Genomic DNA, 144,179 nt, shown 5'->3' with positions numbered 1-144,179 from the left:
TGTGCCTCTCATATCCCCCACTTTTAAGCAGTTATCTTATTTCTACCAGAATTGGATGTTTTGGGGAGAGGGAGCTGGAAGGCAGATAATTTGTGTCTTGTAGTTTACAAGGCTTTAGATTGACAGGAACTGTACTGAAGTTGCTGTACTTGATGAAATGCACATGAGGAACCTAAACCTAATTTAAATGATGAAATACTGGACTGTGAGCAGATGTTGTAATGGGCTGAAACTTTCGAAACCTTGGGGCAGGTGTGGATGTGTTTTGCATGTGAAAGTGATGTGAATTGTTGTGGCCAGAGGGTGAACTGTGGCAGACAGTATTTTGCAAAGATGGTCATCATCCATATCTCTTGTCCCACATGGTCTTCTTACAATATCATCTTGATGTCTCTCTCATTGAGTGGTGGGATCTATGTCCTCTCTCAGTCATCAAGGGCAGACCTCTGTGATTGCCTTAACACATCGAGTACTGTGGAAGCAACACTACGTGACTTCCAAGTCTGGGTGATAAAAATCTTCCTAAAGAAAGAATGTGTTAAGAGAAGTGGAAATGTCATTATGGGTCATAGAAAAATGGAAAGCAGAAAATGAGTTCGGCAGTATTTCTCCAGCACTTTCAGGAAATCTGACAAACACATTTCTTACTCCTTGGAGAGATGGAAATTGTTGTGAAGTAGTGAAGGCTTATAAGGCCTCACCTTGAGTCAGTAGAATCATCCTGAAAATGTTCTACTTCTCTTTCTCTGATTCTGTCCCTACCAGGGAACATCTCAATTGCCAATTCAACAACCCCAGACTCTGTTACTGGGGAGGAATTGACTTGGGTGGAAGGATGACTAGTTGCTGGAAATGAAAGCCCTCAGTGTCATTAAGTGCAAAGCCATCCAGTTTACTTAAATTTGGTTCATATGAATTAATCTTTATGGCTAGTGTGATTGAGTTACTGGACCTCTAAAGATGAGAAAAAACATTAGCATGTGGAAAAATGCATTTGAGAAACCTCATCTAGAAGGCTTTCTGTTCCTTTTCCATCTTTTCATCTGAACGTGATTCAATTTCTAGGTTTCATGAAATGGATTCAGAAAATGTAGTGTTTATCGAACTGCTGAGTTGAGATGATGTGCAGGGTAGATGCAGGGCCAGTAGTAGGCATTTATGATATTAGAGACCGTAAGCAGTGGTTTAAATATTTTCCTTAAAGGCTTTTGCAATAAAAATAAGCATCTAAGTATGTAAATTGTATTTGTTATCTTGATACATTCATCACCAAAAACCTGTCAGATTTATCATGCCAGTCTCCTTTTGGTTGGACATTTCCCACAGTCTTTGGCAAGTGAAAACTGTCTTTGAACATCTGCTAGGAAAAAAAAAATTAAACCCATATGGTCTGAAACCCCATGAGAAATTTTAGGATTTAGAAAATAGCACCTATATCTAATAAAATATCTCTATAATTTTTATTTTATCATTTTGTGATCTTATTCTTTCCTCTTTGCCTTATCTGCTATCCTTAGACTTTTTGTAGTCGTACCTTAGGAAATGGCCATTAAATATCTTCAAAAACTTTTCAAATTTAAACTCCAGAATCACATATGCAGTAAAGATACTTGACAAAATAAACCCACAAATTTGCATATTGGCAAATGAGGGATACATCTCTAGCATCATCTGTGCCCCCACTCTATGCTCCACAACGGACAACGCGTTCACCAAGCACACGCTGCTGAATCGCTTCTCTGAAGTACTAGCACCTTGGTATTTCACAGTCTGCCTGATAAATTTTTGCAGCAGAATGGCTTAGTATTCTTCCAAAAGAGGCAACCTTAAAAATATTTTGTGGGAAGTTTCCATTTACAGGTTAATACTTAACTTTCTTTGCCTTGCCTTGCAGAGGACAACAATACAAACTTTAAGAAACACCTAAAGAATTGCCATTCATATTTTAAGACTTTTTTAAGATTAGAAAGGAATCCTTTTCATCTTGAGATTTGGGGAGTACCGTTACAAACTCTGTGAAAACGTCAAGACACCACTCCCCAAATCTCAAGATGAAAATGATTCCTTTTTTACTATACAACCATAATACCCACGATAAGCTCGTATCACCACATCCGTAATATTCTATTACTGTTATTAATTCCCTTTGTCTTTTGCACACTGAAAAGTTCTTGAAGCTAGAGACCATATCTTATTCCTCCTTTCCCATGGTCTGCAATGTACTTGACATTGTTAAATATCCTATGAAGGAACAGAAATATAGAGAAGGAAGAATAAGAATATAGAGACACAAAATTTTATCCTTTACTCTATAACCTATATGCTCCCCAAATATAAGCAGTGTTGGCCTACAATTACTTCAGCCTCTTGTGAATATGAAGACTGTGTCCTTTTCTAGAATATTCAAGAGAACGGGCCATGGTGAAAACTGGATGATTTCAAGGTCACTCAGAATTGTGTTCACTCTGGGTTAGCTTACAGTTTATTTTCAACCTGGACAACTGACTGTGCCTAATCTGGACACCTTCCAATGATGGGAATTTCTAACTGAATGTCCGATTTCAGGTGAAATCTCAAGGTGAAAAAAATAATTCATTCGTTTAATAAATAATAATTAAACACCTACCATATGGGAGGCACTCTGGTAGAGGTTGAGAAATAATAAAGATAAGTGAGTGCCGTTCGCCTCACACTCTTAGGTATGGCCTAGAATTATTTGCTTAACGAGCAGATTGGAGAAGTAAGGAAAGAACCAGTATCTCATACTCCCTGTCCGCTGAGCCCCAAGACCCCCCTGTGGAAAACTGATGAGTTAGCTAGATGGGAGACCTACTGGAAGGCTTGAGGTCATCATAAAAGGTAAGACTCACGTATTTGTCATTCAAGGTGTCAAACTGAAGTTTATTTTCAAAAACCTGTTGTCTGTTATCTAAGCAACAACAATTACCCTGCAACTTTCAAATAATAGTAAAAATAAATCTGTGTTTGAATGCTTTAGAAGGGATTACAAATCAAGCTATATAGTATTTTCCCATCAAATATGGTTTCTAGGTATCACATATGAGAAAGTGAAGAGGCCAGATTATCATACACCACTAGAAAAGAATGTCCCCTAATTCACAAAAGTCCTTCTAAGACCAAGTCTATGCTCAGGAAACTGTGAATAGATTAAAAGTCAGTCCCTTCATTTTCAACTTTCAATCTGGCATGGAATTTTCTTCTTAGTGGTGAAGGACTTCCCTGTATCCTAGTTTATGTGCTCAGAGAACAGCAAAGCAGATGCGCAAAAAAATGACAAAAAATACCTTTTGAAAGAATTTGTTCTTTCAGAAAATACCAAAGGAGTTATCAGCACATTGATGGACTCTGCCATACGTATTTTAATGATTACTATTGTTTTTACTTTGAATTACCATGCTAAGGCTCTCAGACCTCAGTCGGACCCCGGGTAGTGGAGAAAACAACCTTGTTTCCTCAACTACAAAAGGAATATACTTTGCCTTGAGGTTGGGTGTCTAGTTTACTCCATCTCCTCTAAACTACCCCTACCATGAGTTGCCCTTTAGAATTCTATAATGGGTGGCCCCACTTCTTGCTCTACCTTATCGGTACAGCGCATTTCAGTTTTTCTGCTCCCCACTCCCATCCCATTTGTCCCAAGGAATTTCAAATTGGAATACAACAAGGATTCTAGTAATAGCAGGAGCTGCCAGAAGTAAAAAAAAAAAGTGAGATCCAAGGTTGAGGATGAAAATTGGGGGCAGCCATAATGACCTATCTGCAAATAGAAGAGGAAGTCATAAGAGGGGGAGAGAGAGAGAAAGGGAGAGGGAGAGAGAAGGAGAGAAGCCATACGAAGCAAGGAAACATGCAGACCAAGAGAGCAGTGGAGAGGTGCTGGGGTTACCAAAGGCTTTCCTGCTGTGTTTCAATACAACGTGAGACCAAGCCAAACGTCCTGCCTTTCAATTTTGTTAGACCTCTTTTCTTCTTACAATAAATCTCCCTTTATTTAATCTAGCTTGAGTAGATGAGGTCTCTTGCTACCAAACAATGCCTAATAAGGGCAGGATAAAAAATATCTGCTAAACGCACAATTGTGAGACCCAAAGGAAATAATGCTTGATAAGAGATAAAGCGCTACTGAAAATCTTATTAAATATTTTCATTATTAATATTATTATAGCATAGTTTCATGCTCCTCTGTCACCTCTTTTTTAAAACCAGAGTGGTGGATTTCTGTTATTACTGTTCCTATTGTAATTAGCTGGTTTTATCAAGAAGAGGAGGGTGCATAAGCTTTAAATGAGACTCTTTCTTTTTTTAAAAAAAGTGTGTGAATATATATATAAATCCCAACACACATATCCACACAAGCAGACACTTTATTTTAATCCCGATCATGGCCAGAGTACTCAGGAAAGAGCCTCTTAAGTGAGATAATATCATAAAAACAGAATACTGAAAACACACTTCATAGATGTAGGGGAGGAGGGAGAATTCCAACCCCTCCCCTTTCCCTTCAGGTTCTTATGGCTGGTCAAATAATTAGAAAGGCAGGTTAGCAGGAGAAAATAAAACAAAGCTTAATAACGCGTATACGTGAGAGAAACCCAGGAAAACTGAGCAACTCGCCACAATGGCCAAAGTTGCCCCCATAAATTCATCTCAACTAAAGACAAAGTAGGATGTTGAGGGGAAGTGGTTTGGGACTTCAAAGGGGAGGAAGGCAATTGACATGGAGATGGAAAAGCAAATGTCTGTTAGGCTACTGTTTTACTGGGCCACCTATAGAGAATGTGGCCAGAGAGACAGAATTTCAGTAAGATGGGCTTGTTGGTGCCTCTTTTACCGCACCTATTGTACATTATGCTATAGTTATCTTGTGGTATTAGCTGCTTCCTGGATCAGGCCTTCCATCTTAAATTCTTTTAGGCAATTTGGGGGAAGGCCAAATGTTCATCCTGAGTCTTCTGAGCCTTTATTGTCTTCAGCTTAAAATAATCTGCCTACCAGAGTGGCGCCTCTTGGGGCTGCCTGCCCTGAACCCCATCATAGGTCATTCATACGCTTCCCTCTGTTGTTAAACAGAGCTTCACTTAGCCAGCAAAGACAATTTTACAGTTTCAAGAATATAAGAATCCCATTATTTCTTTTTTAAGTGTCTCCAGAGAAGATGAGTCCATAATATTTCTTAATAAAGATTTAAGGTTCGTCTGTCTGATCAACATCTCTCATCTATGTTTAGAACAATTTTATTGTATTGTAATCAATGCTACCATATCATGCCTACATTTTCAGTCATTTCTAGGATAGTTTGAGAGTAAACCAGTTATAGTAACCATGAAAGACTTGAAATTCAAATGTCAAAGTAGGTGTGTTCTTTCTTTCTCTCTCTCCCTTTTTCTGTAATCTTTGTGTGTGTTTGTGTATGTGTGTGTGTGTGTGTGCATTAGAGCCCTTCACCCTTCATTACAACTCTCCAAATAATTCAAACCCTTTATAATTCTCGCTTACTAATTCTGTGTTCATTTTTATGGATTGTACCATTAAACTGATCATTATTTCTCAAGTCTGTCCACCTGTGTCAGGCTCAAGGCCAGAGCATTCTTTCATTTTAGGACACAAGCAGAGGGGAAAACAGGTGTGTCCTTGAAAGGTAGCCTGCAACACACTCCACAACGTGGGACCAAAAGACAGAGTACCCACATTTCAAAAAATAAGGTAAACTTACCTTGAGTGGAACCCAGAAGAGCGTATGGGGGAAGGAGCAGATCCACAGGTGTTCCTGCGCCACAGCTAAACACTTGAGACAATTAATGAATAGAGACCTTATAAAATGTCAGGAAGTTTAAAATTTGCACTCAGGACACTGCCTGGCATAGAAAATGTGTTCATTACATCTCCTTTGGTAAAGAGAGACCTTATATACTCTCTTTCATTATTCTAAACTTATTCAATATTCTTTTGTATTTTTCTAAACATATTAAACATGATTATTTTAAATTCTGATTCTGATCATTCTAGCATTTGCCATCTTGGGCCTTTGATTCTGTAGACTTAGTTTCTGCTGTCTCCTACTTGTGGTGATTCATTTCCTCGTGTGTTTAGGGGAATTTTACCATGGCAATACTTTGAGGTCTTTCTGGGCAGAGAAAATTACTGTTTACTTCTGCTGGGTGCCTGGGGCACCACCAATGATGACCCCTGTAAAATGCTGCTTTGGTTTAGTATCTGGGGAGCCATACAAGAAAGTTCCATACTCTGAATCCAGGCTCGTAGTTAAGGATTCTCTGGGAAAACTTCTTTTCCAATGCAGCCAGATAGCAAGCTCATTGCTGCTTTCAAGACTTCATAACAGCATTTCCTCTACTCTTCATCTTCACATGTTTGGTCTTTCCCATCTTAGCTCAAAAATCACCTCCTCAGACAGGCAATTCTTCGCTACCTGATGGAATGTTGTTCTCCACTCCAGTCACTCTATGAATCCACAGAAGTTCGCAGCGTAGGTAATCAGAACACATTTGCTTAATTGATTAATTAAACCAAATAAACAAAATAAAGTTTCTGTCTGTAATCACATTCCTCCAAAACGGACACAAAGATTTGCACCAAATTGAGAGACTATGTTAGAAATGATGAATCCACTTTTATGGAATGTGATATAAGCAAAATGACCTTTGTAGAGTACACTGTTGCTAACATTTTCACTTAATTTCCCCTTTCCTTTTATCCAGGGTTAACTATCAGCATCTACATTACTAGACACCTTAACTAGTTTATTTCTCATCAAACTTAAGAATCAAAGCAAAGGCAGTTTATCTAACTCCACAACAGAATACTTTGAACTCCCTGACAGGGCCACACATACACATATAGATGAATTGGACTAGCTAATAATTTCATGCACATTTAAACCAATATTTCAAAAATATCTGCCCAATAACTATTTATTGAAGAAAGAGGAAAGTGCCTATTTATACCTCTTTCATTATATTTAAGATAATTCAGTCATATGCACTGAGTGTAATATAACATTCTAACTTAATTTGGAATCGTCTCGCCTTCTGCAGTTTTCCGTCACTCATAGGTTATGTGCATGAATATAGAAGAAATTTATGAGGATATGTTACAAAGTTCTGTTCAAAATATCATTGGAAATTCTTTTTTTTTCTGTCCTTTATGTCAGCAAAATATTTTTACCTTTGCAGTAGTCCTTTCTCTGTTTTTAGTTTCTTTTGCAACTTTCTAATTCAGAAAACACCTTGGCAGGTATATTAAAGGGTTTAAAGTTTAGAGAAAAAGAACGTCTAGTTCTCACTAAGCAACACTATCACATGCATTTTTCAATTTCAGCTCTAACTGCTGACTTCAGCAGCTGTCAAAGGGCTGTTCTCAGAGTGGCTGTCACCTGTTGAAAAAATTTTCAACAAGAATCCATCAGAGGTAGCGAGGAAGGTTTTTTTTCTTTTAATTTTTGTTCCAAGGTGCACTCCAATTTGGCAGAAGCCAAACTATGAAAGAAGCCAACTACAAAAGGAATTGTACATAGAAACCTGAATTAAATGGCACCACATCTTCAATGTACTGTAGTTGTTTTAAAGTCCCTTATACATTGCTGCCCCAGGCATCTTTCTGCTTGGCCCTCAACATTGGCCTTTGCCCTTTCCCATCCATAAAGGTCCACAGATTACCTTCCTAGCCTGACTTCCCTACCTTACTTCCTTCCCTCCTCATGCTTGACTTTTTCCAGAATCTAAGCAATGCACTAAGCTACTGTTGACTCTTCCCCATCAGCCGTGAAAATACCAAAGCACCAGTGAGCAATACAAGGGGCACCAACAAACATTTGCACACTTAATGGCTGGTAGATTCTGAGGATTGGGTCTAGTGGCATGGAAAGGAAGAAATAAGAATGGACAAAGGGAAAAGAGTCTATGCCAAAGGAAGGGACAGAAAGAGTTATATTCAGGTGAAAGTTTGGACACTATCCTCTGATGAGGTAAGCTCTAGTTCCTGGAGCCAAACTATAATTGGATTATCTAAACCCTTCTGCCCCAATATCCCCACCTTCCTCCAACAGTTTGGCTCATTTGTTGAGAGCCTACTGTGGGCCGGGCACTGTGCTTCATCTTCATAAGCTTATTTTAAAATATAATGTCATGAATTAGATATTTTTACTTGCATTTAAGGATAAGGAAACTAATGCTAAAAGAGGGTCTCTCTCAAAATATCACGTCTAGCTGGTGTAGGGGAGGAAAACATTTCCTCTACTCTCTCTGGGTTCGTCTGACCAGAGAATGAATTAAATTCACATGAGACAGAATAGCAGGAGAAAATTAAACAAAGCTTTATCTAAAATTTGAGGACCATGGCCCGGGGCCTTTCTTCCTGAAGGAAGAAAGGGCACTGAAGAAGTGGGGTGCACAGAGTGGTTATATACCCCCAAACAGGATGTTTCACATAGGATTGAAATGTCCCTTTTACAATAGACACAAGACTACTCTGTTGGCACAGCAATTGATGGAAACAGCAGATGCGTTTGCTGTCTTGGTGAACACAGCAAGGTGGCAGGTCTGTTGTCTCGAGCTGGGTGGTCACAGGTGAGCTGGGTGGTCAAAGGTGAGTGCAGCAATCAGTTCCTAGCCTAAGGAAAGATGTTTATCCTCAAGGAAATGCCAATGTGGGGGGAAGTTGCACCCTTATGCACAAATGATGCTTAAGGACATTTGTTCTTGCCGTACTAAATGTTTAAAGCAGATATACAATTCATGTTCAATGGCCACAGTCAGGCCCTTTTGGAAAACAGCAAAGTCAGACTGAACCAGGCATACACCAAATGGCCTCCTCATGTACTCCAATATATCCTATTGCTTGCCATTTCTACCTGTTAATGTATACATGGGAGAGGCTCAGGCAAGCTGAGTAACTCACCAAAATGCCAGAAACCACCACGTTAAATATCATATCCAGCTGAAGACAAAGGAGGATGTTGGGGGTGGGGGGAGTCAGTTACAGGAGGTTACCAGACAAGCACAATAAACAAATGCAGATTTATGTCCTTGTCTTCCCCATTGATTAAGAGTTTCTAGAGATAAGGCCATCTCCCCTTCTTCCTGGTACAGAGAGGGAGATGTCTTTACAGATGGAGATTGAAGGGCAAGCATGTTCCACTCCTCAGAGCCTCCCTCCCCGTCCCAGTTTATCAAAGCAACTAGCCGCAAATAATCCCCACGCCAAAGACATATTTTGGGGTGGCCAATGCCAGTCCCCCACACTGGTCTTCAAATCCAGGTATATTTAGCTGAAAGAATGAGGCATCTAAAACTAAGAGAATGAAGGCCAAACATTTTGAACCAAAAGTCTATAATCTTAAAATGACTGAGGTAGATTTAGCATCAGAATCGAAGCTGCAGGTGAGTGGAGTGTGAGTTCTGGGGGGATGGGAAGAGCTTCTTGTACAATAAAAAAAATGTCCTGTGACCAGGGATGCCTGAAATTTGTTAATAGAAAAATATCTAAAATAAAACATAATAAAGAGCATGGAAAATTTTTTAAAAAGTAAATAAGCATTGGGACTTAAGAAATAATAATACCACAAAACATTCATTTAGTCCTTACGATGCACCAGATACTATGGTAAACAGTTACCTGAATCATCTCACTTGTAATCCTAGCGACAAATATGTAATTAAGGTACTATTGTTTTACTTATTTAAAGTTCACGAGAGTGGTATGTGCAAGATGGTGGAATAAGATGTCCCTCATGCTTTCCCCCCTCAATAACAAAAGTTTGGCATCCATCCGTGGGTGAAAGTGCCTTTGTAGTATCTGTGGGATCCAGCACCATGCATCAAGGGACCTAGGCGGATTCTTGCCCACCCCTGTGCCTGTTGATAGGCATGCAGACTTCAGTCCCAGCTGTGGACCCTGAAGTGGCCTGAGAACTGCCTCCAGGTCCTCTTGGCCATGGTCTGAGAGCCCCTGGAAAACACTGCGTTAGACCATCACCCACAGGCAAGAGAGCCTTTGTAGAATACCAGTAGACCAGCAGAGAAGTTGCAGCGTGCCATTGCAGCCAAATAATCTCAGACTGGACATACTGGAGAGGGTTAAGAGGAATAGTTTGACTTTACTCACAGCACCCCTCCCACAAGGCTGCACAGCTTAGGGCCAAGAACGCTTCTCAAGCCTGTAATTTCTGCTGTGAGGGAAAGTGAGAGCATGTGACTGAACACCTGCATTCCTCAGCTGTGCAGGATGCTGCCAAAGAGCCCCATTTGTCTCTCGCCTCATCCAGAGTACTGACTCATGAGCTGCATGATGGGGAGGGGGTACAGTGAGGGGCTGGGAGAGCAGCAGCCATGGTTTTGAATGAAAGTATTGAAGGGACATGGATCCTACTAACCACATCACAGCTTCCACTGAGAGGTCTGCCCACAAGCTGCTGGGGGCACCCCACCAACAGATCCCCCCAAATGGCCTAGAAGCACCTCCAGAATCCCACATGCCTCACTCACACACACCTTCACCCTGTGGCAGACTCCCAGTGCACGCTCCCAACAGTTGCAAGAGCGAGCTTTTGCAGATGGTTACTGAACACACTCAGAAAGTTGGTCTGACTCTGCCAGAGCCTGGGAGAGACCATAAACCTGAGCATTTAGCACCACCCCTGGGAAAGCAAAAGGCCCTCAGCATTCAGCCTGGTGCTTTGCAGCATCCCGAGAAAGCATACTAGCTTAAGAATTCTACCACAAGAGGGAGCAAGAAGTGTGGAGCAGGTGTATCCATAGAAGGTCTGAGACAGCCTCAAAATCCCTAGCAGAGGTTACAGAAGGTATTTCTCTCCTGAAGTTAGTCAGTAAAAACTAACTGCTTTGGTTAGGTGACTGCTACTTCAAATGCAAAGACAGCAATGCAAGACTCCAAGGAACATGAAAAATCAAGGAAACAAGACGTCACCAAAGGATCACAGTAATTTTCCAGTAACTAACCCCCAAAACATGGAGATCTGCAGCTCACCAAACAAAGAATTCAAAATAGTTGCTTTAAGGAAGTCCACTGAGCTACAAGAAAATGCAGAAAGACAAGTCAAAGAAATTAGGACAGCAAAAACAATATGAGTTTAACAAAAAGATAAAAATCATAAAATCATGGTTACTGCAGCACTATGCACAATAGCCAAGTATGGAAACCACCTAAGTGTTCATTGTGACAACATGGATGAAACTTGACGACATTATGCTAAGTGAGACAAGTCAGACAGAGATAGATAAATACTCTATGATGTCACATATATGGAATCTGAAAATGCCAAACTGATTGAAATAGAGAGAAGGATGGTGTTTGCCACAGGCTGAGGGTTGGGAGAAATGGGGGAGATGGTCAAAGGGTGTAAACTTTCAGGTATAAGATGAATAAGTTCTGGGGAACTACATACAGCGTAGTAACTATAGTTAACAATAGATGTTATATACTTGAAAGTTGCTAAGAGAGTAGATCTTAAATGTTCTCACCACAAAAAAATGTAATGATGTGATGGAGGGGTTAAATAATCCTGTAATAATCATTTTGTAATATATTCATATATCAAATCATCACATTTTACACCTTGAACTTACACAGTTTTATGTCAGTTATATCTCAATAAAGTTGGAAAAAAATAAAGAGCATTAAAACTGAGATTTAACAAGGTTAAACTTCTCAAGGTCACAGAGTTTCTAAGTGTCAGAACCAGGACTCTAACCCAGGTGTGTATGACATCTTATCTGGGGGAATCTCAGCTGTTCTCCTGCAGAAGTAAGTTTGAACCAGGGATGCAATGCAACCTTAATTATAGGGCAGATGGACCAGCTTCAAATGGATGTTCCGCTGCTAGATGTTCTGTTCCAGGTTCCAGCTGTTTTTGACTGATGTTTCAGATTGTGGCCTTGTAAACAGTTCTGAAAATAGCTACTTTTTAGAGCCTGTAAATTCCTGTAATTAGGGTATGCCTTAAAAATTAACCCTGAAAAGAACAAGGGTTGGAGGATGGAGGGGGCTTTCCATTTTGAATTACAAGCTGGATGGCTGTAGCATTCTGTTCTTATAAGAGATGGAAGCAGGTCATTAGAGGGGATGCATCTAAATGCTGTGTGTCAGAAATGAAAAGAAAATGGAGCTTCCTTGGTGCTGGGGAACTGTGTAATTAGCTGGGATAACAAGCATTGATATTTATTGTAGTGGAACGCAAGGAAGAAACTGCAAAACAAAACTCCTGGTGTCTCTGCTCCACATCTGCTGAACTAATTTAGGGGTAATTTTATCATTTTAATCTGTGCAATGTTCTTCCCCAGTTGCGAAAGTACCCTGGTGCATACCAGATGTCACACATTTAATGAGGCCTCCAAGGCTCGAGATGGGTTTGATTGCAGGTGTGGAGTGCCTGCTAGGCCTTGAGACAAACCCACAAGCTGGTGTTGCCCGGTTCTCATTGATTGACGATACTTCAACACTTCGTAAATGTTAGTGGTCACTCTAGCCACTAGGCGGAGTTGGAGGCTGCTCCATCCACTCTGCTCAACTTCACCCAAGACTCTGGTCTAGATGTAAGAGCAAAAGACCCCAAATACTAGGATACTAAGGAGTTAGTATTAAGAGAGATGGAATTCAAGCTTCACCCTATAGAGGTATGACTTGAAGTGAAGTGATTAAGAGTGTATAGATCCTAGAGTCTAGGATTTAAGGACTGATTTTCTCTAAGTCTCAGTTTCTTTAACTTTAATACAAAAATAATGTTACTACTTAATCCTTAGATCTGTTATAAACCAGAAATAAAATAATCCAGATAAAGCATTAAGCTTAATATCTGGTACAGTGTTAACACTGCTCCATAAATGTTCTTTATTTTTGATGCCATTATCTGATCCCTCAGTGTTCACTATCTTCGGAATCCTCCTCTGTAGGGCTTGGCTTCCAGCTAAGGTAGAGCATGACTGAAGTCACCTATGCTACTGTCATTAGTTCCCCTTTTCCAATTAGTTTAGCTGTTACACAGTCAGTACTGACTGCCTTGCTCTCCCAGGCGCCACTTGAAAATCTTCTTCATGAGACCCATTCAAAGCTCAGCGAAGGAAACATATTGCTGTTGAATGAAAAAAAAGTGACTCATTCTGTACATCAACTCTGTACTACGCACTTACAAGCTGCAGAAACCAACCTTTCCAAATCGTAAGTAATTTTTAAACATGAGTTTCTTTTCGTGCCATTATTCCCATGGACAGATGATGTAATATGCATTTTAAAAATGAGAAATCAACTTTAGGGATCAAGTGGGTCCAGAATGAGAACAACGTAGCCCAAAGGACTCAATGCTTCCTCTCAAATGGAAGTGAGAAATTTTAAAAATGAGACCATCAATATCAGGGGCAAATCTTGAAAACAATGTTTTTCTTCCTAAAGCAAGTTCTGTGAAAACAAAAGCAGCAAGTGCTTTCAGAGGCTTGGATATTTATATTTTGCAAACCATATATTGCTGATATTTCTTCATGTGTTTTTTTTATCCCAAAGTACAATGATTATTCAGACCCAAAGAATTCCTCAAAGTAAAGAATAGAGAATATTATCAGACTGATAAATATTTGCTAGAACCTGCTATGTGCAAAGCACTGTTTTGCTCTGCATAGTGATACAGAAAATTTGGCACCAACTGCTTGCCCTTCCCTGTTCGTCTACTTTTAGAAGATTCTCTCTCTTAAAATGTGGTGCTTCTGCTCTCCCCTGGCTGATAGACTGACACAATCACAGGACCGTACAGCCTTGAGATTTAGAGTCAGTTGTTGGAGCAGCACAATGCTACCCAGGGAGAGGCAGGTGAGATGAATAGATCTCATCCTGGCACTCTGGAACATGTCACTTGCGTGCGTGCACACGCACACAGACACACCAGATTTTATGACATCATCCCTAAAGCCCTCTCTTAGAATATTCAGCAAAATTAGCTTCCCCATTTAGCTCCCTCTCTTGAAAAATATTTTAAGAATCTAGCTCCATCCAAATGCTCTGTTATGAGTGTGATTTCAAGTCAATACAGATATACATAATTTATAAGGGGATTTTAAAAAAATCATGCATTTCCAAGCACAGTTGTTAAGGTTACAGCAAGTAATAAAAATGCAGAGAGCATCTTGCAGTAGAGACAGACATTGGGAACCCCCTACTGGCTTAGCCAGAGGAAAACGACCCCACTGGTTCACTCAGCAACAGCTGTGGGATCCAGATTACAAATTCCTCCCAAGGCAGTGTGAATATGAGCCTGAAATATTCATCTCTCCTCCCAATACAAATTTGCTGATGCATTGCTGTCTCAATATTTCTATAAACGAAAACACCCTGCACCCTCAGAGCAGAGCAAGTTGAATCCTAAATTCTTAGGAAATAAAGTATTCAATGCTCAAGAGGGGGGCACATACGAAAAGATTTTCATTTGGAATCTCAGACTCAGTTGGCAATTGGTAACAAGAGTGAACATGGGATAAAATCAAGGATTTTATCACTATTTTAGGTCCTTGAATCTCAAAAAGTAAACATATTTGTGGTTGGATTAATACTTTCCTTTCGGGAAACATCTCCAGTGAAATGCAGGCACATTATTACATAATTTAGAAGAATATCATATGTGCTGATTTATAAACATCACTACAGAATTGGATGAAAACATCCAGACTAAACTATATAAAATCCAAATTCACAGTGACTGGAAAATGCCTAATGTAGATGTAAGATAAGATTCTAAACTACTGGCCTCCTCTGAGATTGTAATAAAAGTGAACTGAGAGTTTAAAAAATATTGACCTATCCAGATTTTTATTCTAATTTCAGTTCATCAAGTACTGGGTATATTCCACGTTCCTGATATTACCCAAGTGCCAGAAATACAAAGATGAAAGACACATGCCCTGCCCTCAGGAAGCAGACAGTCTAGTGGGAGACATACACACAATAGAGTCTAATATGAACTCCAACAAAAAAATCTACATACAGCAAGGACTTTTGGGCTGTAGTAAAAGGAATTTAACCTGTTAGTGCATTAGCCAGATTTTTATAACCAAAGACAAGCAAGCATCCTAGGTGTCATCTTTGCATTAAATAATTCCCAGCATTTTATTGGCAATGTACTTTAACATGAACTATTTTATGTACCCTTCATAACAGTTCTATAAAAAAGACAGATGATGAGCAAACTGAAATATCAATATATCTCAGATTTGGAAGTCATGTTAAAGATCCTTTAAGTCCCTCTGTGGGTATTGAACATACATGGTATTGTATGAAGAAGGATTCCAAGATCACGTTGAGGCCTAATGGAAAAGGGTGCCACAATTGATCGAAAATGTCAGGGCACGCAGGAGAAGGAGTGGTAGAGCGAGTGTCTTGTATTTCTGAATCCTTTTCTATCCTAGTCACAGCTGCTTTTAGAAGACTAATTCGGGGGCCGGCCCGGGGACCGAGTGGTTATTAAGGTTCGCACACTCTGCTTCCGCGGCCGGGGTTTCGCCGGGTCAGATCCTGGGCATGGACATGGCACCCCTCATCAAGCCTGGCTGAAGCGGCGTCCCACATGCCACAACTAGAAGGACCCACAACTAAAAATACACAAGTGTGTACGGGGGGACTTTGGGGAGAAAAAGGAAAAATAAAATCTTTAAAAAAAAGACGAATGGCATTAATGACCCCTTAGTAGTCTCCTGCAGAATTCTGAATACTGAATACTAAGTAGTCTTAAGTCTCTCCATCCAGATATCCAGATAATTCCAGGCCTTTACTCCAGTCCAGAACAAGTTATAGTATTTTTTCTGTAGCTCTATCCTGCTCTTTTCTAAGTAATCTTACATTATTTCACAAAGTCCACAGTGTTTTCCTAATTATCTGAGTTTTTCAAAAAAACAGAATGATCTTGTTTTTAAGCGTTTTAAAATGTTTCACAATAGTAAGCCAAAGAGTGCTCAATGTAAGTTTTATTTGTCTCTTTGCTGATATCAATGTAACGTTATTACCTATACAGTCATGTATCGCTTAATGACAGAGATACATTCTGAGAAATGCGTCATTAGGTGATTTCGTCCTTGTGCAACATCATAGAGTGTACTGACACAAACCTAGAAGGTATAGCCCACTACACACCCGGGCTATATGTACTAATCTTAGAGGACCACTGTTATATATGCGGTCTGTTGTTAACCAAAACATCGTTATGTGGCTCATGACTGTAATGTGTCAGTTCAGCCAGGGTTTTAATTTACCTCTGACTACTCTTTTGCTCTCTTTTTTATCTTTTACTATGTGATTCTTACTTCCCTACCCATCGACGCTAATGATTTCTCAAATATTTCCAACGGCACATTTTCCCATAAAATGTTTTTTTAATGAAATCTGAACTGTGTGGAAGAAAATTTCTGTACACATTGAAAAATTAAAAATACTGACACCATTTTTATTTTATGACATTCTTTAATTTTTTATATATATGGAGACTTTCTTCGCATAGTAACATTAAGAGACTCAAATTGTCACCTTGGTTTCATCTCAGCAAACATTAAAATCAGGAAGGTAGATATTTAGTTATTTCTACCCCAGCCACACCAAGAGACAATTATTTAGCCCGTGAACTTTGGTTCGACTTAAACTGACTGCTAGAGAGGACTGCTGAGAAAACACATAAATCCAGATCATGGAAGAATTCCTACAGAGGAACACACAGCGTGACTCCACTCCACCCATTCTTCTCCTCCCAATACCATATTCAGTATTTTTAAAATACTGTTTAAGAGCTTTCAAACTCCAGTGTGAACCTATCGCTCTGATATGCCTGTGGTCATTTCTCCCTCCTTTAGCCTCTGTAGGACTTAAGGGGTGTTCCGGTCCTTATCCTCTACTATACGGTATCAGGCATAGTAAGTGCTCAGTAGATAACAATGAATTTTTGACCTGGAAAGAGGAATTTTTAGGTTAGAAATATGCTTAAGTAAATAATTCCATCTTGGAGAAACTTCTCCAAGAAAATAGTTTTAGGCAAAAGGTGAATGCTGCAATATTATTTATAATAGTAAACCATTTAAAACTACGTAAATGTCTAACAACAGGAGATGGGTGATAAACTATGAGATGTCTAAATGATTGAATTTACGACAACCACTAAAATCAATGTTTAGTACAAAAAAGTCGTCTTCAACATCAAGTCAAAAAAGCAAGATACATGATTTTATATGGTATTATTATAATGTGAAAATATGACTTTTCATAGAAAAATGTGAATAAATTATGCCAAGTATTAATAGTAGTTATGACAATATAGTACACTTATAAACAAGTTTTTTGGCATTTTGTAAATTTTTCTATAAGAAATATGAATTTCCTTTTTAATGTGAAATATGTTTTTTCCGCTAAAGATTTAAACTTCCCAAACTTAAGAATAGTTTCTTCGGGGGGCTGGCCCCGTGGCCGAGTGGTTAAGTTCGCGCGCTCCGCTGCAGGCGGCCCAGTGCTTCGTTAGTTCGAATCCTGGGCGCGGACATGGCACTGCTCATCAGACCACGCTGAGGCAGCGTCCCACATGCCACAACTAGAAGAACCCACAACGAAGAATACACAACTATGTACCGGGGGGCTTTGGGGAGAAAAAGGAAAAAATAAAATCTTTAAAAAAAAAAAAAAAAGAATAGTTTCTTCGGTGAGTTTCTAAAGGATTCCAGTGCTGAAGAGCCAGCTGCACAATGAAACGACAGTTGGTGAGTCACCACTGAGTGGGTTTTTCTTCCTTTAGCTTCCAGGCTGAGACCAAGAGGCGCCACATATCTAGTTATTGTCAAAACAGCGGCCCCAATGGAAACATTCCATTGATGAGGGTTCCAAAAATGATTAAAATATTTATATCGAAAGTTAGTCAATAATTTGTACCATAGAATAAGATCATAGTAATGTCAAAGGAAAATATATATTTTTTATTCTGCCACTGTGAAATTGCACAGTTCACCTTCCAAAACAGGACTCTCCAAGTGAAAGTGTTAACAGGAGTGGCGAGAGAGAGAAAAAGCTACGCATTCCTAAGTATACTTACTTTTTAAACTGCTGTATTGATATAAAATTAACATGCAACAAACACCACATATTTAAAGTACACAATTTGATGAGTTTTGACATATGTGTACACCCATGAAACCATTAACGCAATCTAGGTAATGAGCATACCCATCATGCCCAAAGATTTCCTTGTACCTTTGTAGAAATCCTCTCTTCAGCCTTTTCTCATTCCACTCACATACCCTGTCCCCAAAATAGTCTGTCACGATAGGTTATAGACTAATCTGTTACTACGGATTGATTTTCACTTCCTAGAATTTGATATAAATAGAATCATATTGAGTACTCTATTTTTACTTGCTTCATTCACTCAGCATAATTATTTGGAGATTAATTCATGCTGTAGAATGTATCAATAGTTCATTCATTTTGTTTGCTAAGCGGTGCTCCATTATATGAATTTTTGTACAGAACAATTATATGTATAAAATTATATTAATTTTTATTATATAAATGGTATTTGTTATATAAAAATAATAAATAAAATTATATTATGCACATGTATAAAATACAACAGTTTATTTATCCATTGACCTGTTTGATTTATTTAGAGATTTGGGCAATTAAACATAAAGCTCCTTTGAACATCCTGTACAAGTCTTTGTATGGATGTAGATCTTTACTTCTCTTGAATAAACACCTAGGAGTGGAATGGCTAGATCATGTGGTAGGGGTATGTGTAACTTTTTAAGAAACGGCCAAACTCTTTTCCAAAGTGGCTAGGCTATCAGCAGTATATGAGGGTTTCATTTACTCCCCATCCCTGCCAGCACTTGAGATGCTCAGTGTTTTTAATTTTAGCCATTCTAATAGATGTGTGGTAGTATTTCATTGTAGTGTTTTGTTTTGTTTTGTTTTGTTTTGTTTTGTTTTGTTTTGTTTTGTTTTGCAGGGAAAGGTTCATTCTGAGCTAACATCTGTTGCCAATCTTCCTCTTTTTTTTTTCTCCCCAAAGCCCTAGTGCATGGTTGTATGTCCTAGCTGTAAGTCCTTCTAGCTCCTGTGTGTGAGCCACCATCACAGCATGGCAATTGACAGACAGGTGGTGTGGTTCTGAGACTGGGAAATGAACCCAGGCCACCAAAGTGGTGAAAGCAATGAATGTTAACCATTAGGCCGTCAGAGCTGGCTCTCACTGTAGTTTTAATTTATATTTCCTTAATAACGAATGGCGCTGTGTATTGTTTCATTTACTTATTTGCCATGGTAGTATATCTTTTTTGGTCTATTCAAATCTTTTACCCATTTTTAAAGAATGAGTTGTTTTCCTTTTTACTGACTTTTGGAGGTTTTATATATTCTGGATAAACTTTCTTCATCATATATATGACTTTAAGAATTTTCTCTTTATCATTAGTTTTCAACAATTAGATTATGATGAGACTTGTAGTTGTCTTCTTGTTTCTTGTGCTTGGGGTTCATTGAGATTTTTGTATCCATGTATTCACAGTTTTCATCAAATTTGAACATTTTTTCAGCTTTTATTTCTTTAAATATTTTTTCTCTGTCCCTGTTCCCTTCCTTTGGGCACCCCAATTACAAGTATATTAGCCACTTAAAATTGTCCCCTACCTCACTGATGCTCTGCTAATTTTTTAAAAGTTCTCCTTTATCTCTATTTCATCTTAATAGTTTTTATTCCCAAGTCTTCGTGCTTACTCATTCTTATATCTGCAATGTTGCATTTGTCATTAATCCCATCCAGTATGTTATTCATGTCAAACATTTCAATTTGCATTTATAGAAATGCAGTTTTGGGGGCCGGCCCAATGGCGCAGCAGTTAAGTTCACATGTTCCACTTTGGTGGCCCAGGGTTTGCCGGTTCAGATCCTGGGTGTGGACCTATGCACCATGTGGCAAGCCAAGCTGTGGCAGGCATCCTACGTATAAAGTAGAGGAAGATGGGCACGGATGTTAGCTCAGGGCCAGTCTTCCTCAGCAAAAAGAGGAGGATTGGTGGCAGATGTTAGCTCAGGGCTAAGCTTCTTCACAAAAAAAAGAGAAAGAAATGCAGTTTTGTCTTTTTTTAATATCTTCCATGTCTATACTAACATTTTTGAACATATAGAATAAAGTTATGATAACTATTTTAATGTTTTTATTTGCTAATTCTAACATCTGTGTCAGCTCTGGCTTTCAATTGATTGATTTTTTTCCGCTCATTATGAGTCATACTTTTGTACTATTTTGCCTGTTTGATCATTTTTTATTGAAATCCAGACATTGTGAACTTTACTTTGTTAGATGCTGGATATTTCTGTATTGTCATCAATATGTTTGAGCCTTGTTCTAGTTAATTTACTTGGCTACTGTTTGATCTTGCGTTCAAGATTTGTTAGGTAGGACTGGAGACGTGTTTAAGGTTAATTATTTCCTACTACTGATGAAGGCACTCCAGTGAGCTCCACCTGCGGCCCCATGAATCATGAGGTTTTCTAGTCCAGCTGGTGGGAAAAGAGGCTATTTTCAGCCCTGTGTCACTGCCAGGCACTGTCACCTTTAATCCATCTAGATAGTTCTTTCCGTGGCCTTGGGTGATTTCCTCACACCCATTCACTCATCAGAACTCTGCTAAAGAAATGAAGGGGTCTGCCAGACCTCTGGAGTTCTCTTTCTGTGCAGCTCTCTCCCCTCCAGTACTTTGAAGAAGCAAACTCCAGGCATCTTTTGTCCTCAAACTCTCAGTTCTGTCTCTAACCCATGGTGTTGACCAGGCTCTGCCTCTATATTCTATGGCCTGGAAACCCTCTCAAGGCACTAAACTAGGGAAATTAGAGGATGCACAACATTTTTCCCCATCTTTCAGGGATCGCTGTCCTATGTCACCTGATCTAGTGTCTTGATAACTGTTTTTCCATATATTTTGTCCATTTGTTTATTTTTTCAGATTTGGTGGTAATTCTGTTCCTAGTTACTCCATCTTAGTTGGAAGTGGATATCCCTGAGTATATTCATTCTGATCGTAAATGACAGCCTATAAGCCTCAGTGTTCTGAGTAGTGAATAAGCAACTATAATGTCCATGTAATCACAGAGACTCAGATATTCCTGTGTGAAATAACCCATACCAAAAAAATGTATATATATGGCTTTGACATGAATTGTTGTTTATTGGCATTGCTTTCAGTAAATATTTTGCACTTCATCCTTTTAAAAATTGCTCTTTAAAATTAATATTTTTCATACTGTTCTTGAGTAGCTCTATTTGTTAAAGTGTCAATTTTGTTTTTCACTGCCAACTTAAAGCTCTTTCAATAGATCATAGAGATAAATATAGAAATTGTTCATTTTACATTTCTTTCTTTTTTAAAATTCAGGGTGTTTTTATGTAAAATTAACTTTACAAGAATATACAGATAAAAGCATAATAAACCAATAGGGATATTTTATAATAAAGAAAACATAATTTTGGGGTGGATAAAACATACCAACTTATAGAACTTATCAATCGCTTTTCTGTACCCACAGCTTTTAAAATACTTAAGCTGCTCTGCCTGAGTCAATTGCTGGTTGTTTCAAATTCCTTGGCAATTCAGTTAAATTTGTTGGACCATTATGTAATATGAAACTGACAGGTTGTTTCGCTGAACTGACTCACCGAGTCAATCTAAAACGGTTGAACTGTTTGTATGTGGAGCCATAAGACAGTCTCACGTTGGGTGCTACAGGTTTTGGAGAGCACTAAGAAAACATGTGAATCTCTTCCTTTCCTGTAATGTTTTTATCAATGGACTTTGAAGTTACAATAGTATTAAAGCTTCTTAGAGCTAAGGTGTCTTTGTTATTTGAGGAAAGATAGTTGTGATTGCAAATAGTCTATGGCACACATTGTTTGCATAATAGTACCAAGTGAGGAAATCCCAACTAGAACTTAGATAACCCCCGTTGGCATCATAAACAGAACACTCATATTAGCTAAATTAAGCATACACTGGGGGGCTAGCCCGGTGGCACAGTGGTTAAGTTCGCATGTTCTGCTTCCACAGCCCATGGTTCGACAGTTCGGATCCCAGGTGTGGACATGGCACCACTTGTCAAGCCAAGCTGTGGCAGGCATCCCACATATAAAGCAGAAGAAGATGGGCACGGATGTTAGCTCAGGGCCAGTCTTCCTCAGCAAAAAGAGGAGGATAGGCATCAGATGTTAGCTCAGGGCTAATCTTCCTCAAAAAAAGAAAAAAAGGCACTGGTAAGAAACTTGTCAGTAAGCACCCAATGACCACTGCAAAGCTGAAGCAGAAACCTCAAATGACATTTGATAAATAGATTAGTCCACTTATGCTGGATTTACAAAGAATATCTTGGCCCTTCTTGTCATTGAAATATCAACAAGCATTATAGTAACAATAGGCCTGCTTAAAACTTCTCCCTAAGTAGCAAGAATTGAAGTTTTTGTTTAGAATGTTATTTTGTGGATTAACGGACTTCGACAAAGATTGATTTGAAAGAACAGCACAGTTTCTTTGAAATCTTGTAGTTTAAAGTGGCGTTGACAATTACACCTTCACAATGTTGTTTCTCTCCTAACTCTGCATGTTTTCATTAAGAAAGAAATAATATAGGCTAAACTGAGCGTTAGAAAGGAAATAACATGGTCTAAGATGCGGGATGGGGTAAAAATCAGGGTAAACTATGTGATGTCTCATAGACTCACGCAATTTTAGAGTTAGAAAATACTTTAACAGCCAGTTAATACACTCTAATTTTGCGGATATTCTAGGAAGTGAAGCGACTTCACACAGAGACAGGCTAAAAGCCCATCCAAGCAGGTCTATTGTTAATTCTCAAAGTCTTCTCTAGGAGATCACCAGATTTGGTGACACTGATATTACCTCCTCTCTGCTGCTCAGCAGGGTTTCTAAAGGTGAAGGACACTGGCTGAGCAGTGCATCTTCCGCCGTCCGCATAGGGGGCTTGATGCTGTCTGCCTTTTCCAAGGGACTTTGCTAGGAGAACTCCACTGCTCCCCACCACTGTAGATCTAATGCGTCAGGGAAATGCGAAGGGGCTTGTGTTATTAGAAACTAACAAAACCTGGAGTTCTTAGATAGGAAGCCAGTTTAGAGTTGTGGTTAAGAGCTCAGACTTTGGCGTGAGTCACACTGATTGTTGTATGGTACAAGCTATTTCACTTCTCCAAGCCTTATTTCCCTTATCTGAAAAAATGTAATAATTGTTTTAGTCTCATAAAATCAAGTAAAGACTAATCACATTGAAAGTGCTTGACTCAGTATCTGTCAAAAAATATTATCCATTGTTACTACATAAACAAATAGGATTGCCCATCCTCAGTGTTCCTTTGCCTGGAAAAGCACTGTGATCTGGTAGTCCTTTATTTTAATCAAGATTCACAACAGAAAAATGATATTTTTATAGCTTGCAAATTTGCTGAGACAACCATGGTTTCGTGCATCAAATGTAAAGTATTGTAAACACTCATTTCAGAATCAATACCATATTATTACCCACGTTCTCTTGCAGATTTGTCTGGGGCCACAAGCTTCTTAAGGGATTATAGGCTTGGAAATATAGCAGCAATGGCTCTTCAAAGCCAGTGTGCTGGTGATGGCAGCCACTCATAAGTATCCGGAATTTGGTGAGTTTCTCCTCCTCGTCAACTTTCTTTACACTCTTTTTTTCCTTCAGACAAGCTGGATTCAAAAAATTGGGCACCATGTGTCCAGTTGATTACAGTTCCTGAAAACTCAGTGTAGCGTTGAACCAGGGAAAATGAGATGGCCAGAGAGAAAGGTTGGAGAATCACCGAATCAATTCAATGTCAAGTGTCTCTTTGCTTCCTGTACTAGAACCAGAGAAATGTATGTTGGAATAGTACATAATTAAATTATTTTCCTCTTATTTATTTTTAAAGATCTTTTGATGAATGAATTATTAAATTAATGAATGACAGTAAGGAAGATGGAATAAATTTATTCTTCTCTGTAAGATTTGTTTGGACATGCTGCAAAATGAATGGCTCTCGGCCTTCAGAATGAGTGTTCTTCCCGCACGGTGCCTCTCTTTTACTGCTCTGCCATGTGACACAAAACACAATTAGCCTTTCAGTTGGGCTTTGCGTTTTTCTGATCTCCTAACAACTGGGTGTCAGATAGCTCAATGTATAACCACCCACTCACAACAAGATTATACATTAGACTCTTTGTTATCTACTTTTATGAAAGATTTCTGAAAGCTAAAAGGAATAAATTAACTCTGCCAAATCTGTGATAAAGTTTCTTTCTCTATCTGATTGCTAATAATATTTCCATGATTGTATAGCTAATCCCTGTCAAGGACAAGACCATTTACATTATCCTAAAAGAAGGACACTGAAAGGTACACAGCACACATTTGATTCTTGGGGCTATATAGACATATTTGCTCTAGACTAAATATTATAATAATGTCTAATAGCAATCTCAAAATAGCTATTACAGTAAATCTTTCTGAATGTAATGTAAACACAAACAAGGAATGCAAAATCAAATATAACACTTATTTAAATTCCTCAAATTTTAATGATCTCACACCTAAGCTTTCCTCTGAGTGGTATTTTAGTGTTAACATTCCTATGCCCGTTCTTGGTAGAAATGCGTAGGCTGGTGAATGCTTATGAACAGAGATGATGTCAACCTTTTTCACCATTAACTTTGCTCGCTGATGAGAGTGGCTGGCACAGATACTCAAAAGATACTTGTTTATTTTTTAATAAGACAGTACATAATTCAGAAACTGTGGAATATGGAGATTAATGTATATTTTATTTTATTTTTTATTATTACTTGGTTTATGTAAAATATTTTTTTCTATGGGGTATCGGCCCCGTACTTCAGTAAATATCCATTATCTCTTTGTCTCTCAGGCCCTTTGGTCCTCTTTTAGAATGCCTTTCTGTGTATGCCTTGAATTGTCAGAGGCAACCTGTGTATGACTTGGTTAATTCATCTTTGTGTGTGTGTGTTTGTGCATGTGTGTAAGGAAGATTGGCCCCTGTTTGCTTGAAGAAGATTGTTGCTGAGCTAATATCTGTGCCAACCTTCTCCGCTTCATGTGGGATGCCACCACAGCATGGCCTGATGAATGGTGCCAGGTCCACGCCCAGGATCCAAACCTGTGAACTCTGGGCCACTGAAACAGAGTATGTGAACTCAACCACCATGCCATCAGGTCAGGACCCCTTCTGTTTTTTATTAATTGAGGTAACATTGGTTTATAACATTATATAAGTTTCAGATGTACATCATTATATTTCAATTTCTGTGAAGAGTACATCTTGTTCACCACCCAAAGTCTAATTGCCATCTGTCACTGTACACATGTGCCCTTTTACTCCTTTCTCCCTCTCGCCTTCCCTCTCCTTCTCTGGTAACTACGAATCTATTCTCTGGTCTATGTACTTGTTTGTTGTTGTTTATCTTCCACATACTTGTGAAATCATATGGTATTTGACTTTTTCCGTCTGACTTATTTCACTTAGTATAATGCCTCAAGTTCCATCTATGTTGTCACAAATGGCAAGATTTCATCTTTTTTATGGCTGAGTAATATTCCATTATATATATATATATATACTGCATTTTGTTTATCCATTCATCCATTGATGGCCACTTATGTTGTTTCCAAGTCTTGGCTATTGCGAATAATGCTGCAATTAATATAGGGGTGCATATATCTTTTTAAATTAGTACTTTCATGTTCTTTGGATAAATGCCCAGAAGTGGTATAGCTGGATCATTTGGTAGTTCTAGTCTTAATTTTTTGAGGAATCTCCATACTGTTTTCCATAGTGGCTTCTCCAGTTTACATTCCCACTAGCAACGTGAGAATTGCCTTTTCTCCACATCCTCTCCAACATTTGATATTCCTGGTCTCTTTTTTTTTTTTTTTTAAAGATTGGCACCTGAGCTAGCAACTGTAGCCAATCTTCTTCTTTTTTTTTTCTTTTTATGCTTTTTCTTCCCAAATCCCCCCAGTACATAGTTGCATATTCTAGTCGTGGGTCCTTCTAGTTGTGGCGTGTGGGATGCTGCCTCAACATGGTCCGATGAGCGGTGCCATGTCCATGCCCAGGATCCGAACAGTCAAACCCTGGGCCGCCAAAGTGGAGTGGGCAAACTTAACCACTCAGTCATGGGGCTGGCCCCCTTCTGGTCTTTTTAATAAAAGCCATTCTGAAAAGCACGAGGTGATATCTCATTGTAGTTTCGATTTGCATTTCCCTATTAGTGATGTTGCACATGTTTTCATGTACCTGTTGGCCATCTGTATAGCTTCTTTGGAAATATGTCTGTTCAGAGCCTCTGCCCACTTTTTAATTGGGTTGTTTGTTTCTCTGTTGTTGAGTTGTATGAGTTCTTTACATATATTGGATATTAACTCCTTTTCAGATATACAATTTGAAAATAACTTCTCCCAGTTGTTAGGTTGGCTTTTCATTTTGTTGATGGTTCCCTTTGCCATGCAGAAGCTTTCTGGTTTGATATAGTCCCAATTGTTTATTTTTTCTTTTATTTCTCTTGCCAGGAGACATGGTATTCGGAAAGATACTGCTAAGGCCAATGTCAAAGAGTGTACTCTATACTTTTTTACAAGAGTTTTATGGTTTTAGGTCTTACATTCAAGTCCTTAATCCATTTTGACTTAATATTTGTGTATGGTATAAGATAATGGTCTACTTTCATTTTTTTGCATGTGGCTATCCAGTTTTCCCAGCACCATTTATTGAAGAGAATTTCCTTTCTCCATTGTATATTCTTGCCCCCTTTGTCAAACATTAGCTGTTCATAAATGTGTGGGTTTATTTCTGGATTCTCTGTTCTCCCTAGTTCCATTGATCTACATGTTTGTTTTTGTGCCAGAAGCATAGGAATTGTATTGAATCTGTAGATTGCTTTAGGAAGTATGGACATTTTAACTATGTTTATTTTTCCAATCCATGAGCATGGAATATCTTTCTATGTCTTTGTGTCTTTGATTTCTTTCAACAATGTTTTATAGTTTTTAGTGTACAGATCTTTCAGCTCTTTGGTTAAATTTATTCCTAGGTGTTTTATTCTTTTTGTTGTGATTGTAAATGGGATTGTATTTTTTTTATTGAGGTCATATTGGCTTATTACATTGTGTAAATTTCAGGTGTACACCATTATATTTCAGTTTCTGTATAGACTGCATCATGTTAACCACCAATAGTCTAGTTTTTATCCATCACCATTCATAGGTGCCCTTTTATCCCCTCCACCTTTCCTCTACCCCTTCACCTCTGGTAACCACTAATATCTTCTTATCTATGTGTTTATTTATCTTCCACATATGGGTGAAATCATATGGTATTTGATTTTCTGTCTAACTTATTTTGCTTAGCATAATACTGTCAAGGTCCATCCATGTTGTAAATGGCATGATTTATCTCTTTTATGGCTGAGTAGTATTCCATTGTATATATACATACCATATCTTCTTTATCCATTTATCCATTGATGGGCACTTAGGTTGCTTCCACATCTTGGCTATTGTGAATAATGCTGTGATGAACATAGGGATGCATAAATCTTTTTGGATTATTGATTTCATGTTCTTTCAATAAATACCCAGTAGTGGGATAGCTGGATCATAAGATATTTCTTTTTTTAATTTCTTGAGAAATCTCCATGCTCTTTTCCGTAGTGGCCGCACCAGTTTGCATTCCCACCAGCAGTGTATGAGAATAATGGGATTGTATTTTTTATTTCACTTTGTGCTATTTCATTGTTAGAAACACAACTGATAAAGTACCCTGCAACTTTATTGCATACCTTTATTATTTCTAATAGTTTTTTGGTAGATTCTTTAGTCTTTTCTCTATATAAAATCATGTCATCTGCAAATAGTTACCGTTTACTTCTTCATTTCTAATTTGAATCTCATTTATTTCTTTTTCTTGCCTGATTGGTCTGGCTAGGACTTTCAATACTATGTTAAATAAAAGTGACAAAAGTGGACATCCTTGTCTTGTTTCTTTTCTTAGAGCCATAGCTTTCAGTTTTCACCATTGTGTATGTTAGCTGTGAGTTTGTCATATATGGCCTTTACTATGTTGAGATACTTTCCTTCTACACCCATTTTATTGAGAGCTTTTATCATAAATTGATGCTGTATCTTGTCTAATGCTTTCTCTCCATCTATTGAGATGACCATGTGATTTTTATTCTTTTTGTTAATGTGGTGTTTCATGCTGATTGATTTGCAGATATCGAACCATCCTTGCATCCCTGGCATAGAGCGCACTGGATCATCATGTATGATCTTTTTAATGTATTGTTGTATTTGATTTGCTAATATTTTGTTGAGGATTTTTGCATCTATGCTCATCAATGATATTAGCCTGTAATTTTCTTTTTTTGTGTTGTCCTTTTCTGGTTTTGGTATCAGGATAACTTTGGCCTCATAGTATGAGTTAGGAAGCATTCCCTCCTCTTCAATTTTTTGGAAGAATGAGAAGGACAGGTATTAAATCTTTTTTAATGTTTCATAGAATTCACTCAGGAAGCCATCTGGTCCTATAATTTTGTTTTTGGGAGGTTTTTGATTACTGTTTCAATCTCCTTACCAGTGATTGGACTATTCAGATTCTCTATTTCTCCTTGATTCAGTTTTGGAAGGTTGTATAATTCTAAGAATTTATCTATTTCTTCTAGATTATCCAATTTATTGGTGTATAGCTTTTCATAGTATTCTCTTACAATTCTTTGTATTTGTGTGGTGTCCTTTGTAATTTCTCCTTTCATTTCTGATTTTATTTATTTGAGCCTTCTCTCTTTTTTTCTTGGCGAGCTTAGCTAAAAGTTTGTATTGATGTATATTTTAAATAAAAATAATTTATACAATGTTTGGAGTAATCTTGATGTGCCAGTCTGCTTCATATACATTGTATCTTTGTAAAGTCATAAACAAATGATAATGTGCTTTCATGATGATTGTGAGGATAAGAAGACTTTTAAAACATCTTTTACTTTTAAGTTTTCATCTAAAATCATCCAGAAATGATTTAATTTAACATAATTAGTGTAGGAAGGCAGAGATATATCAGTTTGTGCAGTATCTGACCACTTCTGATTATACCACTGTCACTGCTCAATATACTGTTGCAGTGGCTTTGTAAGGCTCCTCTCTCTGCTTTCTCATTCTTACCTCTTATTAATGACTCCTCTAAAACATAAGTGAAAGCATGTCTCTTCTTGGCTCAGAACTCTCCAATGATTCTCCTTTCATCTCAGAATAAAATCTAAAGTGCTTACCTTGGCCTGCAAAGTCCCCCACAGTCTGTCACTTGCAACCTCTCCAATCTCATCCCCAGCACTCCTCCCCTCCCTCACTCACTATGCTCCCGCCATACTGGTTTCTCCATTGTTTCTCCAACCATACTGGAGTCTCCTGGAAGACTTCAGGTGCAATTTTGGCTTAAGGCATTTGTATTTACTGTTCTCTCTCCTGGATGCTCCTTCTCCAGTACCTATATGGATTGCTTCATTGCTAGCTCAGATCTCTGCTCATGTGTCATGACCTCAAACAGGCAGTCACTGTTTATCCTGTGTCAAATAGCTCTACTCTCTATCTCCCTGTCTTGCTGTAGTTTTCTTCTTTGCCCTTGTTGCTATCATATTAGATATTTATTTGTCCTCCTGTTTATTCTAGATCTCCCTCCACTAGAATATAAGCTCCAAGAGAGCACACCGTCTGTCTTATTCACTATTGAATCTTCAATGCATAGACAGTGACTTACATATAGTTGTATTCAATAAGTAGATAAGTATTTCTTAAATAAATGACTCAATTAGTTGCCTTTGTTTATTTAAAAACCTTTACATGTGTTAAGAATGAATTAGTTTGAACTTTCTTACTTTCATAACCTCCCAAATACTCTGCCTGCTTTGGAGTTTCTTGAGACATAATTTGAGAATAGTTTGCAAAAATGTCCACCAGTACACATTATTGCTACAGAATTGCCTAGGAGAAAAGTGGTGCCTAAATTTACTATGTTAATATAACCCAGGAAACATTGATGTATGCAAAACCATAATTCCAACACTCAATGGCCATGGAAATTAAATTTTTCTTAGAAATTTTAGTGAACTCAGAGGGGTTATTAGTGAAAAAAACATCTAGTGGTTATGTTCATATTGCTATGTGACAGGCACTGTACTTAATACTTGACGTATATTAACTTATTTAGTCCTCACCTCAGGAGAATTCTTCAAGGTATTATTGTTATTATGCTATTTGTCACAGGCTGAATTGTGTCCCCTTCAAAATTCATAGGTTGAAGTCCTAACCCCAGTACCTCAAAATGTGGATGTATTTGGAGATAAGGCCTTTAAAGAGGTAATTAAGGTAAAACGACATCGTACGTGTGGACCCTAATCCAATATGACTGGTGTCTTTATAAGAAAAGCAGATTAGAACACAGATAACATGCAGATGAAGGAATAACCTATTAGTCTGGGTTCTCCAGAGAAATACAACTAACAGGATGTATGTGTATATAAATATAAAGACAGAGATTTACTTCAAGGAATTGGCTCACACGATTAGGGAGACTGCCAAGTTCAAACTCTGAAGCGTAGGCCAACAGACTGGAGACCTGATGTTACAGATCTGAAGCTGATATTATAGTTCAAGTCCACAGGCCCTTAGGCTGGAGACCTGGGATAGAGCCAGTGGAGCTCATGAAGTCCAAAGGCAGTCTGGAGTTAAAATTTCCTCTTTCTTCTATTCAAGTCTTTATTACGGAGGACAATCTGCTTTCCTCAAAATCTGCTAATTTAAATGTAAATCTCATCCAAAAACACCTCACAGAAATATCCAGAATAACATTTGACCAAATATCTGCATACTATGATCCAGCCAAGTTGACACAAAATTAACCATCACAAGTCCACCCTTTGTCAACTTGGCGCCCACATGCGTCTCCTTAAACCTCACTTAATCTCCAAATAAAGACCATAACAAGGACGTACTTGTGCCTAACATGATACAACAATCCTGTGGACCGCTGAAAACACACTAATCCTTTCCCCAGAAGAAGATGCAAAGTCCTTGGATAATATTTACTCTTCTCCTTGATATCTTGTAACTTAAATTCCATGATGTAAGTTAAAAATATTTCAATACTATGATTTAAATTTAATATATCTTATGTTACATGATAAGGGTTAAGAGAGGGAAGAAAACAAAGATATTTGCTTTACACACACACACATAAACATATTCACAACAAGATAAGGAAGAAATACTCATGACAATTACAGTCCTCATTTTGATCTGGTCACATGACTGTGGTCACATGGTTGTGGTTGTAGCTGGTATTTGTAACCATCTTCTTCTATTACCCATTCTGTATTCCCTTTGCCTTCAGTAAGCACCTCAGCTGGTTGTGCTTCTTTACCTGGTGTCGTCATGCAAACCTTCATTCCTGAAGGGACTGGGACATTAGGAGGTCTACCTGGATTGAATTGTCATAATTTTCCATTAACCTTAATCATGGGGCTTTGCAGTGCTAAGACGCCCTAGGGGACCTCCCGTTTCCAGAATACTCTTCTTTACCTCCACTATGGCGTAACAGTCCAATTTCTTCTTGCTAGTCAACATCAATCACCCCAGCCAGCTCAGTAAGTCCCATCTTTGCCTGTTGATTCAGAAGCAAGGGGAGTTCAAAGTGGTCAGATGGCAGTCTCGACTTCTGGTTCAATGGAATCATTGTTGCGTCCCCTGGCGAAAACATTCCTCCCTTTGGAACTAAGACCTCTAAGCCAGCAGAGAACAAAGTTGTGGCAACAGGAAGCAAAAATTTTGCTAGTGGGTCACTTGGAGTAATAGTGGGTGGTGCCATTCCTACTTCTCCACTTGATTCCTGGGCCTTGATGGATGAAATAGCATCTTATATTGGATGCTGATTCAGAGCATACACAGCCTTCTGGGGAACCTTCCCCAGCCCTGCAAGTTATTGTCACTTAGCTTGACCTGTAACTGAGTCTTCAAAAGCCATTCCACATTTCTAGCAAACTAGCTGCTTCAGGATGATAAGGAGCAGGTGACTACATGAGGACACAGCAAGACAGTGGCCATCTGAAAGCCAAGGAGAGAGGCCTCAGAAGAAACCAAACCTTATGTCACTTTGATCTTAGGTTTCTCTTCTCCAGAATTGTGAGAAAATAAATTTCTCTTGTTTAAACTACCCAGTCTGTGGTATTTTGTTATTGCAGCCCTAGAAAATGAATAAAATATTCTTATAGAAAAGAAATATCCTCTTTTCTATAAAATGGCTTGAGAATGTCCTTGTTTTCTAGAAGTCATGCCCAATTTTCTTTCTCATTTTCCCTTTATAGTAGACCTCTTCTCGCTTTACAAAAGAGAGGCATATCTCTTACACAACTAGAATTTTACTGTAGCCAATTGCCCAGGGGTACCAATCCACTGGTCACTAAACAGAGACAATTAATATATATAGGTATAGTGTGTAATGTGTATGTCTGTGTGTGTGTGGTGTCTGTGTGTGTGTAAGTCAAAATGCCTTATTCTTGTCAATGCTGGGATGTTCAGAATTTGGGCTCAGGCAGGATTATTTAATTTTTATTTAATGACCTCATCTCATCCATCTCTAGAAGATAATGAAAGAATATATTGCTCTAGTGACTGTGTCTCATGAGAGCAAAGCAGAGAGTCTATCATAAGAAATGCTGAAATCTGTGATGCTTTATTTTATCCAAATGATAAACTCGTAGCAAGGCTGATCTCTACATCTCTCTCTTCACCCCTCCTCCCATCTATCCCTTCTCTCTCTATGTAAGCATCTTGGAATTCAGAAGGGGGTGAATTCTCAAGGAATTCATAAGTGACTGTCATGAAAATATGAATTTATATGTTTATTTGAATTGAAAAATGAAGACAGATTTCCTTACAGAAAGTCTGACTGATTTGACAATGAGGGCTGGCTTTGCCAATTAGGTTATATGGAAGACATTTTCCATAAATTGAATGAGCTAAGTCTGTAACTCCAAAGTTTTGACCGAAATATGTTTAAAATACATAAGATTAAAGCACTCTCTCAAAACTTACTGTGATGGCAAGGTTTTATTGAAATTAGCAATATAAAATTTCTCAAACTTTTCTGTTTAACAGGTCCCCCTAAGTGATAGGGTAAAAGAATTATTGCCTCTGATTAAGTTTGGGTAAAATCCGGGGTTTTTTTTTAGGAAGATTAGCCCTAAGCTAACATCTGCTGCCAATCCTCTTTTTTGCTGAGGAAGACTGGTCCTGAGCTAACATCTGTGCCCATCTTCCTCTACTCTATATGTGGGATGCCTGCCAAAGCATAGCTTGATAAGCGGTGCTAGGTCTGTGCCCAGGATCTGAACTGGTGAACCCCGGGCCGCCAAAGTGGAGCACACGAACCCAACTGCTACAACACCAGGCTGGCCCCTAAAATCTATTTTCTATGTTTTCCAGAAACCGAAAAGTGAAGAAAGATTTTGTGTGACAGCCACTTAGGCAACAGCTAAGTATGCCACACAGACCTCCTTCCAAGAGAAAACCTGCTGGGGGAAGTGTCATTAGCAGGCAGCTTCCAGCTGCCACGTCTTTGGCTCCGCTGTGATGTTCACAGGGAGGTCACGCTTTCCCGGACTGCTCACAGCAGTGACTGAGCCTTGCAGAGGGACTAGAGCCAGGCCATTTCTGCCAACACAGGAGTCCTCTAACAGTCATCTTTGCTCTGGGGCTTCCTGCTCTAAGACTTTCTCAGGGCTGTGCTGTATCTTGAGGCCCTCCAAACCCAGTTTCTTTTCCTTCCACCTCTTCTCTCTAGGGTTCAGATCTGCAGTCTGAAGCCTTTCTCTGCTCCTCTCCCCTTTGTCTCTTATGGGTCTATCCTGTATAAACCTTTGACCTCTCTAATTTTCTCTTGGAGTCTGTGTCCCTATCTGACACACTCTAATACTAAGACATAAAATTCTTTTCCAATTCTTTGCTTTCAAAATATTAAGTGAAGATCTAATCAAATGGTCCACTTCTAAATACTAAAAAATTATATTTTGATAATAAATCCAGGAGAGGGCTAAACGGAGTGAAGAGTAATCCCATTCTCTTATTTGGGTTTAGTTCAGGAACCCAGGCCTAGGCATTTCTTGCATAACTAAACAGTCACAGGGATTGGTTCAAAGTGGGCATAAATTCCAATTTGGAGAAATGAGACATAAGGAGAAGTTTGTTAGGTATTTTGGGAAAGAGTTTTCCCATTCTTAAAAGTAGACAACCATTGGAAGACAGCTTCTAGCTTCCTCTGGATACTGTGTACATGGATGCGAAACCAAAGCCGTCATTTTCGTACTATGAGGAAAGTAAGCAAAGGAAAGGCCAGCAAGCACAGTGCTCCTGGACGAGGGGACTGCAGAGAGGCAGAGGTGGGGGGATCTGATTAAGTGGATTCTAAAGTCCTCCCCTTCTTCTGGACCTTCTAGTTACATGAGTATACATTCCCTCGCTGTTTAAACCTGCTGGAGTCAGTTTCCTGTCCATTACAGCCAAATGCAGTGTTAGCCTGCCACTCCTCCGCTCACATGGGAACTGTCCTGAATCCCACTCGGGTCAGCTCTCTCCCGCATGGAGTGGATCCTGTCCCTCATCGCTCGGCTGCTCTCCTGGAATTGCATGCAGTTACTTCTCTGGACTTTGGGCATTGCGTCTGCCTGCAGCCTCCCACTTCTAATACTTCCTCTATGGAATGGGACCAATTTGGATGTGGAGACTGGATACCAGCCTGAATCAAGGCCAACTTGGTGATTGTCTGCTGGATTTTCTGCTGCAGAGTTTATTTCCCCAGCTACATCTCTGTCTCTAGCCTCTCCAACTTCCCCATCAGCCAATGCTTTTGAGTCTCAGTGGATGGTTAAGATTTCAGAGATAATGGCTAAAACAAGTATACAAAATAATTAACTTTTAAGCTTGTTCTGCTAGTGAATTTTCACAAATATATGTGTGTATAAACACATATGTATTATTGTACACTATACATATATATGCACATAAATATCTATCTCTATGTGTGTGCATCACATCTGAACCTTTCTTACTATGATATGCCCAGGACACTATGGGTGGACCATAATCAGAAAGGAGAACAGCAAGCTATGGAGCTAGTGCAGGGAGTTTCTAGGCCCCAGCTGTCCCTAGAGCTAACACTTTCATTTCTGAAATTTCGGGGCATTCTAGGGAAGGTTCCAGAGGAGGGCCCGGCAGGGTAATTGAAGGCCTATGGCAGTGGCTATTTACCAATTTTTAACAAAGTAGTTAAATATTTTATTGACCAGTATGGCTGTACAAGTTTAAATCACCCTGAATATCAACACTGGTTTTGACAATTTGCAGCCTCTTCCCTCGAGTTCTTAGTGATTCCACTGATGTTCTTGTTTATATTTTAGCCTTTCCTTCTCCCTGTTCTTCTGGTTCCTAGCTTGCTAATATCCTCCAGCATCCCCACCTTGTTTACTTACTATCAAGGAAGTCATAGAACTATATTGATTGCATCCCTTTTAAATTCATACTATCTAATCTCAGTTTAGCTCTGGTAATTGCTCACATTTCCTAAAAAAAAAAATTCTTATACAGCCAAAAAACTTGTGTTGGAAGCTCTTCCCTCTCATTCACTAGACTCCAGATACCCTGATTTTCTTTCACTTCTTCCTGTGCATCAAGCTCTTCCCCACCTCAGGACCTTGCATGTGCTGTTCCACTCAGCCCCAATCTACTCCCCTTTGCCTGTTTGGTTGCTTCTTATTTTCTGGGTCTTTGGTAATCCTTCCTTGTCTACTCAATTTAAAATAGATGCTCCATGTTATGCTGTCTGTTAGTATAGTCTGACTATGTCATAGCACTTGTCACAATTTGTAATTATGCATTATTATGGGTTGAATTATGTCCCCCCAAAGAAGATATGTTGAAGTCTTAACTCTCAGTACCTCAAAGTGCGTCCTTATTTCTAAACAGGGTCTTTATAGAAGTGAAGTTAAAATGAGGGTGTTGGGGTAGGGCCTAATCCGTTATGACTAGTCTTCTTGTGAAAAGGGGAAACTTGGAGTGATGCATCTACAGTGCAAGGAACAGCAAGGATGGCAGTGAACACCAGAAGCCAGAAGAAGCAAGGAGGGATTGTCGCCTAGAGCCATCAGGAGAGGATGGCCCTGTGGACACCTTGATGTCACACTTGTAGTTTCCAGAACTGTAACACAGCACATTTCTGTTGTTCTAAGCCACCTGCTTGTTGGTGCTTTACTGTGTCAGCCCTAGAGACCAACACACGTATTAGCAGAGATTATTTACATACTGTGTAATGTCTGTCTCCTCATTAGACCCTTAGTTTACTGAAGGCACGTGATTGTTTATTTTACTTACCATTATTATTTACAACAGCACAGATGACGGTGTCTAGCACCTATCAGCAATGGAATGTTTGTGGAATTAGTGAATTACTGAATGAGTGGATGCATGGATGATATTTGAATGCAAAGTGTTTCAAAAGATTTTAGAAGCTCAGATTGTTCAAATAAGCCACTTAAAAGCAATAATAATTTAATCTTAAAATCAGTATTCATAATACTTCAAGTACGAAGAGAAAATTTTTTATGCCTAATTCTCAAATGCCTCATTTAACCAGCTTTGATTAGCTATTTAAATTGCACGTTCTGCGATGATTTCCTTTAAAATGAGAAAGCACTGTTTTTCTGATCTCACCAAAAGATTACCCTGTCATGTTTTAGAATGAAAAATACAGACAATCTCTTCAATCCCCAGGACTTAAAGTAATGTAAACAGAAACCGTGGAAGTTCATTCTTTTCCTTTTGTGACCGTATGTAATTATAGCCTTAAAGAATGACACGAGCTAAAGTGGTGGAAAACACACACAAATGGCTGGCCCATTTGAAGGGATCTCATTACTCAATAACCTTATGAACATGAACATAAATAGATTCCCAAACCTGGGGGAATTTTCACACATGAAATGAAGGCAAGAAGATAAGGAACAGTATGCACGCCGTTGTTCCTGCTCGAATGATTTTTAATTCATATTTCTTTCCAGTAATTAGCACACACATTCACACCCACACATGCAGATGCACACACACGTACGTACATAAATATGAACTTAAGTATGCACTTGTATTTGTTTATATTCACACACGTGCATCACATCCTTCATCTTTCTTACTATAATATACCTTAGTAACCTACGACTCTTAGGTTGCCCTATCTCAGGATATCTTAAATTCACGGACAGGCTAGAAGTTTCAAATATTTGGGGCATAACAAGGGGAAGCTCATGTAGAATTTAGTACTTTTTTCTTTACTCAAAGTAAGTAGTCAAAGTCAGCTGTGTATAATTTATTCTCGTACTTCCCAGCAATGTAGATCTGGCACATTAATTCCCCCTTTCCACAGATGGGAAATTGGGGCCTAGAATACTTAACTAACATGCTCAGAATTTTAAATGCTAAAATGCTTTTTTCCTTTTTACAGTATGCTCAGAATTTATTTCTACCTCTGATGATCTAAGAGTTTACCCAAAGCCATTATTAAACACACAGGAATATTATTTCTACATAGATAAGCTAGGTGTCAGAATTGGGTTGCCGGAAAGAATTGTTTTCCAGTTAACTTTCATTTCTTTCTGAATTTAGGCTGCTCATGGTTCACATTGCTGTAACCCTACATCTGGTTAAAAAAAGCTAGAAATTGGGAAAGTTTTCTTAATCAGTATAATACCTATGAGTTTGTCAGTGCCTAATAGCTGTGTGTTTCAGATTTTGTAACAATCAAACTGATTTTCCCATTTAGGAATAAATCTATGCTGTAAAGTAGGTCTCTCTGGGCAAACAGTTACATCACCCTAAGATCTTGCTTTTATTTTTTATGTTAACCTGTGTCGTTAACATATGGCACACTTTTACATACGCTATTTAATGCAGCACTATATTAATTAGGTATTATTATTAGTCTTTTTATACAACAGGTAAAGAAAATTAAGTAATTTTCCTAAGGTCACAGAATTATAAGTGATAGATCCAGTACATGAGCCAACATATGATGCTAAGGCTCAAGTATACGGAGGGTTTTATACACATCGTTGAATATATTCTCACAGGATGTGCCTTCCCAATGATATAACCTGGCCATTCAAAATGCAGTGTTTGGACTAGAAGCATCAGCATTCCTGAGGGCTCGTTAGAAACGCAGACCCTCAGGTCCCATTCAGACCTATTGAATCAGAAACTGCAGCTTAACAGGATCCCCAGGCGATTCCAATGCCAGTGAAAGTCTGAGAAGCAGTAATATAGGAAACATGGAGGTGGGGAAGAGACCTGGGCTATCCTTGCTCCATTATTTTCTAATTTGACCATAACAAATAATTTACGTTTTCTAAGATCCAGTTTCCTCATGAACAATAGAGACAATAGCACCTCTGCTTCTGGATTGGTAGAAAGTTTAAATGAGAAAATGCAAGGAAATCACAACCAAGCTTGGCTGGCACATGAAAGGGACTTAATAACTGATAGATATTATTCACTAGTTCTTAAAATTGTGCTCAATTTGTGCTTTAATAGGTTTGGAATATCTGAAAAGGATATACCTCTTCTTTTAAAATAATTAATCATATGTTGGAACAATATGTTGAAATATCAACCAAAATATTTCCTTTCCTCTTGTACTCTTTAGCCTCTTCCCAAATTCATTTAGACTGTAGATGTACTGATGGCCACAAAAAGTGAGATTATATAGCCAGCAAGTAGAGAAAACTCTGGGTTTCAAAAGTTGGGCCCTGATGGACTTAAGGCAGGGATAATAGATTTACAGGAATAGAATCAGATTAAGAAGGTGGAAGGAGCACAGATTCTTGACTTTTATTTATTTATTTATTTATTTATTTATTTTTGAGGAAGATTAGCCCTGAGCTAACATCTGTGCCCATCCTCCTCTACTTTATATGTGGGACGCCTACCACAGCACGGCTTGCCAAGCGGTGCCATGTCTGCACCTGGGATCTGAACTGGCAAACCCCAGGCCACCGAAGCAGAACGTGTGCACTTAACTGCTGTGCCACTGGGTTGGCCCCTTGACTTTTAGATTTCACCAACCAGTGTAATTTCAAAAGAAATGTGGGGAGACAAAATGATGGTACATTAGTCAGAGTCCTCCAGGGAAACAGAACCAGTAGGATGTGCATGTTTGTGTTTGTATATATATTAGAAAGAATTGGCTCATACAATTACAGAGGCTGACCAGTCCCAAGACTAGCAGTCAGTAACCTGGAGACCCAGCAGAGCTGATGGTGTAAGTTCCAGTCCGACGGCCAGCAGGCTCACTTCCACAATTATGGAGGCTGACAAGTCCCAGGATCTGCAGCTGGCAAGCTGTGGACCCAGGAAGAGCTGATGTTTCAGTTCCAAAGGCACGAAAAAAGCCAATGTCCCAGTTCAAAGGCAGCTGGGCAGCAGAAGTTCCTCTCTTAGACTTTTTCTCTATTCAAGCCTTCAGCTGATTAGATGAGACCCACCCACATTAGGGAGGGCAATCTGCTTTACTCAGTCGATGGAATTAAATGTAATCTCATCCAAAAGCACTCCCACAGAAAGACCCAGAATAGTGTTTGACCAAATATCTGGGCACTCCAATAGCCCAGTCAAGTTGACACATAAAGTTAATGATCACAGATGGTTAAATTTTTATTTTACCAGTAATGACATTGGAATTATCATGACCATATCAGTATCATAAAACAAGAGGTGTATTCATGACTTTAAAAAGGACTTTAAATAGGACATGATTTTAAAACAACTAATACATAGAATTGAGTTTGGCTATATGAAGTTGGGCTATAACAATATACTACAGTCTATTGTTCTTAATTTTCTCATTTTAACGTGGACCAAAGAAAATTCTGCCAGGACAAAATGAGTCAGAAAATTGTAGTTTGGAGATTACCGGGAGAGAGCCTGCTAGGGAGTGAAAGATTGTGGGAAGTCTTTGCTGAAATCCAGGGATGAGGTGATCGAGACCTGATTTTCAGTGAGAGTATGAAAGGAGCGGCAAAATGGAGTGGGCAACCGACTGAGAGTCATTATGCCCTTTGATATTTTCTTTTCTCATATGACAAACATCACTGAGATACTATTAAGATCTGGTTGTCAGATGGCATGATTCTAGACGTTCAAACTAAGTAGATCTGTGAGACAACAGAAATAAAACAATTTGTGAAAAGCTTAAACCTCAGAGACCGGGCAAAAGATGGTGCTAGAGAAAGAAAATTTGGAAGTCATACCATGCCTACCAGGTGGCTCCAGTCACTCTACAGTTGTAAGAAATTTGTGATTTGTTCATTTTTCAGAAGAGAGAGAAAAAAGGACTCATCCTATTTAAAAGCAAAGCAACATAAAAAGAACAAATTAAATTCTTCGTAAAATACCTGTAGAGAAGGAAACAAATGGGCACAATACTGCTCTTTTAGCTGTGGAGGTGTTTTTTAGGGACTGTATACACGTGAAAGTTCCACTTGAGATTGTATTAAAAAATTAGCTGTTTTTCAAATGAACAAAAGTCCACTCTCTGTCACACGTTGCCAGAATTAAGAGGTGCATGATAAGGGGGGTCAAAATGCAACATGGCAGAGGAGTCCAGGAACAGACTGATTAATTACAAGATCAATTATGGGTGTAGTCCCTTAAATTTAAATTAAAGCTGCTTAAATGCCATTTTTCAGTTTCTTAACCTGGTTTAAGAGACCTGGAAATTTCCACATAATAGACTAATTTCATTATTCTTAACTTTCAAATCTTCATGAAACAATGAGAATATTGAATTTAATCTTCAGTGAAATTGGGTGTAGCAGTCCCTCATTACTCCATTCACATTCAGATAATCATGTAGTTGAACATATTTGTAAAAGCTTTGTCATTCAATATATTCTTCATATCAGTGTGCTTTGATGGAATCTCAATGCGGTATTTCAGCATATTTTATACACTGGGCTCAATCAAATCTAACATAACGCTGTATTTTCAATACAGATGAGTGCACTAACAACTCATTTTGCAGTCTTGCGCTATTTCTTAGCCAATAAAATTATGATTGACTTCCTATGTAATTATATGTGCTGGACTAATGGTTTATTTATACTTGTGATCTCTAATCCATGTTCCTTGAAGAGCTATTTTTATATTAGTCCTTTCTTGTTGAAGAAGTTTAGGCATAAGAACAAAATATGGTTAATTATGTAAATGTACAGAACTTACAAAATTCTAAATGAATAAAAATGTATGTTCATTTTTAAATTAGAGTGTGGACATAACGTATTACTTTGTCTTCCCCAATATTCTTCTTTCTTCTGCACAAAGCAGACTGCTTCTTTTGGAGGGTGAGCATCTGACATGTGGTCTGAATGAAAGCTGCCATCTTCTTTTGGCCATAACCTCCCTGTCTGCTGTAATTTGTATAAAAGTGGGAACCTGACCTAGGCTGTGTTGGTAATAGCACCCTGGGCTCCTAGCCACAAAGATTGGCCTAGGGCAGGGATGAGGGGAAGAGGGAGAGGTTGGCTGTATCCCAAGCCAGTTCTTCCCGGTAGATTTTCAATTGAATGGCAGCTGGAAGGGAAGGAGTAGCAAAGCTGGGAATTTGTGAGCCAGGAGACATTATCCAGCCCAGAATGTGTCAACCTCAGCAATCTTGGCATTTTGGGGTCAGATAATTCTTTGTTGTGGGGGGTTGTCCTAGTCACTGTAGGACTTTAGCAGCATCCCTGGCCTCTATCAACTAGATGCCGGTAGTATCCTGCTCCACAGTGTGGCATCCAAAAATATCTGCAGACTGTTAAATGGCCAGCAGTTAAGACCCACAGAATGAGCCTCGTGTAAAGGTTGTAATGGGAGGAAGTGAGATCAACCTATTCGAGAGAAGTAGGAAATAAGGACAGAAGGAGAAATACACCTGTTCAGGACCATTTATGCCCAAATATACCTTTGTCCTTTTTGGTTATATAAGCCCATCAATTCCCTTTTTTCCTAAAGTAGTTTTATTTGTTCTTTTGTCAAGTGGAATGGTAAGAATTTTGAAACAATACCAGGAAAAGACAGATGGGAAAACTGGGCCAAAGGGTAATAAAAAAAGAAATCAATAATAGAACTTGATCAAGCATAGATTCAACTTTAAGTTTTTTTAAAAATAGAAGAACTTATAAACCTGTGAAAAGCAAAAAGAAGATAAAGAAATTGATCATAAAACAGATGGTCAACAGCATAACTGGACTCGTAAGAGATTCCAGAGCAATATAAAATTATCTTCAAGGCAGTCTTGAGATGAGGTAAAAGAAAGGAGGAAAAAAAGTCAGATTTTATTTGTATCTTCTTGGGATTGTATACATGTCCAGTTATGGTTTCCTATTTAAAGTGTGTGTCTGTGTATGTGTTCGCAGTTCTCTAAAAATGGAGCAAAAATATTTCCTATTCAATCAACTGCCAGTAATAAAAAAATAAGAGAAAGAAGGAAAAATACAAACTGTGAACCAGACAAGGTAAGTAACATCCCCACATCAGATCTTAAACCTGTGCCTACTGACTCCAAAATTCACATGAATCATCCTCTAGGCGGGTGATGACTTTCATCCAAGTACAACCTCACTTCCCATAGACAGGAAATAAGCTTCTTTCTTCTCAGGATTTCAGGTCAAAACAACAGAGAAATTCATTATTGATGTTTCTGCTTTGAATGGCCAATTGAGGTTAAACGATTTTTAATTTCCCTCCAGGTAACTGGAAAGAAAGGAGAGACTAGAATCTTTAAAAAGACAGGAACAGTATTACCAGGCCAGCAGCAAGTGTACAAGATGGACTCAAACTATTTTCAAAATGTTCTAAGTCTCTGTCACCAATTCCATATAACAGCTACTGTGTCCCACTTAAAATCTTTCTCTGTCTTTTTGGAAAGGCTACATGCTTGGGGGAAAAGTAACTGAACAGCAGGAAATCTGTGTTTTGGCAAGCAGTTATTGAAAGAAGGCATGTGTTGAATGAAAAGTACATGTAAACTTTAGGGTAGATCCTTCTTTTAAGTAAAAGTCAAATGTAATTTTGTCTTTGTTAAAAAACTTTTTATGATGAGGTATCCAGCAATCATATTTCCATATTACTAACAACGACCAGTTCAAGAAAGCCACCCTGGGATTTCCACTTCCAGGCTGACAACATAAGGAGCTCCAGGGGCCCATTCTCCAGCGGTGAAAATTACCAGACATCGTCTCTTCAGCAAACAGTGCTGGGACAACTGAATATCCTCATGTAAAAGAATGAAATCGGGTCTTTCCCTCACATCATACACAAGAGTTAACTCAAAGTGGGTCAAAGACCTTAATCTAAAAGTGAAAACTCTTAGGAGAAAACACAAGGGTAAATCTGCATAACCTCAGACAGCAATGGATTCTTAGATATGACACCAAAAGCATAAGCAACAAAAGAAAAAATAGGGATACTGAACTTCATCAAAATTAAAAGTTTCCATGCTTAAAAGTATATTATCAAGAAAGTGAAAAGAAATATTTGCAAATCATAATCTGATAAGGGATTTGTATCTAGAATACAGAAATAACTCTAACAACTCAATAATAAAAGACAATCTAACTTGAAAAATAGGCAAAGGATCTGAAGAGACATTTATCCAAAGAATATACACAAATGGCCAATAAGCACATGAAAAGATGCAACAGGAAATGCAAATCAAAACAACGAGATGGGACTTCACCCACTAGGATGGCTATATTAAAAAACAAACAAACAAAACAGAAAATAACAAGTGTTAGTGAGGAAGTGGATAAATCAGATCCTCATAGACTGCAGTAGAAACGTAAGATGGTGCAGCCACTTTGGAAAACGGTCGGGCAGCTCCTTAAATGGTTAAATACAGTTGGGATACAGCCCAGTAATTCTACTCCTAGGTATAGGCCCAAGAGAACTGAAAACATATGCTCACACAAAAATGTAAACACCAATTTTTATAGCAACATTATTCGTAACAGCCAAAGTTGAAGACAACCTAAATGTCTATCAATGAAAAGATAAACAAATATAATGGATAAACAAAATGTGGTATACCCATACAATGGAATATTTTTGGCCATAAAAAGGAAAAAGGTACTGACAAATTCTACGACATGGATAAACGTTGAAAACATTACATTAAATGAAAGAAGCTAGTCCCAAAAGATCACATATGATTCCATTAATATGAAATATCTAGAATAGGAAAATCTATAGAGACAGAAAGCAAATTAGTGATTTCTTAGGCGTGGGGAGATGGGGGGAGGGTGGCTAAGGAGTGATAGCCAAAAGGCATGGGATTTCTTTTTGAGGTGATAAAAATCTAGAAGCAAAGTAAATAATATAAACAAGAAAGTGGCTGCATAAATTACTACAGATTCACATCATGGAATATTGTGCAGCCATTTAAAAGATGAATTATAGCTGTTCTTGACTTTAAAGGATTGCCACAAGATACTGTTGAGTGAGGAAATGAGAGGCAAAATAGCATGCATAATATGACCTAATTTTTATAAAACAAAGCTAAAAACTGTGTGTGTTCGTGTGTGTGGGCTCGTGTGTGTCTAAGTTTGTACAGTATATTATGAGCATGGAGAAATGTAAGGAAGGATACCTGCTAGTTAACATGGCTACCTGTGTGGGTAGTGTGTATGTGGGATGGCGGTCATGTGGATGGAAGGGAGGAAAGGTGGCGGGAAAGGCATGCAAAGCTAGAGAGGAAAAAAGAAAGGTACTGTACCTAAAAACAGAGCATTTTGTATATGATTCCTTTTTAATTGACGATCTTACTGGCTACCATTTCTTTGGCAGGTGTTGTTTATTTTCCCAGTTTTACGGAGATATAATTGACATATAACATTTGTTAGTTTAAAGCGTACAACATAATGTTTTGAAATACGTATATCCACTCATGCATCATTTAATGATGGGGATATGTTATGATAAATGCGCCATCAGACAATTTCTTCATTGCACGAACATCACAGAACGTACTGACACAAACTTAGATGGTACAGCATACTACATACCTAGACTATGTGGCACTAATCCCATGGGACCACTGTTACAGACGCGGTCTGTCGCTGACTGAAACGTTGTTATGTGGCACATGCCTGTATTGCAAAGTGACTACCACAGTAAGATTAGTTAACATCCTTCACCTCAGTTACAACTTTTTCCCCTTGTGATGAGAACTTTCACGGTTTACTCTCTAAGCAACTTTCAAATATACGAAACTGTACAGTTAACTACAGTCATCATGTTGTACATTGCACCCCCAGGACTTGTTTATCTTATAGCTACAAATGTGTACCTTTTGACCTCCTTCACCTAATTCCTCCACCCACCATTTCCGTCTGGCAAGCTTTCTAGGTTTACTATATAATTTAACAACCTGTGAGTTAGAGATTATTATCTCCACTTATTATCTCCATTTGAATTTGAGATTATTATTTCCATGATCTCCAGATGGGGAAAATCAAGTTTGGAGTGGTTGACTAGCTTGCAAAACAGTACGTTGGGGCTGTCCTGATAAACAGGAAAGACTCTCACCCAAAATACGTTTTGGATGTCAAGACTGGTGATACCGTAAAAACACCAAGAAGGTATGAAAAGCTTTATTATTTATACAAAGAGGCTTTCTGAAAAGAGCAGGCCAGGCTTCTCAGGCTGTTTTGAAAATGGCTTGAGTGAGAGCTGGGAAGAGAGACCAACTTGGGGTTTTGATGGCGGTAGGGGATGGGTTCGGGCATGCTGGGTTGGATGATTTGATCTTTCTGTGAGTGCCAAAGAAGGGAGCACTGGGGCTTTCTTAGCAGCTTGTCCAGATGAGGGGCAGGAGGGGAAGAAAGCTGAAGCTTAAAAGCTGTCAACAGTCAAACATCAAAAAATGGAGCCAAATTCTTTATTATGAGTGGTTTAAAATTATGTGTGCCAGTCATTAAGAAAAACATTTAGTTTTATATTTATATCTGTGTTTCTGTATCTCTTGTTTTAGTTAAAATAATTTAATGTCTAATGCTTTTTGACACTTTTTTAAGTGCTGATGCCCAAATGATACTTAACGTCATGCATGACCAAATACATCAAACTTTACAGTGTTGAGAAATAACTATTTCCAAAAACTAGCATATATTAAATAACTAACATATTCAGTTTTTAAACATAGCCATAAAATGAATATGAAATCACTTTGTATGATCGAATAGTACTAGAATGTAAGCCTCAAGAATGAAGTGGGTGTAGTGTCTTCTTCTTCTTCTTTTTTTTTTTGCTAAGGAAGATTTACCCTGAGCTAACATCCATTGCCAGTCTTCCTCAGCTAACATCTGTGCCAATCTTCCTCTATTTTGTATGTGGGTCACCGCCACAGGATGGCTGCTTATGAGTGGTGTAGGTCCATGCCTGGCAACTGAACCCAGCTGGCCAAAGCGGAATTTGCCAAACTTAACCACCAGGCCACAGGGCTGGCCCCAAGTGCATCTTCTTTATCACTCTAGATAATAAGCACCTACAAGTGTGCCTTTCAAAGAGCAGACATTTGATAAATAAATGGGACAATAAAGTTGATAAACACTGTGCACATTAAAAAATAAAAGCTAGGTGTGAGTTGTGAAGAGTATGTAAAAAATACCAAAAAAGGAATAAATTTACTAGTAGGAATGTGATTGTATAAGAATTTCTAACTAATAGCTCAAATAATTTAAATCTTTGTTGATAACTTTTTTTTAATTGTGGAAAACAACTTTTAACAAACCAACTTTCAGTTATCGTTAATGTCTAATAATATTAAATCATTTTTGCATATTTACTTCAAATTCCTAACATCAAAGTGAATAGTATTTCAGAGAAAATTATGATGAAATCAAGCTGAATGCACAGTATACTTGTTAACATGCTGAATTCATATTAGAATCTGCTTCAGAGGCTTGAGTTACTAGTAGAAAAAGAACACACCACAGCCAGTCATTTCATATTAAATTTTTTATTAAAACTGAGTCTTTACAATATATTTAAAATGACAGGTTCCACACACAAATATTTAAGAAAAAAATTTTCCAGATGTAATTATTGGCATACAAATTTAAGAACATAATTAAAACTAAGCCAAACATTTATATATATATATACCCAAATTCATATCAATGATCTGGAATACCTGAGTTGCAAGTTGTTGGTTTTCCAGATAGTGTGAAATATTTTCATCCACTATATAAAGGACACGGCCCATCCAGAAAGAATAATTTTGGTTAATAGATACTATGTCCCAAACATCACACGGAAGTCTCCGTGGGATTAAGGTTTATCTTCAGAGGCTTCTTCCAGGGGGAGGTCGGTCTGTGACGTAAGGAAGGATTCCCATGTAGCAAGGCACTGATAATGGAAGCACACCACAAGGAGATCAACAGTACTTCACTTTCAGTGTTAAAAGGATTAATAAATCCTTACATATCTGTTCCTGTAGCAATCTGCCCTACCCCTCTCTCCCATCAGCTTGCCAGAATTCTGGTCATTTGCCACAAATTTTAATTCTTAATGAGGAAAACTATTGCTAAATAAGGGGAAAACATCTAAAAGGTTAAAAGATTAGCATGGATTAGTGTACTGAAATAATCCACTATTACCCTATTGTCAGGAGAGAAACTAGCTCTAAATTATAGAGGAAAAGATGGACCATTTGGATCAGAGGAGGCAGGCCTCAAACTTCTAGGGAAAGGAGTTGGGGAGACAAGCAGGCCTTAATTAGGTCTGAATCCCACTATAGCAAGTGTGAGTTTGTACAAGTTGATTAATCTCTATTACAGTTTCTTCAGCTATAAATTAGGTTAATGATAGTACTTACCCCTGGGGCAATTGTGAAAATTAAATTTACATAATCTGTATAAATCTTTATGCAGAGAGCCTGGCACAAAGTAAGTGCTCAAAAAATTAGCAACTATTGTATTATGATGGTCTGTTGGGACTAGGTGGTGAGACTTGGTCATTAAGGTGCAACAGGAAATGAAAAAGGAGCAGAAGGGATTGAAGGTGGTGGGGACACAAAAACATAAATGCAGCCCACTTTGTGATTTTGCCTAGGGCTGATCCTCCTAACAGCCTAGTCTCAGCTATCTGTAGGATGTTCATCCACAGCATAATTTCAACAGTCCACACACATTTAGGATTCTTCTAAAACACACTTACTCTAATGTGTATTCAGCCTGAGCTAAAATTAATCAGGAAAGAAAACATTTTTTTCCGAATGTGGATAGATTACCAAATACACGTATTTTTCAATATAGTTCAATCCAAAGCTGGGCCGATTAACACTGGTTAGCTGCCTAAACTACTTTAATATCACTTCTTTTTCCTCTAATCCTTTTATAGCTTTAATGTCTATTTCTGACAACCAGTACTTAATGACAGACCAGAGGTTTCCCAAATACTATACAAACTCAAATTTTTAAAGCTCCCAAATTATAAATGTGCTGTGTTCCAAAAGGTATGCATATGTATTGTGCGTATATACAATTTTTTTCAAACTGAAAACTTAGACCATGGGAAGATTTTGCTAAATCAGGTTGTTGTTTTTTTTTTTTTTAAGGAAGATTAGCCCTGAGCTAACTGCTGCCAATCCTCCTCTTTTTGCTGAGGAAGACTGGCGCTGAGCTAACATCCGTGCCTATCTTCCTCCACTTTATACGTGGGACGCCTGCCACAGCATGGCTTGCCAAGAGATGCCATGTCCGCACCCAGGATCCGAACTGGCAAACCCCAGGCCGCTGAAGCAGCACATGGGCACTTAACCGCCGCGCCACCGGGTCGACCCCTAAATCAGGTTTTTATAAAGGTTATATGCAGTAATTTGATTCTGAGATACTCCCAAGAGCCTAGGAAACTAATAATATGGTCAGAAGATTGTATATTTGCATGAAAAGAGTAGAAAATATTGTTGAAAAACTTAATTGCCAAATTAAAATAATACTGAGTAAATTACTAGGTAAAATAGTATTTATTTTGTGATATACTTATTTTGAAAATCAGGCTTGGGGTAATACAGGTCTCATAAGAATAAGGAAATCTATTGAGACTTTAAGGGAAATTTTTGCTTTAAGAAGCTTTAGCAAGGACTAGAAGCCAAGTACAATCCAAGAAGCACAATTTTAGTTACTGTAATAAATCACTTCTGGGATTTGCCTTTATCCTCCAGTTAATTACTAACTTTCTGCTATTCTACTTGCTTAGATGTACTATAATAATACCTATCTCACAGGGATGGAGAAATAACAAAATAAGATTCGGGGTAAGAGAAGAGAGGGCAAGGAAGAGAGACATGGTCAGGTAGCTACTACAGGGACCACCAGGTAAGAGTGGCCTCCTCTGAGATGCTTCAAGAGTAGAAGCCAGGTGCCTTTACATCTAAATGATAATACCCATGGAAAGGCATTAAAAATAAATACCTCACATTTCGTATATTTTTCAACTTTTTGATCTTAATTCATTTGTAATTGTCCAAACAATACATGATTTGGGGAGTGGGGAGTTCATCCATTCACTCAACAAATATTTTTAAGACCTGACTATGCCAGCACTATGATAGGTTCTGGGGCACAGTCCTTGATCTCACAGAACTGATGATTTATCAAGAAACATAAATAAGCAAGTAAAATCAACTACAGAGTCTATGAAGCTACAGGGTATGATGGGAGTAAGTACCAGTGGGATCTAAATCAGACTAGAGTGTGCTAACTGACGTTTCCTGGGCGGAGTAAGCACCATAAATCTCTGCAGGTTTATGGAAGGGCAATAAGAGGAAGAAAGCATAGTATAGCAGTTCAGAAATCAGGCTCGGTACTTCTGTCGCCGGCCAAGATGATGTAACAGGGACTAGACTTACTCTTCTGCTAAAATGAGAAATAGGTAGGTAGGTAGATAGATATATAAATAACTGCAAAAATATATAAAACTACAGTTGCCAAGACCTTCAACTTCAGGCAACAAAGGACAGTGATCCCTGAGAGACAAGAAACCAATGGGTGAGCTCTATGTTTACCCCAGTGTTATGGGCTGAGTTGTGTTCCCCCCAAATCCATATGCAAAGCCCTAATCTCCAGTACCTATGAATGTGATTATACTTGGAGATACGGCCTCTGAAGAGGTGATTCAGTCAAAATGAAGCCCTAATCTAACCTGCCTACTTTCTTGCTAAGAAGAGGAAATTTGGACATACAAAGAGACATCGGGGATGCACAAGCAGACAGGAAAGATGACATGAGGACACAAGGAGATGGCAGTTACCTGCAAGGCAAGGAAAGAGGCCTCGGAAGAAACCAACCCTGCTGACACTTGGAACTAAGATCCCTAGCCTCCAGAACTATGAGAAAATAATTTTATGTTGTTTAAGCCACTCAGTCTGTGGCATTTTGTTATGGCAGCCCTGGTGAACTAATATATCAGTTTACTGCCTTAAGAGAATTTCCAGGCCATGGTGGAGGAATGGTGAAATAGATATAGCCTAGAAGATTCCCTGAGTTGAAGAGATGTAGCTGAGTTCAGGGAAAATAATGCAGTAGAGTTCAGAGACCAGTGTACCAGAGAAGACAGAGGTGTGCAGAGAGAGCACTCCGGAGATCTGTGGAGGGTCCCCCTCAGGACTCAGTGGAGTACTGATCAGTGTATGCATGTGAGACAACTACCTGAGACCTGGGCAAAAGCCACCAGTGAGGATTAGCGTGAACAGTTTCTAGTGTTCTCAGAGAGCCTGGAACAAGATTCCACCACGCTGACTGGAAGATGACATACTTCACAATATAATTGATAGAATACAAAGAAGGGTCTTGTCTCAACAGTGAGAAATAATTAGCCCTACATTAAAAGCTGCTCAAATACCAGCTAATAAATCTTAAAAGACCCTAAAGGATCAAACTGTGCCCAAGTAACTAAATTGAGTGTTATAGGAATACAAAAATATTCAACATATAGCAAAACTCACAATTTCTGGCATCCAATTAAGACTAACAGATGCAAAGAAACAGGAAAATAGAACCCACAATGAGGAGAAAAATCAACCAATCAAAACTGACCAGGAATTAACAAACACATTAGATTTAGCAGAAAATGACATTGAATTTATTATTATAAATGTGGCCCAGATGATCAAAGAGTTAAGTAGAGGCATGGAATATATGAAAAATAGACCCAAACTGAACTTCTAGAGATGAAAATTATAATATGTGAGATAAAAAATATATTAGATAAGTTAATGGCATATAAGACAATGCAGAAGAAAAAATTAGTGAACATGAAGGCATAGCAATAGAAAGTATCTAAAAGAAAATATAAACCTAATAAAGATCCAAGATAAAAAGAAAAAGAGCATCAGTGAGCCATGGCACACAGCTTGTAGTAGCATAATATACACGTAATTAGCATCGCTGAAAACGTAGGGGGCAAAAAAAATTTTGAAAATATAAAGTGTGACATTTTTCCAAATTTGATAAAAAAATTATAAGCCCACAGATCCAAGAAAGTCAATGAACTCTAAACATAAGAAACATTAAGAAAAATGCATCAAGCTACTTTATAACCAAATTGCTCAAAACCAGCGATAAAGATAATCTTTAAAGAAGACAGAGAAAAATATGCTATATACAGAGGAAGAAAGATAAGAATGACAGTATTTCTCATCCAAAATAATGCAAGTGAGAAGACAGGAGAACATTTTTAAAGTAGTGAAAGAAAATACCGTGTCAACCTAGAATCCTATGCCCAGCAAAATTGTCCTTCAAAAAAAAAAGGTGAAATAAAGATATTTTCAGACATACCAAAGCTACAGAATTTATCATCAACAGATAACACTACAAGAAATGATTTTTAAAAAAAGGTCCATCAGGCAGAAAGAAAATGAGGCCAGAAAGAAATCTGGATCCATATACAGGAATGAAGAGCACTGGACATGCCAACTACATGGGTATATATATATTTTCCTTATTAGTTAAATTTATTTAAAATATAATTGATCACCTAATAATAGTAATGAGATCTTGTGGGGCTTATAATACATGTTTAAGTTAAATATGTGACAAAAGAACATAAAAGCCAGGAGAAAGAGAACGGAAGACTATAACTGTAGGTTCTTAAATGATAGGTGATGTGGCACAAAATCACCTGAAGGCAGACTATGATAAGTGTAAGATACATACAATAAACTCAAAAGTAAACACTAAAATAATAAAAAACAAAGAGTTATACCTAATACAGCAACAAAAGATCTAAAATGAAATCATGCAAAATTATTAATCTAAAAGAAGGCATAAAGAGGAAAATGGAAGCAAAGAAGTAATAGAACAAATAGAAAACAAATAGCAAGATAATAGACTAAAACCTAACCATATTAATAATCAATTTAAATGCCAATAGCCTAAATACTTCAGTAAGAGACACAGATTATCCTATTAAATAAATAACAAGACCCACCTATATTGTGTTTATAAGAAATGCACTTTAAATATAAAGACACAAATAAGTTAAAATTAAAAGGATGAAAAAATTATATACCATTTAACACATGTCAAAAGAAAGCCAGAGAAGCTGTATTAATATTAGACAAAGTAGATTTCGGAGCAAAGAGTATTATCAGAGATAAACATCATTTCATAATAATAAAGGGGTCAATTCATCTAGAGGACATAATTTAAAATATGCACACAACGAGACAGCTTCAAAATATATGAAACAAAAACTGACAGAAATGCCAGGAGAAAGACAAATCCACTATTATAATCAATTTTGATACACCTCTCTCTCAAGAAATTGATGGAACATGTGGACAAAAATCATCAATGATATAGAAAATTTGCACACCACTATCAATCAAGTTGACTTAATTGATATCTAGAGAACCAAGGAGAATACACATTTTTTTCATGTGCACATACAACATTTACCAAAATAGACCATATTTCAGTCTATACAAGAAGTCTCAATAAATTTAAAAAGAGTCCAGTTAAATAAAGTTTGTTCTCTGAACATAATGGAATTAAATTAGAAATCAGTAATAGAAAGACATCTGAAAAATCACCAAATATTTGAAATCTAAATAGGACACCTATAAATAATCCTCCAAGTCAAAGAAGAAATAAAAGGGGAATTTAGAAAGTATTTTGAACTGAATGAAAATGAAAACACAACATATCAAAATTTGGGGATGCCACTAGAGTAGTGTGCAGACAGAAATTTATAGCACTACAGGCCTACATTAGAAAAGAAGAAAGGTCTTAAGAAAACAATTTCAGTTTCCACCTTAAAAACTAAGAAAGACCAAATTCAACCAAAGGAAACAGAAGGGAAAGAAAAAAACCCAGAAAAGATCACAGTGGAAACCAAAGAAAGAGAAAAGCAATATAGAAAAATCAATGAGACCAACGTTGGATCTTTGAGAAGATTAATAAAATTGATAAACTTTTAGTCAGATTGATCCTAAAAGAAGAGAGATGATACAAATTATCAACTGTTAGGAATAAGAGGGGTGACATCACTTCAGATTCTACTGATGGAAAAAAAGAAAATATTGTGAAAAACTTTATACCCGTATATTGACAACTTAAATGAAACGGACCGTTTCTCTGAAATATACACACTACCGAAACTCATTCCAGAAGAAACAGATAACCCAAAGGAATTAGAATTTGTTGTTAAGTGTCTTCCCACAAAGAAAACTCTAGGCTCAAATGGCTTCACTAGTGAATTCTATCAAACATTTAAGGAAGAAATTATATTAACTCTATACAAACTCTTCCAGAAAACTGAAGACATAGTAATGCTTTCCGATTTACCAAAACCAAAGGCATCGCAAGGGAAGGAAACTACAGACCAATGTCCCTCATAAATATAGATGCAAAAATTCTAAACAAAATTTTAGCAAATCAAATCCAGCAATCTATAGAAAGAATTATACATCATGACCAAATGGGGTTTATTGTAGGAATGTAAGATTGGATTACCATTCGAATATCAATCAATGTAACTGACTATATTAAACACAGTATCATCTCAACAGATACAGAAAAGGCATTTGTCAAATTACAATGTTCATTCCTGATTTAAAAAAAATTCTCAGCAAATCAAGAATCGAAGAGAACTTCCACAACCCAAGGAAGAACATCTACAAAAGACCTACAGCTAACATCACATGCACACATGCGTTAAATATGAGCTGTTATTAGTATGTTATTTTTTTCATTGCCAAGAAAGGAAGAAATTAAAACTCAGCTTTATAGATACTCAAAAATCTCCTTCACCAAATTCTGAGTATTAAAATAAAGGAAACACAGAAATAACAAAATACAAACAACTTTAAAAACTCTATCCACAATGTTTACAAAACAAAGAAAAATATTAACTGGGATTGAAGGGCTGAGAGACAGCAGACCCATACTTCACACTTGGGGAGAGCCCTCGGTCTCCCTTGCGAACCTCATTTCTATTAGTGCTCTCCTGCAAATACACAATACATAATCCACTACCTGGTAACGGTGCAGGGCAGCCCAAAGCAATTTCTGCTTTCAGGAGATACCGTATCTTTTTTGATAACTCTGCCAAATTATCATTTAAATAAACTTCTGAACATCCTTAAGGTAAAATTCAAAATGAAAATCTAGGAAGTCTGTTCTATTTAAATTCCTGTCAAATAAGCGATCCAAACTGCGCTAAAGATGGCAGTAATCCTCATGTGAACAAACTTCTATCATTGTCATATTCCGCTTAGACTAGTTTAATAAATGTCTAAGGAAGATATTCAGTAGCCTTCCATGCTGGTTAGTGTTGTAAATTGCCATTTTCATTAAAGTAGGTCCTAAAAGGGACAGTGGAACATGGTAAAAGAGACAAATTAGCTACTTAACTCTCTGCTTACCATCCACCATACTAGAGGCAGAAAAATAATTTATGTATTTTGAAATATAGATTCTAGAACATTAGCTTCGAAAAACAACAGAAATAACATGACAACCGTTGTATATCAATATGAATACTTGATCAGGCGTTACAGTGGTTGCTTTGCATATTACCTTATTTAAACCTCACAATGGCTGTTACAAATCTTATTTTACAGATGAGAAAGCTGAAGCTCAAATGGTTAAATATGTTTGTGATACTACAAATCTGATAAGTGGTATAGCCAGTTTTTATTCATCAACAAATGGAGAATAGCCAATCTCTGAATGACCACAACGGTTCATTTAATAAGCCACCGGGCCATCAAGATGAGATACCTTTCCTTTATATAGTGGGAGAAGGACAATTTTCGAACGGAAGGTAGGTAAGAAAATGCTTGACTGCAGGGGCATCAGACTGATCAAATCTGAGGAAGGAGCATGTATGCAAATGAGTGTCTGGAACTTGATTCTCTATATACTTCTTGGAAATTCTTTATGTATTTCCAGGAGCACATATACTGTTTGAAAACGACTGAGTTAATACATGCCAGCCATACAATAAGTGCTCAGTGAAGGCAGACGACTATAGAGAAGGAATGTATCGAACCACTGATGCAAATATGCTGGTCATCATAAAAACTGCATTTTTCAATCTGAATATTAATCAATGGACATCCTGGCTTCTAGTGCTCTCTAAACATGTTAATGTTAAGTTTTGCCATAAAAGCCTGATTCCCGTTCAGGTTGCTGACCAATCCAGTTTCTGGGCCTGCAAAGCTGTGGATCTGACCCTGAATGGCACAGCCCCTGATGCTACCCAGACATCATTTAGAAGAATTTTGGTAGCAGATCTTTTACTAAATAAATCTGTTAACTGCTCCCTCCCACCAATGTTTAATATCGACCTGTTATCTGATATCTTGCACATTTATCCAGGTAATGTACATAAATCTATTTAAAAACAATAAAAGATGATCTCTAACACTCCTTAAATCTCTTTACTCTTTCTTGCTCTCTTTTGAGTATAAAAAACTAAGTAAAACTTCAAGAAATGGATTGTTTATACCACATAGTTCAACAATTTAGTTCAGTTTTGACTGTGTCTAGCATTGTGGTAACTGGAAGGTATAAAGAATCACCAAGACAGCATGAAGAAAATCTCAAAAGCCAGCGTGAGATTGCTTATAATGGGAAATTATATTTTTTAAAACGTACTTCTATTTCCTGTTCGGCTTCCCCTTGTTTTCTGTCAAGCAATTGATTTTTTTCCACTTTTAAATCAGTATAATTAGTGAGGCAAGCTAATATCTATCAAAATTAGAGTAACAATTGAAAATATGCAGGTTGGCTCCTGACCTGAGCTTTCTCAGTACCATCAGCTCACTCTGGCTTTAGTTTCTTGTATTATCATCAGAGAATCAACTGCAGGAATTCTACTTTTAGTTGAATAATATGCCATAATTTTCCATACATGGTATTTTATTTGATAAAATACTTTGATGAAATCAAGTAACTGCATCTTTTCGTTAAGGAGAGTGACCCACAGAGGCCAGTACTACACTTTTTCCAGGGCCTCATGCTTCTCACTGCAGTAAAAGGAAACCAATAAATATGGTGTACATGCTATTAGGCAGGATGCTGGGTGACCAGAAAGCAAGTTATCATAAATCATCCTTAACTGAGAATCCGGTGCACGTTTTCCCCAGGTGGCTCCAGTTTGTAGCCAAAGGCCCCAAACTGTAGCTTCTCTTTAAAGGGCAGGCCTGAGAAACAAAGCTGTATAGTCAGGAAGGTGAGCCGGCGCTTGGGGAGACAGACCCAACAGGTCAACAAAAGTGTAAAACCTTCTCAAATAAGCAAAGACAGAATATTTAGAAAATTGAGTTTTAATTCCAAAACAAGCTTCGAAAGTAAATCTCCTGCTACTTCAGCAAAGGTGGTGATGACATTTTGACATTAGAAAAGGTAAATGTCTCTTCAGTTCTCATAAGTGGGCAGTAATCCCACAGGCAGATGTGACCACGTTTTCTAAAGAATAAAAGATGACAAAAATGGTGTTGCCATAGATCTAATATAGCTTCCAATGGAAGTTTCTACATTTAAGAATCAATTTCTCAAGTTGGTGGGATATGAAGAGCTCTGTCCCACAGTGTGACCTCAGGTAAATCTCTTCACTTCTCTGGGCCTGTTTACTCGTTCATAGAACAAGGGGCTTGGACTATGTGTGTCCATTAAGTTACATGTTAGAACTAAAAGTAAAGGTTTCCAGGGGCTAATTGTGGCCAACAGTAAGTTGGTAAAAGAGATCACATACAATTTATAAATATGCCTTGTTCTTGGTTTGACACAGTGTGGAAATGCAGCAAACATAAAATTTTACCTCTCTCTTCAGTATTTGATACTTATAACTACAAAAAATTTCCAAAGATAAGATTCATAAATAAATGAGAAATATTTTCAGTCACCACTATTGCAACTATTACTACTAGTAGTCTAAATTTATTGAAAACTTATTATGGGCTAGGCACTGAGTTAAGGGCTTTACATATATTTTATCTATCTATTATTCATTAATTAATTGACTTAGCAGCCTTGAAACTTGTTTTCTAAATTGGCAGTTTCAGGCTCAAGTAAAATAAGTAGTGGTTTAAGAGACAAGCTGGTTGAGACTCCTGGCAAGATATTTATGAGTATACAAGCTTCAAAATAATTTATTTTTAGTGACTTACTGGGAAAATTCAATTTTTTTCTTTTTCTTTCTTTCTTTCTTTCTTTTTTTTTTTTGATGAAGAAGTTGGCCCTAAGCAAACACCTGTTGCCAATCTTCCTCTTTCTGCTTGAGGAAGACTCACCTTGAGCTAACATCTGTGCCAATCTTCCTCTATTTTGTAGGTGACATGCCACCATAGCATGGCTTGATGATCGGTGTGTAGGTCCACACCAGGGATCTAAACCCGAGAATCCCGGGCCACTGAAACAGAGCACACAAACTTAACCACTAAGTCACCACGCCGGCTCTGAATATTCAATTTTGATTCTACGACTTTTCTTTCATCTTTTTTTATTCCATTACATACATACACAGGTACATACATACATATTTTAATGCCCAAACAAATCTATGATGTAGGTACTATTATTTTCAGAATTTTACAGATGAGGATACTGAAATAAAGGAAAGTCTTTGAGTTCTCTCAGTTTGAAGTCATAAGTTATGCCTGTCCAAGGCCTATGTTCTTAGCCACTCTGTGATAATTCGATGCAGCATGAAGTCTGACATTTCCACAGGTAACGCTACCACTCTGTTCGTAGAAACAGCTAATAGAAAATTTACTTTCATCCAAATTATCGCATAAGTCAAAATAATAAAATATTATCTATATATCTCTATTATAACAAAGTAAAATAACCAGAAATTTGCCTAAAACAATGATACCTACTGTTATAAAATGTCATAAAGCCAACCTTTACCATGTATTTCTTTCAAAACCAGAAATTCCCGTATTAAGCCAAAAGTTATTGTGCTTCTAGTTTTTCCCACTAATCTAAAAGTACCTTTTAGATGGCACCATGATAACTGCATCTCTCAAAGTAAAAATGGGAAGATGACTGAATGTCCTCTAAGTATTTCACTACTGTCTCAAATGATCTGGGGCACAGACGACATCACCAACATTTGAGGAAACACTGAAGCTCAAAATTGAAAACATCTTTACACTAGGCCAATATCATTGCAAAATTAATTATATTATAAAAATTGTAGGCCATGTCTAACATAAGGGCATGGGGTGTGTAACATTCTACTAATTGCTTTTTATCACGTAAACCTAAGATTCAAAACAGTAATGAAAAATTTCAGGTGCTGCATATTTAAAAGTTCTGAAATATAATCAATCCAGGAAGAAATTAAAGATGCTGCTGCTGTTGCTAGGAGAAAGGAACTTTTATTATTTTGCAATAGCTCAAAATTATTCATTAAAATTCATTTTTGGAAAAGTCTAAATTCAGCTTCTAAGAATCAGTTGCCAATTTACAATTTTAGAAATGTCAATAACTTTAAAATAACAAAATCTGCATATTTTTTCTAAAAATTACTTTTACATATCTCTCAAGAATATAAGTAATAAGTTTGCATTTGTAAATGTTCCAAATACTTAAATGATTGCAGCACAAAGATTTAACACAAAAGGACTCATTAGCTACAAACGCCATCTTGTGGTCCTTTTTTTTATTATTTTGTAGTATTAGTCTGTAGACCTCTAACTCAAGATCTGCTAAAGACAGAAAGAGCCCTAGAAATAATGTATTCCATTTCTCTCATTTTTACACACGGGAAATTGGGGCTCCAAAAGCTCTAATACATTGGAAATCTTCATAAGGAAGAATAAATACAAGAGCCAAAATTTGAATTCATATCTTTTCAACTCACACTTTTTCTATACCATTTACACGCTGTCTTTGACCAATGACAAGCCAAGTACATGAAGTCTGTCCTTAGTACAAGACATGTCAAACACCAAGCTTACCTGTGTTTGTTTAAACATACAGTGAAAGCACAGCAAACTTAAAGGAGCACAGTTACCTAGGGATTACTGGAAAATTATCAAGGCACAGCTATGATATTTAAGTGCATTATTTCAAAGCATTTCACATAAATTATCTAATTTTATTCTTCTAAAGAGTTGTGAGGGGTGTGTGTGGATGAGGGTGGAGGAAGGGAAGGAGTATCAATACCCCTATTTGATTGATTGGAAACCTGGGTTTAGAGAGGCTATGAGTAAGATCTAGTGGCAGGCATCCTGACAGCCAACTTTAACTTTTTTTTTATTAGTAAACCTGTCTTCTTTCTCCAAAATTTTATATCATACAGTGTGTGCATGTTCATGTGTGTGTTTTAAATAATTTCTTCCTTTTCTTTACAGGAACAGCCATAGTTTATAGTTTGTCATCTATAAAGCACAGTAAGATGAAAGTCCTTGATTCAGAAACTAGATATTTTTAGAAATTATTTCATTACACTATGTAATCTCCTATTCAAATCCCTGATTATCTTGAGAAAAACTTATCTTGTCTAAAGGGTGGGAAGAGGCACAGAATGTCTGTGCTATGGCATAACTGTCCATTTCACAGCTAAGCTCAATTTCATTTGTACAGATTAATTGAGAAATAATTATATCACAGAATATAGGAGATTGGTGAAAATTTTAACAGAAGTCTTTAAGAAAGCGAAAATCTGCAAAACAACAAAAATCTTTAAGACATATGAAACATAATAAAAGATGTCCATAGTTATGTGGAAATATGAGCTGTAGCTATGGCTTTTGACTATGCAATTCAGAGCAGAAATCTTCACTTAATAAAACAACAGAATAGTTCATTTCATAATACTTTAGAACTCTAAAAATGACAAACACTTAACTTTAAGGTTTCCTTAGAAGTAAATAAAAATCATATTGTGCTGCATTTAAAATGAATTCTATAATTGACTGTGTTTACATACTTTATATAATACTTGAATATTAAGTAGATTATAGACCTTTTTTTCTTTTGGTGAGGAAGATTAGCCTTGAACTAACATCTACCACCAAACCTCCTCTTTTTCCTGGGGAAGATTGGCCCTGAGCTAACATGTGTGCCCATCTTCCTCTATTTTATATGTGGTACACCTGCCACAGCATGGCTTGATAAGTGGTACGTAGGTCTGAGCCTGGGATCCGAACCTGCAAACCCTGGGCTGTGGAAGTGGAGCATGCGAACTTAACCACTATGCCACCAGGCTGGCCCCAAATAGATTATAAACTTTTTTTTTTTTTTGAGGAAGATTAGCCCTGAGCTAACATCTTCCACCCATCCTCCACTTTTTGTTGAGGAAGACTGGCCCTGAGCTAACACCCCTGCTCATGTTCCTCTATTTTTTTTTATATGTGGGACACCTGCCACAGCATGTTTGACAAGTGGTGCATAGGTCCACACCAAGGACCCGAACTGGTGAACCCTGGGCTGGCAAAGTGGAAGGTGCAAACTTAACTGCTGAGCCACCGGGCTGGCCCTAGATTACAAACTTTTAAATGAGAAAAGGCACTACCTATGTTAAGTGTAAGAGATGAACAGACTCTTAGAAAACAGAAGGAATTTTATAGCAGTGCTTCTCAAACTATCTGTGGTGAAGAACACATCTTTTTCTTTCAATCTGCTAAGGAGCATTAGGTGGTGCTACTAAGCATGGCTAGTCTGCAATTCATGCCACATGAGATCACCACAAAAGCTGGACAATACCCAAATTGGCCAATACCTTGTTCAACAAAACGAGTCTACTAATCACAGACTTGGATGTGACGGTGATGTCTAATTGCTATGGAAGATTTTAATTGATTGCTTTCAAGTTCTGAATTTGTCTTCTTCTGAATCTGTAATAAACAGCTTTTGGACTGGGCATCAGTCCACACTTTCAGTCGCATTACTTTAGACATCAAGATAACTGCTCAAGGTTTCCCAAACTGTGTTCCATGATATGCTAATCCTGCAAGAATTTCTGATCTACTCAAGGAAATTATGTCTTCAGAATCACAAACCCTATAAGCCCGTAAAAGATGCTGAGAACTTCTTTAAATAAACCTGTTTATCTTTATTTAATCCAAACTTATTCAACTACAGAATCTTTTCTTTCAAGGTTAACATTTATTAAAATTACAAAAAACTAATTTTCTATAAAATGCATTGAGATACTCTAGTATAGACAGAACTGCTGATTTACACTATTCAACAATTGCTTAAAAACTCCCAGTGGCAGGGAACTTATTTCTTGGCAATGCAATTCAATACAATTTAATTCATAGTAAATTTTAATTCATAGGAAATAATTCTTTTTTGTGAGTTCATATTACACAATGTCCAAGAATTGATTCTAGAACTGTTCTCTGAAGTAACAATAAAATATGTACTCTTTCCATGACTGCTTTCCAAATACCTTTCTTCTTTTCCAATTCCTTCGATGAAGATGCATTTCTAAGACCAACATCATCATATAACCTTATGCTGACTAGATCTTACATCTACATCTTAGTTTGTCAACGTTACTCTCAAAATGTATCATCAGGACTGAATTCAGTATTTGGGATAGCTGGTCAAAAATGGAAATAATTACTTTGCTCTCTCTCCTCTTTTTTTTAGTTAGAAGTGTCTTCTAACATAACAAGACCTTAATATGACTCTCATAAAACTAAAATTTTGAAAAAGCAAATTTCAATGTGGTCACTGAGATAAATTAAATGAGCTGACCTCTACGAAGTGTACCATCATTCTACCTACTGAAGATAATCTTACTGCAAAATAATTTTGGCTTGAGTGTAAAGATGTCTTCAGAAAAACACTAGATAGAGGTAGATTTACTGCTTGGAATATGAAAGCAGGACCTTGTCATCAACGTAGAGGGTCATATTTACTTTCTTATTTGCTGTGATAGAGGAGTATTCATCTGTATCACTGAAAAGCTGCATCAAATTATTGAGGTATAAGTGCAAAAGGTAGCTGACTACAACAAAGAGGTCTTTTAAGCCAAGTGGAATTGAAATTTACTGTGTCAAGAGTTCATGGTTACCTAAACTTCTTCAGACGGTTTTACAATAAGGCTCTAATGAGCATGAGAAGCCTTACATTTCTATCAGCTCCCTAAGTGTTTTCTAGAGAATATTTCAGACATTTATTCCATAAATGGCCTCTGTGAGCAAATAAATCTGACATTAAACAAAGGTGAACAGGTTTTGTTCCTAAAGAGTTTCTTAGAAACTTAAATGTGCTAAAGTATATTGCTCATCTTCCCCAATAAAGTGGAACAGTACAACCTAGATGGAAGGCACTCGGCCATCAAGCTGTCACACCTAATAACAACCAAAGTAAAATCAATGGCAGTAAATGATTGTGTGATCAACTATGTCCCCAAATCTACAAGCAATAGACACACAAAGAACAATGCCCAGGAACTTCCTCTGAGCTTTGTGATAGCCAATTAAAAAACATTATTTATAAAATGTTTTTAATGTAGATTTCCCTCAGCTCAGCTTGTAATTCTTGCCTCTTCGCTTATCCAAGATTCCCGGTACAATCTATCAAACAGAGAAGGCAGCCTCCTGGCCTCTGTGGTAGCTAATCTCCAAAGATGCACCCCACCTCCCAAATCAACCAATAATAGAGGACCATAATAGCCTCCCAGGAGCAGTGCAAGCATTATTGATGATTTTGTTTCCATAATCAATGGTGAAGCTTCTCATTAGACAGTAAGAATACAAAGTTTTAAAGTCTTAGGATGACACAAGATTATTCCATCTCTGTTTCCCTTGCTCTCATAATTATTACTGTGTACCTTTAGATTCTATTTGAAATAAGAACTGATCACTCACCAGAAAATCATTTCCACGGCATAGATGGTAAAAAGACGGACAGATTAATCATTAAAAAATCAGTAGTGTTTTTCTCTTTACTAAAAATACAAAGGGGAAAGCTCCTAGGTATTCAATGGATTACCATTTAATGGCATGAAGATGAAAACTCGATGTTTTCCTTTTGAAGAACGTGACCATCCTAAATGAACTGGATGGTGCATAGAAAAGTGGTGTGATATAGCCTGAATTTGCTAATCCAGACAATCAGGCTTCCAGTTAGTGCCTCTCAGTGAGTAAGAAAGCAGATAATGTGAGTACAAGAATGCAATGGATTGGAAAATTTCACTAGTATAAAAATGGTTAGGTTGAGTAAATATCTAAGCATCTCAGCCTCTCAAGCTGGTGTGTTTGCTTTCCAGGAAATCTAGCCTACACATAATGGGAATCTATTCAACCCTAGGGTGTAGAATGTAGTTCTGAAACATTCTTCAAAGAGTTCCAAAGATACAGACTGCTTTTTTCTGAAAGGCTCTTTTAAAAACACCAGGAAATTTGTCTTCCTGAGTCCTAGGGGTTAGGTCAGTTATCAGCTTTAGTAAACGTTATGAGGCACGATTGTAAAAAGAAAACTACCCTGATATGGCTTCAAAACTCCCTGTGCTAGACAACTCTGAATTATTCCAGCTCTAACCAACTTCTTTGTTCTTATGATTAGGAAAGGGAGTTGAGACACATTAACTGTAAAGAAAGTATCTGTTTACTCAGTTTCATTCTAAGAGATTGTCAATATAAAAAATAATTTAAATGGTTCAATACAGACCATTTACCACGCCTTTGTCCCAACATTTCAAAGGAAAGCTCAAAAACTACCTGTCATTCCTTGGGATCAAAATTATACTAAATAACTCTATATGGGTAAATGCTCTACCATGTCTATCCTTCTCTCTACAAGAACGGCTGTTCACAAAGAGTTGAGCAGTATTAGGCAATGGTGTTTCGTGTGTATCAGAAATTGCAGAGGTTAACTATTCTGCAAACAGATGTCATTGTTCCGGTATTCCCCAAAACCTTCTCTGGAGCTGATTTGAGTATTCACCTACAAAAGAAAAGTGGCGTGCGTTTCTCCTGAGCGAGCAGAAGTCTGTCGATCTTCCCTACATAAGGCAGTTTAGAATTAAAGGCTTCAACTAGTGCTTTGTAACCGTTGCTTTGGGGCTGCTAAAGTAAGGGCTTCCGTACTGCTCATTGGAAAAAGTACACCCCCAGCTTTCTCTTTTTGTGGCAGTGGACAGCTGTTGTTTTAGTCTTCCTTCAAATACACTGGATTTTAGTTGCCTTCTATTTATATTTGCTTAAATCTTTCAACTTATATTTTCATTCACCTTGATGGAGAAAACGAGGAGAAGTGAAATAGAAATGAAGTAGTTCTGTTTTCTCAGTTTCCATAACATGGTTTCCATTAGCAATTCATTTTACTAAGTTTATTAGAGCTTACTACTTACTAATTTTCTGCTTCCAAAAGAGGCTGCTCACACATACTTCCATTTGACTTTAGTACTCACTTTTGTGCCCCAAAACCTCACTTCCTCCTGAAATGTGCCCTCCCTGACACTGTCCATTTCTTCTGGATTCATCTTTGACTGTATCCCTCTCTCTACGCCTCTGCCTTTCATGGTCTATGGTCCAAAGGTGTCATCATATCTGATTCTTTAGTGCTCCACTGTTTTTCTTTTCAGAATTGTCATTCCTCTTATGTCATATTCTCTTCTTGGGTCTGTAACTTTGAAATTATAACTGAGTTTTCTGTAATTTTTTTAAACCACTTTACTAAATTCTAGGGAATAAGACTGAGAATGGCCAGGGTTTCCTTCCTTTGCTTTGACCTCTCAGATTTTGACAACGGTACTTTCTGCCCAGGTTTCTGCCATGTTACCTAACAATTCTTCCCTGTTGGATAGAATTAAGCCTAGGGGAGCTATCCCCTCTCATTGCTCTTGTGAATTCATGTAGATGAGCGGAAAGTCCATGACCTATCGGATTCTCAGTTTTTAAAAAAAGAATGAAATTTCAAACAGAAATCTAAAAGCCACCCATAAGAATCTTGCTTAACTGGCAGTTCTATAATCATTATCCATATGAATAAACCTCTTAAAATGACAATGTGTGGGAACTCTCTTTATGTGGACCAGAGTGTTTTAAATATTCACAAAATTTACAAAACGTCCCAAAGTATGTAGTGCAACGCTGAATTTAAAACAAACTGTTTCATTAGAATTTATTTTTCCATTCCCCAACATGACAAAGAATAAATTCCTAAATAAATACAACTACACTGGAAGAACTTTCTGGACATCCAATGCTCATCCACTACTGATTATGTGGAAGAACTGCTGTGATACCTAATTTTTTAAAATTTCTGTAATTTTTAAATGGTCTATAAATAGCTGGAATCAGATTTTAGGAAAGCATTAGCTGTATTATTCATTTGGCTAGATACTGTACCCTTATAATGATTTTGTTTCTTTCCTTATTTATTTTCCAGATAATATCCTACACTATAATTGTTTTTCTGCCTCCTAGATTTCCATGTAGATACACGTATTTGTATTATTCGGTAATGACAGAATCCTTCTATTACGTCTGTTCATTACAATTCAAGTAAATAAAACTAAATGATCCTCCATTAAAAAAATTAATACACTATAAAGTCGTATTAATCAAGTGAAAAATATATATACATATTGTTCTCCCCTAATAAACTGTAACCTCCTAATGGCAAGATTTAAATTTGAATGTGGATGCTCCAAAGTGCTTGGCACATGGTTTTGATGCTAATAAAATCTTAAATGAATGATTTTACATAAGGTAAATGACATTCTTAAATAAGATTGGAAGTATTTGAAATGAAGTGACTTCTGACATGGTAATTTCTTGAAATTCTTATTAAGAAAGTTTTTAAAATCTAATGTTCATAATTATTTTCAATAGTATTATTGAAAAGAGCAAAAAAAGAGAAATAACATAAATGCTCAATTACTAGTAGTTATCTATGCTAATAAAAGTATATTAACATGATGTATTATATGAAGATTATGTCATTATATGGAAAAGTATAAACAAGAGAGAAATATAGAACTCAAAATAATATATATCCACTGTAATCATCATGACACACAAAAAATATGGTTTTATGTTGACACATTCAGAAAGGGTCATGCAGAAATTTAAAAATATTTTAATCTTAGCATAGCAAATTATTTCTCTATAACTATTTAAATGTACCTCTTGCTAGGAGAAAAGGTTATGGGTATTCTTTATTTCTTCTTTATACGTTAGTGTACTTAATTTGTTGTTTTTGTTTTCAGTGAGCATGTAGTAATCTTATAACCAGAAAAATGAGGCTATGAAAAAAGGACTTCTATCCATTCAGTAATAATTCTAAAATAAACTGTGAAAATGAATAAATTATGTTACTTTAAGTATTACATTCACATAACATTACATAAACTGCTTTATTTGGCAAAAATTAACACTGCGTGATATTTGCATGATTATAATATTAAAATTAAACTTTCAAAGAGTATATTCTTTCAATCTGTAATACCTGCCAAGGATCACGACCTTTCAAATTTCTTCATCATTACCATCATCATCATCATCAGTATCAACAAGAAAGAACAGATACTCTTTTCCACCTACCAGGTAACAATTAGAAAACGTACATGCACTTTATCCAACATGTTCTATCTTACGGTTTTAGCATCTATTTTAGCAGGAGATAATTTTGTTCAGTTATTTGGGCAGCTATATACTTTTAAATTATTTACCTATGTTCAATCGGACTTTTGGTTTTATCATTTTGTTATTCATGTTTTTTAAAAGAAGACTCAAATTGATTCTTAATTACTGGTCATATAGGATAAAATGGGAAAAACATCATTTTACCCATTCAAAGTTTATCTGGAGATATCTGTTTTATATTTGGTGTCGAATGTCTCCAAGTAAATTCACACATCTATGAACATTTCAATATGAGAATAACTGACCTCTGATACAGACCTATATCTCAAATTTATGAACTGATTTTTCTCTGCCACTTTGATATTTAAATTTTAGTTATAAACAAGCTATGACCATTTCACTTCATAAAAGTAAGTCTAAAGGCAAATGTTTATACCCCATTTCATCTATCACACTAGGCACAAACCTCTTTGGAGATTTATCTTTGCAAATGTTGACGAAAAGAAAAAAAACTGCTTTCCATAAGAGTGTGATTAAATTAAAAAGGAAATGTAAAGATTCTGGAACATATCACTTCCCTGTATATCTGAGATATTCTGAAGTTAACAGATAACAGCAGACTGTTGCTGTTTCAGGCCACACAGTCTGTGTGCTAATTAGGAAGTCTGGATTATTTAAGGGCTCCAACTTCCTGATTATGCTGCTGACATGCCAAAGTTAAAAGTTATTCACTCAGGAAAAAACTAACAAATAACTAGAGCTGTAGGGGTCTTTTGAAGTTATAATAAAGAAAATGAATGATTCCTCCAAAAATTATACATCCAAGATGTAATATACCTGATACATTTTTAGTAACATTTAGAAATATAATTCACTTGGAGGAAAGAGTTAAAAACATACTGATATAAACTGCTGTGAAGAACAAAATTTGCAATATGGCAATATGGCACAGCGATGCTAATTTAACTGTTTCTAAGAAAACAGTTTGCGTAAACTGAATTCAATCTATGAGAATGACAAAAATATGTATTCATGTGATAGGTATAGTCAAAACCCAAAAATTTCAGTTGGAGTTCCATGGAATTGCCATGAACATTTTCTCTTAAAAAAATAAAACATCCAAACTTTGAAAAGTTTTGCAGACCTTTTCATTTAAAGGAAAATACAGCAGGTGCATTTGTCATGTGATTTTTACACCCTAATATAGTCATGTTTTACAATCATAATCACTTATAATATATTGTATAGTCTAATTTTCAAGACATTTTCTTATAAATTATTTCAGTTGATTGTCATAACAATCCTATAATGTCAGTGTGGAGAAGTTCTATGGTAAAGGAGAGGGAAAGGTATTTCTGTCGATTTAAACAGTTACGTGGCAATAAAGTCTATGGTGGCAAATGTACTTTACTCAATAGAAATATTTTAAATTATTTGAAAATCTGAGATTTATGTGAAATTCCTTTTAGATACTTGGATTTACCTGTTTGTTAAAGTAGAATAAAAAATTAAGGAGAGGTAGAAATGATTTTTCCAATCCCACCTACTAAAAATAAAACACTTGAATCTGTTCACCAGTCTCCAGCCCACTGCCAGGAAACGTTTCTATCAGTTCATATCTCTATCTTTGCTGCCACCATGGTCACCTAACCAGTCTCATCACATCCAGCTTTGCTCCACGCTGACCCAGAGACAGCCACAGTGATCTTTCTAAAAGGCAAGTCCAAAAGATATGGTCACTTCTCTGCTGAAAACTCTTCAATGACATTTCCCATATCCCTTAGAGGAAAAAATAAAGGACCAAACTTACAAGGCCCTCTTCAGCTACTGGGGTTCAGGGCATGCTACCCCAAAATATGGCACCTTGGCATATTGAATATTTTAAGCTGAAAGAGCTTGGGAAAATGGCAGAAGCAGGAATGTCACTTTGACCTTCCTCCAACCCTTATCACCAGAAGCAGGTCATCCAACCCTCCTGTGAGAGGTGCCCTCCCTCTACGGTAGGAAAGGAGCATCCTTATCTCTGAAGACAAAGGCACACGGAGAAGACTCCTAACAACTGTTTGCTAAGTTTCTTCCAGTTTATTACAGTTACCTCATACTCCTTAACCTGTCGTATTTCTAGACCATTTCCCACTCTTCATCTAATTTAGCATAAAACTACTCAGGTCTGTTCTTCTGGTCTTCATTTCCTCATGAAGGCTCCCACGTCACAAAGACCTTACTTTAAATCAACTTGTACGCTTTTCTCCTGTTAATATACTTTGGCAGTTTAATTTTCAGACCCAGCCAGAGACCCTAAGAGGGTGGAAGAAAATTTTTTCCTCCCCCACAAGTCTCACTTTTCAAATCAACACCACCTCCACTCCTCCACCCTCCAAAAAAGAACCTCAGTTAAACATGTGCTCTCTCTCTTCTAGGCTTTTGGGCATGTGTTCACTCTGCCTGGAACTCTCTTTCTCACATCCTTTTTTTTTTCCTGCTTTATCTCCTCAAATCCCCCTGGTACATAGTTGTATATCTTAGTTGCAGGTCCTTCTAGTTGTGGCATGTGGGGCACCGCCTCAACATGGCCTGACAAGTGGTCCCATGTCCACGCCCAGGATCCGAACCGGTGAAACTCTGGGCTGCTGAAGGGGAGCGCATGAACTTAACCACTCGGCCATGGGGCTGGCCCCTTTTTCTCACATCTTTAACTGGCTACCTCCTATTCATCATTCAGATCTCAGCTTAAACATATCCTCTGAAGAAGCTTCCTCATTTCTTCTAGATTAGGTTAGATGCCCCTGCAATGTCTTTCTATCCTGGAACTTACTATACTTTACTATAATCTTTTGTTTTAACTGACTGTTTCTCTCACTGACTCTAACTACTTGAGAAAGGGGCTGCGTTTGTCTTGAGGACTGAGGTCTCTCCAGGGCCCAGTACACTGTCTGGTGGTAGCAGGGACTCAAGTAACTCTTGCTGAATGAAAATATCAATATCAGTTAGCCAATCTTTCAAAATATACACCACTTTAAAGCACCTTTAAACTGATAAGCCTTATAGACTATAAGCATAAAATAATTTTCCTAATGTACCAATTTCACACGTTAATTCAGCCAGAAACAAGGTTAAAGATATATGTTTAAAATACATCTTCTAGAAAATGTTTAGAAAATGCTGGATGAAGAAAGTGATGACATAAAACTCATTTAAAATAGTAACTACCTTGAGGAACTGGCAGTTGTTTAAAAAAATAATAATAATTTGAAAAGCAAAATGATGACTAAGCTCTTTCCTGAACTAAAAAAAAAAAAACTGAACTAAACATTAAACCAAACTGAACTTAAAAAAAAAAAATAGAATGGCATGCTGCTTTGTTGATTTTTGGAATAGCTACAGAAGGCAAGGTGGGGATGGCAAGGACACGGGGTGCAAGCCCTGAAGAGATTTTCTGCTCTCTCAAACCTGTTTCTTTCCTCACTTTGCAAACCCTTTATAATATAAGAAAGGGAGAGGAAAAGGAAATAAGATAGGGGACTCATTGGGAAGAATTACCAAGTGCTTTCGAAGAATTCAAATCTTTGCAAAATAAGAAACTAAGGGGAAAACAGAAAAAACAAAACGTAGCATAATTCTCTCTCACGTGAGGCTCAGCTTAAAGGAGGCACTTGGCGCACACTGTCTAAGAAGGAAACCTCACCATCCTCCCTCCACATGAATGCACCGGCTTCAGTGGATGGTTTTAGCATTACTCTACTAAGTGGCAACTCCACGGGCACCGAGCCACCAGAGGGACTTCTGAATGTGACACTTGGTTCCTTAATAGACTCTTTCAACACGGGACAGATAGAAAGTAAAAGAGAAGATAACTTTTTTTAAATGAAGCAATATCAAATATCACTAATTACCTGCTCATAATAGTGGATATTCTCCTCAGCCATATCTGTAAATGCTGACTTGATATCATTTTGCATATTTTGTTTCCATCTTTCCCAATCTGCTTTCAGGGCATTATTAGCACATTCCACTTTATCTTCAAGTTTTCCAATTTCTTCTGTAAGCTGAATTAGATCACAAAGAGAAAATTGCTCATGTATTCTTGCCACTAAGCGAATTCATCATATCCAACCTGAACATTATATCCAAACAGCTTAAGAAGAATTCTTTTTTTTTTTTTGAAAATCACCAGTATTTACCATGTGTACTAACTAGTTAGAGTAAAAAGAACACTGGATCCAGTTACAGATGTTGAGTCGAGTTCTGAGGTCTGCCACCAATTAGCACTTGATCTTGGCTAAGTCTCTCAAACCCTGGGCTTCAATTTCACTATTTATAAAACAAAGGAAATCGAACTACAAGTCATCCCAAAATGACTTTGCAGTAATACTCTCATTACCACTATTGTTTGTGGTGATAACATTTATGTTACAAGATGTAGCTTCGTTCACTTTAGCTTCCTATTTATGGTCATCATTTTTCAATTGTTTATAGCAGAATGCTCAATTAACTGACATAACATACCTACAGATCATGTAGCCCGCCCTGGAGGCCCAGGGGATTAATTTGCCAAATTTCACTCAACTGGTAACAGAGGAAGGTTTATATCTCAAGACACCTGACACCTAGTCCCTGCTCCATTAGACAGGCTTAGTGTGATATTTACAACTCCTCCCCAGCTCACCCACCAACCGTTGAGTATGTAATTCATCAAGTTTTTGTTTTGTATTTGTCATATTTATATTCATATAAATATTTATACCCATTTTATATACACTTATATTTATTCATATATTCAGCATATATTTATTAAGCGTTCTATACTAGGCATTCTTCTAGGACTTGAAGATTCAGTAGTGAAGATAAGAGACACAAATTCTTGCTTTTACCAGAGCTTATACTCCTACTGGGGAGAGAAACCATAAGGAAGATGAATGAAATATGAACTGTCAGTTGATAATAAATGCTAAAAAGAAAAACGAAGCACAAAGGTAGATAGGAATGTCAGGATGACACAATTTTAAATAAGATGACAGGGGAAAGCCCAGATAAGAAAGTGTCATTTCAATAAATATCTGAAATCAACATGAGAGTGAACCATGGGGTTCTCAGTAGGAAAAGCATTCCCCACAGAGGAAACAACAGGGTCAATGGCCTAGAGGAGGAAGTAGGCCTGGGTGGTCCAAGGAGAATAAGGAGGCCAGAATGGCTGTAGCATGCAGCAGAGTACAAAAGAGGGAAGGTCCTAGGAGATGAGGCTAGAGAAGCAGTGGGTGATCAGGTCTTATGGAGCCACGCAGTCCTTGGTAAGGTTCCTGGATTTTATTGAATGAGATCCAAAGCCAGGAAGATTCCAGGAGAAAGATACTCTCTCTCTCATGTTATAAAAGGGACATTGTACATTACCACTGTTGCTTAAGTGAAAGTATTTGACAGAGGCTATCATTTAACAAATTCTCATTTCAGAGATGTTAAAATGTGACAATGTATGTCTTAGAATCAATGACATATGTTATTTGCTTCTAACATTTGTGTAGATTATTGTTTTTGCTATAGAGTTTCACTTCTCTGTCCTTATTTCATTGCAGCCATATTTTATTTTATTTCCCTAAGAATAGACATTTGGTATTACCTAATGCTTTTATTACCTATAGGAGATCAATTTCAGTAGTAAGGTTGACTTTCATGTTTAGCATGGGTGTGGGTGTGTGTTTTATATTTTCACTTCTTGTTTTGTTTGTAAACTATCTCAGTGAGGTCATTTATTACTTTATGGGTTTGTTCACTCCTTGGGGTAATTACTTTGCTAAACCTTAGAGAATTTGTGTAATAGCATGTTAATGGGATGTCTAATGGTGGGCTGTGGATGCTAGGGGGTAAGCTAAGAGTAAAATTGCTGAAAGGCCAAGTTCAAACAGGATCTGGGCCTGCTGGAAAAAGCCCAAAGGCTGGTTAGAGAACTCCTTCCTCTGGGTTGTTGGATGGAATCTTGCCATTTTCATAGCCAGATGGAGATTATTAGCAAAATGTTTCTCTCACATCTAGGATCTAGGAGGTACTTACACCTACTGTAACCACACTGTTACTCTCCTCAGCTTAGGTTTTGCATCTAAAATTCCTATGCACTGGAGTGGAATTACTGGCAGAGTGCTCTACTGAAACTGACTTCAGGAAACATAGTATCTAAATCATATAGTCTATCTTCCTCCTCCTCCTGATGGAGCTTAAAATGGTGTCACTGCCTTAAAGGATTTACAAATAATTTTCCCTTTGTCAATCTGCAGCTCCCCCTCATAAAAGCCCGTGGAGGCGTGGTCAAGCTGGTTGGTGCTCCTGCTCTGACCAAGAGCTACTGCATGCCTAGAGAAGAGGTCCTGAGCTGTTCCTGGCCTCACTCTCACCTACAGAAAGAAGGTCTGCAGCCTCAGGAGCAGAGCATTGGATTAAGAACGCTGACAACAGGTTAAACTGGCCTCAGTTTAAGTCCCACTTCTGTCTTTTATAAGTTATGTGACATTGCAAAAGACTGCGTTGAAACCATAGTTTCTTCATCTGTAAAATGAACATAAAAATAACAACACCTAATCCACAGGGATTTTATGAAAATTGGATGAGATAACGAACATTAATTGATTTACACAGTGCCTGACAATTTGCCTACTAAATATTATCTATTACCACCACCACCACCATCATCACCATCATCATCATCATCATCGGCTGGTGAAACTGAAGCTGATTTCCTCTCCTCTTCCAGTATCGTGGTCTCTGGAAATATGCCATTCCTCTGCCAGGGCCAGGTCTTAGGTTAATTTCTAGTGCCACTTCTTAATCTATTCTCACCAGTGTGGAAAATGATGCATATGCTTTAAGTATATATGATCAATTCTTTTCATTTTTTTGTTGCTATATCTGGGTATTTTTTTCTTTCTTTGATGATTTCATCATTATTTTAGTTGGAAAAGGAGAAAAGAGACATTAGGTATTTCCCCACACTGAATCATCTTCCCATAATTTCAATTCTAAGAAACTCTAATTGATAATAAGCACAAACACCTAATTCTCACACAAAATAGCATGGAAAAGGTTGAGTTAAAAAGGATTGAAGGTTGAATAATTCTTTTCACAAATACTGGAAGTGATCTGGCCCTCTGTTGGTGGAAAAACTGAAAAAGCAAGCAACTCTTTTTGCCAGGAAGATGTTGTAATACCAGAATGAGTAATAAAAGATTGTGAGATAGTAAAAAGAACCAAAAAAAAAGATATTTAACAGCAAGGCTAATGAGTAATTTCTAGCTTCAGTTATATTCAGCTAGAAATTAGCCACACAATTAAATGAAACCCATTAATACTAAGAGCTCAGGCAAACCAAACAATATCCTTTTCCAGTACTGAGTACCTACTATAGTACCAGTAACAGCAGCAATAATAATGACCATTTATTGCATTTCTGCCATGGGCCATTGCATTAAGCTATATACTTTACATAAATTATTTCATTTAATCTGCATAATAATGTTGCAAATTAGGTATTATTATCTTCATTTTACAAGCTGGAAAACTGAGAAAAGGAAATGAAAGAGATCATAGTTGTTTGCGGCAAAATAAAGATTCAAACCAAGGTCTGCCGAAGTTAAAGCACATGCACTTTCTGGACTCACTGAACAGCACCAGCATAGCTTGGCTGTGGCTTTCAGGGTTGAATTGATTCAGCTCTTCCCTCTGGGAGTTTATAATCTATTAGAATACAGATATGCAAAAATAAAACAAAAAAGAAAAGCTGTACTACAAAGCAGAGTGTGATATATGCCATAATGGAGGAAGAAACTAAAGTGGTATAGAAAGATACAGAATGGAGGATTAAATCTGACTGAAGTAGAGAACATTTTGACTGTTAATTCACTAGGCAGTGACTGGGGCAAGGAAACAGCTGGATGAGTGTATGGCATAAACAAAACCACAGACATGGCACGCTACAGAGGGTGACAAAAGAATGGGTAAGAGGTAGGTTTGGAGTTTGGAAGTGGGCAAGGAGAAACACGGGAATGCAGCTGGATAGGCTGATTCAGACTGACCACTAGAGGGCGTAAATGATATTGAACATGAAATGGATTCTGCAGGAAATGGTAAGCCATTGGAGGTTTCTGACGCAGAGGTGTCCTTCAGATAGATTCCTGAGTCAGAGGTATGTAAAGATGGTTAAAAGAGAAACAAAGGAGGACGAGAAGGAAGGAAACCAGTTAACCTGAACTGGGACTAAGGAGACAACCATGAAAAGTGATAAGGAAGATTTTGTTCATTCACACTCACTTGCTTATCCAGCAGCATTCACTCAGTATCCATCCAGTCTGTTAGGAATGAAGATGGACGGTGAAGAAATAGACTTTGCCCTCAAGGACTCATGCCCAAGGGGAGAAATAAAAAGCAAGTGGATTAAAAAAAAAATGTCAAGGCCATTTCATATAAAGCAAACAGCAGGTGTACAGTCCCAGAAGCACGTGTACTTCAAATTTTCTGAAGAATTGCAGGTGGTTCATTGAAGTTGGTACCTGGAATGTGAGTTGGGGAATAGCAAAAGATGAGGAGAGAGAGGTAGGCAGTTGCCACATCCTAAAGGAGTTTCGCTGGAGGTGTTTGGATTTTAATAGAAGACAACAGAATTGCTGAAGGAGCTTGAGGAAGAAGACTGGGGGCAGTAGTAACAATTAAATTCCTGATGTCAGGGGTACTGAGAGGAAGAGACTAAAATGCTGGGAGGCAGAATCAGGAGGCTTTGACAATTGACTACATGTGGGCACAGGGAGAAAAGTCTGTATTGATCATCAGGTTAATGGGAAGAACAGGTCGGGGATGGAGATACAGGAGATGAAGGGCTGAGGCAACAGTAATAATACAGACATTCATTGTCCCAAATGGTCCTGCAGGGTGAGGTACGCTGCTATGCAAACATTCAAAACTACTCACTTGCATAGGGGACATCAAATAAGTTTTGGAGGTCAATAGGAATCCAGATTGCACTAAAACTCTGAAAATTCCAGAGAGACTTTGCTACAGTAATTTGGGTGGTTTGGGCAAGTTGGGAGGTGACATGGACACACCAATGGCATGCAAGCACAGATGAGTATTTTAAATAATAACAATTTAGAGGTATATGTCTGGAGAAGACAAGTAAAACTGTAAGGAAACTACCCAGAGAAGCACTTTACATCTCAGAGCAACTAATGCACAGTTCTGATCTTTTGGGAGAGTTCTCTTCATTATCAAGGTTTTTATCTTGATATTTTAATAATGTTTAAATTGTCTTAGAATTCTTCTAGAACAAAAAACAGTAAGGTGGCTCATTTGAAAATTGTTAGAACACTTGTTCCTATAAAAGAAATACCTACTCCAACTCATTAAAACGCACAAATTTGGTTTTAGTTGTTGCCTGTGCCCTCTTTTGATACAATCAATTTTGTTTGTAGTGCTACGCTTTCAGGGTTCTCTGGAAACTGTGAAACATTTCACTGGTTCTAAGTCATTCAAATGTCATTCACATTTGATTAAATGGAAGCTTTCGGTTTAGTGTGCCTACGGCAGAATCAAGCCACAGTGAGAAGTGCAAACAAATTCAGGAAACTTCCTATGTATAGAGATTGAGCTATAGGAAATTCGATGTGAAAAATAACTGAAAATTTTTCTATAACAAGCTCAAAGAAACGGGGGGCAATATTAGAGAATTCAGAAGCAGTCTATACTCATTAAGAAAACCCCTTGTGGGAGTTACACACTAAAAAGATGACAGACTTTACTCAGTTAGTTAAGAGAGGTTTATTTCTTGCGTACTACGGGCAAAGCACGTGGTAGATGTTGTGAGAAATACAATCTAATGAGCACATACTTTCCTGAGGCACTTGGGGCTAAGTAAAGCTTACAAAAAACAGGATTCTTATATTTTGGAGTTTTCCTTTGTTCTAGAAAGAAGCTAGGATAAACTCTTCATTGTTTTTTGTTAAAAACTATTTTTCCTGAGAGGAGGACACAATCAAACTTTGGTAAGCTTGTCACATGTTTCACTAAAAATTCGACGATTCTTATCACGTGGAAAAAAGAAATGTGCTGCTCCCTGAGAAGCGACAAAGTCACAGAGGAAAAAATTAAAGGAAATAACAATGAAACAAAATTTTAAAAAATGATCATGCTAAAAATAGTAAGTCCACATGAACATCAACATAGTGAATGTCAAAGTAATATTGAATTACAATACTTCACTATCTCTCATTCATGAAAAGTACATTCTTAGAGGAGAGTGTCAAACTGAAGAATAAAAGATGCACGCGGTTCACGTCACATCCCACTGACGTGAAGGAATCCTACACTCAGCTGAAGGGAGATCCCTCCTTTACTCGTCAGGTTGGGCTTGTTTGCTTTTTTAATTCAGTTCCGGGTTATCTAGAGAATGGTCTGATGGTTAAAAGGGCCAAGAACAGATGTGCTGGGTTTCACGACCACCATCTACAGCTCTGAACTCTGGTCATCACGTTGTGAATATTTGTCACAAGTCACGTGGAAAAGTGGATAAAACAATTTGGATAAATCCATGCAGATCATTCATTATTGCTAGAAAACAAAACCTACATTCTACTGGCAGAGGCCTTGGGCCATTTTTACAACAGGAGACCATTACACTATTTTTAACAGTTATTCAATTTTTGAAGTACATGTCTGCTAATGCAATCACAGCTGCACTCAATCGCTCAAACCCACTTCGTCACACTGGAGGTTTTCTTCCTTATACCCTCAAAGCTGACTTCAGATGAAATCAATCCAGAAACCCTATAGTATTCTAATAATTTTTCATAAAATAGACCATTACAGATTTTAATTTTCTTTTGTTTTTTTTGAGGAAGATTAGCCCTGAGCTAACTGCTGCCAATCCGACTCTTTCCGCTGAGGAAGACTGGCCCTGAGCTAACATCCATGCCCATCTTCCTCTACTTTATATGTGGGACGCCTGCCACAGCATGGCTTCACAAGTGGTGCCATGTCTGCACCCGGGATCCAAACTGGCGAAGCCTGGGCCACCAAAACAAAATGTGCACACTTAAGCGCTACGCCACCGGGCCGGCCCCGAATTTTCTATTTCTTTTGCAAATTTAAATTTGTAAGAACATATTTTCACATAAGTATAATCATCAGAAATAGACCTACTATTAGAGAAAAGCTTTAAATTTATGGTTTATTTATTAGCTCTTTTTTAACCAAACGATTAACTAAAATATGAAAAGAAAAAAACAATTTTTTTCATAGAAAATTAAAATAGTATTTTATAAAATTTATAAAAAAGATGTAATGGTAGTACATTTTAGAATCCTATACTAAAGATAATTTTTTCTTTATGACAAAATGTGATCTTGGAAATTATATCATAAATATCTATTTATTTATAAATAAAATGTTACAGAGGTGAATTACATTCTCACAAAGTTAGGGTAGCAAATAAAATATTAAAAGCATTAAAAATATATTGTTAAAATATAAATCTCCAAAAATATTTTATAGTAAACAAAATGTGGAGACAAATTCTATAAAATAGGACTACCTTTATACTTATGAACTATATAAGAGGTAAAGACGATGTATCCAGAATGCATACACTTACTTGATCCAACACAAAACAGTCGGAACAATCAGGTTTTTCTTCTTAGAGATTAAAGTGTGCTTAAAGATGACTGGGTAGGCCTTTTGCTCTTAAGATTTGAGTTTGATCTATTGATGCTATTTCTCCCAATACATTTCCATTACAGAGGCAAGAACTTTCAAATTGACTAATAGAAATAATAATTATTCCACTGAATATGCTTGGCTATTCAATGTCCTCCTACAAATGGATTTTGCGAGCTTATTTGGACTTTCTGGCAGGAAAGTGCAGCAATTTAGGAATTACTTTAGAATCACTCTAGACTTGGCAAGGACTATGAGAGCCAGTAATTAGCTTTTGGAGGGACAGGCACAAAAAATGGGGGTCATTTATCTAGTTAGAGTGAAATCACCTTTTTATTAAAGACATGACAGAACAGCCCTGGTCTCCTTTACATTCTTGTTGAAAGCCTTTTAATCATCTTTGTTTTCTTTGTCTCTAACACTATCAAGGATGGCCTGATAGTAAGAAAAAGTAGGGAATTCACAAGAAGTGGACTGAAGTTATGGTGAGGGGCAGAGTTAGGAAAGAGAGCTACGTTCCCGTATGAATGTCACACAGAGAAGATTCTTAATATCTGCCTGCTAACCCAACACTTCTGAGCACCTGCTACAATCAGGTCCCGCACTGGATGTCACATATGGCACCTCCTTCAACTTTCTCCCTAACTCTTAAAGGTAGCTTTCTGCCCCCAAAGTCTAGCTGGCCGAAGTTTTCGGTAACGTGAACAAAAGTAAAATTTGTTCATGATGTGGGTCCCCGTAACAGTACACTTCCAACATCCTTAGGTCAGCTCTCACTTATGTTTTTCTTCTCCTGAATTGTTTGGCAAACTCAATCTAAGTTGTGTTTCACGTTGCCCGCCCCCAAACTTTTAATTTTATTTATTCAGGCTCCTTAATCCTCTATTCTCCTCCAAAATGCAGTTCCTTATTACCGTCAGTAAGATGGAAGAGCAAATAAATTGAGTATAAAAGTAAATGTTTACTCAAAAAATCTTCAGTGTTAAGTGCTCACTCCATGCCAGGCATTGGCCCAGGCACATGACCAGGGCACAGGGGTGCACACAAGAGGGAAGCTCCCTGCCACAAGGAGTTTATGACCTAGAACGGTCTTCAGATCCACACTGCACTGGGCATTCCTTCTTATTTCACCTTAACAGCTGCCTTGGAATCCAGCAGTGAGTTTTCTCCCTTTTCATAAAGACAGAAGTACCTTCCAAGCTAAATTCTAAGAAATCCAGAATATCTAGATTCAAAAATTCCCCGAAAAAAGGAAATGTATCTTTATATCCAACAAATATCTTTACTGCACTAAATATTCACTTGATGAAATTAAGTGAATACTTAATATCCTTATTTCCAGGACATTTCAGCACATTCAGTGCTCTGTTGCATGTGGGGAACGAGACGTGTGCCTGTTACAAAGGAGAGTACGCTACCTGCCTCAGGGACACATTTCCTGTTTCCTAATGACAGATGCTTTTAGCTCTAGATCAAGACTAGATTCCACATATATTGTCTACTCAGGCAGCTCCACTTTGAAGAAGTAACATTTCATCTTTCTCAGTTGTTTTAGGGTATTAATAAGTTGTTTCTGGCTCCTCCTCTCCGTTTTTTTTTTTTTTTTTAAAGATTGGCACCTGAGCTAACAACTGTTGCCAATCTTCTTTTTTTTTTTCTGCTTTTTCTCCCCAAATCTCCCAAGTAGATAGTTGTATATTTTAGTTGTGGGTGCTTCTAGTTGTGGCATGTGGGACGCTGCCTCAACATGGCCTGACGAGCGGTGCCATGTCCGCGCCCAGGATTCGAAGCGACGAAACCCTGGGCCGCCAAAACAGAGCATGCAAACTTAACCACTGGGCCACGGGGCCGGCCCCTCTCCTCTTTTTCTAAACTATAAGAATTTCTAATCACATACACTGACAGGTCAGTGAGCTAGAACCTTGGCTCTGAAGTCCGATGGGTGTGAATCCTGCTGTGTGACCTCAGACAAGTTCAGTTCTCTGATAGGCTGTGGTTTCCTCATCTGTAAAATGAAGAGAAAGAAGTATCTACTTCATAGGATCATTTTGAACAGTGTGTTAGCAAAGTGCCTGGGACGCAAGCATTTAGCACACGTTAGGGTGAGAGTAGCCTTTAAAGTGATTATGAAAGGGTTACTGTTAGGGTCTCAGAAATCTGACTGAATCTGCCTACTCGTTCACTTGAACCACGTTAGGGAATCTTCACTGAACCCTTATTGAGGACCTGCACAAAAAAGGAGTAACAGCCACAGGGGAAACAAAGAGACAGTTTAGGGGCCGGCCTGGGGACGCAGTGGTTAAGTTCACATGTTCTGCTTCGGCAGCCTGGGGTTCACCAGTACGGATCCTGGGTGCAGACCTACACACTGTTTGTCAAGTCATGCTGTGGCAGCCATCCCACCTATAAAGTAGAGGAAGATGGGCACGGATGTTAGCTCAGGGCCAGTCTTCCTCAGCAAAAACAGGAGGATTGGTGGCAGATGTTAGCTCAGGGCTAATCTTCCTCAAAAAAAAAGAGAGAGAGAGACAGTTTATTAATAGCTCAGAAAGCTCCCCAAAAGTCCCAACAAGCCTAAGAGTGTTGGCAGCTGGACTGGACAATGTGGCCAAGCCAAAAAGTCTCTGTAAGGCCATTCCATCAGGCCCTTCTCCAAATCAGATGAGAGAGGCCAGAAAAGTCCAAAAATGACCTCCATTTTAAGGAATTGGTTTGCATGTCATGTCAATAAATTATTCCACTCTCATCCAAGGAATAACAGTATCTTGCTAGTTACAGAATGATAAAACCCTAAAACAAAAAAATGCAAATGGACACTTTTCCCCTGACTCTGAAGGTACTTTAGAGTATATTTCCTAAGAACTAAAACAACCTTCCGCTAACTTAAGAAGCCCCACTATATTTCCAAACATTATCTTAGACTTGCAGTTTTTCTCATTTATCGGAGGTTAGTGATTAGCTTTAGAAAATAGATTAGTTCCTTCAACAACTGTTTGTTGAGCACTCACTATGGCCCAAGTACCACGCCAGGCACAACACCCCCATGTGGAATGCTATCCTTCTTTCCTCATTCAGTTTTTGGCATGCTGATTTCACAGAAGAAAATCTTCACTTAACATCAGAAAGTCCTCTCAGTTCTGATACTACTTCATGATGAGACCAATATGGAATGCCTTAATGTGCATTTCTCAAATTGGGATTCCTCTAGCCACGTTAATACTCAGTAATGGCCCAGAGGACTGCCTATATCATGAATAAACATGGCATAACCTTGTTATAAGTATTTTTCAAAGGTCACATAAAAATATTTTTAGGTTAACATAAACACAAATACACTATGGAGTAGTGATATTCACATGCAACTTCAAAAATAGGAGACCTTAAAAAATTTTTGAGCTTACATTGGCCATTGGTGGGTCTCTCTCAGACTACTGGAGTCTATGTTCAACTCTCCTATGTCAAAAAAGTAAACTCTTTTGGTGAAAATGTTTGAACTACACACTACATTAAAATATGTGTTAGAAGCAAAGCTGCTCAACTGCTGAACTATATCTTTAATATATAATTAATGTACTTTGGCATGATAATTCTAGGGGAGTTAATTGCCATGATTATCAACAGTTTTGTCAAAGTATCATTTGTTAAAATTACAGATTGAGAAAGCAGCTTCCCCACAGTCTCTTTCTCCAGGAATAGCTGCCAAGATGGTATAAGAAAACACTATTCAAACTTTTTTCAATGACTGTGATCTATCACTGCGAAAGTCTAGGGGGAATTTCACTGACTTCTCTAAGAAAGAATCACCTTTGCTGACTACTAAGTCATCCATCCTCCATCACATACCCCTTATGCTATAATCTAGGACCAGTGGCAAGGAAGCATCCCTTTTCCTCACCCCCTGACTCTCTATTTACAAGCACAGCAGTAAGGTCATGCGGTCAGCACAATTAAAATTTAGAGTTTCTCCAATATCATGACTGAGCCCCTAACATCTAAACAGCTTACGAAGGTCTGCTCCTAATGCATTACTGGCAGAGTTTTTTCCCTTCATTAACAAGTAACGGCAATCTCACACAAATTACTCTAGTGTGTAGAAATTTATGAGGCTAGCATGACCCTTGACACAAAACCTGACATTTCTGGTACAAGCAATGGTAATTACAAATAATTCTTTTTCACCTAGCTTTACTGAGGTATAATTGACAAATAGAATTGTGTATGTTTGCAGTGCACAACATGATGACAAATCATTATCATTCAGAAATACAGATACAAAAGTCCTAAAAAACTAAGCAAGCCAAATCCATCAATGGCCAAGTTGAATTTACCCCAGGTATCCAAGGATGATTAAAACGAGAAAATATCCTAGTGTAAATCACCACATTAAGTGCCTAATGGAGAAAAAGCATACAATTATATGAGTAGATACAGAAAACCATTCAACAAAATTCAACACCCACTTACGAATCAACCTTTCATCACCCAAGAGTAGATAAGAATTGCCTTAACCTGATTAAAACTATACAGAAAAAATTATAGCAAACAACATTACTATTGGAAAAAGTCTTGAAAGCATTTACTTTAGAATTAGGAAAAACATAAGGATGTCTCGTCACTAATAACATTATAACACATTTTTTAGCCAGCTCAATAAGAAATGACAAAAGAAATATAAAATATAATGACTGAATAAATGAGAGGAAACTATCAATGTGCAACCAAGACTAGATTTTCTACATAGTAAATCCTAAAGAACCTACAAACAAATGATTAAAATTAAAAATAATTTAGAAGATTCCTGGATATAAGATAAATATGCTAAAGTAAATTACATTTCTATTCTCCAATGAAAGAAAAGTTAGGAAATAAAATTTTTAAATATACAACTTACGATAAATACAAACCAAAAAATAAGGTACTTAGGAATAAATTTACCAAAAGATGTAGAAGACCTTCTTGGAAAAAACATTTTTAAACTTTATTGAGAGATATCAAAGACGACAAATAAATGGTGGGGTATCTGAAAAATTATTCTATTTAAAATCTTCTAGCTGGTTCTCTTTTTTTTTAATTTCAGCTTAAATATCAGTTCCTCAGATAATCCTTCTCAGAATAGCATTTATGTACAAATTAGGTTCTTTTTGCTATTCTCTCTATCAGTCTACTGTTCATTTCCTTAACATTCAACAGAACTAAGAATTATTTTATTCATTTGTCTATGTAATTCCTGTTGGAATGTAAGTTCTACCTTGAGGGACCATGTTTCTGTCTTTTGACCACTATATCCTGAGGGCTTACACTATGTGGGAATTTGGTAACTATTTGTAGAATGAATGAATGATTTTAGAAAAGGGAAATATTAGCAATGAACTAGCCTGTCTCCCTACTCCCTATCCAAGGATTGTTTCTTTACACTTTTAAATACCACAGAAACTCAAAATGTGCTTGTACCTAACCCTAATGGCATAAATCACCAAAATTTATGATCAAAACAATACAATTTGAGGATAATAGAGCTTACTTAAAAAATCTTCATTGTTTTCTTTTTTAAATGGCTTCTCTTTTAATTCCTTTTATGGAAAAAAAAATCAACCATTCAATCTATTTATTCAAATGCTAAAAATTTCTCCTCATAATCAGAAAAGCTGGGAAATTATCATTTTGCAAAGTTCTTGAAAATAATATACCTAAATAAAAAGATTTAGATTGCCACTTCATCAGAAGACAATAGAAAATTCAAAAATTCAATTCTAATCTGACAGCTACCTCTTCTTAACAAGTATTAATTAAATTGCAGGGGAGAGATAAGAGGGCTCTTAACAATAAAATTATATTATTTTCTGATTTGTGAGAGAGGTAAGATACGTCTGAAGAAATTAGATGCTTGATTATACAATGCTGCTCAGGCATCCATGTGATTACTAAGTAGTACCTTTTTTATATACTTTACAATACACACTTTTCTTAAAAAGTAGAACCTCTCTTCCTGAAATCTATTGCCGATTTTATTATCCAAATGTACTTGTTCAGTAAAACACAATGCATTTTCTAAAAACGACAAATTGAGTCATAAGACACCCACAGATGTAGTTGATGCATCACCTTTCAAGTCAGCACCTCCAACACCATTAACATCCCTCAAATCAAGAATGATCATGATTTCCTGTAACACTGGAGGCAATAGAAAGCCAATTATCTAAATGGTCCCGCCCATTTTAGGAAATGCAGTGAGCTTTGAACCCTCCGTACAACAGAGGCACAGTCAATATACACTGGACTGAAGAGGATTCATTTCTTTCTAGGAGCTTCCATGAGTCCTATTAATATACAACTTTTTAAAAGGGAATGATGTGTCTCCTTAAAAAAAAAAAAAACAAGGTCATTTAATTCCTTAGATATGATCATTTCCTGTATTTGCTTCTGAAGAACATAATCCAAGCTTGGAAAAGCAATATGCTATATTACCATCAGGTTTTACTGAGGTTAAAAATTATTTCAAAACCAAAATCTCAACTTATTTATTTTATAGACCTTGACAGGCTATATAATTTTTTCTCTCATGAAATATTTTTATTTTATTTGCTACTTAACCAAACAGCATCTCACATATTATCTCATTTAATTCTCACTGTACACCTGTAGGGTAAATATTATTTCCCCCATTTTACTAACATGAAAAAGTAAGGCTGACTGAGGTTTAAGTGACTTTTTTTGTAACTTCTTCCTGGAACCCAGGTTCTCTAACTTGTGATCCAACCCCACCATACTACAAAACTCCAAAAGACACACATGAACTTTAGAGCATATAGGAACAGCTCTCGGGGCTGCACAAAGGAACTTCCATTTATATTTAACTCTTTTTCTTTAATTGACATATAACATTATATTAGTTTCAGGTGTACAAGATAATGATTCGATATATGTATATAGGGTAAAATGATCACTACAATAAGTCTAGTTAACATCCATCTTCACACAGTTACAATTCTTTTTTCATGTAATGAGAACTCTTAAGATCTACTCTCTAAGCAACTTTCAAATATACAATACAATATTATTAACTATCGTCACCATGCTGTACATTACATCCCCATGACTTATTTTATAACTGGAAGTTTGTACCTTTTGACCACCTTATGTTTAATCCATTCAATGTTTTCAACTTATGTGCAGAGTTTATAACATAGATAAAATATATGAGTATAGTAGTACAAGTAGACACTTTATAAATTAAAAATGTACATATATTTGGAGGTGTGCTCAAAAATGTTTAGGTGATAGAGTATGTGATGGTGTTATCTTTGCTGAAGTACTGTGTAATTATACCTTTAATCAAGTGAATTCTCTTGACGCTTCTTGCATTCATTCATCCCTTTCCCTCTCAATCACTACCAAAGCTAAAATCTCCATCAGATATGACCTTTTCTCTTTGACTCAATCAACCAAACTACCATACATGAAAAACAGCTCTTAAAATTGCAACATATTCTAAAACAGAGCTAGCCAATAGACCTTGCTGTGATGATAGAAATGTTCTATTCTGGAATGTCCAAAATAGTAGCAACAGCCACACGTGACTATCGAAACATAGCTAGTGCAACTGAGGAACTAAATTTTTAATTAATTGAAATTTAAATGTAAATAGCCACATGTGCTAGTGGGTACCATATTGTATAGCATAGCTCCAGAAAGTTGTGATCAATATAACCGGAATAGTGTATGTGCTCAAGTATATAAATTAGGAGTTCCCCCCCTAAAATAGTATCCCTAATAAAGCTGCTTTTGTTTTCTTATAAAGCCTCTAATATTATTGAACATTTTCTCAATTACTTCATTCTAAAAAACATGATAACATTTTGAAGAAATGCTAGCTTGAAACAAATTCAATTAATGGTACTTTCGGATATATATGGTAGACTACTGATGAAATTAGTTTATTTATTTATGTATTTATTTATTTATTCATTAGGAAGATTAGCCCTGAGCTAACTGCTGCCAATCCGACTCTTTCTGCTGAGGAAGACTGGCCCTGAGCTAACACCCGTGCCCATCTTCCTCTACTTTATATGTGGGATGCCTACCACAGCATGGCTTGCCAAGCGGTGCCATGTCCGCACTCAGGATCCGAACCAGCAAACCCCGGGCCACCAATGTGGAACGTGCACACTTAACTGCTGCACCACCGGACAGGCCCCTAGTTTTTTTTTTTTAAAGAGACAACACAGTACACTCATGCATCCCTTAATGATGGGAAGACATTCTAAGGAATGCGTCATTAGGCAATTCTGTCATTGTGCAAACACCACAGAGTACACTTACCCAATCCTAAATGGTACAGCCTACTACACACCTAGGCTGCATGGTACTAATGTTATGGGACCATTGTCACATATGCGATCTGTGGTTGACCATAACGCGGTTATGCAGTGCAGTGACTATAATTATTTCTAGGAAATGACTTCACAATTCAAGAGTTTGATTATCATTAAATATAAGTATTTCAAAGCCTACTTTTAAAAACCACTGCAAATAGACAAACAAGAAGAACAACGAGTGGAAACAGGTCCCACCACATATAAAACACATTCTAAACCCTTCTTTATTGAAACAGTATGGTTCTGGTGCCTAACTAATATGCAGAACAAGGGAACATATAGAAAGTCTTAAAATAGCTGCATATGAAAACAAAAATTGAGTATATTTCAAAGGTGGCATTGCAAATTACTGGGGAAAACATGATTAATCAATAAATAATTTTGGCACAACTGGATAGTCATCCGGGAAAAAATTTAGTTGGATCTACACCTCACATTTGGAACCCGAATTAACTCCAAATGGCTCAAAGTTTCAAATGTATAAAAGAAAACCCCAAAGTTAACAGAAGAAACATGAGACAATTCTTTTGTCATCCTGAAGTGGCGTAGGACTTTCTAACTTGTGCTTAAAATTAAAACTAAAATCCTTCAGAAAAAGATAGATAAATCTGACTTTTTAAAAATTAAACATTTCCACATAGCAAAAATCACTATAAAAACATTATTTCCTCTGTTCTAGAAACTAAGAAACTAAGTTGACAAGAAGTTAGCTAAATTGCCCAAGACTGCACATTCAGTCTCGCGCAATTTTGAGATATCAAAATTGAATGGCTTCTGATTCGGTAATTTCAGTTCTAAGTATTCATTCTACAGATCTAATGGTACATTTACAAAATAATATATGTACAAGGTTATTCACTGAAGCATTGTTTATAGTAGCAAAAGATTAGAAATAATTGTTCATGGTAGGAGTCAGACTCAATAAATTCTGATAAATCCAATGGAATACCATGTAGCTATAAAAGGCCAATAATTGGAATGATCTCCGAGATATATTATTATATTAATAACGCAAAGTGCAGAAATCTTTACAGCACATTAGTGCATTCGTAAAAAAAGGAAAATCATAAAGTATATTTGTATTCGTTGTACATACATAAGAAACCTGGAAGGCTACAAAAGTGACTAATGACAGTGTGCACTTGTAACGTGGCTGGTGGGAATTGGCAAGAAAAGACATGGGGTTGGGAAGAAGATTTTCATTAAATGTGTGTTTTAAAATTGATGAATTTTAAACCATGTGAATATATTACCTATTCAAATAATTTTTTTAAGCAACATGCTAATTGCTTGGAGATCAAGAACATCTATCTCTTGGGACAAATGAAATTTGGAGCTCCTAATGTTATATAAATGAGTGCTGGCGGTTGGAGATAATATTTGTAGGGACACATCACATAGAGACTCAAAAGTGAGACACAGAAACAGAGACTCAGAGCGCTTTTTTCCTGGTTGTGATATATAACCTCTTCCAGTGAAAAGAAAGTGCTAGATGACTCAAAAGAAGTATTGAAGATGCATCTGAGAGTGGGAAAAAAGGTGATATTCCTACAGTAATATATTATTTAATATATATATTAAAGGATCACACATTCACATTTGTGTGATCTTAAATATGCATAACTAGGTTAATTTGAATATTGTAACTAAAAATTTGATATTGGACAAAAACTATGTCTTGTAGTGAGGGACTGTCCTTGGGAAATTTGTGTCAGAACAGCCCTACATTTGCATTTCTCCATGTGATAATGAGGACTACATTTGGCAAATGCACATGCTCCTTTTATATCCTCCTTTATGGAGCATCCAGAATGTGTCCAGCATTTTCCTAGTGCAAGGGTCTGTGAAAGGTCTTTTAATGTGTAAAGATTTGTTTTGAATGTATTTCTCTGTCCTCTTTCTTACTCACTTTAGATTAAAAGCTTCTAGATCAGCGTCTCAGCAGCAACAGTACGTGCCTCCTGGGCAGGGCAGAACCTCTGGAAGTTTGTGTGTTTTGAAAATGCACCTGTTGATCCTAAACGCTTACCCCTTCCCCACCACACTGCTACTGAGAACCACTGACATAAATTAGGGAAGAAATTGTGCCTCCTTTACACATTTCACACTCTTTTTTACTGAGAGATAAACAAGCCAGGTCAACTTACTCTAAAATTACATCATTAAAACTGTCAGTTCACTGCGACAGAATAGTTCAAATCACCAATAATGTAATGTTCTGCAGCAAGAATGGCAAATAGAATTGATCACGTGCAAACTCTAACTGATTGGTATCAGTTATGGAAGCATGTTGATAAGCACCTTTTCAGATGTTACCCTAAACACAGTTGTCAACTCCTAGAATACGGTTACTAGCACAGTTTCTGGAGTCCTGCTTTGACAACTCCTACCCATGCAATATTGAGCCAGTAACTTTATTTCTCTGTGTCCCAGTTTTCACATTTGTAAAATGAGTAAAGTAACAGTACCTATCTCATTGTATTGTATAAGACTTAAATGAGATAATACATCAAGCACTTAGCACTCTGCCTGGCACATGGTAAGTGCTTAAGAAATGTTAGCTATTATTACTATCATCATCATCAATTAGTTTTAGCATAACATACTGATGTGGCTAAAATAAAATTCTATTTAAATTCCTTGAAAGAAGGAAAAAAACCTTCAACTTTCTAAGATCATCGCAACTCTCCATGTTCCAAAGTGTTTCCAAGTTGCAATTTCCAATTTATTGTGAATTCTAAATATATTTTTTGGAGGGGATTTAGAAAAGCATGCAACTCTCAAAATTCCTTTTTTTGTCTTGATTTAGGTAGAAGAAAATTACTTGCCTTCAAATTTTCTCACCCCTCTAGACTTCAAACCCACCTATCAGAAAAAAAAATAGCATTTATAAGAGATGAGAAGGGTAGTGCCAGGTTATAGTTCTGGCTCTGCTATTTAACCAGCTGTATAACTGTGGACAAATCACTTAACCTTTCTTATCAAAATCTCCGCTACTACCACCTTAGTTTATGCCATTATCATCTCCCTCCTATTGCACTGGACTCAGCATGTCTTTTTGTTTCCCATGCAGGAAACAGAGTGAGCATTTGAAGATAGCTATCAGTTTGGCCTTTTCCCTTTCTCTTCCTGAAACTTAGTCCTAAAACTTATTTTTGGGGTCAAAGCAAGCCTGGTATCCATGCTGGTGGAGGGAGGAAGCCAAAGTCATGGTGGTCTAGAGCAGGATGTCAAGCATTAGCAAGATGATGAAGTAGTCCCTGCAAAGATGAGTCTGGAATGGGAAATAACTGTCCAAGCAAGGTGAAGAGGATGCCATATCAGAAGGGGGCTGGCATGGGGAACCAGAATCCCAGAGTGGAAAAGATGATGCTCTTGCGTGGGTGTGGCCCAGTGTAGGGTGTGAAAGCCCAAGTGGGACGGGGACTACCTCTGCTTAGGAAAGAAGATGACATGAGCTATGCAACGTTGGTTACATACAGGGGATTAATCAAATAAGTAGCTACACAAAAGATAACGGGAGCCTGTTTCTCATTGTCAGAAAGGAGACTACAAATATGGAAAGAAAGAACACTAGAATGAACCTTTATGATATTGGATTTGAATTGGAGGGACTGGTATGAACTCATTGTTTTTAACATATACAAATGGACAAATAAATCTAGATATAAAAAAGTGCATGTGTGTGTGCGATTACACTTAGATATATCCTCTACCTCTATCCACTCAGGCCTTGGAATAGTGATACCTCAATAGCAATGAACATATCTAATGCTAAGACACTGTATTCTAAATATGATTTTTTCCACTAAAAGTAACCAGAGCTCATTAGAGAAATGGCCAATTCCAGGGCTGAGGCAAGAAAAGTACAAGAGCCTAGAAGGTCTTATTATACCAGAAAGAAGCAAAGAATGATGGTAACATGTCAAAAGGGAACAAAATCAGCCTGAAGATGGTCCTACCAGCCTAACCGGGGGCAATTTGTGTATGCACTAAAACCCACTGACTAAAAGAGAAAATCAGAAACACACACACACAAATCAACTGAAAGTTTAAAGTATGATAAGAAACGGGATAATTACCTAGTCTCAAAGTAGCTCCCCACAAAATGCTTATTAATTACCAAGGGAAAGAAGTGATTTTAGGTGTAGAAGGTGGGCATACATCACCTTAACCAAGTGATCAAAGAGTACATCCTCACTAATGGGACACATAAAAACCATGTGCTCCATGACAGGGATCAATGAAAAGACCATAGCATCACAGGGGCAATAATTCCCGTCCAAGACTGACAATTTAAATCTAATCACAAGGAAAGATCAAACAAGTCGATATTGGAGGTATTCTACATTGTAACTGGCCTGCAATCTTCCAAAGTGTAATGGTCACGAAAGTCAAAGAAAAATGAAGAACTGCTCCAGACTGAAGAAGACATCTAAATAAATGCTGCCAAGAACATTACAGAACACAGGCAATTCTTGAATGGGGCTTGAGCATTAGAAAATAGTAATGTTTCAATGATAATTTATTGATATTGACGGTTGTGTTATGGTTATGTAGGAGAATGTCCTTGTTTGTAAGAAACACACACCATTAAGGAGTTGAGAACATAAGGTTTGCAATTTACTTTCCAATGGTTCAAGGGGAAAAAAAGATTTTTGCGTTGTACTTGCAACTTTTCTCTAAGTTTTTCACTTCAAGATTCAAAAAATACCAAATTTAAAAGCACGCAACATGTCAGATCATAACTCCTCCCTGCCTGAAACTCTTCAGTGGCTCCCCAATGCCATGAGAATAAAACCCAAGGCCTAACTGGTCTGCTTGCTCAGGCCTCATTCCCCAGCCACTCTCCCACCATTCTCTTCCTTCTAGCTACACTAGATCTGACAAAGCTCCTGGAACACATGGAGCTCACTCCCGTTTCAGAGGTGAGCATGGGTTCTTCTTCTTACAACACTTGTGCCCAGATCTTGGAACAACTGACCCTTACCATCACTCAGCTCTCCTCTCAACGTCACCTCCTCAGACAAAGTCTTCTCTTCCCCTTCTGGTATTCTCTATCACATCACCCTGCTTTATTTTCTTCATAGCACTAATCACTATCTAAATTTATCATAGTCATTTATTATTTTTTCCTTTATTTTCAGTATCCACCCCACTAGACTGTAATTGCTTAGGGACAGGGGCTTTGTCAGTTTTGGTCACTGCAGTGTCCCCACCCCGAGTGCTTGGAGAGAGAGGGAACTAATAACTCTTGGCTGATTGACAAGCTAGGCCTCAATTTTCTCATCTACAAAAATGAGAATAAACTACCACCTACCTTATAGAATTACTCATTGGATAATATATGCAAATGATTAGCACAGTGCCTGGCATATAGTAGGTACTAAATAGATGCTGAATACGCTTACAGAAGGGAAAGCACTAGTTTGGGTCTAGAACCTCTTTGAAAGTTGAATGGTGCCTTGATTGGGGCATTTCTTCCTAAGTTTACTCCCCTACTGACTAGGATTTAATAGAGAGAAAAAGCTTAATTTCCAAATCCCAGAAATATAATACATCAAAACACACTTAATTTAGTGAGATGGCACTGTGCCAGAAGAAAAACTACTGGTTCTATTCTTTGTGGAAATAGAATTTTTTATTTTTAGAAGTACTATTCAAATGACATACTTTAAATAATATGCTTTATGATACCATTATATATTGTCTAGTATGTTATTCTTTTATACTTTCTTCTTCTACCAAAATTTTTACTGACACAAGCTTTAGATTTATAAACATGAATTCATCTTCAAAAAATTTTCTTCAAAGTACGCACTATTTCTGCATGTTCATGGATAAAGAATAATTAATGTCTGATTAAGGTCACAAGTTAAGTAAAAGTGAATCAAATCCGTTTCCAGGCCTAGACTCCAGTGTGTTCTTGCTCTCGGCATAATCAAATATTTATCGAGTGCCCAGGCAGGGCTGGCAGTGAAAGAGATATGTAAGATGAACCCTTAGGACATAGTTTTTATTAACAAAAAGTCTAAATTAAAAGGAAATTGAATCTATTTTGAGTTCCTATATGGGACAGCTGTTTAAACTATTATATCTATGGTGGGCAGAACTCCACAAACCAGACCACAAATCCACAAGGACACCATAAGTAGAATTTCTTAAATCCTGAGAAGAAATGACTGGAATTTTAAACTACCCGTTTTACTTATCCATCTGTTACTTTCTGTGTTGCAGTTAAGACAGTGGGGAAAAAAATGTTCCTGGAGAAAAGCACAGAGCTCACAATCTTTCTTTAGAAAATCATCTACAACAATGTTACACTGCCTCTCTTTTTCAACAGTCTTTCATTGTCTTTTCCTCCTTCCACCCTCACCCACCACAAACGTACACAGGCCTTATTCATCAAGACTGTAGGTTTATGTGTTCTTTTTTCAAATCAGTAAAGCTTAATATGCCATAACTTCCCTAAGCAAATTTCATGAGTAAAAATTTTGGAAGTAGTACAATTTTTTGACCTCACCCTGAAATACCTCCTGACAAAATTTCTGGGAAACAGTTAACGTGAGTCAGTTGCTGTGCAAGTTTGTGTTCATAATGGACATGCTGGTGTTTGTGGATTCCAAAAGAAATAACTAAGAAGAGACTTTTTTTTTTCGGTCACAAATATATTGTAAAAAATGTGTTGATCTTTAAGATGATTTGGAATACTTTAGTTCTTATTTATTAATTTGTTTCTTATTGGTTCCATATTAGATTTACAATGGCTTCCAAAATTATACTCTACCACTAGTTTAAAGATATTAAGTACACAGACATTGGTGCAAAAGGAAAATAAGAGTAGGGGAAAAACAAGGAAAAGCCAGGAGTGAGGCTGACACACATAAGACATACTTGCCAGATAGAAATGGATCAGAAGTGAGGCCCACAATAGTCTAGTAACTAATGTAATGAGTGGGCTAAAGAGCGGGATGGGATCAGGTATAAAACCCAAGATGTGTATACTCTGAAAACAAGCTAAGGGCTCAGGAGAAATTAAATCCTATTGCTGGTGCTGGGACATAAATGAAACTTTTCTCAAGAATCCTCATAAAGGAAAAATATAATGTAGTCAGCACCATTGATGCTTATCATAAAGTATTTATGGTTCTCCTTCTTGAAATGTCCCTCATTATAGATCAATGGTACAATACGAGGTGTAGTTTAGTTAAAATAATTCCATAGAGTCTGAAACACAACTTTTTGATAGTCTGTATAAATTCAGATACATTTTAAAGTACCTATTCAACTGCCTAGAGTGACTAGGTTGGGCAAGTCGGAGCAGTCACTATTCAGCTCAAGCTAATTGCTGCCTCATTTTTTTTTTTTTTTAACAATCTGAAGCTCTGATAAGCAAGCTTACAGCTACCACTTTCCAAACTTTGATCCAGAAGAATGAAACACCCAATATATACTTCAAAGAAAGTTCCTCAGATATTGTTTATAAAAATATTTACAATCGAACACTGGTTAGGCACTGGCTAAGAGCTTTCACATGCTGATTCAACAACACTCTAGGGAAGATATTACCCACAACTTTTATGGTGGAGGAAACTAAAGCAAGGAGAATACAAGTAACTTGCCCAAAACTACGAAAGTGTACAACGCTGTGGCTGAAATCACATGCCACTCTGCAACTGGCTTTAAGACCTTATATTAAATACTTTTCAGAGACTGCTCTACTTGGAAGCGCCAGGGGCGTAAAAGCAAATGACAGAGGGAAAAAGTAATATGGTAAAAATTCCAAGTAGAGATTCCAGGCTTAACAGACTCTTATTCATAGGGTAGACATAATTTTTTGCTATTTACTCAAATATTCATTATTATCCTTTACAAGTTTATATAAATAGGAGCACATAAATTTTTTTCCCTACCACTCAGACCAATAACGTCCTGAAAGAGAGGCCTGCCAGGAAAGATACAGAGCGAGAGGAATCCTAGGCACTGCCTGGTACTTCGTTCTGGGAGGAGAGGCTGCTGAGGGCCTTCTTGATTACAGCATCACTCATTCACCCAACCCAAACTCCCACCCAGCTGTGTGTGTGTGACTCCAATATGCTGATATACTGTGTGTGTCTGTCTCAGATCTATTAGTTTACCCAGAATCTATTCCCTACTCCCTTTCTTACTACTTGAAAGAGCCCTGGTTTCTTCAGGTACTTGCATCAGGGAACGCCTGCTGGATGACTTCTTGGTTAAACAGATACAAGGACATATGCAAGACAAAAGTTCCTTCTCCTTCCACTGGATAGCATCATGTCCTTCACTGCTGTGTGAGAATGTGTCTATGCACGTGTGTGTATTTGTTTGTGTGTGAGAGAGACACATGTAGATGCAAACAGACAAAAAAGCAGAGAGAGGAAATTATATATTAGGAAATAAGGCATATAGAAAGGAATGAATGTGTAAAAAGGTCAGAGGAAAGAGGTGAGACAACAAGTATCTGAGAAAAGATAGAAGCAACCTCTACCCTCCACCAAAAAAAAAACCTATGTGAATATTATCATTTCTTAAAAGCTCAGAGAGAAGGCAGCCTTGCTCTGTGCGGCATTTAGTACACTATCAAGATCATTTGAAGATTAATAACCACTATTTGAGGATGAGAGTAAAATACTAGTTCAAAAATAGCAAGTCACACAGAGCAAGGACCAGTTTGAATAAATTTGGCATTTGTATCTACTGAATGTGGCTATAAGCAAATCCAGACTATAATGATCTCAGGAAAATGCATTTTTTTTTTTTTGCTCACATAAATATACTGCTAAACAGCTATGGCATTATATCCAGATCCAAGTCTCAGATTCTATGCACATATTGCTAAATGTCAAATGTATTCATATTCATTTATATTTGAATGCTGCTTTGAGTAGAAAATTACAAATCATCCATTCAAAAATAAAAATAAAAATAAAATGGAAAAGCAGCGCTATTTAGCACCACAGATGAACCTTATTTATCTTACAGTTAAGCAGCGAAGTGAATAAGCATTTTCAAACAGAAGCTTTGACTCTGAAAACTTATCGCTACACTGCAAAAACCACAAGTTCTTCCAAATATCTGAGTTTTCCTCATAACATCATTATTGCTATACATTTATCTCCACAGTCAGAAATTCTCTTGCTTTGACTGAACAATATCTATTTCATTGACTATCTTCTTTATTGGAGCACATAATACAACTCAATTTCTCTTGAAATATTTTATTATTTGCAGTTATCTGTATCAAGTTGTTTTTATAAATGCTTCATAAACAGATAAGTGGTTTAAAGAGTTGAATGACCCTAAGTAAATCTGTTTAGTTCATCTTAGTGGTCCAATTACCTATCATCAGCCAAAGCTGTATAAATTTCCTTTCCTTCTCCTCACCAGCAATTCCTTCTTTGATTTTTAATATTGAAATATGCCAAGGCTTAGACCCATTATGTCCTGGGGCCTCTTTTTTCTCATCGTTTAGTGACCTCAACTAATGTCATGGCTTTAAATACTATCTATCTCCTAACAACTCCCAAATATATATCTCCAGTTAGATCTCTCCCCTGCTCTCTGGACTTTCATAACATCTCCACTTGGGTATCTGAGAGGCACATCAACTTTATATGCCCGAATCTGATACCTTTATCTTCCCCATTAAACCTGCTCTTTCCAAAGTCTTCCCCATCTCATGTAATGTCACTCTTACCTTCCACTTGCTCAGTCCAAAAACCTCGGTATCATCCTTGTCCACTCACAATCTACAGTCCACCAAATAGCAAACAGCTCTACCTTCAAAACATACTCAGATGGGGCTGGCCCCATGGCCGAGTGGTTAAGTTTGCATGCTCCGCTTTGGCGGCCCGAGGTTTGCTGGTTTGGATCCTGAGCACAGACCTACACACCACTTGTCAAGCCATGCTGTACCGGCATCCCACACAGAAGAACCAGAATGACTTACAAATAGGATATACAACTATGTACTGGGGCTTTGGGGAGAAAAAAAAAAAAAAACAAGAGGAGGACTGGCAACAGATGTTAGCTCAGGGCCAATCTTCCTCATCAAAAAAGAGTATAAAAAAAATACTCAGAATCTGACCACTTCACACCATTTCCTGCCTAGTCTAAGCTATTATACCTCACTGGGATTGTAAGAGCTAGTCTCTAGCTCTGGGGTTCCCTCATCCCATGCACATATCACCTATACATCAACTTTCGTCTTTCCCAAGCACAGTAACCATTCCATAACTTAAGTCAGATCGTGTTACTCCTCTGCTCAACTGCTCTCTTCCTATCTCACTGAGACCAAACCATATAAGGTCCTAGGTAATCTGACCCCTGGTTACCTCTATGACTTTATTTCCCACAACTCTTCTGCTTGCTCATTCCACTCCAGCAACACGGGGCTCCCTGCTTTTCATGAAATGTGCAGACATACTTTCACTGTGTACTGTGTCTCCTCTGTCTGACATGTTCTTCTCTCAGGTGTTCACGCGGCTGAAGACCTCACCTCTTTCCGGTTTTGCTTAATCCCCTGCTTGGTAAGACCTTCCCTGACCCCTGTTTTAAATTGCATTGCTCCCCAACAGTCCCTTTTCTCCACACTTACCACTAGAGGACAATACATCATACATTTCAATTAAGTCTTTCTTTCTTATTGTCTCTATCCACTAGAATAGAATGTAAGCCCTCTTGAGGGCCTGTTTTCTTGACCGCTGTCTCTCTAGTGCTTGGAAAAGCGCCTCTCATACAGTAGGTACTCAGCAACATTGTTGAAAGGTTTTTGTTGAATACTTCTACCTTAAATGTTATCTTATTCTGACATAAAGTTGCACATCTCCAATTTTCTTCTTTCTTTTCTATGCTATAGTTCAGTTTATAGAGCCACTGTCTTCCCTCCCTACAAGCTAGAAATGTTGAGTCAATAACAACTTGAAACGCTGGCTGCCCCTCCTTCTTTAAATGCTACAGATTCTCTCTCCCACTTACATCTCTCTCAGATTTACTCCCCTCTACAACTCCATCGCCGCTTCTTCAGTTCAGGCTCTCACTGGATCTACACTGCCCAAGGGATAAAGTTCATGTTCCTGAACCTGACAAATTATAAGGCTCCCTTCCCATCTGATAGGGTCCCACTTTTACACCACATTCCCTGCTCTCCACTGTACCCTGCTCTCGATCCATCAGCCTAGTTTCCTCAGTTAGCATGCTTTTTGAGCTTTTACTACTTTTCATAATATCCACTCTACAGGACATATCCTCCGCGCTCTTCAAGGAACAATTCCTTAGTCATTTTACAAGACCCACCTCAAGTAATACTTCTATAAAGTCATCAAAATGACAGCAGCAAACAACTACTAAGAGAGCCCTGGTGGTCTAGTGGTTAAGATTCAGCGCTCTCCCTGTCACAGCCTGGGGTTGTTTCCCAGTCAGGGAAACACATCACCCACCTGTCATACTGCCATGGCTGCACGTTGCTGTGATGCTGAAAGCCATGCCACCTGTACTTCAAATGCCCGCAAGTTACCTGTAGTGGCAGGTTGTAGTGGGACTTCCAGACTAAGACAAACTAGGAAAAAGGACCTGGCCACCCACTTCCACAAAACTGGCCATGAGAACCCGATGAATAGCAGTGGAGCATTGTCTGATACAGTGCCGGAAGGTGAGAGGATGGCGCAAAAACACCAGGCAGGGTTCTGCTCTGCTGTCCAGAGGGTCACTAGGAGTCGGAATCCACTCAACAGTATTACCAACAGCAAAACAACTACCGAGTGCTTATTATGATCCAGATAACTTACTTGCATTGTATCATTTAATCCTTAAATAAGCATATTAGAAAGCTACTAATAATTTCCCCAAACTATACATGATAAAATGAGACTAAAAGAAGTCAGGAAACATGCCATAGGTCACAGACTTAATAAGCAGAGGAGCTAGGATTTGATCTTAGGTCTAATTCCAAAGCCTAAATGACAAAACTGTAAATGAACAGCTGAAATGACCTTGAAACGAGTATTCTGAAATTTTAATTTTACTGTGAGATAGGAACTATGAACCACAAACTCTAAGTAAGCAGCAGCTACTTTACAACTACCCAGGTAATAAATCAAGAAATTCATTCTAAAATATTATTCTAGTTTGCAGGAAAATTTTTGTGGGTGTATGTGTGTGATGAGAAAAAGTAACAATAATGCTATTATTGCCAATTGACAGCATATACAAAGTTATGGTCACGGTAAAACAACAGAGCCTTATATTTGCATGCCACGAAGCCCACGTAAAGGTCACCTGATATGTCCAACATGACCACTGGAATGTCACATCACTGCTACATTTCTACCCAATAATTATAACTTCCCTAGTCTTTGCCCTCCTTGGAAAATCTTCATTTCACTGACCTTTTCATTATGAGTTGCTTTGCTGGGTTTGCATACAGCATCCCACCCAACGGTGACTTTGATGGAGCCTCTGAAGGTAGCCCCAGCAGGTCTTCATAGAAATGGCCCCAGGGTTGTCTCCAAAGTGGCCCTGCTTGAGTTGCCATGGTAAACACCCAGGCCAGATTGCTATATTCAGTTCTCTGCCAGGGTCGCCATGGTGACGGCAAAGGACGGCTCCTTAGAAGGACCTCACAAGGGCGCGTTTCCATGGTGACCCCATCCTGCATATTTCTAAGCAACTTCTCTTCAGTTGTTCTGTGACCAATCATAGCAGGTTCATTTTGAGAATGACCCTGACAGGCTTCTCCGAAAGATACTATCCTAACACAGAGGGATTTGGAAGTGAGGCTTGAAAAAAGTGCCATTCACAAATCATTAAAGTAGTCCTTCGACATTTTAGGAAGGATCTGTTTTGATGGGTAACAAAAACATACTTGCAATCTCTCTGTTAAATGTGGCTGTATCAAATCTTAATTAATTAAAACTCTCTTACAAAATATAATGTAGATAATTAACATTTCAAATTTCTCCATCTTACAACATAGCAGACCAGTAGGTAAAAAATACTTCAGAGTAGACAAGACACGCAAAAAAATGAAATCATAAATACACATGGATCACTAGGTTATAATGAGATATCAAGGAAATTTTTATAGAGCAAAAAGACAAAATATTTGCAAGTCAAATGAAAAAAAGAAATGTGTTTTTTAAGTTGAGTTGGGAAAGCCTAGCCATGTTTGGGCCCAAGCTATTTTTTTCCTGTGTTTTTGTGGTTGGAATAGTTCCCAACTACTCCTCCTTTCAATTTAAAATATGAATATAAGCCACTCTGAACAGATGCTTGGTTTTTAAGCCATTTTACTATTCTCCTGAAACTTTAAAATACTGTATTTTTTCCAGTATTTCATCAAGGGCAAAGTTGTATGCAATCACTCATTTCAGTATCTTTAAAAATTATTCAACAAATAAAAAAATTCTACAGTTCAAAAGACACAATTACAACTTCTGTACATGTGCCCACTCTTTTTTGTTCCTTCCAGTTGACTCTTTAAATTAAAAATACATATTTATATTTTATATATTTATTTATACATAATTATTAATATATTAATATTTACATATTATCATAAACATATATATATTCCTTATTGTATGGAAAAGGTTAATCTTGGGTTTCCTCTTTTTTTCTCCTCATCTTGAGGTAAAAGCAAAGACGACTTGCCCCTCGAGCCTTAGTTCCACTGGTTCTGCATTTTCTGTGTTTCTCTCCCACAGAGTCCATTCTCCTCCTCCGTCCACAGCAGCCCACTACTCCCCACTCACATTCCATTCAGGAGAATGAACTTGAGTTTGAAAAATAAACAGGGTCAAGAAAGATGAGGATAATTCATAGCCATTTTTTAATGAAGTCGCACTGTTTTGCACAAAGTCTGAATTTGAGGGGGCTTCTTGCTTCTAGACTTCAATATGTTTTTACGAATCAGAGCGGTCACTGCAATTTTCATTCACTCATTCGATAAATATTTATTGAGTATCTACCATGTACCAGACACTGTTCAAGGAGCTATGAACACTTCAGGGAATGGATTAAAAATTCCTGCCCTTAAGGTGCTTAGCTTATGAACAGAGGGAAACAGAAGGAAAGATAACATTTAAAAAACAGTAAGGAAATTGTATCTTATGTTAGAAAATGATTAAAGTTAGGGAGAAAACTAAAGCTGGGAGGAGGAGGCATAGTCCCAAGCCAGGTTGGGATGGGGGACTATAACACTGCGGATTAACAGGAGGGGTTTCCAGGACGCCCCCACTCACCAGTCATAAGTGTACCCAATATTGTACTCAATACTAATCTCAATCCTTAAATTAAGAAAAGATAAGGAAAGTCTTTTTCATGGAGCACTCAATGGAAGTCAACCAAAGTAATAATCAATTTTCCCCATGTCTACACTTGCTCTATGAGGGGCAGCACGGTCTGCGGGAGGTCAGCCAGACCATCACCTCCAGTCCTGCTTCTGTTTCAAGAACTACAGAAACTTGGGCAAGTTACTCCACCTTGCAAGCCTTCTCCTTAATTTTAAAATGAGAATAATAATTCCAATCTGATAATATTACTCTGAAAACATGCAAAGACAATATAATATAAATACTAAAATATTGTGGGTGATAATATAATGTCCAAAATTTGCTTTAGAACACTACAAAAAGAAAGTGCGAGGAGGGGGGAAGAGAGAGATGAAAAAAGTTGGGCAAATGTTGCAAATTAATGAAGTCCAGTGACAGGTATATGAGTTCATTATATTATTGGATCTCTTCTTATGTTTGCAAATTTCCATTAAAAAGTTTTTTTGGGGGGGGTTTTTTGGTGAGTAAGATTGGCCCCGAGCTAACATCTGTGCCAATCTTCTTCTATTTTGCATGCGGGATGCCACTCAGGCATGGCTTGATGAGCAGTGCACAGGTCCACATCCGGGATCCTAATCGTGAACCCTGGGACACTAAGCGAAGCCCGTGAATTTAAACACTACGCCATGGGGTTGGCCCCAAAAAGTATTTTAAGGAAAGGATTAAACTTGAAAACAAAGATTTTTAAAAACTTTTTACAATTTTTACAATTTAAAATTTTTACAATTACTAGAAAAAAGTGTAGAGGAACATCAACTTATTTTTTATAAATATCTTATAAAAGTAGCAAAAAGTAGATTTATTTAATGAGCACTTACTAACCTTCAGGAACGACACTAGGTACTTTCCATACCTTCTTCTTACACTCTAATTAAAAAAATCAACTTCATGCTTTACTCATCATAAGAGACAACAGAAGACAGAGAGGGAGAAAAGCAACATTGTTAAGCTTGAAGACTCACTTGGTACTCAATGTACAAAATTTTTGGAAAAAATTTTAGTACCATTTGCTTAATGGTTGAAAACAAGCATATAACGGAGCTCTACGTTGCTAATAAAAATTTTAGACAATGAGGGGTCAGCCCGGTGGTGCAGGGGTTAAGTTCACATGTTCTGCTTCCGCGACCCGGGGTTCACCAGTTTGGATCCCGGGTGCCAGCACGGCATCACTTGGCAAGCCGTGCTGTGGCAGGTGTCCCACATATAAAGTAGAGGAAGATGGGCACGGATGTTAGCTCAGGGCCAGTCTTCCTCAGTAAAAAGAGGAGGATTCGCAGCAGATATTAGCTCAGGGCTAATCTTCCTCAAAAAAAAAAAAAAATTTTAGACAATGAATTCTATATGATTATATCAAGAAACTTAGAAACTTACCAGATCAGTATCTGCCTTTTTAGAAGTCAAAGCTTCAACTTTGGAATCCAGTTCTGCTTGTATTTGGTCTCTTCTTTTCATAACACCCTTCATAATAAAACACAAGGATGAAATAGGTACTTAGTTTTAATAATCTTTGTATAACAAAAATATTCACTCCAGAATATAAATAGCATCTCTTCCCCAGGCCATCAGTCATTTGGGGATACAATGACTTAAAAAACATCTCTAATAAAGGATATCTTACTGTTTTAAGTATTCGGTGTACAATTTCTGATGGAACATTCTAGACATGTACAGTTCTTCCAAAAGAGCAAAGAACAAAACAAATAAACAAAAAGATCAGTGGGAGCACTGAAAATGTATGTCATGGTATAAACTGGTTGCAGTTGGGAGGTCAGACAGGCCACACCCCTGAGAATATCCACAATGAGCGGCAGTCCTCTTATCCCACTCCATAAGCATTCATCAAACAGCCAATTACAGTGGGGAATCAGAAAAGTGAAGTGTGCATCCACATCTTAAGATTTGATTTTAGCTTCAAATATATAAATATTAATCAATTAGCTAAGCTTTTGATGAGAAATCATGGCTTCTTGTCTGACTGACCGAAGTTCCATCTTGTTTTCTTGAATAACCATGATTTCATGTTTCAGTGTCTTTAGACTTAAAACACCCTTGTGAATTGAGTGCAGAATTCATGTGTATGTTTTATAACGTTTGCCAGTCTTTTACAATGCTCTTTCCCTTGGTGGCTCACTTTCCTTCCAAGACATTCTCCTTAGGCTTTGTAGACACAAGGGCTCTTTATGGGTACTCATCTTTCCCTGTTTTCACAGTATTAATTAAATAATGAAATTGTAATGATGAACGTAAGTGGCCTAAACAGATTAAGGAAAAAAATAAAACTAACTCTGGGTAGCAAACAATTCAACCATGGAGAGAAGAAGTACAGGACATATGGGACAGAGGCCTTAATGAGGGAGAGGTCTTTTGGGTGTTTCCAGAGGAAGGGAAAAACCTAGACACAAACCAATTAAATGGAGGTCAGAAAAGATGGCTCTATAGTATTTGAGGGAAAACTGTGCATTAAAAATAAAAAGCATTCTGAAAACTACTCAGTTTAGTTTTATTTCTGGTGGAATTCCTCTTAAAATATTCAAAAGAGATTACCATTTCTCCCATTAGAAAATTCAACTAACTATCACAAATTCTTTTATATTTGCTTCAATGTTTAATTGCCACTAATGTCAGGAACCCCTTCCTTTCTCTAACTCGAGGACACATACTAAATTGAGTCCCATTTATTTAAGGTCTTTCCATAAATATGAAGTACAGTGCTTCATACAGGTAGAAATATTTTAAGAGGGTGCTTCAAAAGACGACTAGTAAAAATTAAACAAATTTAATCATTTTCTCATTTTCATTATTTTAGCTCACATTGAAGAAAACATTCCAATATCAAACAGAAGCAGAAATGCAATGTAAATGCTACAGATTATACCGTAGAAGTCTATAAAATCATACAACCAAATGAGGACCTATTAAATAATTCTTTCTGGTTGCTATTATCATTTTCCCACACCCGTAATGACACATGATTTAAACTGCATAATTTCCATCTTGACATAATAAAGAGCAAAACATATCTAATTAAAGGGAAAGAATATACTATTTTTAGTGATATAAATCAGATCTCTTGAACAGCCACACAAGGGGGAGATCGATAATGAAGTCACACAATGGAATGCAGCCAAGGGAACTGAGGGAGACAAGGAGGAGGCTCCCCGGCAGCGAAACAGTCCAGGTCTTGGGGAAGCAAGAAGGGCTTGTTTATAGGGGCACTCCGATAAAGTCAAGTAACAGCAGAAACCTGAAATAGCCCCAAAATATTTAATGACTCTGTGAAAGAAAAACCTAAACACAATAAACATGAAGGAGGCACATCTAATGTTGAAAGGCCAAGAGAGTTTTTCTTACCAAGACAGAAGCAAAACTAAACAACAAAAATCAAGAGTATATGAAAAGCAGAGCTGGCCCGGTGGTGTAGTGATTAAGTTCAGTGCATTCTGCTTCAGCAGCCTGGGTTTGCGGGTCCAGATCCCAGGTGCAGACCTACACACCACTCATAAACCATGCTGTGGTGGTGACCCACATACAAAATAGAGGCAGACTGGCACAGATGTTAGCTCATGGCTAATCTTCCTCAAGCAAAAAAAGAGGAAGATAGGCAACAGATGTTAGCTCAGGGCAAATCTTCCTCAGCAAAATAAAAAAAAAGTACATGAAAAGAGAAACCAGACAAGGCTCCAATTATAAATGGCAAAAGAAATAGGCTATATCTGAAGGACAGCTGACACCTTCCCCCACCGCCAGCCTAACACATCAGAAACCTGAGTGTATCAGTTTATGCAAGGTACTGTGAGCAGAGGGGAATGCTGGATGAAAACATCAGCTTTGCAGAGAGCACTGTTAAATTCCAAATATCTGGAAACTTTAACTTGAACTGAGGAGGTTAAATGCAAAACTTTGATCTAAGAGGAATAAAAGCCTTTTCAAACAGTGAAAGAAAAACCACTTTAATTTGAAAGATTTCTTTTTAGAAGCATCCAGAAGGCAGAACAAACATCAAGATCCCACTCAAGTACTTTCTACATAATGATACTAAATATATTGTCAAATCAAATGTACCTAGAAGCGGGAAAGCAACTCTTTCATGAACAGACTTTTCTAAAGTGCTAAAAATTTTTAAAGTAAAATTTTAAAAGGTTGAAAAAACTAATAATATTCTCTATATAAATCTTGACTGAGGATGCTTCAAATACATATAACCTCAGAAATTGTCATTGCTGTTGAATAGTCCTGTCTTTTATTAATGATTTCTTCTACTTAACTCATTCATGCAGTGAACAAATATTTATGGAGCATCTATATGCAAAGCATCCTGCTAAGATAGGAAGATAGTGGTTAAAAAACAGAAACAGACATTGCCTTTATAAAGCTTATAATTAGGTCAAGGACTAATGTAAAAGTATAATTAGGTGTTCTTACCATTAATATTTCACTATAAAGCACATACTCATGTACAACAGGAAGCAGAGCCTCTGAGAGTCCAGACATCCGTTTTTCAGTGGCTTTACAGCATTTGTCAACGCAGCTGGCAACACTTTTTAGAGTATCAACCAGATCTTCTTCTGTTGCCGACCACAGAATATGAACTGGGCCATATTCTTTCATTTCATCAAAATATTCTAAAAAAAAAATTAAGTTCTTCAATTTATAGAAGTTTTCAAAATCCCTATATTATAGATAGCAAGAAAGGACATTATTTTTTCTCATCGTGCACCTGTTCCTATACATAAATATAAGAAAATGGATATGCTCTTTCATCAAATTGACTGATCATCCCAGTCTGCTCAGGTCAGTCCTTGAATGAATACTGCCAAGATGTAATTAATAATAGCATCCTTTTTCATTCTCAAAAGTGTCCTGGCTTGGAAGATAAATTATATGATCACTATATCTCTCATGGACTTCTGCCTACCAAAAAAATCACACCTGAGCGCCTTATAGGCAACACGACCTAAACATAACTTGTCTTCTTTCTCCCCTTCTCCTGATTACATATCCTACTTAATGGTACTTGCTTCCAGCGACCTAAGCAAAAAACCTGGGTGTCATTCTAGACTCATACCTGCATAAAGCCAACCCCCAATTCTAATATTTCTTAATCTTTATCTTCCTTTCTTGCTTCCTCCCTCCCTTCCTTTCTTTCTTTCTACCCACTCCTTCATCCATCCACCCACTTATCTACCTACCTACCTATCTATCTATCTATCCTCACTTCCACTATCATCAGCATCTCTAACCTACATTACTATAAGGGACTTCTAACTATTCTCCCTCTTTTAATTTTTGTCACAGTATATAAACATTGAAGCTTCTTAGCTAAATTAGAAAGTCCTTTATGATCAGTCCCTATCTTGCCTCTCCAGGTCCAACTCTTCAGATTCTCTCCCAAAGACATTTTAATTACAGCCAAAATTATTGCTCATTCATGACTTCTAACTCAAACGTTGTCAATATCCCTTTGCCTTGCCCTCCACCATTTCTATCATCCGACAAACTACGTCTAATCCTTTAAATCCTAGCACAAATAAGTCTCTTCTGATTCTGTTCTAAAGGATTCTTAGATGCTTTGTTCTCAATGAGCCTATTATAATTTTATACTTCTATTAAAGCCTATCATAATTTTATACTTCTTTATCTCACTCTATTATAATGCTTGCATAACTCACATACTCCCAGGCCATATGCTCCTTAAAACAGGGGCTAAGTCTGATTATTTTTTTATCTCAAAGCCCGATACATAATGTGCTCAATAAATATTTTCATATCAATGAAAGAATGAATGAGCCACAAAAGACTACTCAATGCTTGATAAGCAATTTATTCAAAAGTTTGGATTTCATTATAAAATCTGAATATTTTTACATTTTTGCTTTCACACTATCAACTTCCAATGAGAGATAGCTTTATATTATAGAGATTGTATAAGCAGGAAGCATTTTTTGTCTAATATGCATACAAATACAATGAAATTCTCTGTATTTAATCATCTTACTACTCATTAGCATTAGTTGAAATATGTCACATTGCCCTAAGTAAACTATTAAAATTTCAAAAGTTTGCATGATCAAGTAAACTGAAAAAGATTTTAAAAAATTAAAAACAAAGGACATATTAGTTGTCACCTAATGAAGCTATTAGATTTAATGACCACCAGAGCCCTTACGAATTGTACTTTCCTGATCTACGCCTATCCTTTACGGTAAATAATGGCCAGACTAAACTAATATTTCTAGAAAAGAAAATGTTCTTTTTTATTTCTTTTCTCAATTTGTATATATATCAATATGTATCATTAAACCTGTGCGATAATTATTTTTATAGAACGATCTTCCCTAAAATCCTAAACTGTGCTTACCTAGCACTCAAAGCACATTTGTATGCAAACACTTAATGAGTTGCACTGTAATTTGTCTGTCACTATATCTGTTCCCCCAACTAGACTGCTGAGCTCAAGGACCGGTACCATCTTATTCCTCTTTGAATCTTCAGCACAGAGAAGCAGCACAACATGTCAATATAGATTTGCCAAATAAACTGGGGAACACAAAATAAAACACAGTAAAAGAAGAAAACTGAATTGAAAAAACATAGAAACCTCTAATTATGATCATCAAATTCTTCACGATTTGAATATGAATGAAATGCCCTCTATAAGACTCCCAATGCTACAAAAGAAAACATTCCACCATTTTGAATGGAATCTTGACAAGTCGGCTTCACATTCTAAAGACTAAGAAATCCCTCAAGTTTGGGCCAATGGCAATTACTCCCTGAAAATGAGAGGTCAAATTTATAAAGTCTATTACAAAATCCAGTTTTCCTTCAAAGCATTTCACAAACATTAGACTACATCCAAGATTTTAAAATTATTCCCCTGCACAGCAAATATAAGGTATATTGATATTTGATAAAACTCTTAAGTGTTAAGAGTTTCCAGTGGCTTCTTTGAATTGCTATCCCACTTAAATATACATCAAGAATCTACTTAACAGAATTAGAATCACGGAACTTAGTTAAAACAATTAGCTTCGTGAGATAAAAATAATGACAAATGGTAAATACAAGGACACCCAAGAAGGCTTAAAACAAATTATTAAACTATACTCAGTCACCACAATGACCTCATCTAATGTCAATGCATGGAAAAGGAAGACAGAGAAAGGGCAGTGCACGTTCAGCAATAACAATTTTTTCTAAATCTCTCTTTTTTTTAAGGAAGATTAGCCCTGAGCTAACATCTGCTGCCAATCCTTCTCTTTTTGCTGAGGAAGACTGGCCCTGAGCTAACATCCATGCCCATCTTCCTCTACTTTATGTGTGGGATGCCTACCACAGCATGGCTTGTCAAGCAGTGCCATGTCCGCACCGGGGATCCAAACCTACGAACCCTGCACCACTGAAGCAGAAGGTGCGAACTTAACTGCTGCACCACCAGGCGGGCCCCTAAATCTCTTTCAATAACCAATCAATTCTTGATAAAGTAAATTCTCCCACCACTGAATCTTATGTTCATTCATTGACTTTTTTAATCATTGGACAGATTTTAATTGAGCACTTACTATGTGTTAGGCACTATCAAGATATCAAAAATAAAACAAACCTTTTCCCTTTTTGTCCTGATGGAACTTACAGTTTAATGGGGGACACAGATAATAAAACAATAAGCCATCAATGTAGGGATGTTAAGTTGTTCATCTCTAAAAGCAATTTATATTAGGAAATATATTTTCTGTCTTAGCCATCTATTTTTAATGTAGGTAAACGCAATTAGAAAATTAGCAAAAAGTCATCATGAAATTAGAAAAAAATCGCGGAATGAAGTCTAATTTATAAACAAAAAGAAAAAAATAGAAAATAGGACAAGGAAATAGTGACAGAAAATAGGAAAAGGGCTCTATTTTCTAATATATAAATCTCTCCCCCATGCTTGAACAGGCCTAATATAGAGTACTTGTCCTCCAAAAACTCCCTAGAAAATGTGGAAACCCTATTTCTTGAAACATCACTTCTTTGATTTTAACCAAAGGTCCATGTTGAACATTTCAGACCAACTTCATACAACTACATTCAAAATCTTCAGCTCAAGGCTCACTTTACCTGTATTATTCATAAACGGGAAAGAGACTAGCTGGTGATTGATTAAAGCAAACGGGGACTGTCCATGCCTACCTTCAAAATCATTTAGGAATTAGAAATTTTCACAATACATCTAGGCATAAGCCACATCTTAAAGGTGAAATTCTAACAATGTTGGCGATTCCTCATGTAAGGAGCTTGGAAGTTCCTACTTGGCCCCAAAAACAAGTAAAATGCTGAACAGACTGAAAAATCAACAACTTTTCGTGGGTCTGTAAGAGAAGGGAAGACACAGGACAAACAGCTGCCCCCAAGACTGGAAAGACAGAGAGGTGAATACAAGGAATCCTGGCTTACTATAGCAGAGACTCAAGAGCAGACACCACTGCCGGAAGCAGTGCCAGGGGAGGGAGTGGAACTGTAATTGACGAATTACCAGAGGCTCGTGTAGACAACTCCGAGAGTTAAAAACTCCATGGGGATCCAACCATGGGGGCCCCCACCATATTGTGAGATTTACCCCCAGGAGCTCAACTAGGTTCACACAGTAAATATCAGATAAAAACTACTCCTGTTTCCTGCAGGTAAAGGGAAAAATGAGCTATTTTGAAACAGCCAGCCACTATTCTTAACAAGGTCTGCCCTCAGGGGAAACTAGTTAACGAGGCATAACCTGCTGGGGTATTATCAGAGCCTAACTGACCCAGAGGAAGGCAAATACCCAACCCCAGTCCACTCTGGCCATCCTGTTCCAATTAAGGGGGAAGAAAAAAACTGAGAAATGTTTGTGAAGTTCACAGTCCAGAGGCATAGGCTCACTAAAAGACTGACACCTACTCATAGGACTATAGAACTCTTGCCCTCCCCCACACCTCACCACCACATCACTAAAGGCCTATTTACCGCAGTTCGTTTCACCTAATACAGCATGTCTGGCAATCAAAAAAGAAATTACAAGGCATATCAAACGACAAAAAACACAATTTCAAGAGACAGTGCTAAGATCAGAACCAGACATGACAGGGATGTTGGAGTTATCAGACCAGGAATTTAAAACAACTATGATTAATAAGCTAAGGCTCTAACGGATAAAGTAAACAGTGTGCAAGAACAGACGAGCACTGAAGAGAGATGGAAATTCTAAGAACCAAAAAGAAATGCTAACTTCATGTTGCCTGACTACACCATCAAATGTGAAAATCCATCAGAAGTTGAACAACCAAAGTCACATTTCAGTGACTCTACATACCCCTTTCTTCCTTGTAAATTCTCTGAGATATTTTATCTATCAAATTTATTTTCTGGCTAAACATTTCAATAAAGTTATTCATTTCCATGAACTCCTCTGGGCGGCTTTTAACTCCTCTCATTGACCATGCCACAGCTCTGACTGTCTGTCCCATCCTGCTCAGCAATCCAGGCCCTTGCTTCTTGTGAGAAGAGAGTTCCTAGAAACAAACAAAAAAAGTGACATAATTGTGGTGAAGAAAACAACAATTTTCCAAGACCCAACAACAAAAGGAAACCTAATTAGAAGAACAAAATACAGATAATAAACATGTGCCGTATACATCTTTTTGTCACAATGCTGGTTTGAAGCAGATGAGTTCTATTAGGGTACAGTTCTCTCTCTAGTCTCAGTCTCCCTGATAATATTCCTTTCCAAAGTACTCATGAAAAACATGTGGACACGTCTCCTCAGAGCTTGGATCTTTGAAAGAACAAGGTTTAACAGAGGGACTCATGCTTAAGGAGATACTGGAGAAGATGAGAGGATGGTATGAGACGCCATCTAGATTTTATAACAGGAACTTAATGGAAAAATGATTGAGAGAAGGTTTCTCAGGGTCTAAACTACTCCCTTAAAAAAAATTGGAAAACCTCATTAATTCTTTAGTTATATTGGGGGCCTAATATGTTCCAGGCATTAGACTCACATTTTCATATGCATAACTCACAGTAACACTATCAGGTAGGTCCTATTATTATCCTCATTTTACAGAAGGAAATAGAGGCACAGGAAGGTCAAGGAGTTTGCTCAAGATCCGAGAGCAATTAAGTGGTGGACAAGGATGGGAGCCCTGGCAGTCTCACTCCAGGGCCTTCACTGCTAAGCACGATCCTGTTTTGTCTTCTTCCTTTTTTTTTTTTTTTTTAAAGATTTTATTTTTTCCTTTTTCTCCCCAAAGCCCCCCGGTACATAGTTGCATATTCTTCATTATGGGTCCTTCTAGTTGTGGCATGTGGGATGCTGCCTCAGCGTGGCCTGATGAGCAGTGCCATGTCCGCGCCCAGGATAGGAACCAACGAAACACTGGGCCGCCTGCAGTGGAGCGCGCGAGCTCAACCACTCGGCCACAGGGCCAGCTCCTGCTTTGTCTTCTTAAAGTCACTAAAAGAGTTTGTAAATAGGTACTCCCTAGCCATAGCTCTTCAACCAACTGGAGTAGGTAACTGTGACATCACCTCCACTGGCTGGCTGGCTGTAGAGAAAGATTTCCAACAAGATATTTAACTAGCTGTTTCATAGTTAACCTAGGAGGGACAGCCACAGACTTATAAAATGGAAGGAATGCTATAAAAGATACCCTATGAAAAGAATCCCTTCAGAAGGATGGCATACTAAAAAGGAACACCAAGAAGGAGGGCAAGGCATTCTGATGATGGTTGTAGCACTTATTGAAACATAGGTTTGGGATCAAATAAAAGTTGAAGAGTAACATACAAGAAAAAAATCTATAAATAACAATATTGACTACCAAATCCACAGATAAAAATATTATGTATTATTTACCCAAATATTAAATAACATATTATCTTCCTCCAGATTTTATTTCCTGAAGGTCTTACACAAAATAATACATATGAAGTAAGCTTGTTTATTTCCAAGTCAGTGTGATTTTGTATGTAAATAACAGAGGCCATCCTTGACCAGGCTACACATGTGCTACATCTGCAACACAGGCAACATCCAGGAGTGCTATAGCATCACTTGATGGAGTAAGCATTATCAGAGAGGGCACAAGTCACAACTGGCAACTGTTGACTGCAGAGAATGTTTCTAACAGCTTCCAAGGTTCTGGAGTCAGGCCACAAATTCATTTCATGTAAGTCACAAAGGGCTTCCAGACACAGGACTATCGGTCAAGACTGAAATGAACCACTTTTTCACTTCTACCATTTTGGCAACAACTGAGAGAAATAAAACTCAACATTGGTCAGCAGTTGTTTAACATTTACTGTTTGTCCTATCCATTATCTTTCTTGGTGAGTTATATCTTCACAGGAGAAAAGAAAAAAGAAAAGGAACATATAAGGTTTCTGTATTAGAAATTAGACACCCCCCTCCATTAGGTAATTGAAGGAAAAGTAAGGAAATTGTATTATCTATCTATCCATCCATCCACCCATCCATCCATCCATCCATCCATTTAATAAAGACTTTTATCCTAACTTGAAAAGCCCTCACTCATTATTACTCAAAACAGTGCCAATAAAAGAAATATAATTGTATATGTTCAGCATTGGCTATACACGCAAGGAGTAACCCTGACATTAAAAAACAAAGAAAAAACTGAGCTCCCAAAAGAAATATGAGTATGTATATGTGAGGAAGATACAAGATTTCCGTAATGTTTATATGTAGGTTTGACATGGGGTTAAATCTGAAGGATATCTCTCTAATGTTTAAAAATCCATCTTAATTCAAAGACACCACTGCCCGATTTATAAAGGTAGACAAGAGGAAGTGTACCACCTACTATGCATATAGATACTAAAAGATTATAGGAGTATAAATCAAATTTCTTTACCCAAGTTTGTGCAGTAAGAAAAACTTTGAAGTCTTCATTGAATGTTAAAGTTGGATGATCGGCAATTCGGTTCAAAAATTTTTGCAGTGCCTTCCTGCGTGTCTCAATGAAGTCATCATTAAACCGTTCCACCATTCCTTTCACTATGAACTTTTCTGGCAATGGCTGAGGCAAGAAATTTTAAAAAGGTATCTGAACATTATGTGGCACAGGATTATAAGGAATTCCACACTTTTTCTTTTCGGAAGACTATTGGAACATGCGATCATTTCTTATAAAAACAATTTTTCAAAATTCACAGTGGGGCTGGAACCAAAAGCTACGAAATCTCAACATATAACAATAGTTTTAAAAAACAAATCTGTACATAGATTGAAAGTTTAAAAACAAATGTTTCTAAGATAAATGAATTACACTGAATTTAAAGGTCTGAAATTAGGTTTTAGGCATTCTGACAATTCACAAGACAAAATGGTAGCTACTCCATGAAAAAAATGTAAACTTACTGGAATAATCAGAGTGGGGTGTGCGTCTTCAAGTTTTCCTTTCAACCAAAGGAAATCTTGATAACGTCTCCTAACTTCAAATTCACTGGAGTCAAATTCCCCCCGAGATGTCTGAAGAAAGGAAGAGAAAATAACAGCACATGTAATATAAGACAGAAGACATTTGCCTAATGCTATTTTAAACATTCTGAAATAAATGGGTCTCTAAGAAAAATTAGCAAATTCTAATTATTCAGTGTTTGTCAGCCTGTATACTTTTTTTTGTAGTCATCAATTCATGTAGCAGATGAAACAAAGCAAACTTTCCAGTATTTCCAGAAAGAAAGCAAACATCATGCTCAGATTTAAAATCCAAACTGAAAAGTCTGTCTTGGAGCAACCATCTGCCTTCCACAAGCTTTTAACTACTATTATCTTTGGCACGATTTTCTTGCTAACAAGAAAGTGTGTTCTGAATTTAGGCTTCCAATATCTTTCTTTTCTCAAGATGACTAGAATTCAGAATTTGAGGAAAGTCCTATTTTTGCAATTTGGAAAATAACTTGAACATAACTGCGAAAAAATGTGTTCCTGGAATTTGCTCAAATGAATTGCTCTGCTACAAATTGCTTTTAGTATATGAAAATTCTAACATTTTACAGAGTGATTTTACCACTGTTTTAAAAATGTTATTAATGGAGATTTGATGTGAAAAGAAAATCTTCCTGTCATTTCTCAAGGAATTTTATTTTGAGTTATATGCCTAAACTCCTAAAAATTAAGCAAATACATTAAAATATCTGTTCTCAACAAACCAAAAATCTTTGCCAACACATGACAAGAACATGGGTACAATACCAACCTCACTTCTTTTGCCTGAATCCCAAGCCAAATACAAAAATACATTATCTAATGCACACTCACCTCTCATAAGAAAACAGTCACTCCCACCAATATCTTACTGAACTGAATTTTTGCACACTAAAAATTAGACACAGTAATATTAAGGTTGAGGTTTTCCCGGAGGAGTAAAGATGGAATAACACATTGCATGCATATTTCACACTCTTCAGAAATATCAGTCTCCCACACAGATGAACACAATTGTAAAACTAAGCAGTTCAAGTCCTAAGATGCAATCTTAACTGACATGAAATAAGGCTCACAAAAGCTATATTTTCCAAGGCTTATTTTTTTAAATGAATGTTTAGAATATCATATAATATATCTTAGTAAAACATTCTCTTTTTAAAAGTGGGAAAAAGTAGAGGTAGATGAGATGCAAAGTCTAAGGAACTAAATGTTCACAAAACACTACAGAATCTTTATTAGGCAAAATGGTACAAGTTACAGAAAAGGTAAAAACAGAAAAACTAAATCTAGTAGAAACAGTTGCACAATACATAGACGAGTTGGTGTGTATACATATATATGCAAATACAGACACACGTATACATACATATGCATGCAAAACATGGTTCAGAGTCACTCATTAAAAAATACTCATTGACCACCTCCATGTTCAGGCACGCGTGTACAGGTTCACTACCAATTTCCAAGAAAATTAATTGGCATAACTTATAATAAAAATATTCAAAAACTGGGCAGTTAAAAATAAGCTTGAGCTTTATATGTTCTCAAGAATTTCCAACAGTTTAAATAAACATAAAATAACCTGATATAAACTTCAGGAAGAAGAAGATATAAAATCAAGTCAAATAACTGGTTGATTTGGTCCTCAGCACTCTGCCATTGACTTAAAAGAGTTCTCTAACATACCGCAAGACAAGAACACAGAGGATGAGTACAAGTCTCAAGGACAGCGTGTGCTTTCTTCCTACTATACGACTTTATCCTACACCTAAAGGGTTGTATAAAAGCTTGTAGATACGTGACAAGGAAAACAAATAGTATCAGCTGCATTCAGATCATAACTAATTTTCCTACAGCAGTGACAGAATCATTAACAATCACCTAAAGTGGACAATTTTGGTCACTAGAAGATAGACAAAAGCCTCTAAACTGGAGGAATAATGGGATTTGATGACAGACCTCCAACTTAGAATGTGTGTTCTAAAAAGTCTTTACATGAGGATATGAGAGGAAAGACCCTAGTTAAATCTCTGAGTTCTTACTTCTATATGCAGTAAGGGAAGGCACATCTCCAGATCTGCAAAAGAGAAAGGACTTTAGAGCAGTCACCTCAGATAGTCTAACCTGGAGAATAAAGGGTAATTTCCCATAAGGGGAACAGATGCCAGGAACATGGGCTTCCTGTTACAACTATTTGCAGTCAGGTCATTCTTAAGTATTCCTAAGTAGGAGGTTGTCAGTGTGTATACATGCATATGTAGATGTGTTTTTATCCTTATAATCTTAGTGCCCATGAATATAAATTTTTACAAAATTAAAACTTTCCCTGGGAAGGCATCTCTGAACCTCCAAATTAGAGAGGTAATCTATGCTCATAAAATCCTGTAATTTTCTGTCACAGCATTTATAACTATAATTAAACAATTAAACATATAATGTTTAATATCCATCACCCCCCTAGGTTGAAAGCTCCATCAAGGCAGTGGGTATGTCTATCTCGATTGCTGATATAGTTTCACTACACAAGTTCCTGGGGCATAACTGGCATTCAACAAAACTTTATTGAATACATGAATAAATGATGATAAGTGAATAACAAAAAAGACTATGTTTGATAACATATTATACATCTACTAAATGTTTATATATTTATATCCACAATGCATATTTTAGCATATATAGGTATAGTCTATATACTCGGATGTAGTAAAAATAATTGGAAGGGACTTAGTTCATAATAGTTAAACTGAAAGACAGTTTGCCATAACCATAGAAAGATGTACATAGAAAGACGTACAAAAATATAATAGAAAACATATATACTATGAAAGTAAAGTAAACTGTCTGGATTTAAATTCCAGCTTAGCTAATCACTATGTTGTGTAACCTCTGGCAAGTTATTGAGTTTCAATGTTCTCATTCACAAAATGGGGGTAAATCATAACATTTAGGTCCCAGGATTGTGGTGAGCTTTAAATGAGTTAATATGTAAAAGGGGTTAGGACATTGTCTAGCACAAAGTAGTCACACAATAAAAGTTAATTAAATACATGTTATATTATCACCATTACTACCACTACTACAAGAGGAGTACATTTAAAGTATGATGTAAGTATGGAGAACTCAAGGGAATTGTATGTCTGTGATCAGAATGAAACCCAGAGTGTGGCTTATAAAGAGTGTCTTTCTGAAAGAAACAAATGATGGGAAAATAATTCAGTTTCACAAATTCTTTGCTAGGAAGGATGATGACAATGGATGATTATAACAGTAAACAGGAGAATTTGGCTCTATTCTCAGCAGTATGTTTGTATGAACATATTAAATATTCACAAAGACCTTAGGAGGTTAGTACTGTTATTTACAAATGAGGAAACTAGGGACAGAGAGGTTAATTAAGTTGCCCAACACACATAGCAAGGAAGGGGAGGAATCAAGATTCAACTCCATGCTGTCTTGCTCTACAACCTATTGACATGACAATGATACTATAAATTTCTTCACTCACTCATTCACCAAAAAGTTAAATTGCTACCTTCTATATCCTACAGATTGTGTTTGGAATTATGGATAACTTAAGTTACAATGACCTTCCTTGAGAAGATCACAGACTTTTGGGAATAAATACAAATAAACACATAATTATCTAGTCACCTACAGGAAAGTGGAAATTACTGAACACTTATTATGGGTCAGACACTTTGGTAAGTTTCTTAAATGGATTACCTATCCTAAACCAATTCCTACAGGAACTCTACAAAACCAGATTCTATTATCATTTCAGTTTTATAGATTAAAAAACAAAACCTGAGGCTTAGAAGGACTAAATATAGGCTTTTAATTTCTTTGCTACACTGACTCTAACGTTTTACATTCTTTAAGAGTTCACTTAGAACAGTATGAGAAAACAGAAGAGGACTTTCAGCCAGCAGGGGCAGGGGTCGGGCATCATTTTGAGTTGTGTCTTGAAAAATAAACAGTAGTTCTTCTGTCTAAGAGGGCAAAGGACATATCAGACAGAGGGAAAAGCATATGCAAAGTCATGAGAGCAAGAAATACCCTAGGATATTCAGATAACAGAATAGTTCTAGATGAGTGGAGAGTAGGGCAATTATAAGTAGGGAATAAGAGAGGAGACTTACATGAGTCTTATAAGAGATGAGTCTGGTTGGCACCAGACTGAAAAGTTCTTTGTACGCTATACAAAAGAGTTTGCATTTTTTTCTGTAGGAAATGAGGAGCCAAGGAAGGATTTTAAGAATCTGAGTGAAGAGATTAGATGTATACATTTTAATGAAACATAACTAGCAACAGTGTGGAGGTTACAGTGGAAGAAGTGATTACAGGAAGACGTTCCAAAACCTTTTCAGTTACAAAAGAGATATGGGGTGAGGCTTCGTAAACAAAATATTATAACTTATAATTAGAACTCTTAAAAGATGCTATCACATAAAGGACTTAAAAAATTGGTTTTACTAGTTGGTTGTTTTATTCTATCAGAGGTAAACTATCTTTTTGCAGAGCCTTATCCCAGGAGATGTGGGTTCTAGATCCACTCTGCCCTTGAATTACTGGACAACTAACACTATCTCATATATAAGATAAAGTGGCCACTTGCTGTTATTGGAAAACAAATGAAATTACTTTTTGTAATCTTTACAAGAAATGGGAATACAAAATATTATATCATGTTTTTAACTAGCTGTATTCTTTATTAGCAAACTGAGGCTCTTCTTTTCCAAAGACATTTCCTAAACTAAAAATTTAAAATCTTCCCATTTTAAAAAGCTCAAAGGCTAAAAAATGAGTGACTGTGAAGCAAGTAAATTTGAACTTCACTGATTTCATATAGAACAAGTGAAGGGTAGATAAGATGCAATGTCTTACCCAAAATGGTTGAAAAAATAAAAGTCAACTCAGCTAAGATTCTCTAATGTTAAGAGTTATAGTGAACAATGGGGCAAGCCTGGTGGCACAGCAGTTAAGTGCACACATTCCTCTTCTCGGTGGCCCGGGGTTTGCCAGTTCAGATCCCAGGTGTGGACAGGGCACTGCCTGGCAAAAGCCATGCTGTGGCAGGTGTTCCACATATAAAGTAGAAGAAGATGGGCATGGATGTTAGCTCAGGGCCAGTTTTCCTCAACAAAAAGAGGAGGATTGGCAGTAGTTAGATCAGGGCTAATCTTCCACACACACAAAAAAAGAGATATAGCAAACATGAAACACAACCAAAAGTTCCAAGAGAGAGCAACTGTATTCAAGAAAATGTTCATTAAATATTTACCTTAGTAATAATCCTATATGTAATGAAAGTTTCAACTGTAGTAACATGGCTTTCAGGTTCATCAACTGTAATGAAGAGATCCTTCAAATCTGGCTCATCTTCAAACTTGACTTGGTTTATCATTGATAAAGGGGACGTTGGCATCATAGGACTGAAGGAATTCATGTCCATCAGTGAGGCATCCTAAGGAATAAAACATTCAAAAATTAACATCTACAGAAAAAAATAGTTAAAAATCCTCTCTCTTAGGCACCACAAATATTAATGAAATATGTCAAGAACCAAAAGGATAATTGGACTACCAGTTAAATATGGTATGTTGAAGATGTATTTTTTATCTCTGCTTCCTCTTAAAATCTCACTTTAAAAATGACAAGAAAGAAACAAAACAAGGCAAAAAGGCATAAAAAGGCATAAATCCTCAAGGTAAAAAGAAGAGAGTAAGCAAACAACATCAACTAACTTTTTGGAAACTGGAAATCTGATTGTTGAGTGACTGAAACAGCAGTGCAGAGAAATGAAAAGTAAACCCAGGAGAGAATGATCAACCAGGAAGGCGGCGGCACATTTATGACAGAGAATCCCAGAGAGACGCAAGAATTAGAGGCACTAGAAACCCGCGGACATAGAATGCTGGGGGAGCTAAAACCAGAAGATGGGTTGAAAGCCAATAAAACAAAAAAGAGCTAGTTCCTCAGCTTCCCTCACCTACCCTATGTGATCAGCTAACTTTTCCTCCCCAATTTTGCAGAAAACTGGAAATTTACTTTCTAGAGTATCTCTGAACTCAAGGGCACCAGGATAGATGGAGGGAGAGAGAGGCCCTATGAAAATACAGATATCAAGGGAAAGTCCTGCCTACTAGATGGAAAGAGATCCAGTTCTCTATATTTATTTGGCCTCAAGAACGTTGGCAGCAAGGTGCAAACCCCTATACAGTGGTTGGTGTTTTCCTCTATTAGCTGACCATTCCAAGAAAAAACTGACAGCTGTAGTCCCCTAATGAATTAGCCAGGTCTCTGCATAATCACCCCACAGTGATTACCACAGAAGCCCTTACCATGCATGCTGAATGTCTACTCAGCTTTTTATCACCTGGTGTAGGAACTACCAAACATCTAAACATGTGGAAAGACTCTGATGTGAAAGAAAGGTTCATAGACAAACTAAGAAAACACAGGAAGCAAATAGAATAGAGAACAGAACGCTTAAAATATAGGTGAAGTCGTCAGAGATAAAAATGATATTAAATTCATGAATACAAACAGGCGTTATATAAAAAAATTTCAGAGAAAAGCAGCAAAACCAAAAAAAAAGGAGGTTGGTGAAAACTGAAATCTAATAGTAGGATAAAAACTCAACAGAAAGTTTGAAAAATAGAACTCAACAACTAAGTTGAACCAAATGAACAAGAGACGAAAAAGGAGAAAGTAAGATTGGCCCTGAGCTAACATCTGTGCCAGTCTTCCTCTATTTTATGTGGGATGCCGCCATAGCGTGGCTTGACGAGCGGTGCTAGGTCCACACCTGGGATCCAAAAACCTGCTAATCCTGGGCCACCAAAGCAGAGCAAGTGAACTTAACCACTATGCCACTGGGCCAGCCCTGAGAACGTATTTTCAGAAATTAAGGATCCAGGCAGACAGTGCCTGAATAAAAGGAATTTCAGAAAATGAAAAATAATAATATCCTTTGAACTGAAGTGTTTCCAGGTTGATGGTGTAGCAGGCCTTCTCAAAATGAATGGGACAGTGGTAGGGTGGGTAGTTCTCCTATAAGCATCCGTCATGATGACATTTCATAGTAGTAGAGATTTTAAATTCCTAAAAGTTTCCAGAGAGAATAAAAACAGGTAAAATAGGACAGGAATTTCAGGAATCAGAATGGCTTCAGGTTTCTCAATGGTAACACTGGAAATTAAATGACAACAAAATCCTACCTTCAAAATTCGGAGAGGAAAATATTTTCTACCTAGAATTCTATATAGCCAGGCAAATTATCATTCAGGTATACAGGTAGAATAAAGCCATTTCAGACATAAAATATTTCAAAAACTGATTTTCTAAGCACTTATTCTTTGGAAGCTTCTTTACTTTTCCAAAATAAAGGCATATATTAAGAAAGAAGAAACAGGATCTAAAAACAGGAGACTCAACAGAAAAGAGAACTAAAAGAAATTCCCTGGATGATAGCGACAGAATGCTCCAGGTGGACCGCCTTCCAGCAGACCTAGAGAACAACCTATGCAGACTGGAGCAGGAAGACAGTCTCCAGAAGGCAGGGAGATGAAGAGGAAAAAGAACAAAGGAAGAGAGGGAGGAAGGAAGGAAGGATAGAGGGAAAGAGAAAGAAACAGGGAGGGGAGCGAACGAAGGAGGGAAAGAGAAAGGAAGGAAAGAAGGAAGGAGGGAGGTTCATTCTCCCTCCCACCCTCCCTGACAGCATGCCTGATATGTTTAAACATAATGAGAGGAAGCATGCTAGGCTAAATTTTGTAGATGAATTATGAGTGGTGCAAAGAAAGCCAAGAAGGAGAGAAAGCCAGAGAGAGAGGAAAAAAGGGATAGAAAAAAAGAATGAATGAATGAAAGATGAACTCTCAAGAACACAAAAGGTGTACAAGAATGAAAATGTAATCATAGTTCATGATATGGCTTGACTGTGAATAAAAATAAATTGTTCTTAATCCTGAATTTAATTAAAAATGGTGATATTATCATATTAAGATGATGGGAAGAAAAACATATGTATATGTTGGGGGGGAAGGGGTCAATGACTATAAAATAACTTCAAAAATGCCAATATCATACTAGAAAAAGGAAAATGAGGAGCTGTTCCAGACTGAAGAAGACCAGAGACACAATAGCTAAACACATCATGTGATCTTGAACTGGATTCTGTACCAAAGAGGGAAAACTTTTGTTTTTTCCTGTATTATTGGGAAAATTGGAGAAATTGGTAAGGGTCTGTGGATTAGAATGTAGTAGTGTCAATGTCAATTTCCTGATTTGGATATTTATACTGTGATTACGTAAGAGAGTGTCCTTGTTTTCAAACAATACACACAAACCTATTTAGGAGTAATAAAACCTCTTGTCTCCAATTTACTCAACTTACACAGAGAGAGAAAGCAAAAGTTGTGAAATGGGGACTGGCCCCATGGCCGAGTGGTTAAGTTCGCGCGCTCCGCTGCAGGTGGCCCAGCGTTTCGTTGGTTCGAATCCTGGGCGCGGACAAACCACGCTGCTCATCAAACCACGCTGAGGTAGGGTCCCACATGCCACAACTAGAAGGACCCACAACGAAGAATATACAACTATGTACCAGGGGCTTTGGGGAGAAAAGGAAAAAAATAAAATCTTAAAAAAAAAAAAAAAGTTGTGAAATGGTAATAATTGGGAAATCTTGGCTCTTTGTGGTATCCTTTCAACTTTTCTCCAAGTTTGAAATTACTTCAAAATAAAAGGTATATTTATAGTTTTCAAAAGTCAAATCATTCTACAAGGCTTAAATAAAACCAAACACAAAGCAGCATGCTGTGTTCCGTACAGCTACTACCAGTTGATGCTCCTCAGAAGCAAATTCAGAACTTGGCTGGTTTTGTTCCTTCTTACATTCCTTATTTCAAAATAACATATATATTGCTTTTTATTTTTCAATTTCAATATTATCAGTAGGTTCCCTACTAAGGAGGATGAAGAGTATTTATTTACTCAATTAATTATGTGAGTATAGACTCTCAGATTCCTATTTTACTCGATGGGTTATAATCCATTAATATCATAATTTATTTTGATGTTCCAAGTGTCCAAAACCTGTCTAGTGGGAGCCCGTTAAAGCTAGCACCTGTGTGTTTTTGATATGTCTTCATTATTCCTTAAGCACTTTATATTCTGGTATAACAAGATGTTTCAGGTTTATCTTATATTTTCCCTGCCCCAGGCATGGAAACAGACATTTCTCCAGGAAGCTCTGGTTCCTTTTAGAGGAGACTGGTATTTAGCAACCAAGATATGAATGCTAGGAAATATATGTATAAGATACACATATGTACATACACACATCTAGGTCTGTACAGATAGACACTAAACACCATGAGTTCACACTGATACCTCCAATTATAAATTGACACTACATGGTTTATTCCAGCATTCTACCTTTCCAGGTTTGTAACTCTTTTCTCCAGCAGAGAGAAGCCTGGCTCCCATTATCCTGAATATATTTACTTAATTGCTCAATTTCCCTGTAGGCAACCAATCTCTGGACCATGCCAGCTGCCTCCTCAGCCCTGACCACATAGGCCAAGGCAGCCTTATTCTCATTCCCAGCCACACTGGATCTCTCCTCAGCCCCTATGTCCACTGGCCACTTCCCAGCACACACGGGTTGTTTCCTCAGGCATCTTCAATATAGTTTGTTTTCAAATAAAGGGAAGGGAAGGGCTACACATTATTTTGAAACAAAAATTTAAAAATGAAATACAAGTAATGTTTCATTCACATAGGAAGATAAAACTAACACTGTCCATGTTAAATCTGAGGTATTTCTTCAGTAGTAGTAATGACTTTTCTCTAACTCTATACTTTCTCTTTTAGATACCTTTTTTCTCCAAAAGTAAGAATATACATGCTAGCATCGAAAATTTTCTCTGTTGCTGAGAAAAGACTAAACTTACCGACACTCTGAGAGGTTAATTCTGCAACACAGCCCATCTTAGCTTAGCAACAGAGTTGGGTCAGTCCCGAATGAGAAAATCATTACAAAGGATGCCAAGACCTGGGTTCTAGTCCTGGTCTCCACCATGGACTAAGGATGTAATCTTGAACAATTAATTCAGCCATTCTAGGATAAATTAAGGAGATGGACGTGAAAATCTCTAAAATCTCTACCAGCTCAAAGGCTATTCATATAGTATTCCAAATGCATGAATATAGCAAAATGTAGTAAAATTCTGCTATTTTAAGAAAAGGTACTTTTTTGTAGTACTATAAATGAAAAAGAGTTTGAAATCATAAGATGGACTTGTTCTTCCCTCAAAGCAAATCAACTTAAATGCTTTTGAAGCATTTGAAGTAACTCTTCAATGCAATAATACAAGAGATATAGGACACACCAATTGAAGAGACAAGAACAACAATGGTTGTTTATATTAAGAAGGGTCAGGTTGTTGTGATTACAAAATGATTTGTGAAGGGAAAAACATTTAGGCACGATTTATTTAGATGGAGGACTAGAAGACAAATTACAGTTGTGTTAATCAGACACACAAAAACAGACAACAAATGTCTTACAACAAAGTTTAGTTAAATAAATTATGGTATATTCCTATAATAGGATACAATAAAATCTATCCACATGATAGAATACAATAAAGTGATTAAAAGTAATTTTTTAGAATAAAATATAGTAACTTGGAAAAAGGTTCACAGTATGTTATTAAGAGAAAATAACAGGTTATCAAATTTGTGTATAACTAGATTCTAATGTGTATATGTGTGTTTATGTGTGTCTATGACAAAGCAGGGTGAGAAGGTAAGGAAAAAGTGAGAGAGAGAGAGAGAGAGCATGTATTCGCAATGTGTGCGTGTATGAACTTAGAAGCTACACAAAAAAAGTTAACATAAGTTCCTCCAGGTGTTGGGATTGCTGTGTAGTTTCATATTTTTCTATGGGAATTTTTGTATTTCCAAATATTCTAAAATAAACATATATTATTTTGAAAATAATATTAAAATTGTCAGAGTACATGCTGTACATAATGTGTTCAGACAGTAAGAACTATTGTAATAAGTTAAGAGTTGTCTAGGGCCATTTTGGCAGAAGACCTTGGATTACATTTGATGTTTTTTCTGAACTCATCAAAGTTGCACGGTTAAATAGGAAACTTAAAAATATGCCTGGAATTACATGAAGATGGGATTGTCAAAATAAATTATGGGATGCTAACACAATGGAATACTAAGCAGCCATTAAAAACAGAATTTAGAGGTTCCAAATAAATGTGAAATCAGCATGCACAAAAATCTCTCTCAATAACCATTTCACATAAATAGCAGTTTTTTAAGCTGATAAATTTTAATTTGGCGAGCAAATGTACTTTAAATTTCACTGACACTGCATACAACCATGTGCTTTGGCATGCTTTGTAGTCACCCTCTTAACTTACCACAACCCACTTCTTTTACCTACTACATAATTTAGCATTCTATTTCTTCTGCTTTAAATGCATCCTTTTGTAGAGTGGGAAAGATCTGCATGAATTTACAAAGGCTTACAATTCCAATGAGTGTAGTATGGTGTCATAAAAATATGCTTCAATATCTAGCAAAGGAAGAAAATTACAGGCTGAAATTTAGCAACATCCAAGATTTCAGTAGAAGGATTTAAATTACCATGAATCACTCAAAAGCATTCTTAAAACCTCAATAAAACTGACTATCCAAAGTGTTTTATACTCACTTCAAAAAAAAAGGAAGAAAATATACTGACGATACTTAAAAGATTTACATTTAGACATGAATAAGGGAAGAAAATAAGTGTTTGAGAAGATCCAAAGAGGCAATTAACCGAAAAGAACTCCATTTAACCTTTTGTGGTTGATGCTTTTCAGGAGATATGGATCATTAAAACTTGTTCTTTCCAAAGGAAAGTCTCACCTCTACACTAGCGCTTGCCTCTTTCTCTGGCTAGTGCTCTCTCTTTCTCTCCCCCTCCCCCAACTTTATTTATACATTTGTTCATTCTTAGCATTTGGATGTATGTCCATTATCTTATATCTTTTAGACAATGAAAGTACATTCTTTTGGCTTTTTCTTCAAGAGATTAAAGCAGAAGGAAAATTGTGTAGTAAATCTCTACTTCTTAAATAACCTTTCCTATAGTTAGCATAGTGAAGACATACACACACACAAACACACACACCTGCAACAAAAAAATCTTGGGATGGTTTCAACCTGAGATTTGAATATGTTCAACAGAGAAGTAAGCTAAGTTGTTGCAAGAAGACATTGTCTTTTATCCTTACTCCAAACCAACACACCTACTACGAGGGAAACCACTTGAGTGACTTTACTGAAATAAAAGGACATTAGAATGGTGTTAGCAGGATATCGGAATTTATTGACAAAGTCACTTACAAATTAAGTGTCAGTTTTCTTTTCTTGTTACTTTTGGTTTATTATAAGCACTTGCTATGGGTTGAACTGTGTTCTCCCAAAATTTGTATGTTGAAGTCCTAAGTCCCCAGTACCTCAGAATATGACCTTGTTTGGAATAGGATCTTTATAGAGGTAATCAAGTTAAAATGTGGCCATCTGGGTGGGTCCTGATGCAACATGACTGGTGTCTTCAGAAAAAGGGGAAATTTGGACAGAGAGACCTGTAGAGAGGGAAGACAATGTTAAGAAACACAGGGAGAAGTTGGCCAACTACAAGCCAAGTTGAGAGGCCTGGAATAGATCCCTCCCTCACCGCCCTCACAAGGAACCAAACCTGCTGACACCTTGATTTCAGACTTCTACCTTCCAGAATTGCGAGAAAATAAATTTCTGTTGTTCCAGACACCTAGTCTGTGGTACTTTGTTATGACAGCCCTACAAACTAACAGCATTTCTATACATAGAGTTGTACACAATAAAAATTTAAGGAAGGATGTAAGGGAAGAAACAAAGGACGGAATTATGATTAAAATATTTCATCCTTGCTTTATTCATTCATTTTTTTACAGGTTAAAAATCAACTCCCATAATTTCTGAGAAAAGTTTTCCCCCCCTCCTTTAATGCTATTAGATGGTTCCAAAGTTTTATTATTGAAATAAATAAAATATATAGCTGAAATTTAAAACAAACAATGACTTGCCAATATTTGAGTGCTCAGAAAATAAACACCAAAATAAACAGGTTAAAAGGTGAGATATGACCACTCGAAGAGGTGTCCTTCTTCCTTAAAATGCTTCACTAAAATGCTACTCAGGAATGTCTCATAAATATAACATGAATTACTCTGATAATACTAAATCGTATCCACCATCTGTGCACAAACAGCTATTTTCTTTTTACAAGAAGACGGAAAAAAATCAATGTGAGAAGAGTGATAAATCAGAATACTGGCATGAAAAGGCCATGCAAATAAAATTGCTGATGCACAAGAAACACGCACACCAAGAGACATCTGGTAAAAAAGCAACTTAAAGTGGAAGGAGTTTGAGAAACCATGTTGTTATGAGGGACACTCGTCTTGATGGGCCTAAATTTAGACTTACCAGCTGTGTTTTGGTTTATAACTCCTTCCAATCTGCCTGCTTATAATAATAATAAAGAATTCGAAAGGCCTTCTGTAGAACACTGTTGAAAATGCGATTGAGGGGAAAGCCAGCCTGTGTCGTGTTCTATAAAGGGGCACACAACACTCTAATCTTGTTTGACATAATTTCCAGTGCTATGTAGTATATATACCCTTGTATGCATATACCATAATTTATTTATCCATTTTTCTGTTTCTAGTGTTTCTATTTTCTAACAGTGCTGTCTTGAATGTACTTGGGCTTCCCCAGGTTTTGTGTACTACGAAGCTGTATGCTGACAACAGAAATGTTTCACATAATTTTATTTGACACAATTTCCCCCTCTGGTCAACAGAAAAAAAAGTGTATTAAAAGAAAAGGTCTCTGGAGCCAGGCAGAGCTAAACCTAATTCAAGTTTAGACACATACCAGCTGTGTGCACCTGGTCAAGTGATTTTACTTTTCTGAGGTTCAGTTTTCTCACTTGTAACCTCTTAGAGAGGTCATGTCTCACCTTGGATCACAGAGGATTAAGGAGAGGATAACAAAGAAAAGAAAAAATGGGATGTACACACTGTCTGCTTGAAGGCTTTCTATGAATTGTCTTCTATAAACCCTACTGCAACACTGCAGAGTATGTTCCATTTCTTCCCTTCTATTTAACCAGATATAGCAATACTCCTGAGTAGGTGCTCCTTTACCGCTTGTTTTCAGAGGAGGAAACAGACAGGTTAAACCACTTTTTCAAACTCTAACTGCTATTAAGTGGAGGAACCACCATTTGACCTCCTAAGTGGCAATAAGTCAAATGGACATCAAGATATCCCTGACAGTTGTCACTGAATTCACTTTCTCGGTGTCCCATGAAATTAAATAGAAATCTAAAGCAAGAATAAATCAATTCCTATGGTTGCTACATAGTTATGTAGTGCACAAAACCTGAGGAAGTACAGGTACATTCAAGGGAGCACTGTCGGAAATCAGAAAAAACCACAAACAGAAGACTGGATAAATAAATTGTGGTATATGCATACAAGGTTTTATATACCCTATACAGCAGTGAAAATAAACTACAACTTCATGCAAGAAGACAGATAAATCTCATAAACTAAATGTTTGGAGGAAAAAAGCAAATGAGAGAAGAATTCACACAAGACAGTATCATTTTAAAAAGTCTTAAAACATACAAGCTCCAAATTCACATAAATCCTTAAAACATATTGCTTCAAGATATAAACTTTTATGAAAACCAAACAAATGATAAACACAAAATTCAGATTATTGTTTTCTTTTGAGAAGGAGAAAGAAGTTATCTTAGGGAAGGCCACACAGAAAATATCAAAATTTGGGGTTATATTTTATTTCTTAAGCAGAGCGGTAGGTATATGGATGTAAATTTTATTATTCTATTACTAGGATCTGCAAACATTCTCCACAAAGGGCCAGTTAGCAAATTTGGGCCTTATGGCCATCTGGTTTCTGTCACAATTGCTCACCCAGGCCGCTGTAGTGTGAAAGCAGTCTTAGACAACACACAAATGAATAGGTGCAGCTGTTTGCCAATAAAACTTTATTTACAAAAACAAAGCAAACCAGATGTGGCCCACAGGTTGTCGGCTACCCCTGCTTTATTTATATAGATATTATCTAGATAGTTATATAATATATAGGGACAGATATAGATACATATATTTATGTATATTCTTTTATATGTATGAAAATATTCTATCATTTTAAAAAGTTTTAAAAAGGTATGTTCAAATAGGATGAGGTTATATTCTTGATTACTGAAAACTGTCAATTAATTTTCTTTTCACAGTTCTCTCATGAAACTTGGAAATAAAAATAAAGTCTTCTTGACCACTGGTAAGTAGACAGAAGGTAAATAAGTTCCAGATTTTTAGCATTTGCATTTCTTTTAGGGGCCTTTTTTTAATACTCAAACACACACACAAATTAATCACCTCAGTAAAGATTACTGCATATGTAAGCAAGGACAAGTAAAGAACAAGTGAAATGTTAAGGTGAAAAACACGCCAGGATCCCTCACTAATGTGCTCCAAACCATTGTTATACATTATACAACATAGCAGTTACACATGTGCCTCAGCCATACGTCACATTATTCATGTCAAAGGTATTTAAAGCCATGAATGCTAGATCCGCAAATGATAGGAGTCTACTAAACTTGCCTTAAAATAAGCTTTGAGGGGGGACACATGCGAATGGTGATAGATTAAAAACTGGACTGTTGGTGGTGAACATGATGCAGTCTACACAGAAACTGAAATATAGTGATGTACTCCTGAAATTTACACAATGTTGTAAGCCAATATGATCCCAATAAAATAAGAAAAAATAAGTTTGGGGTAGTGGATACGCAATATCAGCCAACCAGCTGTTGTGGATTCAGTGACTAACTGGAAGCAGAGCAAGCTAGGAAAAATAATTACTCTAACTAGAACTCCTGAAGAGGTTGAAAATACATCCTACGGGCAGATAACATTGCAGACCCAACTCAGGAATGTAATAAGAAGCGGTTCCTAAGGAGCGTAAGCAGCTGACTGCACACTTCATAGGCGTGGCTAAAATGAATTCTGGCCTACAGCAAATTAAAACTACTCCCCTAAACCAAAGTACCATCTTTACAGATATTCTCCAGGGGAAGGAGTGAGTTGCTTTGATATGTAGGCACACCAACAAATTTAAATACATTTCTGAAGAGACTAATATATGTTTATAATATATCGGGAAAACTATAGACAGTTAAAACAGCTGTACTAAGGTATTCTTATCCCCTAGCAGATATGACATGTAATGACTCACCCAAAGGGGGAGCCATACACATAATATAGCATTTAAGAGATAATACCAGAATTTTGGTAACACTCTCAACAGCAATTGAAAAACATATACTTTAGTTATTTTAAATTAAAAGTATCCCACCTCCTTAATTTTATCTCCATGGTGCCTCCTTTGACTCCATGCAATTTTTTCCCATATTTTCCACAGTTTTATCCTAAGTAGTGGTATATATAGCTCCATATAGACGATCAATCTATTACCATAATATCCTCCCTTACATAAGTATAAGCTCCTTAAATACAGGGACAAATATATTTTTGTGATTCTCCGAAGATCTCACTACAAATGAAAAACTGCATGCTCATACAAGTTAAAAATACTAATATACGATAATTACAAATACTGAGAATTTTCTAATTGCCAGGAACTGTGCCTTAGCACCAACATACTTACATTATTTCATTTAATCCTCTCAACAACCTAATGGAAGTAAGTGCAATTATCATCACCTCCATTTTACAGATGAATAAACCTGTGGTAAAGGGATGATGATAATTCTCCCCAAATCACTTACCTCTTAATTGGCAGAGACAAAAGTCAACCATCACTACCATCACCACCACCCACATTCACACACAAAAAGCACCTAGTGGAGGAGCTTTACCTCATTTAACATTCACTGGATGCCAACCATGTGTCAGACACTGGGTGGCGATACAAGAATGGCCAAGAATGGCACAGTTCCTGCTTTCATGAAGCTTGTACTTTAGTTGGGGTGGGAGGGAGGTAATAGATAATAAGCAAATAACCATATAAAAAACCAAGATAATTCCAGATATGATGAATAAGTGCTGATAAACAAAACAAGTGTTAAGTAAATTCCAGAGAAAACGGAGTGGGTTGCTGGGGTAGGGGGCTATGGCAAGGAGCAAGAGAAATGCTTTTGATAGAGCTGTCAGGGCAGGTGTCTTTAAGGGGGCAATGAGAGAAGTAGCCAGCCTTGAAAAACACTGAGGGAAGAGGATTCCAGCCAGGGGACCAATAAGGCCTAAGAGAGGAAACGACTTAGAATGTTGGAGGACAGAAAGGAGGCAAATGGCTGGAACATAGGCTTTGATGAAGTTTAACCAACAAAACTCATTTGACATTGAACTGTGTCAGAATTAGAAGTATTAACATTTTTACCTTACAGGCCTTGAGAAAAAGGAGGAGAGAACTCCATGATAAATGAATGTTGCACCTGAAAATCCTAAATGAAGACATTTGTTGCACAGCTAGAGGTTTTTAAGGATCTGTATGGTCTTCGACTGTTTATGAGCATCGGCCAATTGGAGGTTATTAATCACGACTAATGTTTTTCCCCTTATCTCATTTATGCTTGGGTAATTTCTTACTTAGGAGAAAATTTTCTTTTTTGTATTTAACACTCTACCAAAAAAAAACTGGTTTTCCTTACTCAAAAAGATCTAACATGCCATTTGCCTATAACTTTGCCACAAAACCACTGTGGGAGATGGTATGATTACTCCCAATGACCCCTACCTTCCTATGAGAGGATTATAACTCATGGTCAATTGCTAGGTAATTTTCAGCACCTCCTTATGAAAGAAAAATAGTTCCCCACTCCAATGGATTTGACCAGTGACTTGTTTTGGATAATGGCATGTGTCTGGGCAGAAGATCTGGGGGCAATGGCCTGTTTCCACCAGTGCTCATATTCTTTTCCTTCTGCCACAGGAATGACATGTGGCAGTTTGTGGTCGCTCCTTCAGTCTTGATCCCCAAATGAAGAAGACATGTGAAGCAGACTCAAAGCCTGGAACAGAGGCACAGCTCAGTCACAGTTGACTGGTACATGAGAAAGAAATAAGTCTTTATTATACCCAAGACACGGAGATCTTGAGGTTATTTGTACCAGAGTATAACCTAGTGAAAGCTGATGAAAATAACATTCAATGTTCAATTAGATTAAATATATATAAGTAAATATGTACATATGCATTTATGTATGTGTGTGTGTATACACACACACACACACTTAACATTCTCAAAGTCAATACAAAAGAACAAATTAGGGATTCTTTTCCCCCAGTTTTGGAGATTCATATACCAAGAGTTTGCCCTTTGTTTTTAGTTACAGATAATACAGCTTTCATTTTAATTCTAAACAGAAATTTCTATTCCTAATGTTTCATTTTAAATGATGAAGCTCTGTTTTCCATTTTAAAATACGAACTTTTCTTATATCAAACAATTTAAAAACATGATTAAAAATAAAATTACAACAAAATCAATCTTAAAAATATTATACTAAATGAAAGAAACCAGATACAAAAGACCACATACTGCGTGATTCCATTTATATGAAATGTCCTAAAAAGGCAATGATTCTGTTTACATGAAATGTCCTTAAAAAGTAAATATATAGAGCCAGCCCTGATGGCCTAGTGGTTAAAGTTTGGTGCCCTCACCACTTCAGTGGCCTGGGTTCGGTTTCCAGGCGTGGAACCACACGACCCATCTGTCAGTAGCCATGCTGTAGTGGGAGCTCACATAGAAGAACGAGGATTTACAACTAGAATATACAACCATGCACTTGGAGCTTTGGGGAGGAAAAAAAAAAAAAGAGGAAGATTGGCAACAGATATTAGCTCAGGGTGAATCTTTCCCAGGCAAAAAAAAAAAAAAGGGCAAACATATAGAGACAGAAAATAGTAGTTGTCTATGGCTGGGAGTGAAAATGGAGATTAACTGTAATTGGGATGATGGATGTTCGGGGGAGATGAAAATGTTCTAAAACTGGTTTACAGTGATGGTTGTCAACTCAGTAAATTTACTAAAAATAATCATTCACCCAAAATGGGTGAATTTTATAGTATGTAAATTATATCTCAATAAAGTTAGTTTAAAACAATTTAAAAAAAGAGTAGGTCATATCAAAGCATTTCTCAAAGCCAAAAATATTACTTTCAATTTTTTCAGTTTCAGTTTTAAAAATAATTGGTTTAACTTTTTGTTCTACCATGTGTGTTTTACTGATTTTTATGTCCATATTTGCTAATAATTTTGATTATTTGATAAATCCTTCCTTATTAATACTACAAGTAACACTGTGTTACCCAGCATGATTGATATATACAGTATCAAAGTTAATCAAAATTTCCATTTAAAAAACCAAATCTGTGGGGCTGGCCCAGTGGCTTGGTGGTTAAGTTTGGCATGTCCCGCTTCAGTGGCCTGGGTTCGGTTCTTGGGAGCAGACCTATACCACTTGTCGGCAGCCAGGCTGTGGCAGCAACCCACAGACAAAATAGAGAAAGATTGACAACAGATGTTAGTTCCTTTTCATTAGTTTATTGGGAAAACTTTAAAATATATTCTCAAAGTGAGTAACTGGGAATGTTTATTTTAACTGTTAGTCTAATAGCCTCTTTGGAAACTGTGGGACGCAAATATAAATAAATATATGAATGAAATAAATTTTGAACACTACAATAACATAGCCATTGAATCTGTGCTTCTTTCTGATCACTCTAGCCACTTATAAAACTGCAGCAGGCTATGGGAGTTATTCTAGAGCATCCTATTAGAATCTAAAGGATGCAAAAACAAAATTCCACCTTTAAAACTCAATGGACTAAAGGATATTTTTTAGAATATATTAAGTTCAAATCTGGAGTTTTTTGACGTCATTTTCCCAAAATATTTGTGATAATTTTCCCCATTACTAACTAATAAATAAATAAATAAAATACTGCTGTCTGCACAACAGAACTGTAGCTTTTTCCTATCGGTTTCCATGAAGATTTTTTTTCTTTTGGCTACACAATGTCCAATCCCCTTTTCAAACACAACATTGGCTATAGTTTTTGCTTGTGCCTGTCCCTTTCTGCATCTGCATTTCCAGCCTTCAAATCTATTCTGTGAGCTACCTAACATTCACCATTTCATTTCTTTCTTCCCGGAGTTGATTTCCATTCCTTGCAACCAAGCCCGTGACTGAGACAGGTGCTATCAGCTTAAAAGGATTTACATTTCCAAGTAAAATAAGGTTCGTAAATGATTCCCTTGGGTTTTTTATGCTTTGTATTTATTTCTTGTAACGAAATCTAAATAGGAGATTTTGTCCAGGAGTGACATTCAATATAGCTCTGTGTCATCCATCACTAACATTTACTCACCATTCATTAAGACCAATTTGTTTTAAATTCTATTTGGTTTAGTATCCTGATAGGAAAGACCAATATAATACAAACTGAATTTACTGAAAACAGATCATTGGTAAATTACTGTAATAACTGTGTCTATACATATGAAAAAAGTCACAGGCCATGTCATTCATTAATGTATTTATTCCATTAACATTTAGAGTTGCTACTCTCCTACCTTCAAGGAGTTTAATTTATTGGAGACAGACAAGCAATCACGGTCTTAAATAAATACATGTAAATGTATATAGATATATATAAATGTATATAAATAGATATATATAAATAAATACCTATTTATAAGGCAAAATGTATTAAGTATTTCAAGATTCAAAACACTACCATGGAGGGCTGGCCCACTGGCGTAATGGTTAAGTTCGTGTGCTCCACTTTGGTGGCCCGGCGTTCACAGGTTTGGATCCCAGGCGCAGAGCTAGCACTGCTCATCAAGCCGCACTGTGGCAGCATCCCACATAAAAGAGAGGAAGATTAGCACAGATGTTAGCTCAGTGACAATCTTCTTCAAGCAAAAAGAGAGGATTGGCAACAGATCTTAGCTCAGAGCCAATCTTCCACACAAAAAAACAAAACAAAAAAACACTATCATAGGTAGCACAGAGTAAAGAAATTAATCTAACTAGAGAATGAAGAAGCTCTTAGGGAAGAGGTAGCTTTATATTGGGCCATAATGACAGAAAGGATTTTGTTTTGTTGACCCAACAATAGTTACACCGAGGTAAAAAAATAAGCAGTAAGCTCACATAGTGGCAAGTGGACCAACCCAGATCAGTGCTTCTCAAATTCTAAGGTACAAACAAATCACCAGGAATCCTGTTAAAATACGGATTCTGACTCATTGGGTCTGGAGTGGGTTCTGAGACTGAATTTCTAACAAGCTCCCAGGTGATACAATATATTTACGGAACATACTTTGAGTAGTAAGGCACTAGAGGAAAGAGAGTGTTAAGGCAGGAGGTAGGAAAGCCGAGGCGTCACCTGATCACCAAGAGCCTAGAATGGCAAAATGTGACAATATGATGAGAGTTGTGTGCTCTGGAAACATCAGTTTACTGTGGTACAGAGGACAGATGAACGGCAGAAGAGTAGAAGAATGAAGACTTTATGAGGCTATTTTAATGGTTCTCAGAGGTAACCACATAACTACTCGGATTGTGGCAGCTGGGAAGGAGAAGAGGCACTGATTCCAGACGTGCCAGGAAGATAAAACCGACTGGGGCTTTTCAGATATGTAGGTGACATGGAGAGTGAGTGGAAGGGATAAATAGAAAGTAATGCTAAGTATTTTATCCTGGATATCTATGAAATTGTCACATCATTAGCAGAGAATTAAATGGAAACGATAACAAGTGTGGGAAGAGAAATCTTAGAATTAGGGAATGGCGAGACACCGTTCAGTCTGGGAATTAAGTTGAAGAAATGAGTATGACCACCTAATTAAGACTTTCCACTGCTCTTGTCGTTAAATTTATAAGTGAAAATTCCATTTGTAATAGCCTCTTAAGAGCGGAAAGAGAGAGTCCAACTGTCACACCCTGCTCTCCTCTGGAACAGTCACCCAGCTTGTGCTAGAACATTTTTAGTGCCAGAATTCATGGCCCTGCTGAGTAATCCCTTTCATTTTGGAACCTTCAAGTAGAAAACTTTTCCTTAATATGACCTAAAACTTGTCTCCACATATTTTTGACATATTGGTTCCAGTTTTGCCCTTCAAAACTACATACATTTAATCCACCTAGATCATAATAACTCTTCAAAAAGAATTGTTAAAAGAATTCACCCAAGTCTTTTCCAAGCTAAACTATGCTTTGGAATTTCCAGCCTTTCTTCACAGGCCATGGTTGCCAGAATGTAGCATCAGTGAAATCCCTTAGTTTCTTCTCCTTCATGATGGCAAATGGGTGGCAAGACTGTTGCTATTGCAGCTCTCCCCACTTTGTGTGCCAAGGGAAGACAGTGCTGATGGCTCCAAGCCTTCTTTCTGCTAAGCCCAGACAAGATCTCAGGCTCTATTTCAACACAGCATTCCAAAGAATCAATTACAGCGCACTGGCATCCACAGATGAGATAATATCCCACCATCATTTTCTGACAGAGACTATCAATTCCCCTTTAAAATACAGAGGTGGAATGTAACTTCAGGAGAGCAATGGACAGTTCAGATCAGAGCAGCATTAATACTCCATATGACCTTAAAAGTATGGTGTTTGTCTAGATTCAATACCATGTCATTTGTGTATATTGATCATTCAGTCACTGCACACCACTAGGCATGTTTGTATATAAAATGGTCCTAAACAAGGTCTCCCCAAACTTATTCTGCAATTTCCTTCTTTGTTTTAATTCTACCATTGACTATACACTCACTTATAAGGAGAACCCGAGGATTTTTCATCTTCTCTCTACTTCACTCACCCCCCTCTTCCTTCTCTGGGAGGAATATAAAAAAAGTACTTAACATACAAGAAAGCTGGGATGGTAGAGAGTGGAGCTTCTAGTGGGAGGAATATAAATAGTCCTAGATCAATCCTATTTTCCTTTATTGGTTCCTCTTTTTTTTTTTTTTTTTTTAAAGATTTTTTATTTTTTCCTTTTTTTTCTCCCCAAAGCCCCCTGGTACATAGTTGTATTATATTCTTGGTTGTGGGTCCTTCTAGTTGTGGCATGTGGGACGCTGCCTCAGCGTGGTTTGATGAGCAGTGCCATGTCCGCGCCCAGGATTCGAACTAACGAAACACTGGGCCGCCTGCAGCGGAGCGCGCAAACTTAACCACTCGGCCACGGGGCCAGCCCCTGGTTCCTCTTTTCTTAACCATCAAAATGGTAAGACCCGCTGAGGCAGGATGAGGATGTAGGCCAAAGAAAGGGGAACATATGACTCGCCTGCTGTAATCCTGTATTCTAGACTTTGAGTTAGACAGTTGAGAATGCATACATACATACACACTACGTGTGTGTGTATATATATACATATACATTCACACATGCTTACACGCTGTATATATATACACACACAATATATGTACATATATATGCATACACTACACACACACACACATATGTAAGTAAGTATAATGTGTGTATTTTATGTAGTTCAGTCTAGATCACCAAGGTAGGAAACCACTCATTCATTTAAGGATATTTGTTGAGTAACCATAACCCAAGCTAATAATAAAATATTAATTTGTTTAGACCTGTACTGCTCAAACTAGTAGACACCAGCCACAAGTGGCTATTTATATTAAATGTAAATTAATTAAAATTAAATACAATGAAAAGTTCAGTTCCTCAGATGTACTAGCCACATTTCAAATGATCAAAAGCCACATGTGGCTAGTGGCTGCCACGTTAAAACAGGCAGATATAGAACACGTCTACCATTGCAGTTCTTTTTGGAGAGAAAGATGCTATGGTGGCTGTGTATAACTGATCAACACTCAAGTGTGTTTACTGAGGGCCAGGCACCACAGTGATGTGTTGCTTAATGAGGAGGATATGTTATGAGAAATGAGTCGTCAGGCAATTTCATCATTGTGTGAACATCATAGAGCGTACTTACAAAAACCTAGATGGCATAGCCTACTACACACCAAAGCTATATGGTACTTTCTTATGGGACCACAATTGTATTTGCCACCTATCATTGATCAAAATGTCATTATGTAGCACATGACAGTATTCGTAAGTTCTTTACATACAGTAAGCCAATTAATCCTCTTATTTATTATTTGCCCTCATTTTACAGATGAAAGATCTGAGGCATTGAGAGGTTAAGTAACTTGCCCAAGGAAACAAAGCTAGTAAGTGGTGAAGCCAGGATTTCAAATACAGTCTCTGCTTCTAACCACTAAGCTTATGTCTTGGCTATATTTTTATTTACAATGACGAATACAGCTTTCTTCAGCACTTTATATTTATCCCCATTAAATTTTTCAGTCTACTTCTAAACCCAGTACTCTAATTTATCAAAATATTTGAAAGGCTGATTATGTTATACAGACTATTAGCTATTGTTATAGTTTCTACTGTGGTGTAACAAACTATCCCAAAACTTACTGGTATAAAATAATTTTAATGTTTTTATATTTTATTATGCCCACTGGTTTACTGGGTCAAGAATTCAGACAGGATACAGCAGACATGACTTGTCTTTGCTCCATTCTACGTGGGGCCTCAGGGGACGAGATTTGATGGCTGGGGGTGCCTTGATGCTGGGGGCTAAAATCAGATAGACATCTTCACTCACAAGCCAGTCACTTGATGCTGGATGGTGCCTGGGACTTCAGCTGGGGCTGTTGACTGGAGCAGCAGTCTCCCAATGTAACCTGGGCTTCCTCACAACATGGAGGCCTTAGGTTGCATTTCTTACATGGTAGCTCCAAAAAGCACAGTATCCCACTGGACAAAGCAGAGTCTGCATTTTCTTTTATGATCTAGCGCTAGAAGTTGCACAGCATCACTTCCACCATACCGTACTGGTGAAAGTAGTCACAATCCCACCTAGACTCAAGGAGAGGGGCATAAATCCCACCTCTTGACAGAAGATGGAGGGTCGCATTATAGATGAGCACATGGGATGGAGATGGTGATGCGGCTGTCTTTATTCAAAGCTATTCTCCACATGTTTGTACTATGTAATATGCTGGTTGTTCTTTATTTTCACCCCCATCTCCCAACTGCCACCCATGTATTCTCCAAGCCCTAGGAGGCTGACCCTTATGGATGACGTCATCTGAGCAGTGGGGGCTACAAGGAGGAGATCCAAGAGCAGGAGAAGAGGAGCTCAGAGAACTTACACCCCATTTCCTCCCTGCTCTGGCACCACATTTCTGGCAGTGGCACATTTCTAGCCACATCTCTCCGTAATTACAGCTCATGCTCAATACAGGCACACAACAGGAACTAAATAGAGATGGTTCAGAAAACAAATGTGAAAAATTAATAACCAGACTCCCAATATCTTATTCTAAATATTTGACAGAATTGTTGACTAGTACAATTATGTCCCTCCATCGCTACACTGAATTTCTGGATTGACAGAGACCCAGTACATAGAGGAGCTGGATGTCTCAACAACTATTTCCTATTATTCTTTCAAAAATAACCTTTTCCACAAAAATATGAGTGATTCAAAAGCCTTATTCAAATAAACATGTTCGTTGTTACTTTTCTGGTTTACCACAAAAACAATCTTAGTTTTCCATCATTTTTATAAAACATGATCCCCTTCTTGTAAAAGTGTTTAGAAACAAAATACTAAATAGTTCTATAGCTTTGATAGCTTGGCTGAAGACTGAAATTAAGCCTACTAGTCTATACCTTCCAGAATTTCCTTTTTGCCTATTATTTTAAAAAAGAATATTCACTTATCTCTGACTTTTGGGCTCCATTCCTGGATTTCATGACTTCTCAAAGATGACTAGTGGTGATGAGGATAATTACATCTGTAAATTCCCTGATTATCCCAGATGATATAGACCACATTTTATGGTCCTGAATACCTTTAACAAGGTCAATAATAAGAGCTTTCATATACTGAGTACCAGAGAAGCACCTCAGTGTTTTGCTGTGACCTAGTTACCTATGCTGTTTCAACTGCTGTGTCTTCTATACATTACAGTATTTAGTAACAATAAAGGAAATTTATTTTAATATATTATTTTCCCCACAAAAGGAGAGCCTTTTCCTTTAAATGTAGAGAAAAGTTCCCCCTTTCTCTAGCTAAATTTTTTGCAAGCCTCCTTTCATTTTGGCCTAGTGCTAACACTATTCTTACACTGTTACAATTTTTATCCGTTTTCTTTTTTCGAATCATCAGTTATGTTCTCCTACCTTCCAACATCTATACCTGTTCTTTTAAGTCAATATCCTTTGCTTCCCTGTGGTGTCTTGAGATTTGGCATCATTTTCTCCTCACTGGATTACGTGAAAACTCAGAACAATTCTTTCTTTGTCTTACTCTCCATCTCTCTTGATTTATATCGTCATTTAGAGTTTCTGGACCCCCACCTGGACTCGGAGACCGTGATAGCAAGAACTGAATCTAGCATTTCTTTTTTTCCAAAGACTCCTTAGCACAGCATCTTACACAAAAATATTTAACATGTATTTTCCAGGTACTTGTAGTAAACTTTGGGTAGAAAAGGAATAATGATATGTCAAAGATCCTACTCTTCAAAAAGGTTCCAGATGGGGGCATGGTATATACTCACAAATAATCTAAGGGAATAAGGGACTACAATTGTAAATGTAAACGGAATATGAAAGTGGTCGATCTCAAGGTACTAAATGGTAACATTATTATACTTCAGAAGTAACTAGTGAAACAGCCCTAGGGTAGGCCGACCAGTGGTCGAGATCTTCAGAGGAACAGGCAAGAAAGGGAGTGGAAAGGGAGAGGACTTTCTTAACTTTGCTTGTCTGATTGTGGTTCACGGTTGAAAAATTTGACTTACTGAAATATAAGCCAGCAGCTAATTTAAAATTTTTCCAACTATTCTTTTCAAACTTTAACCAATATTATATCTTTACCTTAATCTATATGGCCAATTTCTATAGAAGTGGTTCTCAACTTTTTCTAAGCTTTCAATACATGTAGTCATACAACACTAACAAGCAAGGTGGATCCAGGTGTATGGGGCTGAAGCTTACATCCTCTTACAAAGAACACAAAATCACAAACACAAAATTAGGCGGAAAAGCAAATTTTTATTTAGAAAGAGAAAAGAAATCTCAACAACTGATTGGAGCCATGGACATCTAGATTCCTTTCTTCTGAGATAGCTTTAGGCAATTTACCAGAAAAGCGTACTTAGAAATATCTCTTCTGGTTGCAACCTGTCATTCCCTTCCCACCTAGAACATCTACAACTCCCTAGGTTTCCAGAGGCCTAGCAAATGAACAGCTGAAGCTTAAATTTCATTAGCTTCACCTTAGATCCGCCTTTGACAACAGTGGCTCATGAAAACAGTGATTCTTAATGGGAACTGGAAGACTTAGAATCTGGGGAAAGAGAAACCCCATGACAAATTTAAAACAATCCCAGATGATTCTGATACACAACTGCCACTCCCAACACTCTCCCTGCCCCCATGCTGGAAGAGTCACAAGGCAAAGCCATAAACTAATTTTCACAGACTCACAGTATCTTACGAGCCAACGTAAAGAACTGGCCAATTGTCCTTGATCTCAACATAACGTGTGTGGAACATAAAAAGGCAGTGTTAACCTTTTACAAGTGAACATAAAATAATTCCATTGTTTTACAATTTAAACACATTGAAAGGCCAAAAAACTTTATCAAGAACTTAAAACTGATACTCTGAACATCTAGAATATAACTGTGCCTACATGTTATTTAATCCTAAAGAAAAAAAAAAAGAGAGTTTCACATATTCCTCTTTGGAGTATGCTTGTTCACTTTCTAACTTCAGTTCGCTCTCCCAGAAAAAAGCAGTGGTTTAAGTATGTTGCTTTACCTAACGCCTCAAGGTAACATTTAACTAGTGCACAGGCTTCTTAGTAATTAATACAATGTTCTCATCTCAACTCGGGTCTTCTACCAGCAGCAACGTGAGAAACTGGAGTGACATGTAACTGCCTCGCAAGGAAGGTATTTTTCTTTTCCGAAAAGAAATTACAACCACCAGGGTACACGCACAAGTCTACCACTAAGCCGAATCAATTTCTCTCCAACTATACTGTAAATTAAGAGGGCCCTTTGGTCCTAAATTTCCCCGGGGAGGAGAAAAACGAAAGCGGCTGGCTACGCGTTGGGTGGTAGCAGCTGACTATCTGAAAAATCCTGCGCTCCCCAGCGGAGGAGCTTCCTGCTGGACACGGGGACCGTTTCTCCTGAAGAGGGGATCCCCTTGCACCTATTCCCACTGGGCTTGAAACTCACCTCGGGTGTCACCCAAGTCTCAAATCCACAACCAGCAACAACACTAAATCAAGAATAATTTCTCTAGACTCCGGAGATCTCTCTCCCAGAGTTCGGGGCTGGCTGCGCCCAAAAAAGAAGCTGCTAGGGGCGGGGGCACCTTCAGGCCACCGCCTCCCGGGTTTGGGCACTGTCCCGGGGGATGTCCCCGCCAGAGAAGAAAAGAGGAGAAAAAGGAAAAGAAAACCCGCAACTTTGCAGACTCCACGAAGCCACAGCCCTGCCCGACGGAAGGTCAAAGTGCAGAGGAGGGAGCGGCCGCCGTCCGAGACCGGCCGGGACGCAGCCCCGGGTGCCGCGAGCTGCCAGGCGGGATCGGGCGGCCAGGGGAGACCCCACCCACCTCCAGCGCGGATCCTCGGCCGGGGCAGGGCGAGCGCGCCGGGGCAACTGTCGCACAGCCCTGCCAACTCCCGGAGTTGACTTGGAACTTTCCCGGGACGCGCCTCCGCCCTCACCTTACTGAACACCTCCAGGTCGTCCTCGTCCTCGTCCAGATCCAGCACCTCGGCCTGCAGCAGGGCCGACGAGCAGCTGCTGCCCGGGACGGGGCCGCCGTCCCCCGGGCTCTCCCCGCCGGCGCCCCCCTCCGGGAGGCCCGAGGAGAGCGCCTGAGATGCCCGGCGCTCGCCGTCCATCCCGAGAGTGCGCGCCCGGCCGGCCGCCGCCGCCAGCCGGGCTCTCCCGAGCGTGCCCATTGGCTCCTGCGCATCCCGCGCCTCCCGCGCCGGCCCTGCTCCAGCCCCTCGCCAGCTGCGCAGACGCGGAACTGCCGGCGAGAGCGTGGGGCCCGGCTCATCCCCACCTGGCCCGGGGCCCGCTGGAGACGCAGCAGGGGGACGCTCGGCCTCCGGCTAGGGTGGGGAAAGGGACGCTGTCCCCTGGAGGAAAGCCGGGGAGTCGAAGGTAGGAGGAGGGCGTCCTTGCACTGACCTGGCTAGGGGGCTTTCGAGCGACGGTTTCTGCGGGGCGGGGATCTGGGCACAGCGACAGAGCAAACCATCAACTTCAGGGAATCCACAGCGGGGCTGGAAGGCAGCCGACCCAGCCCGCCTAGAGGAAAAGCCAATACTGTGTTTCCTGTATTTTAACGGTTGCCTTTCTTCTCGGTTGTAGTTTTCGAGTCCATCTTTTACTAAGGCTAATGCAAAAATAAAAACCATGAAAAGCTCCTCCGTTTTGTAATTGATTTTTGACCCCGTGACCGGACTGTGGTCATTTCACCGTCAAGCCAGGGACGTTGGATTTAAAAACTATTTTCAGTCAATTTCAAGTGTATCTTTACTCCTCAAAGTCTTCCTGAGGTTAATGAGCAAGAATGTTACTAAGAGCAGGACTGGACATTGCCACCAAGAAATAATCTTTAATTTTTGCAACGCCAATGCAAAGCTGTAATTATTTAGTTCATGGCTTACTGTTAAAAAAAAAAACCTAAATTCCAAAAATAATGAAAAATTGAATGCAAATTGATATATTTTGGAACTATCTTCAGGTTTTATCA

General features: G+C 37.5%; 1 protein-coding gene across 9 annotated transcripts; it reads right to left on the bottom strand.

Moving 5' to 3' along the window:
• Nucleotides 1–47,193: 47,193 nt before the first annotated feature.
• On the bottom strand, nt 47,194–143,428 carry SNX7 (sorting nexin 7). 9 transcript variants are annotated; one of them, XM_070486891.1, is made up of 11 exons: nt 143,137–143,428; nt 119,423–119,605; nt 114,067–114,177; nt 113,561–113,725; nt 110,998–111,196; nt 106,092–106,291; nt 103,041–103,127; nt 80,865–80,948; nt 71,152–71,304; nt 57,992–58,110; nt 47,194–47,598 (listed from the first exon to the last, which is right to left on the bottom strand). In XM_070486891.1, exons 1-10 carry the CDS (start codon nt 143,374–143,376, stop codon nt 58,021–58,023), a joined length of 1,512 nt encoding a protein of 503 aa, XP_070342992.1. In that variant the 5' UTR covers nt 143,377–143,428; the 3' UTR covers nt 47,194–47,598; nt 57,992–58,020. The 9 variants fall into 9 exon arrangements, with proteins under 9 accessions (XP_070342992.1, XP_070342994.1, XP_070342997.1 ...); XM_070486892.1 differs by lacking the exon at nt 47,194–47,598 and adding an exon at nt 57,010–57,167; XM_070486893.1 differs by lacking the exon at nt 57,992–58,110 and having other exon boundaries at nt 143,137–143,424.
• Nucleotides 143,429–144,179: the final 751 nt, after the last annotated feature.

This window comes from Equus asinus, chromosome 16, assembly GCF_041296235.1.
Source record: "Equus asinus isolate D_3611 breed Donkey chromosome 16, EquAss-T2T_v2, whole genome shotgun sequence".
Taxonomy (NCBI): domain Eukaryota; kingdom Metazoa; phylum Chordata; class Mammalia; order Perissodactyla; family Equidae; genus Equus; species Equus asinus.
This window is presented reverse-complemented; position numbering and strand designations above follow the sequence as displayed.

Excerpts from the sequence above, each read along its gene's own strand:
- SNX7 (XM_070486891.1), bottom strand. The coding sequence starts at position 143,376 with ATGGGCACGCTCGGGAGAGCCCGGCTGGCGGCGGCGGCCGGCCGGGCG. Across the intron at positions 103,128-106,091 it reads TTTATAGTGAAATATTAATG|GGTGTTATGAAAAGAAGAGA; the intron begins GTAAGAACACCT and ends TTTATTATGAAG. Across the intron at positions 71,305-80,864 it reads CATCGGACTTCAGAGCCAAG|CTTACAGAAGAAATTGGAAA; the intron begins GTTCTAGCTCAC and ends GATCTAATTCAG.